Source organism: Macrotis lagotis, chromosome 2 (assembly GCF_037893015.1).
Source record: "Macrotis lagotis isolate mMagLag1 chromosome 2, bilby.v1.9.chrom.fasta, whole genome shotgun sequence".
Taxonomy (NCBI): domain Eukaryota; kingdom Metazoa; phylum Chordata; class Mammalia; order Peramelemorphia; family Peramelidae; genus Macrotis; species Macrotis lagotis.
This window is the reverse complement of record NC_133659.1, coordinates 131,415,949-131,560,127: the sequence shown is the minus strand read 5'-3', so window position 1 is coordinate 131,560,127 and position 144,179 is coordinate 131,415,949. Positions and strand designations below refer to the sequence as shown.

At 36.5% G+C, this 144,179-nt stretch overlaps 2 protein-coding genes across 5 annotated transcripts; one reads left to right on the top strand and one right to left on the bottom strand.

Moving 5' to 3' along the window:
• The first annotated feature begins 40,439 nt into the window (after nt 1–40,439).
• Nucleotides 40,440–122,181, top strand: LIN9 (lin-9 DREAM MuvB core complex component). 4 transcript variants are annotated; one of them, XM_074222822.1, is made up of 16 exons: nt 40,519–40,591; nt 59,708–59,774; nt 62,664–62,696; nt 66,285–66,379; nt 70,525–70,629; nt 76,811–76,944; nt 85,873–85,998; nt 94,907–95,064; nt 104,925–105,058; nt 107,354–107,473; nt 107,793–107,894; nt 109,446–109,526; nt 113,802–113,927; nt 114,441–114,620; nt 114,767–114,864; nt 115,353–120,254. In XM_074222822.1, exons 4-16 carry the CDS (start codon nt 66,377–66,379, stop codon nt 115,456–115,458), a joined length of 1,473 nt encoding a protein of 490 aa, XP_074078923.1. In that variant the 5' UTR covers nt 40,519–40,591; nt 59,708–59,774; nt 62,664–62,696; nt 66,285–66,376; the 3' UTR covers nt 115,459–120,254. The 4 variants fall into 4 exon arrangements, with proteins under 4 accessions (XP_074078922.1, XP_074078921.1, XP_074078920.1 ...); XM_074222821.1 differs by lacking the exons at nt 59,708–59,774; nt 115,353–120,254 and adding an exon at nt 120,267–122,181 and having other exon boundaries at nt 40,440–40,591; XM_074222819.1 differs by lacking the exon at nt 59,708–59,774 and having other exon boundaries at nt 40,441–40,591.
• MIXL1 (Mix paired-like homeobox) lies at nt 121,154–125,933 on the bottom strand. Its single transcript, XM_074220909.1, has 2 exons — nt 125,460–125,933; nt 121,154–121,456 (listed from the first exon to the last, which is right to left on the bottom strand). Exons 1-2 carry the CDS (start codon nt 125,931–125,933, stop codon nt 121,154–121,156), a joined length of 777 nt encoding a protein of 258 aa, XP_074077010.1.
• Nucleotides 125,934–144,179: the final 18,246 nt, after the last annotated feature.

Here is a 144,179-nt window from a genome sequence, read left to right as displayed (position 1 = left end):
AATCTAGAAAGGAAGCTATTAAAAGTGGAATGTGATGGGACTGGGGGAGGTAGAAAAGACCTCCTTTTGAAGGTAGGATTTGAGTTGAGTCCTGAAGAAAGTCAGGAAGGTCAAGGTGGGGAAGGAGAGCATCCAGACATGGGGAATAAGGGTGGGAGATGGGAAATTTGGCTTCCAGAAAGAACATAGGCAAATGTCACTGTATCTCAGAGTATGTAGAGAGGAATAAAGAGCAAAAAGATGGGAAAAGTAGAAAGGGGCAGGTTAGAAAGAGTTTTTAAATGCCAAAGAAATATTTACATAATTGATCCTGGAGGTAATAGGAAGCCACTGGAGTTTTTGGAATAGTGGACTAACATAGGCAGCCTGACTTTGGGGTTTGGGGACTTGGGAAAATCATTTGGCAGCTGAGTGGGAAATGGACTGGAGTAAGAAGAGATGTGAGACAGTTATCTGCTTCTATACCTAGTGGCTGCTTAAAAGATCTGTCACCAGCACTGATTTTGATGAAAATCTCCTTTCTCCACACTATCCCCTAATTCAAGTCACTTCACCCTGATTACTTTGCATCTAAGCTATCTCCAGTCATCCTGATTCATATCTGGCCTCTGCACCCAAATGACTTTCCTCAGAGAAGAAAGTGAGACTGGTTGACTTAGCTTAGCATCCCCTCACTCAATTCCAATTCACTTGCTTTTCATGGCATAACCTCCCTGATGTCATGGTCTTAAAACAAGTCAACTCAATTCAACTAGCATTATTAAGCACCTACTACAAAGTACTATTAAGAGAGAAGAATATAAACAGATCCTGCCCTCAAGGAGCTTAAATGCTAATTGGGAAAACTATAGCAAGTAAATAAATAAAATACATAGGATTTCAAAGGAAACCAATTTTATTGATAAGGTATTAAGAGATTTCAATTTTAAAAATTAAGTTTGCAGAGCCCAGATTAAGAATTCTTGCTACAGCTCAACTCACAAATTACACTTTATCAATCAACATAACTCTTGTCCATGTTTTTCTGTCCTTCATAGAGGATTTGTTCAATGTATTAGGGGCCTTTTCTTAGACATCTTGAAATTATAAAGATGCTATGATGGTTCACATCATTCAGTTCATGTCTGGCCATGAATTTTGCAGTGCAATTGTGTCCTTTATAACTCAGGTCTCCGTTTTTTTCAGGCTATTTGTGGTCAATTAATCTGGCATACTCGTGGTAATTTTATCTCAGACCCTTGACTTTTAGCATTAGGATGATAAATGTGGCCTGATACTACAAGGTCATGGGTGAGCCCCAGAGCTGGGAGGAAAGCAAGATACATTTAATTCCCACAATTTGATAAATCGATGGATAGTGTCTACTTCCCTTGGAGAAGGCCCATCTTTCATTATTTCCACAGTCTTTTATATCTTAAAATCCAGTAATCTTCCTAGAAAGTCTGCAGTGAAAGTGACCTCCTCTGACCAATATTCTTTTGCTTTCCTTCACATTAAAGTTTGATTCTGAGTTAACCAAGAAATGGAAGGGTTTTTCCATGAGCTACTGCAACTTGACAATCTGATTCAAAACTTTGCTTGTTCCAGGAAAAATTAAAGTTGGAAGGAGTGAAACTGGCAGCATTTCTAGCCTAGCAATAAAAGAAGAAAGAAAAGAAAAAAGGAAAAGGAAAGAAAACATTCTGGCACATTTTAAAATTTAGATTTTAGATTGCATTTTCACAATCTAATGGGTAGATTATATTTGACTCTTAAGTCAAATTGTATTTCAAGATTAATTTACCAAACATGCTAATCTTTCCCTTTTTTTATGATTATATACATTACATTCCATAAATTAATATTTTTGTAAGGCTCTGAGTCATGGGAAAATACAACCTCTAAGAACTGAAAAAGATTGAAGATAATTGAGGTACATGGAGGGTGTGAGTTTGTGTGCCAAGGTATGATGAGACTACAACCTATAAAAATAGGGAACTTCAAAGGAGAAAGAGAATAAAGCCAAAACTCACAATTGAAAAAGAACATGGGCTGGTCACTTGGAGAGAGTAAGGAGTGAGAAATAGCCCAGATACTCTACTAATAACTTTTGTTTTGTGAAGGCCCCCCCTTGAATATAGAAAATGTCTGGGTGAACAAAAGTTCACAAGAGGGAAACTTGATGATTGGATGTAGATGGGTTGCAGTCTGCAACATTAGAGGGAATTTGATGAAAAGATATTTTACCCATCTATTTCATGGTGGCATTTGAGTTAATGCTGAAAGGACTTTACAGGGCTTCCCTTCCCTTGCTTTATAGAGCAGAATGACTTTATCAAGTAGTTTTGCTGGTACTCTTGCAAAAATCCTCACCTTCTAAGAAAATAAAATGTGTTTTCATTTTTTAATCATAGGGAAAAATCTTTCTTGTTCTAACCTAGGGGAATAAAGGCCCTCTCTTACAAAATTAGAAATTGATAAAAAAAATAAAAAGCCTGGATCAAGATTCCTGAGGACTCTTGAAGAAACACACTGCCCACCTCCTAACAAAGAAGTGTTGGATTCAGGATGCAGTTTGAGACAGATATGTGTTTGTGTGTGTGTGTGTGTGTGTGTGTGTGTGTGTGTGTGGTGTGTGGTGTGTGGTGTGTGTGGTGTGTGTGTGGTTAATATGGTATTTTGCTTGATTATGCATATTTCTCACAGTGGGTTTGTTTTTTATTGTTTTTTGATGGAGTGGGTAAGTTGGAGAGAAGGTGAATTTTTGTTAATTGGAAAAATATTTCTTTTTTTTTTTTAAGGTTTTTGCAAGGCAAATGGGGCTTGCCCAAGGCCACACAGCTAGGTAATTATTAAGTGTCTGAGACCGGATTTGAACCCAGGTACTCCTGACTCCAGGGCTGGTGCTTTATCCACCACACCCCCTACCTGCCTGAAAAATATTTCTTTAAAGGGAAAATATTTAGATAATCAAATCAACTCTGGAATTGTGAAGATGAAGAAAATCATGTCTAGAGAAGATGAATTATTGTTCTTATTTTGCTACTGACTTTTCATGTGAATCTGAGCAAATTCCTTGTCCAATTTGTGCTTAATGAAAATTCTATTTAGAAAATAAGGTAAATATTATTAACACTATTAGCTTATAAAGCTAATAGCTAAAGTTGCTACCCTGGGTATCTTTTCCCACAATGATTTAAGCTAAAAAATCTGCAAGTATATAAACCTACAGGATGGTAATGCCATAAAATAAACATTATTTTTTATTTTTAGATTTTTTTCAAGGCAATGGGGTTAAGTGGTTTGCCCAAGGCCACATGGCTAGGTAATTATTAAGTGTCTGAGGTTGGATTTGAACCCAGCTACTCCTGACTCCAAGGCTAGTTCTCTATTTACTGCATCACCTAGCTGCCCCTGTAATGCCATAAAATAAAGATTCTGATTGGCTAGGAGTCTGCATAGGGAGAAAGATATTCTGTTTTATTTTTTGTAAAAAGTATATAGTTTTCTAAATCAGCAAAAATCTGACTTAGCTACCTCTGATCTCAAACCATTCCTCCCCTCCCTGCCAATAGAGAATGAAAGAAAAATAAAACCCCTGCTTTAAATAAGTATAGTCAAGTAAAACATATTTCTACTTTGACCATATCTAAAAGAAAAAAGAAAAATAGATACCGCATTCTACACTTCTGAGTCTTTCACCTTTGTCTCTGGAGGTAGGTACCATGTTTTTTCATTAGTCCATGGTAGTCATGATGTTAATCAGAGCTTCCAAATTCTTTAAGTTGTTTGTTCTTATAATATTTTTTACTATGTAAATTGTTCTATTGCCTCAGCTTACGTCATGGCATCAGTTCATATAAGACTTCCCAGGTTCTTCTAAAATCGCTCCCTTTATTATTTCTTATTGCATAACTTATTCTGTCATTCTCTTGTTTATAGGCACCCCCTCACATCCCAATACATTAGATATAAGCAGTTTCACTTTGATTAGTGCCTTATGATTCTGTATGTTTACTTTTTTGTTTCTTTTAACTCCTGTGTTTGAACTCCAAACTTTCTATCTACCTCTGGTCTATGCCAAGAAGACCTGGAAGTCCTGTTTCACTAAAGGTCTATCTGTTTCCCTATATAGGATTATACTCAGTTTTTCTGAGTAAATTATTCTTGACTATGAGCCCTTATCCTTCGTCTTCTGGTATATATTATTCCAAGTTCCCCAATTCTTTAAGTTATAACTTTTAAAATACGTGTGATCCTAACTATAGCTCCTTAGTACTTGAATTCCTGCTTCCTAGCTGCTTGCAGTGTTTTTTTTTTCCTTTGATCTGGGAGTGCTGAAATGTAGTTTAATATTTCTGAGAGTTATCATTTTGGAATTTCTTGAAGATGACTGGTGGATTCTTTCTAATTCCATTTTGTCTTCCAATTCTAAGAGGCTTAGGCAATTTTGTTTTATGACTTCTTGAAATAAGATATCCAGGCTTTTGTTCATTTGTTTGCTTTTGTAATGACTTTCAGGTAGTCCAATGAGTATTAAAAATTTCTCCTAAATACTGTTTTTCAGGTCAATTTTTTTGTTATGAAGTATTTTATATCTTCTTTTATTTTTCTAGTCTTTTGACTTTGTGTTAATATTTCTTGTTAGCTCATGGAGCCATTGTTTTCTATTTAGTCCATTTGAATTTTCAGGAAATTTGCTGTTTGGATAAGTTTTGTACTTCTTGTGCCAAACTGTTAATTCTTTTTCATTTCTTTCTATAGTAGTTCTCATTTCTTTTCAAATTTTTTCCCTCTAGAACCTCCATTTCATTTACTAATTTTTTAACTTTTTAAAACACTTGCTTTATCTCTCCAAGAATTTTAATTGAATCTGTATAAAAGATATGTTTTTGATTTGAATATTTGCTTATAAATATTTTGGAATCATTCTCTTCTTCTGGGTTTGTATCTTGAGCTTATCACCACAGCAGTTTTTTATGGTGGCATTCATTTTTATTTGCTTATTGCTATTGCCTTCTTTCTGACTCAGACCTTGTCTGAGATCTTCAAATTCCTAAGATGTTTGAAGTTGAGCAGAAGTAAACCCAAGTTGGTTTTTAACATGTTATTTTCTTCAGCATTTTTTTGGATTTCCTTGACTAAGCTGCTGACTTCATTTTCATGTTTTTCCTGCATCTCTCTCATTTCTTTTCCCAATTTTTCTTCTACCTCCCGTACTTGATTTTCAAGATATTTTTTGAGCTCTGTCATAGCCTGAGCCCAACTTCTATATTTCTTGGAGTCTTTAAATGTAAAAGCTTGGACTTTCTCATTTTCTGATTGTGTGATTTGGTCCTCCGTGGAATCAAAATAATTGTCTATGATCAGGTTCCTTTTTTTCCTGTTTACTCATTTCCCCAGCCTGTGCCCTGGTTCTGGGGTGCTTCCTGAGCTTTTGAGTATTATTGAACCTCAGTATGTGAGGCTCTGACTGCTCTCCTGGTCTATTGAATGACCACAAGCGCACCCTCTTCCCCAGGGCTGTGAGGGGAAGGTCTCTCTGCTCTAAGGGGGGGCCAGACTGCAACCAGGGTCTGAATATGGTTAAATCTCCAGAGTCCTGTCCCAGGGATGGAGGACAGACCTCAGTAGTCTCCCTCCACTCCCTTACCTTCGGGAGGCTGAGCACTCGGGCAGCTGCCGGAAAACTCCTGCTGGACAGCTCCATGGGACTGCTTCTGTTTCCTGGGATCTGGGCTGCGCTGATGGCCACAGCTGTGCTGAGGGCCAAGCTGGCCTGGTCTTCAATGCTCACTCTGGTGGAAGTCTCCCTGCTGATCTTCCAAGTTGTACTTGGTGCTCCCTGGGGTGCAGGTCAGGAAACTGCTTCTGCTGCCAGGAGCCAGGGCTCCCAGGCGCCCTACAGCTGTTCCCTGGAGGCTGAAGTTCCTTTGCTCCAGCACTCCTGCCCATCCAACCCATGGAACAGAGCCTTCCCACTATTTTCCAGGTTACCCTGGGCTAAAGAATTGCCTCACTGGATCTTTCTGTGGGTTCTGTCTCTCAAAAATTTAGTTAGAGTCATAATTTTAAGGTTTTTGAAATATTTTGGAGAGAGCACCTAAGAGAGGCTGCAATCCTGCCACCATCTTGCCTCCACTCTCCCATTCATGATTCCTTATAAAACAATAATACTCCATAATATTCATAATATTCATATACCAATACTAGTTCAACCATTCCCCTCAATTTCAATTCTTTGCCACTACAAAAAGAACTGCTATGAATATTTTTGAACATATGGGACTTTTCCCATTTTTTATGATTTCTTTTGAATATTGTCCTAGTATTGGTATTGATGGACCAAAGGATTTGATCAGTTTTATTGCTCTTTAGGCATAGTTCCATATTGCTCTCCAGAATGGCTGGGTAAGTTCACAACTCCACCAACAGTGTGGGATATTAATGTCCCAATCTTCTCACAAACTCAAGGGAGAAGATTTTTCAAGTAGTGTTCAACAGAAGCCAGATATATAGCTAAAGTCAAAGTAGAGAGATCTTCTGGTGACCCCATGGAACAACCATTGGTATCCTTAATACCAGTAATCTGGATCATAATTGTGACACAGAGGCAAGGTTGGAACTTTTCTCTATTCATCTTTTCACCCATCTATCTTGAGCAACGCTTGGAAGAGAGTTCAAGTAGTAGATGCCATCATGCTCTTAACTTCTACCACATGACTAATATAAAATGACTATCTTCCCACTATGCTGGAAAATTAGAGGATCTGAAGATGAATTGAACTATGGCATTAATGGGGACATAAGAGATTTGTATCCTTTTGTGCAAGGGTCCAGAAAATATCTTAACTATCTAATTCCCTTCTTTGTTTTTAGTGTTATTTAATATTTTAATTAAATGTTTTGATCTTGGATTATTTTTTGTTTAGTTTTTTTTATATATATTTATTGAATAAAACCTATGGAGGCTATTTCCATGAGTTGATTAGTTACCACTCCCCTCCAGTCACTCTGAATTAACAAGTAGCTATTGAGTACTTCATTAAAAATGAAGAACTATGTCATTTTAAAAAATAATTTTATTTTTCCCAGTTACATGTAAATACAATTTTTAACATCCATTTTTACTCATTAATATTTTATTTTTCAAATTGCACATTATGAAAGTTTTTCAATATTCATCCACATGTATTTATATATTTTTAAGGTACATAGTTTCCATCCACTCTCCTTTCCCACCCCTCTCCCCTCAGTGGCAAATAGTCTGGTGAATATTGTACATACACATTTGTGTTTAGCATTAATATTCATTTTTTAAAAAATTTGAGGTTTTCTCTTCCTCCCTAAAATGATATGCAATTTGATATAGGTTATACATGCTCAAAAAATGTAAAACACATTACCATATTAATCATGTTGTAAAATAAAACACAGAACCAAAGAGGGAAAAAAGCCACAAACCAAAAAATATGGAAAGTGAAAAAAAATATTTGTTCTACATTAAGACTCCACCAGTTCTTTTTCTGGAGAAGGATAGCATTTTACAACATGAGTCCTTTGGAACTGTCAAAGATCATTTTATTTTTGAGAAGCCAGTCATTCACAATTGATCATTATATAGTATTGCTATTACTGTGGACAATATTCTCCTGGTTCTGTTCATTTCATTTTGTATCTGTTCATATAAGTCTTTCTAGATTTTTTCAAAATCAGCCTGCTTATTATTTCTTATAGTACAATAATATTCCATTGCAATCACATACAACTTGTTCAATCAATTTATGGACATCTCCTCAATTTCCAATTTGCCAGTACAAAAAGAGCTGCTATAAATATTTTTGTACAAAAATATTTTTTTAATCTTTTTTAAAAATATCTTGGGCAAACAGATCTAGTAGTGGTATTGCTGGATTAAAAGGTATGTACGGTTTTTATAACCTTTTGGGCATAAAACTATTTCTTTTTTTTCAATTTTTTTTATTAAAGATATTTGAGTTTTACAATCCCCACCCCCAATCTTACTTCCCTCCTCCCACCCCACCCCATGGAAAGCAATCTATCAGTCTTTACTTTGTTTCCATGTTGTACATTGATTCAAATTGAGTGTGATGAGAGATAAATCATATCCTTAAGGAAGAGATAAAAAGTCTAAGAGATAAAAAAATCAGACAATAAGATATCTGGTTTTTTCCCCTAAATTAAAGGGAATAGTCCTTGAACTTTGTTCAAACTCCACCGGTCTTTATCTGGATACAGGTGGTATTCTGCATTGCAGACAGCCCCAAATAGTCCCTGATTGTTAGACCGATGGAATGAGCAAGTCCATCAAGGTTGATCATCACCCCCATGTTGCTGTTAGAGTGTACAGTGTTTTTCTGGTTCTGCTCATCTCACTCAGCATCAGTTCTTGCAAATCCTTCCATGCTTTCCTGAATTCCCATCCCTCCTGGTTTCTAATAGAGCAATAGTGTTTCCATGACATACATATACCACAGTTTGCTAAGCCATTCCCCAATTGAAGGGCATTCACTTAATTTCCAGTTCTTTGCCACCACAAACAGGGCTACTATGAATATTTTTGTACAAGTGATGTTTTTACCCTTTTTCATCATCTCTTCAGGGTATAGACCCAGTAGTGGTATTGCTAGGTCAAAGGGTATGCTCATTTTTGTTGCCCTTTGGGCATAAGAACTATTTCTTAAATCAACATATTTTAGGTTTATCATTACTTATTCATAGTCATTTTGCTTGACAACTTGCCTGTAATCAGCTTCTCTTGGATTCTGCTACAAAAGGACAACTCTATGGTTCAGATATTGCCTGGGTCAACCGCAGTCCTAATGAGGTATGAAACAAAGTAAATCTTTGAGGTGCATGATTATTTTTAGAATCATTTTGGGATTATTCATAATTGAATGACAGGATCATAGTTCATATTACTATTGTAGAAAATTTGCATGCTATGTTTATATTAAATTCAGCTACTTTGAGTCAAAAATAAATTGTTAGAATGATTTTCAACAGTATTCTATTTTTGCAAAGTGCAAACTGAGATATTTAATTGTCAATGAGTGACATTTAAGGTCCTCAACATTCTGGTTAACCTCCAAAAAACATGTTCCTTGTAGGCAGGAGGGACTGTTTTTTTTTTTTTCTGTTTTTGTTTCCCCAGTGCCTAGCATTTGTTATTCACTTAATAAAAGTTTATTGATGGGGCGGCTAGGTGGCATAGTGGATAAAGCACCAGCCCTGGAGTCAGGAGTACCTGGGTTCAAATCCGGTCTCAGACATTTAATAATTACCTAGCTGTGTGGCCTTGGGCAAGCTACTTAACCCCATTAGCCTTGCAAAAACCTAAAAAAAAAGTTTATTGATTAATTGGCTGATTGTTTGAACCTACCTGTTCAGCCTCTTCTCAAAGACATCTAGGCTGCATTTCAGCCAAAAGCAAATTATTCTTTAGTCTATGATCTGTTCTGTCTTACCTCCCTGTTTTTACTCACATTGCTGTACCTTGGAATGGACTCCTCCCACCCCAAGTCCAACCTTCCATTCCCTCTTTGAAGCATTCTTTGACACATCAACCCTACTTCATCCCTACCCAGGTAAAACTATTCACTCCATTCCCAGGCTGTCTCTTTTGCTTGTACTTGTTCCTATAATCCTTAATGACCTAATTATCTGTGTACATGTCCTCCCTAACTAGTAAACTGTGAGTTTCTTGAGAGCATGACCTGTGTTATATCTATTAGTATCCTTAACATAAAGGATCGTATCTTGAACTTGTTAGCATTTAAATATTAGCAAATTTGTTGATTGTTGAATGAATGAATGAGTTCTCAATTTTCTTAGAAATATAGTTCCCCCTCTGGGATTTGCACTCCCAAATAGTACCCAAACTTGCAGACTAGATTCCCCCCAAAGTGATAATTATTATTTACTCAGAGTTCTAGGAGTAACCCTGAGAAGCTGTGCTTTTAGTACTATAGCTCCCAAACTCCCCTTGGCATGATCCCCTAGACCCAATTAGCTTCTAGAATGGGTACTTAGAAAATATAGCTCAAGTAAACATTCCCCCCAAAAAAGTTGGGGTACATTCTCCAACAAATATACATCATGTCCATAGGAGAATGGACTCTAGTTTAGTAGATTGGAAGTCATTTACTTGTATAGAGAACACATCATAGTCATACTTTTAGTCAGGAAAGCTCCCTGAGGGGAAAAAAAGAAGTTAACATGTCAGGCAAATTACACTACCACCACCATCTTAACCACCATTTTATCTCAGACTCTTGTGGAGACAACCCAGGACCCTGAACCCAGCCAGGGGCCTTGAGAATATCAATGTTCTCCAGACAAGTAAGTTACTTCTAACTCAGATCCCAGATTCACCACTGAGGGAAAAAATCATTATGGAAAGGGAACCCATCTTCCTCATCTCTATCACAACTGTGAACCAGCTGCTATCAAGAGGAAAATGGGTACAAGATGCCCTTGGATTGGCAGATTTCCACCCCACCCCACCCCCAAACTATTGGTCCTGCTTGTGGTCACTGTCAGGGGAGACTGGTCCTGTGATGAGGTTGTCAGTCATCCTTACCCACTGGCTACTAATTGCAATATGCTAGGTGAGTGAGCCAAACTACGGAAGCAGCAAGTCATCCTGAGGAAGAGAGAAGAAACAGCATGAGCCAGGCAAGCAGATAGCAACCATCGCATTGACCAACATCTCTCCTTAAACCCTGATGGAGACAGGCCCTGAACTCATGAGCCTTGGGGAGAGGAATCCTTCTAGCCCAGTGCTCTCAGCCATCATCTTGGGAAACATCCTTGCATAGACACATCCTGATAACTGCTTCTACAGGTGCTACAACCATAGCTACTGAAGATATAGAACAGAAAATTCTTACTACCAAATTCTGTGGTGCTGTCAATGATTTATCATTGAAGATAACATTGAAGAAGGACATCATTATCTATTTTGCAGTTTCACTTTAAGGACCAGGGGACCTTTCCATCAGACTTCCATAGGTATCATCTCCCCCATTTAAATGTCAGTCTTTATTTCTCTTTGAATCTGCATTATTTAGCATAATGATTTGCCCATAATTAGTACTTTTATATTTACTCCTTTATATGTACTAGGACTCCTTTGCTCCATTTTAGAATCTGGAAGTTCTCTGTAGCTTTATGTAGCTTTCTGCTGTTCCAAGGATTGGTAGCTTCTAGAATCCGTAGTGGGAACTTCTCTCTACCAAGGGGGTGGGCGATGCTCCCTGAGGCAGCCTTTCTTTTGGAGACTGCTGCTTCACTTCCATCTGTCTTCAGCATTTCGACCCACTCCTCCGGTAGATGCTTTGCCTGCTGTCTACCCCTGCTGTAATACTGCCCACTCTTCCAGGGGGAGGGATTAACCTTGACCCACAAGATAGCCCCTTCTTTTTGACACTGGAGCAAGAAACATGAGGAAAGGTAGGACACAGGGAAAGAGATTAGAGTAGCTACCATCATGAAGAGCAGATGAAGGTCAGTAGTGGCCACCGAGGCTTCTGAAACAGCATGGTGTACGTGATGCATACATAAGCCAAGTTAGTTACCTTCAATGCCCTTTCTCCTTTTCTTATTAGTTCATTTACACAACTTTCCAGGAAAGACAGACTATATTATCTGGGCATCAAAATGAATTAGAAAGCTAACTGACTGGCTAGGGCAGCCAGGTTATAGTCTTTAATCCCTTTGCAAGGTTCTATTTGAAAGAAAACCCTTCTCATAGAGAGGGGCCACAGAAGTAACTTGAGATAAAGTCATACATCAAGGGGAGGTGTAAGGTTCAATCATATCTAATTCTTCATGATCACATTGAGGGGGGGGCGTATTTCTTGGAAAAGATGTCCCAGTGGTTTTATCATTTCCTTCTCCAGCTATTTTACAGATGAGGAACTGAGGCAAACAGGGTTAAGTGACTTGCCCTGGATCATACAGTTAATAAGTGTCTGAGGTTACATTTGAACTTAGGTCTTCCTGACTCCAAACCCAGCACTCTATCCACTGTGCCACCTAGCTGCTCTTATACCTGGTAAATAAATGGTTATTGCATATCTGGGTTTGTTGACTTACTTCAGACAGGAAGCTCATGTAATATTTTCTTTAGACCTAGAGCACTAGGCCTAGAGTCAGGGACTTCTCCCCCTGAAGTCATAAGAAATGGGCCATGGTCTCTAACCTCCACATTTGTTTATTTTTCTTCTAGGTAAAGAGAGTGGCCTCTGAGTTATAAAGGGAACCCCAGTTTCCCAGAGTTCCAGAGTCTGAACTAGACAAGTCTTTTAACCTCCTTAGGCCTCTCAATTTCCTCCTCTGTTAAATGAAGGTATTGAACTAGGCAATTTGCTAAGGTTCCTTTATGTTCTAAAATTCTGTTTTTATAAAAACCTGGTGGTTCCTAGTGTCATCAGAAGGGGTAGTAGGCAAAAAGTGCCATTTATTGTTCCAATTTTGTGCTGTTAGTGGTCCCTGTGAAGCACAATTCCATTTCTTATTGCTGTTTATGAACAATGAATTCAACATTCTTCCAGTGGATCCACAGCTCTGGACTAATTGATAATGCTTAAAGACAACTCTTCTGAAAGAGGCTTTGGCCTTTTACTGTTGGGTAAATGACCTCAACTAGGTATGATGTAATCATTGGATGCCTTGCCCACTATAAAAGACACCAACTCCTTCCCGTACATATTTAGCAAATAGAAAGGTTCTGGAGTGAGGCCCAGAAAGACTTAAAGAAGTACAGATGTGTCTGCTTTAAGAACTGCTAAGAATCTAGAAATAGAAAATTACAAAACAGATAATTTAGGGGTAGTGGTGATTATTTGCATTACAAAAAGATTTTTGCTTTACAAAATAATTTTCCCCAAGCTTTAAGTGTTGAGCTTCCCTGGTGTATTTTAGTTTTGATATACAGATCTTTAGCTATTTGAAGGGAGAGACTGGGCAGCTGGGGAGGGGGAGGAATCCTTAGGCTTAAGTGGTACTCTATGCCATTGAAATTTGGGATCTAGTTTTCTCTTATAAACAAGGGGTAATATTAAAATGTGCAATCAAGTTTCTGTACTTCTGACTGAGTCTAAATTTTGATCTGGCAGTGAAAGACTTTAAGACCCTGTTCTCATACTCTACCATATCTTCCATCATTGTACACCTCTACCTCCCCTTCTTCCTCCTCTAAGGTCAATAAGCAAATCTCAAACAGCTAAGATAGCTAGCTGGCACAGTGAATAGTCAGAACAGGACTCTGAAAAACATGAGCCTCAAGCTACTAGTAAACTGACCCTGGGCAAGTCACTTAATCTCCCTATTTGCTTCAGTTTCCTCATCTGGGGGATGATAGGGAATAATAGGGAATAATAATAGCAGCACCTACTTCTCAAAGTTGTTGTGAGAATCTAATGAGATGATATTTGTAGAACATTAAGCACAGTGTCTGGCTAAATGTTAGCTATTATTATCTTGAACCCTTATTGGAGGCCTTGGGAAAGACAACCTGAGCTATTTAAAATATGATCGTGATGAAGAATTCAAGGTTTCTATTTTCATGCATTTCTGACAGATGGAATAAGCTTCTTATCAGTTTCACTGTCTTTATCACTGAAAGAACATGTGATAGTTTCCATTTGTCCAGTAGTTATAAAAATCATGAATTTCAGAGCTAGGATTTGAACTCAGGTAATCTGACCTAGAGCCAGTCCTCTTTCCATGTATCTCCATTAATGCTTCCCACAATATTTCAACAATATTTCTCACAATAATGTCATCATTTGCTCTCTATGTGTTGATTGACCATAATCATGAGGATCCCTTTTCTCTAATTTTAAAAGTCTTTTATTTGCTATTGTGATTTCTGAGCATCCTAGAGTTATATAGAACATTGTCTGAGATTGTTCTTAGGTTACCTGATCCAGCTGATCCTTGAGCAATCTAATGTCTTCCATCCTGTTCATCCCTCATCAAAGCCAGGCTTCAGATAATATAGCTATAACTAGCAATTTTTTGCTCTCAGAGCAAGCAGCACACAATGTACCAGAAGCAGACAGCATGAAATAATATTAACTAGCATCTATATTACACTTAAAGGTTTGCAAAATGTTTTATATGTATTGTCTAATTTTATTCCATTAACAACCACAGGAAGTAATTTCTATTATTATTCCCATTTTATGAAAAGAAAGCAATAAAGTAGGACTTGAGTGACTTGTCCAGGGTCACACAGCTGAGAAATATCTGAGACTGGATTTGAACTCAGATCTTCCTCACTTTCAGTTGGGAATTTTATTTACTTTACCAACCAGCAGCTGCCTAGTATGTTTAGAGAACTTAGGACAATTATATAGTTCAGTACATAGAGCACCAGCCTTGGAGTCAGGAGGATCTGAATTCAAATCTAGTCTCAGATACTTGACTCTTATTTACCTTGGACCCAGGACCATCTCCAGTCATCCTTATTTATATCTGGCTACTGGACCCAGATGGCTCCAGATGGTGATTTAGCACAGCCCCACCCCACCCCCCACTCAAATCCAATTCATGTGCTTGTCAGGGCATCAGCTCCCTGATGTCACAGTCCTCTTTAAAAATAAAGGACAAATATCATCATCAGTATATCTAGGGAAGCCACTGAGGCTAGAAAAACAGCTGCAAGGCAAGAACTCACTTGTGGTGCAGCTGCTGTTGTACCAGCTGGCAGCTTCTTATTTTAATTAATCATTCTTATTAAGAAGATACTAAACTGGTTGTTTCTTTATTGCTCAAGTTTTGTCACCAGTACCTTCCAAATACTGATGTCCAGAGCAAAGTCCCTTCCATTCCACCCTAATTTCAGTTCTGTCAGTCAGCGTAACTTTAACATTGAATTCAAAGATTTTATGGTTGATAAGTCTGACATATTTTGGTTTTGGTTAGTTTAACATTTTTTACTTTTAAAAACGTTTTAAAGTTATTTTATTTTAATTTAATCATGACAAGTTGGTCTATGACCCTGAAGATAGTGTGTGAGAAGTTTCAGTGTGCCACTTTATAGCAGGACTAAGCCTCTACACATGTATATAGTCTTGTAAACTTTACATACTGATTTCCTGTAAGACAAGTAGGGCAAGTATTATTATCCCCATTTTAGAGGTGAAGAATTATTAGTTAAGTTACTAATGATGTCTTCATTGCCAAGACTAATTGCCTTTTCTTTATCCTCATCTTTGATCTCTTTATAGCATTTGATATATTTAATTTCCTTTGCAATCCTGTGTTTCTTATTTTGTGCATTTAAAAACATTATTCTGATTCTAAGGAGGGATAATTTTAAATGTACAAAATAAAATACACAAGATTATAAAGGAAATTAATTATATTGAAATATGTTTATCAAATCATTAAAAAAATTATGGACTCCAGGGTAAGTACATTTGAGTTAAGGGGGGAAGGGGGTAGTAGTGTACAGTAGCAAATGCTGTGTAGAAAGATTAAGAATGAGATTCAGGAAAAAGTAATTAGACTCTGTAATAAAGAGACCATTTGTAACTTTGGAGAGACCTCTTCATCTCTATAGTGATATGGGCAGTGGAAAAAAATACTTTTAGAAAATACATTATTGGGAGGGGTGTGTGTTGCCAAATGTTGCTTGCATCCAACAAAAAGGGGGGGCGGCTAGGTGGTGGCTAGGTGGCGTAGTGGATAAGGCACCGGCCCTGGAGTCAGGAGTACCTGGGTTCAAATCCAGTCTAAGACACTTAGTAATTACCTAGCTGTGTGGCCTTGGGCAAGCCACTTAACCCCGTTTGCCTTACAAAGGTGGCTTGCCTGACAAGGGCTATTATTGGCTATTCAGTGAAAGCCAAAGTGATTTGGGTTTAAAAGCATAGTCGAGTAGCATCTTCTGTCTCAATTCTTAAGACCCTAATTTAGAAAGACCAAAGTTATTTCAGATCATCACCAAGATGTTTTGACTTTTGTTTTGCCACTGGACTTCAACCAGTCTTTAGGAGAGAAAAGATGATTTTGTGAAGCTCTGCCTCACTTAAATCCAATTCAATTGGAACTCAGCACATCACTCTGATGAAGTCATTGGTTCTCTTTGGGAAGAAAGGACAAATAACATCAACAATAACATAGCAGCAGGAAGCAAATGTTTGCCTAGTTGGGTCTTAGATGGACCCTTGAATTCCTGGTTGCCTTTTTCTTCCTTTCTGTTTACTTCCCTAAACCTAAGAAATGGACCTTTGGTAGCTAGATGATTAAGTTGTGAGTTCAGGATATAAGCATTAAGTGACAGATGGAAGTGATTTCAGTATCTGCATGTCTTTGCTAGGAGCATCCTCTAGCTGAAGGACTAAAACAAGTCATGCCATTGGTGGAGAACTGGATCTTGTCAGTTGTTCAGACAGTCTAAGTATGAGATTAATTCACGATATCTGTTCAGTGATTCTACAAAGATGTCTTTCTGTGTGTAGGGTTGAGGATGGATTGAGAGAATAAAAATGAATAGAATGGGCTATTCCCCCCACTTTGTTTTTTTTTCATTATTTAAGTACTTCATCTCCCCCCCACACACACACACCAGTTACATGCAAAAACAATTCTCAACATTTGGAATTGTGAGTTCCAAATTCTCTACCTTCCTCTCTCTCCATCCCCTCTCATTGAGAAAGCAAACAGTTTGAAAAAGATTATAAATGTGGAGCCTTGCAAAATATTTCCATAATAGTCATGTTATGAAAGAAAACATAGAGCTCCCCCCCAAAGAAACTTCAAGAAAAATAAAGTTTAAAAAAGTATACTTCAATCTGTATTCAGGCCCCATCAGTTCTTTCTCTAGGGATAGATAGCTTTCTTTATAAGTCCTCCAGAGATGTCTTGAGTCACAGTATATAATGGGCTACTTGAAGTGTTTTATGATTTCTGTATTTTTAAAGAAAGAAAGAGAAAAAGAAAGGAATAAGAAAGGAAGGAAGGGAGAATAGAAGAGGGATAAAGAAAGAAGGAAAGTAGAGAAAAGGAGAGATGAGAAAGGAAAAGGAAAAGAAAGACAGAACCAAGCAAGACAATATATCTGGATGGATGGGAAACTATAACAGAAGATTTTACAATTTAAGGTTAAAGGCATATACAGTTGCTCTTTTGTAGCCTAAAAAAAAAAAATCAAAGGACTATCTTTATTATTCACTATGGAATGGACTATCATTCTTCCACATTGCTCCATTTACTGCTATACAAAAATACAGATTATAATTACTGCCAGCAATATCACCTTTAAAAGAAATATATGTTTAATTCATATGTAAGCCGTGTTCCTCCATTGAAATCAATACCCATCTTCAGAATGGATAAAGACCTGTAACTGGGGCAGGGCATCTAGGACTTTGCCTTGGGACACTGAAATATAGAGGGTACAAAAATCTTATACAAGTACTCTAAATAATGGAGCACCTAGTTAACAAAAATTAATATGTTAAAATATCTAGTCCTCTCCCACCTCTATCACCTGAATTTATTTTGATTACTACTTGGTTTATGTTCATATCTTGAATTACAAAGTTGATTCAAGGGTCTACTTTTGGAGAGATAGTATGATGTAGTTTTATAGCATGACAGATTTGGAATCAGGTCTGGGTTCTGATATCTTGAGGTATATGACAATGGGCAAGTTGCTTAAATTTTCTGTCTTAGTTTTATCACCTGTAAAATGGGAATAATAATAATACTGATAGAATCTACCTTGCAGAATTGTTGTGAAAATCCAATGATTGTAACATTGATTTTTAAATGTTGCATGTAAAGTTCATTGCAAACATGTTAAAGCATTATATAAGTGACATTCATATTCTATGTACCAAAATGTACCTACCCTATGTGGTAATATTATTTATGCAACTTGTCTTGATTGACTATCTGGACACTAATATAGTGTAAATTGCTGTGCTTATTTTATGTGGGATATTTTGGTAATCTGATGCCAAGAATTTCCAAATACTCTAGTAGGATTGCAATTAAGAACCTACCTGTAAATTTTGAACAATGTTATTAAATGGAGTCAAATAAAATAACCATTCAAAAAAAGGCAAATGCTGCAAAATGAAATACAAGAAATATGGTATTAATCACAAAGGGTATATAAGAGAGATATGTTAGGAATTGTAACAATTTAGGCACTTGTCTAAATATATCTCTGCCCATATACATATATATGTATGTGTGTGTGTGTGTGTGTGTGTATGTCATGGAGACACTGTATTCATATATCAATGGATATGTATTCAATGTTACATTTTGTTAGTTGTACAATTTTTTTTCTACTGAAATTGAACTAACCATGAGGCAAAATGTTGCAGAAAATGTGTTGTTGGATTTGGTGTGGAGCACCTTTGTAATCTTCTATTACAGGAATTGTAAGTCACCTTCTGAGCTTAGTTTCATCATCTATAAAATAAGGGTTATATGACACTCTCTCTAAAATCTCCTCCAGGTTAAAATCCATATCATTTATTCTATTTTTATGGTCTGAAATCTTTCAACATGGACCTTTACTTAAGGCATAATTCAAATGGCACCTTCAAAACTTCTCTGATATGGCTTCTGCCTAGTCCTTGATGAAATGGTTTTTCTTTCATTTGATCTTATAGTTCTTCATATTCTTATTTTCATAATTTATATTAGAAGGCATAACATAGTGTAAGGATTATTAGAATAAGGGAACTAGGTTCAAATCTCACTTTGAGTACCTATTAGCTATATGATTGTGTGCATTCTTTGAGGTTCAGTCAATTTACCCATAAAATGGTGATAATAATACCTGTGAAACCTTCATTACAGGATAGTTGTGAAGCTCAGCTGTCATTTAAAACAGTTCACAAAGCATAAAGTGTTACATAATTGCTAGGCATGATTATGGCTGACTATTAGATTTGCAGGCTTCTATAGGACAGAATTGGGAGGGCTGACTGGAAATTATAGAAAGGAAGGTTCAATGTAAGAAAACATTTCCCAACAATAAGAGCTATCGAAAAGTGGAATGCACACCTTGACCTAGCTCCAGAGGTAATGGATCCTCCTTCAGAGAAGTTCTTCAAAGGTAGTCTGACTCACATATTTCTTTCATTTGTAGCTTTCTTTTATACTCAGTCCATAACCCCTAAACCCCTTTCCCTAGTTCAGATCCTATACCACAGCAAAAACCTCCCAGGCGTTCTTATTATAGGTCCTTTCTTCTCCAAATCATTCTTCACAAAGCTGCCCCCTCACTGAAATCCTCCTAAGGTATAGGTCTAGCCACATTATTTGCCTATTCAAAAATCTTTATTATTCCCCATTGCTACTAGGATTCAAAACAAAACAACAAAGTCTCAGCTTGGCATTTAAATCCCTTCCACAGGGAGGGATTACTCACCTTCCTAATATGTTATAGCCAAACTAGTCTTTGTCTGGACTGTCCCTCATCTCTTGATTATCATTCTCCTTAATTCCAACTCCTAGAGATGAATTTATAGATAGAGTGTTGCTTGAAGTCAGGAAGATTTGAGTTTAAGTCCTATCTTTACTACTTAAGAACTGTGCAAACATGGGAAAGTTCTCTAACTTCCCTGTGTCTCATTTTTTTCATCTATAAAATAGTGATAATTATATTTATAGTACCTTACACAGTACTGCTGTGAAGTTCAAGTGAAATAAGATATATAAAGGGTTTCATAAACTTTGAAGTGCTAAATCTGCTTTTATTATTTTTCTTATTGCTATTACAATTCAATTTCCTCAAAAGGTTCAATGCTACTTCCAACATTTTTTCTAATTCCCTTCCAATTTTAATATTCTTTCTCTTTCTTCAAATTACCTTGTATGTATTTATCTGTATAAAGGTTTTATTCAGCCCCACTCCCACCTCTAATAGGATGAAAGCTCATTGAGGATCAGGTCTAATTTTCATTTTGTTTTTTGGATTTCTGGCACCAACATTTACATATGGTAGATGCTCAATAAAGGTACAAGTACTCCAAGGTCCTTTGCAAATGTTATTCTATGGAAGCCAGAATTTAACTGCCTTCAGTAAATGCAAATCATCTCACCCCAAATAAATGTATCCTAAACTGCTAAAAGAATTTGCAACTGTGATTGCTGAATAATTGTTACTGAGATCTGGGGAATCTTGGTGAATAGAGAAAAGCCAAAAGACTAGAGTTGTACAAAAGAACTAGGGATGTTGATCCTACCTTAGTGAAGCTTCCAGACATTTAAAGGTCTGTATAAATAAGAATTGGTCTTGGCTTTGCTCACAGAGCAAAGAATAGGACCAATGTTGGCTGTTACATCGAAAGGTAGATATTAGTTGGACATAAGACAACACTTCCTAACAGAGATTCAAAAGTGGGATGTGGTAGTGAGCACTCCATTCCTGAAATTCAATGGGGATGCTTATTGTATATAATGCTGCTTACCATGGTTCAGGGTAGGGTTGGATTATTAATATCTGATGTTTCTTCCAATTCTATAATTATGTGATTCTATGAGACTAACCATTTGTAAAGCAAAATGAGTCACTCCTAAAGCCTCCTCATGTTTTTCTTTTGGGGGGGGGGTGTAGGAAAGGAGACTAACTCAGGTCACACACTTAATAATGAGATAGGATTTGAACTCAGGTCCTCCTGGTTCCAGAGCTGGTACATTCACTGCACTACCTTAGGTGCCTCTTCACATCTTTCTAATGACTCAGACTCAGTGACCAAGATCCTGTACTTAAGGTGATCCATGTATACTCACTTGCAGAAGAAGGCGGAGTAACCTTTCTTGAAAGGACCATATTCATAGGGTAGTTAGGTGGCATAATGGACAGAGCATTAGGTCTGGGGTCAGGAAGATCCCAGTTCAAATCCAAATTCAGACTCTTACTAGCTGTGTGACTTTAACTTTTTTGCCTCATTTCTCCAACTGTAAAATGGAGAAGTAACACTACATACCTCACAGGAAGGTGTTATAAGGATCAAATGAGATAATATTTGTAAAAAGCACTTGGCATATAAAAATGCTTGTAGCTATAGAAATGTTTATTCCCATCCTCATATTCAGCTTTATGCAACACATTTTTAGAATGACATAATTCTGGAGAAGATCCAAAAGAAGGTTACCAGGATAGTAAAAGATCTCATAATTAAAACAATTTAAAAAGATCATGAAATATATGAAAGACTACTAAGGATTTCCTTAGACTTAGTCATTCTGTTTGTCTCAGAGGACAGAACTAGGCACAAGAGGTCAAAGGTGCAGAGTTCAAAATACAAGGAAAAATTTCCCAACAATAAGAACTTTCCAAAAATAGAAGGGCTGCCTCAGGAAGATGTGAGATACCTTTTCAATTTGAAGGCTTTTCATCAGAGTAGGATGGTCACTTGTTGGGTAATGGGCAAAGGGATTCTTTTACACACACACACACACACACACACACACACATTATTTATTTTCTATTTATATACAATAGTATTTTCTACCTATCATTTTTTGTAATGTTCTGAATTTTAAAATTTTCCCCCCTTCTCTCCCCCATCTCCCACAGAAGGCAGTCTGATAATCTTGACATTATTTCCATGCCATACATTGATCAAAATTGAATGTGTTGAGAGAAAAATCATATCGTTAAGGAAAAAAATAAAATATTAGAGATAGCAAAATTGTGTAGTACATAAGATAATTTTTTTAATTGAAGGTAATCATCTTTGGTCTTTGTTTAAACTCCACAATTCTTTCTCTGGATACAGATGGTATTCTCCATCACAGATACCCTAAAATTGTCCCTGATTGTTGCACTGATGAAATGAGCAAGTCCATCAAGACTGATCATCACTCCCATATTACTGTTATGGTGAACAATGTTCTTTTGGTTCTGCTCATCTCACTCAGCATCAGTTCATGCAAGTCTTTCCAAGCTTCTCTGAATTCCCATCCCTCCTGATTTCTAAAAGAACAATAGTGTTCCATAACATACATATACCACAATTTGTTCATCCATTCCCTAATTGATGGACATTCACTCAATTTCCAATTCTTTGCTGCCACAAATAGAGCTGCTATGAATATTTTTGTGCAAGTGATGTTTTTACCCTTTTTCATGATCCCTTCAGGGTATACACTCAGTAGTGCTATTGCTGGATCAAAGGGAATGCATATTTTATTGCCCTTTGGGCCTAATTCAAATTGCTCCCCAGAAAGGTTGACTCAGTTCACAGTCCCACTAACAATGCATTAGTATCCCAGATTTCCCACATCCTTTCCATCATTGATCATTGTCCTTTCTGGTCATACTGGCCAATCTGAGAGGTGTTAAGGTGATACCTCAGAGATGCTTTAATTTGCATTTCTCTAATCAGTAATGATTTAGAGCAATTTTTCATATGACTATGGATATCTTTGATTTCTTCATCTGTAAATTGCTTTTGCATATTCTGGTCAAAGGGATTCTTGTTCAAAGGTGAATTGATTAAGATAGTTTTTGAGAGGCTTTCCAAAGTTCTGACCCTATGATTTTCCCAAAACAAAAGGTTTGCATCTTCCATTAGAGTTCTCCTACTTCTGTATTTGCTCAGTCTGAAGTCTAGCTCTCTCTATTCTATCTCCACCTTCCCTACATCAGATAGAATTAATTTATATCTGTCAAAGAAACAATTCTGGATCTGGAAGTAATCTCTCCTCTAAATTCATATAAAACTTTCCAGAACTACTTATTTGATGTGCTTATTAGGCACTTGTGTATGTCTTATCTTTCTGTTACATTATATGCTTCATTCAGGAAAGAATGGTTTGTAGCATTCATTTTTTGGTTCCTTTCAGTGCCTAGGATAAAGTGGATGCTCAATCAATGTTTGATGCTTATATGAATAAATATAAATGTAAAAGTTAATAGCAAAAAGAATCAAAGTTGGCTTGGTATAATAAACTAATTTTCAGAGTTTGGGTCTTAAAAGGGGTCAAGAAAGAACTCAAAGTGAACAAAGGAAATGAATACTTTTAAATAATATATTTATTTCAGAGCTCTTTTCAAAGGAACTCAAAGCAAGTTCACAAATATCAGCTTATAAATCTAAATCTATGATCCTTTGAATCTCATTATTCTTGGAAGTTTATATTATTCAGTGTTAAAGAAAGCAAATGAGATTAACAAAAGAAGGGGAGAGCAGAGTTCACTCAGGCTCATAGATGTTGTGCTTGACTCTTTATTATCTATCCATCCTATAGCGAGCAAGTCCTTGAGACCTCATGTTTTTACCTTCATAATACCTCTTATACTCTACATGTCCTATTTTTTTCTTTAACACTATCACCACTTTGGTTACAAGCCCTTGTCTCCTCACACCTGGACTATTCCAATAACCTGCTGGTTGGTCTTCCTGCTTCCTTTGCTCTGCTGATGGAATTTTCACTCAGTTGTCAAATTGATGGTCCTAAAGATGTTTAACCAAGCCAGCCCCCTATTAAATAAATTTAATAAATAACCAAATATAAAACCTTTTGTTTGTTTTTTTGAAGTCCTTCATCACCTATCCCTTTCCTGCCTTTCCAGACTTCTTACTCTTTCTGTTATTCCACATATTCTGTGATCCAGTGATGCTGCTTCCTTAACTTTTCCTCAAACAAGACACTTTATCTCTCAGGTCTAACTATTTTCACTGGCTAGCTGCAATGCCTCAAATTCATTCTCATCTCACCCCCCCATCCTGTTTTCCTTCAAATCTCAGCTAAAATTCCACCTTCTGCAAGAACTCTTTCCTAGTCCCTTCTCTAGTGTCTTCCCTCTGGACTATCTCGAAAGTATCCTGTGAATTGGAGAGCTGATACAAAATTGTTTGCATGTTGTCTTGCCATTGACTCTGAACTCCTTAAAAAAACTATCTTTTGCCTTTCATAAATTATCACATGTCTGGAACATAGGAGATACTTAGTAAATGCTACTCAATTGACCACTTTTGTACCTAATTCTCAGGAGGAGCACTGATCACAACAAATTATATTTGTCCATAAGATGGTTTAGAGCAGTGTTTTAGAATAGGAGATTTCAGCACTTAAATCTTAATGTATTTGATTCATGTTGAAAAAGTTCATTATTTCATCTAGTGTTCTGAGATCAGTTTGAGAGGGGATGGCTCTCAGGGTTTCTGGCTCTGAGTCAATCAGGGGCCCCAACAATGACCAAGTAGGCCTTGGTCTGGGACCTACAGTTGGTCAATCAATGAGAGCTAGAGTGATTTGGGTTTAAGGAATGGTCCTTAAGAAATAAATCTAGGGGCAGCTAGGTGATACAATGGATAGAGCATCAGTCCTGGAGTCAGGAGGACCTGAGTTCAAATGCAGACTCAGACACTTAATAATTACCTGGTTGTGTCACCTAGGGTAAATTACTTAATCCCACTGCCTTGCAAAAACCAAAGAAAGAAATCTAATCTTTAAACGTTAAGATATCTTGTGAAATTTTAGCCACCAAAATTCACATTCTTCTGGGCAGAGCACAGGCAGGTAAGGATATGATACCTTTTTTTGGAGAACAGAGAAGGAAAAGAAACTTTCTTTTTCCCTTCTTTTCCCTCCCAGCCCCAAATCGCTCAGACTCTCATCGATTAGCAACAATGTAATTTGATACAATGTAAATTTGATATACCATTTGATACAACTGTTTCTATTTTGGTCAGGAACCCTGAGAATCTTCATCTCCAAGATTGATTTTTTTTTAAATTGGTAAAATGGCCGTTCTTTGCCTCATTTCTTTCTTACAGAGCCTAAATCATTGAATGGTCATTGCCTCTTTCAAACTGAGACCTGTTTAAGACTTAAAAAGGCCAAGATCTCCCACTGCATCCAGAACCATCTCCAGATATTCCTGCTCCATATGGACCCAGGCAGCTCTTGAGGAGAAAGTGAGATTGGTAACTCCAGCACAACACATCTCCATCCGCCACCCCCATCTCAAATCCAATTCACATGCATGTCATAGCATCATTTCCCTGATGTCTCTTCAAGAATGAAGAACAAACAACAACTACTATAACATCTGGGGTGGAACGTGGTACAGATGGGCTCTGTTACAGAGGCCGGCCCTCCTAGTGATGATGTTGCTGAGGAAACAGATAGAATCTGTTGCAGGAGACTCATGCAGCTGGTTGGGACCAACAGTGTGAGCTGCTTCTCTTTCCAGAATATTATGCAGAGGGGAAAATTACATGTTTGGCAAGAGAAGCAGGAAAGAGATCATGAAAACAAGACTGTGGGATTTCTTGTCTGTATTTGCTGTGATTATTTCACATATATACTAGAGTGTTTCCTTATTTTGAATTTATATTAAATACTGTGGCTTTTTAAGATGCAGATTTTTTAGGGTAGGGTAAGGTTTTTCTAAATGTTTGTGAAACTGGATTGAATTACCTAAATGTTCTCTTTGTGTAAGAGAATTTAACAGAAACAAATATGATGAAAGTGACTACACCCATGATTATCCTGAACATTGAACACTTGACAAGTTTAGATTTGGGGAAAATTAAGCAAGTAAACAGAAAACACATGTAAGATTTTCAACAGAAATGAAAACCGCAGTTTTCACAAGGGAAATAATATTACTCAACTACCTTATGGTTCTGATACCACATCTGTAATATACAATTTTTCAAAGAACATTTTTTAAATTAATAGCACGTCTTTTCCTCAAAAACCTACAAGCTAAGGCAGTGATTATTTCCATTGTTCATAAGGAAATTGAAGTTCAGAGATGTTGTAGAGCTGGTCATCAAAATTAAAACCCAGGTCATCTGATTCCCATTTTTGCACCTTTTCCCACCAAACAAAGGGCACAGTTGCCAAAAAGTACTGTGTAAGAGGATTTTTAGCCAAACAACATGTAAATAATATTAGAGTTATTTACATTTTTAAAGGAGGCTCTGGAAAAACCAATCAATCAATAAGCATTTATTAAAGATCTACTAGTGATGTATCTTGTTAGAGACTGAGGATAAAAAAAGTACACTTTAATTTCAGATAGAGACGTTAACAGCTCAGGGAATCAGGAAATACATCATTAAAGAAATGATATTTTGAGCTAAACTCTAAAGGAAGCTAGAATTCTAAAAGGAGAAGATAAGAAGGCAGTATATATTAGACATAAAGAATGGCCTGTGAAAAGGTAAAGAAATTAATGATAACAAATATGAAAGTACAGGAAGAAAATTTATTTGGCAGGACCCATGAAGGACCAGGAATAATATAGAATTCTAAAGGCAGATCGGAGTCAAATTGTAATTTATTTTGTTGTTGTTATTGTCTGTCCTTTGCTTTGGAAAAGGACCATTGATATTCTAGGGTGATGTCTTGACTTGTGTTTGAATTGGCATTAACATGAGGCAGAGTTGCAAAAAGTTGTCAGCCTCTCTTCCAGAGTCCTTGAAGTTCAGTGGCAAGACAATTGGTGATGGCCCAGGGTTTCAGTGGGTGTCTTGATGTCTTCAAGGTCTGACCTAGCTTCAGTCACCTTCATGCACTGGAACAATTCATTCTCATGGCCCATTCTGCTTCTAAAGAGTTTATAGTTTATCCTAGAGGGAAAGGTGCTGTTGGAATTAATAGTGCAGGAGAGTGACTCAATCAGAACTGTACATTAGTAAAATCATTTTTGTAGTTGTGAGGAAGATGAATTGGAATAGAGAGGAAACTTGAGACAGGGAAATCAATTAGGAGACTATTGCAATAGATATCATGAAAGATTGATTGGAGCTTGGGTGGTAGTTTGTGAACAGAGAGGAAATGACAATTCCCCTCTTCTCTTTGATATTCTTTTCTCTCTAGGTTATTATGATAGTGCTCTTTCCTGGTTTTCTTTTTCTTGGTCTGAGTACTTCTCAATCTCCTTTTAAAAAACATCAAAACCCTACAAATTCTGGGTCTCAGAGGGAATTCTCTATCACTTTATAATGTTATCCTATTTAATCCTCATTCCAAATCTGTGATTTAGATTATCAGTCAGTCATTCAACAGGAATTGATAAGCATCTACTTAGTGCCTAGCAGTGGAGATAGAAAAATGAAGATAAAAGTCTTTACTCTCATTGAGCTAATGGTATATACGTATATAAGTAGATTAAAAAAATACAAAGTAATTTCAAGAAGGTGACTTGAGAACTAAACTGTGAAGAAAGCTAGATATTCTGAGGAGGGAGACAAGAAGGAAGTACTTTGCAGACAGTCCATGCAATGACACAGAAATGGAAGTTAGCATATTATAAAGTAAGACTAGAAAATGGACCAGTGTGGCTGGAGTATAGAGAACTATAATATCCCTTCATTTTACAAAGTAAGTATCTAAGGTATCTAGGTCTTTCTGACCTCAAGTTGTGTCCTCCTCACTATGACACACAGTCTTATAGCCAACTCTACCAAAGGGCAGATACTCTTTGAATGGCATTTTATGTCTTTGGTCATAGCACTGAGCTGGGTTCAAATTCATCCTTTATCTACTATTTGTGTGACTTTAGGTAAGTCTTTTTCCTTCTCTGGTACTTGAATTCTTTCTTAGTAAAATGAGGGGTTGTACAAATTTATCTTGAAAACCCTTCCCATTTTAAGGATATGGTAGGGAGGATTCTCATTCCAAATCTGACTCTCATGACTTTTCTTTGCTTTCTTTTAAAATTTTAATCTTTTCAATCAGGAAAAATCCAACTTCTCCAATCTCCACTCCCCCCTCAATTGAAAATAAAAGCAAAGCCCCTGTTACAAATATGCATGATGAAGCACTTGGCATATCCAAAAGTAAATACATCTATATGTTTTATTCTATACTTTAAATCATTTACTTTTCTATCTGGAAGGGGATAATATGCATCATGATTAGTCTTCAACAATTGTGGTTGGTAATTTTGCTGATTAGAGTCCCTAAGTCTTTCAAAGTTGTTTTTCTTTACAATATTATTGTACTTATATAAACTGTTCAACTGGTTCTGTTTACTCTACTCTGCATTGGTTTATATATGTCTTCCCAGGTTTCTCTGAAATCATCATTTTCTTTATTTCTTACAGAATGGTAATATTGTATTACATTTACATAACATAACTTGTCCATCCATTCCCCAGTTGATAGACAACTCTTAAGATTCCAATTCTTTGTCACTTGAGAAAGAGCTACAAATTAATTTTTCATTTCAATTTCTCTGTCAAATGAAATACATTTTTTGTGCTGGTGGCTCTGTATATATTCATCAATTCTTTGAACATTTCAGATGAGTGATATTTATATGTCATCCATTCCCCCACCCCTTCCTCCCATTTATATAGATTTATACTTGCATACTCTGATTATATAAGACAACTTTCCATAATCTTCTTTTCTCTTGTCTTCTAGTGTATTCATCTTTGCCTCTCTTTCCAGTTTTCTTTTAAAATAATCAAGATAGAACTACTCCCAGGTCCTCTAATTAGACTCCCACTATGATTCCTGATGATAATAAGGCTCAGAGGGGACATACATTATCAACTCCTCATATTGGAGTATAGGTGGTTTTTCCCTTTTTTTTAGCTCCTTATGATTATTTGTTCTTTTTTTTACCTTTTTATGGAATTATAGAATTCTTAATATCAGTGATTGCACTTCAAAGTTTCTATGTAGCATTGACCTTTTCATCAGGAATGCTTGGAAGTTTGTTTTTTTTTTATCATTCAAAATCCATCTACCCCCCCACTTTTATTTTTTAAAAAAAGTTCACAGACCTAAGGTTAAGAACTTCTATCCTAGAGACAGATAGACTGACAGCAACCAGTGATAGAGGCCTAACAACAAAACAAGAGCCAGAAAGTTTATTAAAAAAAAGATATAGAGGGGTGGCTAGGTGGCACAGTGGATAAAACACTGGCCCTGGAGTCAGGAGTACCTGAGTTCAAATCTGGTCTCAGACACTTAATAATTATCTAGTTGTGAGTTGTGTGGCCTTGGGCAAGCCACTTAACCCCATTTGCCTTGAAAAAAAACCTAAAAAAAAGATATAGAAGCTAAAAATGTTTAGCAACACAAGATCATGTAGAGTGGGAACAGATAGAACTATGCATCTGAAGGACATAAGGGCTCCGAAGGACACAAGGCACAGTACAAATAATTGGTGTTCCTAATGATTATTGAGTCCACAAGAAAAATATTACATTATTATATTGTTTAATATGCTTTGTTTAAGAATGCTAGGACGAATATGTAGATGATTTTCTCAAGAGACATCATGTGTAGTAGAAACAGAGTTCTCTTTTTGGTTTTTTAGGAGACTGGTTTTCAAATCTTGCTTTACAATGTATTCTAACACTTCTTCAAATCCTAACCTTTATTACCAGTGTGCTGAAGGGTAGTTCACGTAATATTTCTGAACCTGGATTTTGTCACCAGAAGATGGAATGAATAATAGCTGAGCTTACCTAACATATAGGATCACTCTGAGTTTGAAGTGAGAAAAAAGTAACCAATAGAGTCTCAGAGGTTGTGTGCTGCTTTTACTGAGTGATATGATTAGTGGAGAGATGCTGAGCATGAGACTCCATACTTTCATAGGAGACATGAGATTCTCATTTAGAGTACATAGAGATGAGAGATGGAGAGAGTAAAGTCACAGATAGTAGGAAAAGCTGACTCTTCAATGTGTACCTGATTCAAACATGCCTCCTATAGAGGCATTTTGGAGAGAAGAGTCCACTTGGGGTGGACTTTTCTCCTTATTTGAGCTAAGAACTTAGCTCTTATACCCAGAGCACTTTTGGGTATATTCTAATCTATATAAGTTCTTAGATTTCTGTTTTAGTGGGGTTTTTTTTGCTTGAATACATGCATTTATTGGCTATTTGTGATGATCTTTAGTGAAACCAGGATTTGCTAGGAAAGACCTAAATTGAGAAGAATAAGCTAAGAGCAAATCCATCTTTTAAGTGACTAGAAAAGTAGCTTTCTTCTGAATTCAAACTCATAGCCCTAGACAAGAAATATTTGAGGAGTGGTGGACAAGCAATTCTAGCTTGGTGCCCTTCCTGAAATCTAGAGAGATTTTCTAGTCTTCACTTGATCACCCTAACTCACTTAATTTGCTGGTGATGCAGGCACAGGTACATAATTCAGGAGACTAAGAGGAGGGGTGGTCATATTCTTTGCTATTTACTTTTGGTCAACTTACATGATTGGAGTTGATTCCCTCTTTACCTACGTATCATTTGATTCCCACCTTCCTCTCAGATGTAGGTCAAGCACCATCTTGTACATGAAACCTTTTCCTGATTATATCATTTCTACTTCATATTTAACTATTTTATATATATCTGCATTTATTCCTTTATATTTATACTGTATATATATATATATATATATTTAAATATACTTGTTATCTCCCTTTCTCATTAAATTTTGAGGAATCTCCCCCCCATTCTTCACATATCTCCTAGCACAGTACCATATATGTAATAGGTACTAAATACATACATATTGATTTGATTGTTTTTACAACTATGATATTTTCTCTTCTGAGGTCCATTCAAATTTTTTTGTACCATTCTCTGCCCTTGTTGACTACTATCATTCTTGGAACTTTTTCAGTGTGCTTAGAATCTGGTTTATAGTATTTCTTTTGTCTCAATAACTCTTGGATATTTCAATATTCATGTTGACAATGGCTCTAACAACCAGACTTCTCATCTCCTCCACCTTAAATCCAGTCTTCCTGGTTTGCTTGAAATACTCACATTGAACTAGATACTACTATCTAATGCAATTTCACCATGCTCTAGAACTCTGAAATTTCCCTCAGATCTCAACCTTCTATTCTATTAATCAATTCGTATTCCACTTGTCCATTTCCTATATTCTAGTTTCATTTGCCTCCAAAATAATTTAGTTACATAGCATTTTAAGTTTTCAAATTACTTTATAGGCATTATTTCATTTGTTCTATAAGAACCTCAACCCCTTAGTTTGTGACCATAATGTTTTACTCAAAAGACTGTTTTATCAACTGTCTCTGTGACCTTCTGTCCTTCTTGACCTACAACTACTTATTCATTCATTGAAGAACCCAAATCATCTGATTTTTCTATTCTTGTTCCAGAACTGCTGAGCATTGATGGAAAAAAATCATTAAGTTAAACTGTTTTTACCCGATTCAAATTCACAATACGTAATATTAGATGGAACCTTGCTATTTATTAATTAATAAACCTCTAAGCTACCCTTATTGAGCCCTTATTTCATTCCCTAAAATTGCCACTTTAAAAGTTTCATTTGTTTTTTTAAACTATCACTTTCATTTTCCAATGATCTCCTGCCTGAAAAAAGAACCCCCTTTAAAACAAAGAAAAAAGTTTAAAAAACTGATGAACACACCAGTCATATCTGACAAAGTATGCATCATTCTCTACCTGCATTCTACTCTGATTGCTCTGTTGAGAAGCAGAAAACATGCTTCATTATTGGTCTTCTGAAGTCACAATTAGTCACCAATTACATCATTAAGAGTCCAGAAGTGTTTCAATGTTGTTTTCCTTTACATTTTTGTTGCTATCTGGTAAATTGTCCTACTTCTTCTGCTTATTCTTCCATCAGTTCATACAAGTTTTACTTAATAATTGTCTCTGAGGGGCAGCTAGGTGGCACAGTGGATAGAGCACCAGCCCTGGAGTCAGGAGAACCTGAGTTCAAATGTGGCCTCAGACACTTAATAATTACCTAGTTGTGTGGCCTTGGGCAAGCCACTTAACCCCATTGCCTTGCAAAATCCTAAAAAAAAAAACACCGAACAGTCTCTGAAGTTTTCATATTCATTGTTTCTTATGATAGCCACTGTTTCATCTCTTCTTTGACCACAAATTCCACCTATTCCCTACTTAACAGGAGATAATATTGCATTCTATTTATGAGTTGAAGGTTCCCTTCATCTCACTATCACTACTCTTATCTTTTCAGGAGAAACATTTCCACTACTCTTTGAAATTGTTAATCACATTTACTGTGATCTTGATTCCATTCCCTTCCACATCTTCTCAGACTTTACTCCAACAGTAATTCCTCCTATGTAATGCATTCTCTTCTTTGCCCAGGGAGCCTCCTGGAGATTCTTGATATGGAATCACATGAATAAGGTTCAGTTCTAAGAGAACCTTAACCCTAATAAAAAGGAATTTTCTCTTATCTCTGACTTATTATGACCTGATGCCAGGATAGAACTCCAGGGAAACTTTCTTAAGCAAAATTTAGGTGCAGCTAATTTAGGATCTCCCTAAAATGGATTAACAGTCTAGAAAAGGCACTTAATGCCTTAAGTATATGTCAATTATAGGTTAGCTATTTCCTCCATCTCAACAGAAATTCTTAAAACTCATAAAGATTCATTAGTGTATATTAATGAATATTTAAAATATATAACAATAAAAAAGTGATATCTTATTGTCTGATCTTGTTATCTCTTATACTTTATGTTTCTTCCTTAAGGATATGATTTCTCTCTCATCATACTCAATTTGGATCAATATATACCATGGAAACAATGTAAAGACTGGCAAATTGCCTTCTGTGGGGGGGGGAGGTAAGATTGGGGGAAAAATTGTAAAACTCAAAATAAATAAAATCTTTAATTAATTAAAATATATAATAATAGCATATCACACTTAATCTATTCTCCTGGGAAGTAAAGACAACTTTGAGACACTACTGAACAGATATTTCCCTTTCAACCAATGCTTGTACCTTCTGAGAGATTCACAAGGTTCAGTTCTTTTAGAAAGCCCTAAAGGAAGCATGACTTGGGTTTTCTTAGTTCTTTCACTGATGGTAGTGGCCATTTGAGTGGCAGATGACCCAGCGGTGGCCATTACAGAAAGCACTTCCTGAAGGGCTGCCAGCCCTAAATTAGGAATTCCTGCCTTTTAAGATTCATAAGATTACCTCCAGGCTAGAAATATCCATTTCTCAGCATCATTATTTGGTGACAGGAGCAGGGAAAGAATCAAAAAAGAAGTGACTAGTAATTTTAGACTTACTTAGGCCGGCACATACTCCTGCTGTCATATGCTTAACTGTCACTGTCACTGCTGCTGAGAGGCCAAGGTGAGAAATATTTTCCCCCAATTTGCTGGAAGTTAATCAATAAAAATTTTGGAATCTTTTATTTGTCAGGCATGGGGGGATACAAAGAGAGGTTAAAAGACAGCTCCTGCCCTCAAGAAGTTTACAATCTAATGCGGAAGACAATCTGTAAAGAATTATGTAGGGGTGGCTAGGTGGTGCAGTGGATAAAGCACCGGCCCTGGAGTCAGGAGTACCTGGGTTCAAATCCGGTCTCAGACACTTAATAATTACCTAGCTGTGTGGCCTTGGGCAAGCCACTTAACCCCATTTGCCTTGCAAAAAATAAAAAAAAAACCTAAAAAAAAAGAATTATATACAGATACATTGTATACATAGTCAACCGGGGAAGACACTGTTATTATGAGGAATGAGGAAAGTCTTCCTGCAGAAAAAGAGATTTTAATTGGAAATGACAAGAAGCAAGAGAAGCTAGGAGGCAGCGATGAAGAGTCAGGATACTTAAGTGTGGGGGTCCTGCCTCCGCGGGGTCCTTGGAACCTGACAGGAGGGATAGAGTCGGTGAAATGAGTTGAGTCAACAAGTGGGTATAGGCAGGAGCAGGTTGACTGTCAGCTGCTTAGATTTGTTTTTATAGTCTTAGAATCATATGAAACAAGCAAACTAAAATAATTTCCTTGGTTACAAAAGTATACAATTTTCATCATTATTCACATAGTTCATATGGTTACAAGTTTGATCATGTAGTGGTTACAATTGTGATTATCAATCATGTAATTAATTTTCTTGTCCCTGCTCAGACCGTGATGACCTCAACCTGCCTGTTGCCTAGTTTGTTGCTGCATAGTAAAGTTATTAATTAAACAGAACTTTCCTTAGAATAATCTTTGATATAATTTGTTTAATGGAATGCTTCTGTTTTTGTACTGCATATGTAATGTTTTCGATATGCTCCCTTGACAACCTATAGTGAGGATAGCTACGTTTGTCCACCTGTCCGTTGACTCCTTCAATAACTAATTTTCCTTTCAGCCCTTGTTGGTAGACGCTATGGTTTCTATGACTTTTTATTCTTTGCCAATAAACTAAGGCTATTAGAGTTCACATATTGGTTACCTATATTAACTATTCTCTCACCATCTTTATCATATATTCCTGTGTAAGATAAGGGGGGCAAAACTGTTCATTTCCCTGGAATTCTATCTGACCCATCTTGTATCTGGTTTCCCTGTATATATTCTGACATCTCCCTGGAACTCCCAGTGCTGTGTCTTCCAAAGATTTCATAATGCTGAAGCCTTTTGTATGTCTCAGGGACAGGCAGTCCTGTTAAATTTGGACAGAGTTCACAATCTGTTTTATTCAAGGAATTTCTCTGAAATCCTTCCTTTATAGTCATTCCAGTATTAGGGTGAGTAAATATTATAATCAATAATAAACCTATAAATATCGGTATGCATGGAATCCCTATATATATTTAAGAAGGAAATGTTGTTCCATCAGGCAGTGTGACTGCCCTGAGTCTTCTTGCTGCGACTGTGTCAAACAGCTTAGAGACCCTGGCTCCCAACACTTAAGGCATAGAAAGCTGTTGGTAATGGGAACAACTGGGTTTTATTGAGTGGGAAATGAGGTTAACATGACCAGACCTGCATTTTAGAAAGAACACTTTGATAGCTGAGTGGAGGATGGGCTGAAGAGATAAGACACTTGATCATGGAACATTTGCAATAGTCCAGACATCAGGGTAAAGGCACCGTCAGTGGAGAGAAGGGGGTGTGTTCAAAATATGTTATGAAGGTAAAATTCACTTGATTTGACAACAGATTTTTTTTTTTAGGTTTTTGCTCTTTAGAAAGGAAAAAAGGGGATGGGGGGGAAGAGGATAAGGGATGGATTCTTAGAGTAAACCCTACTCACAGATTTAGATTCGATACATTTGAAAGGGCATAAAAGTCTTCTAAATTTATAAAGAAATGAGAGGGTGTGGAAATAATTTAAGGGGGTATAGATGAGTGTGTATATTAACAAGAATGAGATAAGGAGGAAACAATATATATGTATAGAAATATCATATAGAAATAAGAGAGCAAGGGGATAGGGGAAGAGGATAAGGGAGGGATTCTTGGAGTGGGGTAGTTTAAGGCATAGGAGGCAAGTTAGTGGGTAGAAATAAAGCAGAAGAGTGAGGAGGGATAGGAACAGGGTGAAGATAGTAAGGAAAATAGGAAGGAGGAAAATAAGTAATTATAGCTTAGAACATGAATGAGATGAATTCACCTATAAAATGGAAACAGCAGATTTAAAATTTGAATTCAACAATATGGTACTTTCAGGAAATGCTATAAAAATAAGAGATATACACAAACCTAAAATAAAGGTCAGGGGTAGAATTTATTATGTAAAATAAAGTAGGGCAGTAACCATGATTTCAGACAAGGTTAAAGCTAAAAATAGATTTAATCAAAAGAGAAAATAAGGAAATACACTACATGTCAGCAATTTAATCAATATTATTTTAGACCATTTAAAATATCTATACAATATAAGGTTGAAATATTGTTGTGGCATAGGAAATGATGAGTTGGTGGATTTAGAAAAAATATGGAGACTAATCCACCTTCAGAGAAACAGAGGACAAGAGGAAATAAGCATGCATGTCTATGAATGTATATGTGTATACAATTATATGATTGTAGATGGCTATGTATATGTATGAATGTACATGTATATAGTTTTATACATACATATATATATATATATATATATATATATATATATATACACACACATATATATCTGAGCCTTCAGGAAGAGAGGGGAAAAATAAAGTGAAAAGTACAGAGTAGAGATCAAAAGAAAACCTAGAAGGAACCAAAGAGGGACAGTTATGAATACAATGTTCATTTATTATATAGGTTTTCTTGAAATGGAAATTTATTACTTTATATGGAATCTTCTCATCTTCTCAAAGCTGTGTATATGCCAATTATTTTTTTAAATTTGTATTTAAATTTAAAATAAATTTTAAAAATAATTTTTAAAAATCCATAAGGTTATTATAAAGGGCATAGAATTTCAGAGTTCGAAGAGACCTTAGAGATCATCCAATCTAGAACCCTCTTGCCAATCAGAAAAACTGAAGCTCAGAGAGATGAAGTTGTGAACTCAGGGTCACTCTGATACTAATATCATTAATCATCTGAAAATGATTGAAGCAGCAATCAAGGTAGAGATTTCATATATATAAGGGAAGGAAATTAGACTCTTTAACAAAAATTTACTCTCCCTTTGCACCCCCCCAAAAAATGGGATAAAACTGTAGACAGTTAGGTGGCCCACTGGATGAGTGTTGGATCAGGGTTAAGGAAGACCTGAGTTCATATTATAGCCTGGGAAAGTCTCTCAACCAATCTGTTTTCAGATTGTAAAATAGCAACTATCTCCCCAAGTTGTCCTGAGGATAAATGAGATACTTTTAAAATGCTTAATTGCTATATAATTGATAGTTATTATCATCAATATCATTTTATTATTATCATTATAACAGGAGGGATATAGATAAAATATGAAGCACTTCCTAAAAGTGGTATGGGTTACAAAGGGAGAATTTGTGAAGTCTATTTTCCTTTAGGATGAATTCTTATCTCCCTAGGTTGGATGATTTAGGAGTAATTTAACTTGAAAAAAGCAAAAAGGAAATTCTGAACCCTTTTTTCCAGCCTTAAGAACTATAAGCAATCTACAAACCTTAAAGGACAAAATAATGTTAGTTATTGCAATAAGGACTTAATATGTACCAAAATATTTAATAGAAGTCCTTGTTGAGATAGTTAAGAATGGGGGGGGAGTTCATATTCATCAATTGGGGGAAATGGCTAAAGAAATTTTGATATATGAATGTAATGGACTATAACTGCTTTAAGAAATAATGTATGTAAGGGGCACAGAGAAGCTTGGAAAGAGCTTTAGAAACTGATACAAAGTGAAGTAAACAGTCAAGAAAATAATACACAGAATAAGTATAACAATGCAGATGAAAAAACAAAGAGACTAAAAAATAAAAAACAAAATTATAAAAATCAAGTTGGACTCTTAAAAACATGGGAGACACCTCCAATCTGCTCCTTTGTAGTGGGTGTACATATTGCAAAGTTTTGGGGGACCTTTTCAACCTATTGATCAGATATATTGACATCTTTTTCCTTCTACTAAAACATACTCTTTGTTATATAAGATGGCTCTTTGTAAAGAAGATGAAGAATTCTTGAGTAACTATAATGATTTAAGAACCAGAAAACATCAATAAAAATTGACTAAAAACAGAGTTAGCATTGCCATTCAAGGCAACTGATTTAGAATATTAGGGTTTAGAAGTTTAAAGGATCTTAGAAATTACAGTCCAGGTGTTCTTAATCTTTTTGAAAGTGTGATGGACTCCTTTGGTAGTTGGGTAAAATTAAAATTTTTTTGAAAAATTATTAACTTTTTTTTTTAGTTTTTGCAAGGCAAATGGGGTTAAGTGGTTTGCCCAAGGCCACACAGTTAGATAATTATTAAGTGTCTGAGGCCGGATTTGAACTCAGGTACTCCTGACTCCAGGGCCAGTGCTCTATCCACTGTGTCACCTAACTGTCCCTTTAACATTTATTTATTTTTTTTAATTTATTTTTATTAAAGATATTATTTGGGGCGGCTAGGTGGTATAGTGGATAAAGCACTGTCCTTGGAGTCAGGAGTACCTGGGTTCAAATCCGGTCTCAGACACTTAATAATTACATAGCTGTGTGGCCTTGGGCAAGCCACTTAACCCCATTTGCCTTGCAAAAAAAAAAACCCTAAAAAAAACCCTAAGATATTATTTGAGTTTTACAATTTCCCCCCCAATCTTACTTCCCCCCCCCCCACGGAAAGCAATCTGTCAGTCTTTACTTTGTTTCCATGTTGTACCTTGATCCAAATTGGGTGTGATGAGAGAGAAATCATATCCTTAAAGAAGAGATGAGAAGTCTAAGAGGTAACAAGATCAGACAATAAGATATCTGTTTTTTTTCTAAATTAAAGGGAATAGTCCTTGAACTTTGTTCAAACTCCACATCTCCTTATCTGGATACAGATGGCACTCTCCTTTGCAGACAGCCCAAAATTGTTCCTGATTGTTGCACTGATGGAATGAGCAAGTCCTTCAAGGTTGAACATCACCCCCATGTTGCTGTTAGGATGTACATTGTTTTTCTGGTTCTGCTCATCTCACTCAGCATCAATTCATGCAAATCCCTCCAGGCTTCCCTGAAATTCCATCCCTCCTGGTTTCTAATAGAACAATAGTGTTCCATGACATACATATACCACAGCTTGCTAAGCCATTCCCCAATTGAAGGACATTTACTTGATTTCCAATTCTTTGTCGCCACAAACAGGGCTGCTATAAATATTTTTGTACAAGTAATGTTTTTACCCTTTTTCATCATCTCTTCAGGATACAGACCCAGTAGTGGTATTGCTGGGTCAAAGGGTATGCCCCTTTTTGGTGCCCTTTGGGCATAGTTCCAAATAGCTCTCCAGAAGGGTTGGATGAGTTCACAGCTCCACCAACAGTGTAATAATGCTCCAGATTTCCCACAACCCTTCCAACAATGATCATTATCCTTCCTGGTCATATTGGCCAATCTGAGAGTTGTGAGGTGGTACCTCAGAGAAGCTTTAATTTGCATTTCTCTAATAATTAATGATTTAGAGCATTTTTTCATATGGCTATGGATTGCTTTGATCTCATCTGTAAATTGCCTTTGCATATCCTTTGACCATTTGACCTTTGACTCAGTTCTCCGTATATTTTAGAAATGAGTCAAGATTGTTTCCCAATTTACTACGTGCCTTTAACATTTATTTTAAAATTTTTGAGTTCCAAATTCTGTCACCTTTCAGGCCTTTCCTGGAGTCCTTCCCTCTCCTACTGAGAGGGCAAGCAATATATTCATTATACATGTGAAGTTGTATAAAACATTTCCACCTTAGCCATGTTGATAAAAAAGCCCAAGAAAAAGAATGTTAAATAAAATATACTTCATTCTGTATGTAATAAGAATTTATCAGATCTCTTTCTAGTGGTGGAAAGCATTTTTCAACAGTCTTATGGAATTGTCCTCAACTCAAGTACCTTATTGATCAGAATTGCTATGAACTGAAAGACATATTACAATATTGCTGTTACAGGGGTGGCTAGGTGGTGCCATGGACAGAACACCCAGCCCTGGAGTCAGGAGTACCTGAGTTCAAATTTGGTTCAGATGCTTAATAATTGCCCAGCTATGTGGCCTTGGGCAAGCCGCTTAACCCCATTGCCTTGCTGTTCCTGTGTACAATGTTCCCCTGGTTCTGCTCACTTTGCTGCATCAGTTCACACAAGTCTCCCCAGATTTTTTGAAACCATCCTGCTCAACACTTCTTTTATTTATTTATCTATTTATTTATTTGTTTGTTCTTTTATTTGTTTGTTTGTTTATTTATTTATTTCAGGTTTTTGCAAGGCAATGGGGTTAAGTGGCTTGCCCAAGGCCACGAAGCTAGTGTCTGAGACCGTTTTTGAACCCAGGTACTCCTGACTCCAGGGCCAGTGCTTTATCCACTGCGCCACCTAGCCGCTCCTTTAACACTTCTTATAGCACAAAAGTATTCCATTATAATTATTGACAATTTATTCAGTCATTCTCCAATTGAGGGCATCCATCATCCAGTTTCCATGAGAAATGTTCTCAAATGCAAAAAATAAAATGCATAGATTACCAAGGAAATTAATCATATTGAAAGTTACCAAAACATTAACAAACTTCACCTGTGTCTGTTTAGAATTCTGACTTAAGTCTATATCGCTCCTTTATTTTTTTTTTTTTAGATTTTTAAGGCAGTGGGGTTAAGCGGCTCGTCCAAGGCCACAGTGCCAGGTCCTTATGAAGTGTCTGAGGCCGCCTTTGAACTCAGGTCCTCCTGCCTCCAGGGCCGGGCCGCCCCCGTATCCCTCCGGTCGGAGAACGAAGGCGGGGCCGGCCTGCGGGTCCTGGCTCCCGCGCTCCCGGAGGCCACCTGTCAGGGAGGAGACGCCGGCGCCGAGGCATCCGGGTGTCACCGGAGCCGTCATCTCCTCCCGCCCCGGCCCGGCCCGTGGGGGGAGGGGAGGCGAGCCGGAGGACGCGGAGGCGTCCGGGGCCCGGCTCGGCCGCCGGGGGGCCGCGGGGCGCCCCTCCCCTCCCCCGCCGCTTCCCGGGCCGGGCCGCCCCGCGCCCCCCCGCCCGGCTGGGCCTGCGCGGGCCGGCGCCGAGCCGGGGCCGCCGGGGCGGGCCAGCCAGTCCGGGCCAGCCAGTCCGGGCCAGCCAGTCCGGGCCAGCCAGTCCGCTCCCGCATTCGAACCTCCCTCGCAAAGGCGCTCCCCGCCCCACAATGCACCGCGGCGGCCAGCCTTTGAAAAAGCGGCGCGGCTCATTCAAGATGGCGGAGCTCGACCAGTTGCCTGACGAGAGTGAGTAGCGCCGCCGATCGCCCCCTCCCCCTCCTCCCCGCCGCGGGGCTGCCCCGGGCCCGGCCGGGGGCGGCGGCCTGCCCCGCGCCCCGGGGGCGTGCGGACCGCCGGACCCGCCGCCTCCCCGCCCCGGGGCGGCCGCCGCCGCCGCCTTTGTTATGGTGTCTCCGGTGCTGGCTGGTGCCGCCGGGGCGCCGGGACCGGAAACCGAGAGCCCGGGGGCCCGGGCCGGCGCCCCCTCCTCGGCCCCGGCCCGCGGCGGGGGAGGGGCGCTCCGGAGGCGGCCCCCGCGGGCCGAGTTGTGGAAGTCGCGGGTCCCGGGGCCGGGGCCGGGCCAGCCCCCCCCCCAGCCCCGCTTCCTGCCCCGGCCCCCGCCCTGGCCTCCCGGTCACCCGTGACTCCTCCCCGCCCCCCCCCGCAGGGCAGCCGGGTGGGGTGGCCACCCCAGTGGGAACGTTTCCGTGTCAGGGCCCGGCCCCTTCCCCGGCCGCGCAGGTGGCACAGGTGGCCGCCCCCCGCCCCGCCCCGCCGCGCCGCGCGTGGGTCCGTGCGGCCCCGGCCCGGAGTTCGGTGTCCGCACGCCGAGGCGCCGCGGACCGCGCCTGACACATTGTATCCAGATGCGGGCGTCCTCCGCGCCGGGCACCTCTCATGCAGAGATGTGCGGAATGTCCTCATTCATGAATTCCTCCTGTAAATGGGTAGTGTTGCCATGCGAACAGACCGCCGTCCCTGACGGATGTGCCATCCAGCCGGTTGGTTACAATGACCATTCCTGAAGGATTTTCTCCTTTTATATCGGTCAGCATTGATTAAGCGCTCGCAGCGTGCCGGGCACTTGGGTAAGAGTTAGCATACAAAGAAACAGTCCCTGTTCTCAAAGAGCTCGCCGTCTGATGTCATGGAGAGACCATGCAAACAAACAAGTAAGTTATCCACAGGGAAAATCAAGCATGATAAAATCTCAGTCGCTTTTAGAAAACAGTGCACAAAGCAAATGGACTCGAGAAAAAAGGAAATTGTTGAATGTCTTCTTTTTCTTTAGGTGGACCCTTAGATTTTTTTTTATGTATTTATAGAAAAAGGTCACAGGTTCTATGAATTTAGTAACTCCACTGAAATGATATAAAAAAGTTAAATTAGGAAAATTGTATTAGTATTTACATAGGTTTTAGAATTTCTACAGACAAGTGCTTGTGGCATTGCCAAAGTATTTTTGTAAATCCTTGTTTCAAGAATATATCGCCTGGGGGCAGCTAGGTGGCGCAGTGGATAGAGCACCAGCTCTAGAGTCAGGAGTACCTGAGTTCAAATCAAGCCTCAGACACTTAATAATTTACCTAGCTGTGTGGCCTTGGGCAAGCCGCTTAACCCCATTGCCTTGCAAAAAAAAAAAACCTTAAAAAAAAAGAAGAATATATATCACCTGGGTTACCATTTTCATTGCAATTCAGATGTTCTAGAATAAGGGGATTTTTATCATCTGAAAATAATGTATTTTTCCCTTAACCTCAATGCTATTTTTGTGTTTCTTTTAACTCATAAAAGTCTGTCTCTCTCTAAATATATATATATATATATATATATACTGAAAACGGGAACTATTTCCATTTGGATTACATTAATTGATGATTTATTTTATGTATTCAATAGATAAATATATTTATATCTATCAACACACTTTGCTAGAAGGGTTTGTAAAGTGGTATAAAGCATGGTTCTTCATAGAATCATGTGTCAGAGGTGAAGGACAACTTAGAAACCATACAGTTCAGTTCTTTAATTTGACAGACAAGGAAACCAAGACACAAAAATAAAGGGACAGGGCAGCTAGGTGGCACAGTGGATAGAGCACTGGCCCTGGAGTCAGGAGGACCTGAGTTCAAATCCGACCTCAGGCACATAATAATTACCTAGCTGTGTGGCCTTGGGCAAGCCACTTAACCCCATTGCCTTGCAAAAAAAAAAGAAATAAAGTTACTTGCTTAAGGTAACTTAAGTAGTTAGTAGCAGAGTAAGGACTTGAACCCAAGTCTTCTGACATCCATCTCAAGGAGTCAGAAAAATATATTGGAAAAGGATTTGTCAAAAGTATATGTATGTATATATAAGATTAAAGACCAGAGTAACTTAAATTCACTTAGGAAAAAAGTTATTTATTTGTGAGACATGGCATTGGTACAATTTGACTATATACTGAAGTGTGATAAATGGTATGTTTTTGGTGTAGCATTGAAAGGCATTGATTAAATCTTTATAGGAATTTTGAATTGTTTGAGTGCCAGTCTGAAAGTGTCTGCATCTGTGAATTGAGGGATTGAATTAGATGAGATGATCTCCCAAGTTTCTTCTAGTTCTAAAATCCTATAATTTAAGTTAATATTTTTTCCATGCCATTCATGACCTCAAAGTGCTTACAATCTAACTGATTATCTCTAAGAGCATAACACTATTTGATAAGTGACATTTTGAAAGCAATTTGGAGCACAGTTCGTAGGCTTTTTTTATATACCATTTCTAGTTCATTGTTACTTATTACACATAAAATTAATGAAATTAATACTAAAACAGTATAAAAGATTCTGCTGAGAAATTTAGTTTATTTCAGGCTCATAGATAAATAAAACTATGTACAATTCCACAGTCTCCCCTGTCTTTATCAATACAGCCCTTTACTTTTCTGTATCTTTTTTTTAGATTTTTGCAAGGCAATGGGGTTAAGTGACTTGCCCAAGGCCACACAGCTAGGTAATCATTAAGTGTGTGAGTTCAGATTTGAACTCAGGTCCTCCTGACTCCAGGTCCAGTGCTCTATCAACTGAGCCACCTAGCCACCCCATAGCCCTTTACTCTTAATTCCATCTTTTATCAACCAAGGTCTCATTATTTGGTGGGTAATCATTTTGTCATTGTTCGTTTGTATCCAAGACTCTTGTGACCCCATTTGGGTTTTTTTTTTTTCGAAAAAATACTAGAATGGTTTACCATTTCCTTCTCCAGCTCATTTTACAGATGAGGAAATCAAGGTAAAACAGGGTTAAGTGACTTGAATGAGATCATACAGCTAGTAAGGTCAGATTTGAACTCAGGAAGACAAGTTAGTTATCAAAAATAATAAAAGACTGAACTTCTCATTTCTATTTGGAGTGCTACCTGATTTCCATAAATAACAGATTGTGATTTCTATGGTTACTTTAATATTTGAGTAGATCTCATAGGTACAATTGATCCCAGAACCTTCTCATCCTATATATATTTCTTTTCACTATATATGACAAAAAAAATTTTTTTAAAGAAATTTTCTTTACCATTTCTTTTTTTTTAGGTTTTTTTTTTTTTTGCAAGGCAAATGAAGTTAAGTGGCTTGCCCAAGGCCACACAGCTAGGTAATTATTAAGTGTCTGAGGTCAGATTTGAGCTCAGGTACTCCTGACTTCAGGGCCAGTGCTCTATCCACTGTGCCACCTAGCAGCCCCTTTACCATTTCTTTAAACTTTTTTTTGGTAGAAAGAATATATTTTATTCTGGAATTATGCACATATTACCACTAATAATAATAATAATAATAATAATAAACTTTTAAACAATAATCACACGACTTAAATGACAGAATATCTGATTTGGCAGATGGAGAAACAGTTTATCCCAGCAGTTAAAAAAGGAATGGAAACATGTATTTTAGAGGAAATAATCACAGAAACTAAAAAGACTGGAGTAATAAGAGTAAGGAAGGTAGGATAATAAGGACCACATAGCTAAGCCAAAACATTTCTCTGCAGATTTGCCTCCTTCTCTTTTCATGTGAACTCTCCATTCCAACCAAGCCTATCTTTCTACTGTCCCTTAATCACACTGTCATTACTCTCCCTTATGTTTTCCTTCACTTTAGAGTCGTCCCCCCTTCTGCTTATTTAAGTACTACATATTCTTGGCCCAACTCAACTTTTAGATCATTCATTCATTTAACAGGTAGATGTTTTTATTGAGAATATGTTGTATACATTCCATTTTGCCAGGTCCAGGTCCTGTGAGGAATATGAAGAAGATTCCTGTTTTCAAGACAACAATAGAATCATATGTATTATCAAGGGAGAAAAATATTAACATGTAAAAAATTAATTGACAATATTATATATTTCATGGAAGCATATGATTAAAATCAAATGAATGATGTGTTAAAACTTGTAAGAAGGATGAATCTGCAATGATCAAGGAAGTCTTAATAGTGGAAGCAAGTCTGAATTGGATAGGAAGGATCTGTATGTGAAGAGAAGACACAGGGCATTCTGGGCCAGGGAAGCAGCATAAACAAAGATGAGCAAGTACGTGATGTGAGTAGGCCAATCTATTTGGAACAGGCACTTCTGAGAATGGAATTAAAGTATTTTTTTTAAACTGTAAGGGACCTTGGAGAGAGTTTTTTAGTTCAAATCGTGTCATTTTATAGTTGATGAAACTGAATCTTAGGTTTTGATGTATTAAGGACATAGTTACTTCATAATGATATTATAGATGTAAAGCTAGAAGGGATCTCAGATATTATGTAGTATAAGCCCCTTCATTATACAACTAAGGAATCTTGAGATCCAGAGAAGGGTGACTTGGCCCAGGTTATGCAGGTAGGAAGCTGATAGAGCTGGATTTTAAACCTAGGTTCTCAGACTAATCCAAGAATATTACTGGAAGCTAGTTTCCTACCTGGGGCAGCTAGATGGTGCTGTGGACAGAATGCCAGGCCTGGAGTCAAGATGACTCATCTTCCTGAGTTAAAATATGACATCAGACACTAGACTCTGGACAAGTCACTTAACCCTATTTGCCTTGGTTTCCTCATCTGTAAAATGAGCTGGAGAAGGAAATGGCAAACCATTCCAAGAAAGCCCCAAATGGGTTCAGAAGAGTTGGTCACTATTGAAAAATTGGTTTCCTACAGTTGATCTTCCACTTTGTATTAACCTACTCTGTTTAAGTACAAGTACAGAAACAGTTTAAAAATTTACATGTATAACTACACATCATCAAATATACGTTAGCTCAGAGATGTAGTAGAAGCTTAGCTGAGGAGAATCATAGCATCATAGATTTCTAGAAAGAGCTGGAAAGGATCTCAGAGGCCTTCTAATCCAACCCAACAAATGGTGAGAAAAAACAATACAGAACTGCAGTGCATTCAAAAGAACAATAGATTTGGAGTTAGAGGCTAGTTAAGGAATTTGCCCATTGTCACATAGATAGCAAATGACAGGTAGGATTTGAACTCAAGTTCTCAGATTCCAGAGCTATGCTTGATTCTATAATGTACTGAAAGAATCACAGATTGTATGGGGGAGGAACTCAAAGAGAGGGGAAAGGAGAAGAAAATTATGAGAGAGAAATAGGAAAATAAAGAGAGAAATAGGAAGAAGGGGACCACAGGGAAAGGAGCCCAGCCCTGGGAAGGGATTTCTTGAGGAGGCAGGGTTCTAGGTCTGGCTATTTAGAGGCCGTTTGTAATTCCTAGGAGTTTCATATTAGGACCCAGAAGTTTTCCAATTTAGACTTCCCACTATCCCCTCAGACTAATCCCTGACTACCCCCCCCACTCCCCCACCCCCAGGCACAGGCTAAGACTCCTTTGAACTTCCCCAGCTAGAACCTATTCTTGATCCTGAGGATAGTAATAAGGAAAGCTACCCATAAAGCCTGGGTTACAAAAGTTTTTGGGGAATGTGGTAGATTGGAAAGGTAAAATCACAGGTGGAGATAAAAGTGACTTCAGGTCATATCATTGGACCTGTATCTGAACAGAAATTCTAGTATCTCTTATAGGTGGTAATCCAATTTCTACTAAAGGGTCAATGAAGGGAAAACTACTTTTTAAGGTAGCTGACTAAATTTTGGGACAACTCTTAATTATTATTCAAGTCATTATAACCTTACTATGCCCTCCAGTCTCTCCTCAACTCGGTTCTTTCCCAGGCTATGACACCTGCACTGTCTAGACTCTTCTTTCTCCATTTGAATCTCTTGATTAATCAGTTCAGTTCTACACCATCTTCTTTTCTTGAATCTTTGCCCTCTTAACTTATTACCATACTTCATCTGCCAAGTCTCAGCCTTAGATAACTCTCACCATCCTTGATTTTGCTTGCTGCTGAATGAAGCTTGGAGAAAATCATGAAAGCATACTGACTGGATCTACTCGGAAGTTTTATGTTTCTAGGTCCTTGTTGCAGCAAGGCAATCCTTTAAACCTTCCTAAAAGATTCACTAATCACTCAACACTGCAACTTTTCCAAACCTTTTCAGCCTTTCTCCTGGTTCCTCTCCTTTCCCCCAAGCTGAGAACAATGAAAACGCCATTCCTTCTTCACCCTCTCACTCAGATCGTTCCTCCTAAGGGGTTAACTATCTTAATGCATTCTCTTTATTACTCTCAGGTTCTCTTCTCCCTCTATACCATTTCTCTTGGTCATTTCATCAGCTCCCATGGATTTATCATCTCTAGGCAGATGATTCTTAGTCTGTTTAACTTCTCTCCTGACCTCCAGACTCACATCTTCACTTACATCTGCCTAATGGGCACCTCAAACCTGAAGTCTCATAAGTATCTTAAATACAACATGTCCAAAATTGAACTCATGATCTTTCCCCCCAAATTCTCCCCTCTTTTTAAGTTATCTATTACTGTTAAGGGTATTACTATTCCAGTTGCCCAGACTTGCCACATAAGTGTCACTCTCTACTTTTCTTTTTACCTCCATATCCATTTGGTTGCCAAGTCCTACCAATTCTAACTTTGTTACAACTCTTAGGTATTTCCCCTTTCTCTTCTCTGACACTGAAACTATCTTGCAAGCCCTCATCATCTGATGTACTTGGACTACTGAAATAGATTGCTGATTATTCTTCCTGCCTCAAGTCTCTCCTTACTCCAACTTCCTCTCAGCTATCAAATGGATCTTACTATAGTTCAAAACTGACCATGTCACTTCCCTTCTCCATAAGCTCCAGTATCTCTCTGTCAACTTCAGGATCAATCTAAAATTCTGTTTGCCATTTAAAACCCTTCACAACCTTTCTACTCTTCTTACACCTTACTCCCCTTCATGTAGTTTACAGTTCAGTGACATTGGTCTTGCTCAAGACACTCATCTTCTAAATCTGCATTTTTACTGACTGTGACCCATGCTTAGAGTGATTCCCCCCCCTTTATCTCTGCCTCCTGGCTTCTTTCAAATCTCAATTAAAATACCAACTTCAGCAAGAAGCCTTTGCCAGTTCCCCCCAATACTCATTCCTTTCCAGTGTGTTAATCTCGTTTATTCTGTTATCTATGTGTTGTCTTCTCCATTATAAGGTACTTAAAGGTAAGGTCTGATATCTTCTTTTTAACTTTGGGGCTTAGCATAATGCTTTAGCACATATAACAGATGCTTAATAAATGTTTCTGGACTTGATCGTACCTTCCTAGTCTTGTACTTATGCCTTTTCTATCTTCCATAGTTGTTAGTGATCTATTTTCCCTTATTACTTTTGTTACTTATCTGTGAGCTTGTATCTGACCCATAATGAAATGTAAGTTCTTTGTGGGTAGGAACTGTTAAATTTTTTTCTTTCTATCTACAATCTCAAGCACGGTGCCTCTCATGTTAGTATTGAACTATAATTTTATGTTAATATATGGAACTCCATATATGTTCTGTTTATCTTTCTTGACCTCTCTGAAACTTTTTACATTGAAAACTATCCTCCTGGGTTTTCAGACACTACTCACTTATTGTTCTTCTACCTGTTGACCCACTTCTCTGTGCCTTTTGCAGGTCGTAGTTCTGTTCCGAACTTCTTTTTTCTTTCTCTTTGCTTTCTATTATTAATTGGGTTTTCATGGGTTCAGTTCTCATATATATGCAGTTGATTTCCAAATAAACATGTCCATCTCTTTTTTCTCTCTTGCTTGGTCCTCAGTCCAACATTATCAACTATCTATTGGATATTTTCACCTGAATGATTAAAACAAAACTCTTTTTTAATTTGCCTATTTCTGTTGAGGTTTTCAAATTTGAGGTCATGTGTTCTTCCCTGTCTGGTATGTAATCTTGTTGATTCTACTTCTGCAACATTACTTACATCCATCCTTTTGTCTTCTCATATGACACACTTTCATCCATCCCTTTCTCTCTATTGATGTGACTACTAGCCTAGGTAAGCCTTTCAAAATAACTGCTTGATACATTGGAGAACTGGATTTGGAGTCAGTAATAGTTTTTAATCTCAGCTCTGCTCCTAATTTCTTGTGAGACCTTGGTTGAATCACTTAACTAGCCTCAGTTTTCTGGTCTTTAAAGTGAGTGTGTTAAAACTAGGTGACCCTAGAGGTCCCTTCCTCCCACTCTACATCTGTAATCTTTACAGATTCACTTCATATTACCCCTCCTCATGGTTTCTGTGGTACAAAAAACTGACCTGTTTGCTCTCCTGTGTACAATCACTTTTCTGCTCCAGAAACAGGCTTTCTCCTCTTCCTAGAATGCTCTTTCTCTTTAACTTCTCTTGGAATTTCTTCAAGGCTTAATTCAAGTATGAGCTCCTGCAGGAGGCTTTTCCTGACCCTTCCCCGAAGTTCTTAATGCCTCAGTTTGTATGCCCTTCCTTCCCAAAATTACTTTGTATTTATTTTCCACATACTTGTGAACACATTGTTCCTCCCATCCCCAGAAAAATCTAAATTTCTTTGAGTGCAGGGACTGCTCATTGTTATCTTTGTATTCTTTGCACCTGGCAAACTACCTGCAGTAGTCAGTCAGTAAGCATTTATTAAGTGCCTTCTAATGTGTCAGTGATCTTGGATACAAAGAAAGGCAAAAATAAATTCTCCTCTCAAAAAGCACTCACAGTCAGATGAGGAAAACAACATGGAAACAGCATGTTCAGACAAGGTAGATCAGGAAAAATTGGTAATAATTTTAGAAGGTAGTAAGATTAAAGAAAATCTTGTCAAAAGGAATTCTTAATAAATGTTTGTTGAATTAAATTATATTGAAAACTTCCTTTACCCAGTGCATATTAGCAATTCTTTTCTAACTTAAAGTCTTAAGAGATATGACTAAGAAATAGAGATGGAGTCAAATGAAGAGATTTGTCTTGGGTCACATTACTTGTATGTAACAGAGGTAATATTTGAACCTTTCTTCCATATCCTCCAGTATCCCCCTTTATCTCTTCTGCCCTTTGTGGGTAGTAAACTTCTTTCAGTCATGCTACAATAGGTGCCAATCCTTTCTCTGCTCTTGATTTTTCTTAGACCCATTATAATCTGGCTTCTAATTTCATCATTCCACCACAATTTCTCCAAAGTTAGCAGTGACCTTTTAATTGCCAAATCCAGTGGTCTTTTTTGGATCCATATTCTTCTTGACTTCTTTGCTGCCCTTGATACTGGTGAGCATCGTCTTTGCTACTTTCTTTTCTCTGAGATTTGGGACATCACTCATGCTTTTCCTCCTACCCATTGCTTTTATAGATCATCATCCAACTCACATTCTTGAACCATCACAGAATTCTGTCCTGGACTTTCTTCTCTTTTTTCCCAGACTACTTTACTTGATGATCTCTTCAGCTCTCATGGTTTTAATTTTCTTCTCTATGCTGATTATTCTCAAATCTACTTATCCTACCTTATCTCTGTTGACTTCCAGTCTCACATCATCAGTTGTCTTTCAGACATCTCAAAACTGGATGGCTGGTAGACAGTTTTAAAATAAGTTTTTCTTGATATTTTCTGTTTCTTATATCCCCTTAATTATTCCAAATATCTGTTGCCCTCCCCCTCCTAGAGAGCCATTCTATATGACAATTTTAATAGACATCTTAGACTCTACATGTCCCTGTTAAAACTCTTACCTTCTTCCCAGTTCCCTAAACTCACAATCCTCTACCCTTTCCTCCGCACCCCCCCATGCTCCCACCTGATCTGTTCCAAGGACTGCCTCATTACCTCATACTTAGACTTTTAAGATACTGTGTTGGTGGGTCAGCCTGCCTCAATTCTTTCCCTCTCCAAAACATCCTCTGGTCATATACCACTTCTTAAAGTGTAGGCTTCTCATGGAGTTGAGCCTACTCAGGAAACTCCATTGACTTCCTGTCCTCCAGGATCAAATACAAAGTCCACTGGGGTTCAAAAACTTTCATAACCAACCTCCCCACCCCCCCTACTTTTCTAGTCTTCTTATACTATATTCTTCCCCATGTACTTGTCAATCCAGTATCACAGGTCTGCTTACTGAATCACAAACAAGAAATGTCATTTCTTTGCCCTGGACATTTCCCTGCCTCCACATCTGAATGCTTTTTGTCTCCTCATCTCTGTTTCATTTGCCTCCTTCAAACCCCACCAAAAATCCTTGCCGCTGTAGAAAACATTTCCAAAACAGCTCCTTTTAATTCTAGGGCTTCCCTCTGTTAATTATTTTCTATTTCCCTCGTTTATAGATTTCAGTATATATTTGTTGTTTGGTTGTGAATTCCTGGGGGGGGGGGGTATGGATCATCTTTTGCCTCTTTGTATCTCTGGCCCCTTAGCACAGTACCTGACTTATAGTAAACTATTAATCAATATTTATGGGCTGACTTCCTGAATCCAAGGTCTACCTCCAATACCTCCAATACTCCAATAAAGTTCTGCCTCCTGACTTGACACATAGTAGGATCTCAATAAATGTTGGTCAAATTGAATTATGCAGTGTTTTGTTTTGATTTTAAACATAAGTGTTTACAGGGGTCCTGGTCAGTTTCATTTAATAAATTAGCAGCATGGTACATTGGGCAGAATTTTGTCTTTGGATTCAGAAAACTTGGTTTCCGATCCCAGCATTGCCATTTACTTTGCCATTTATTTCTGTGAGCATAGTCGAGCCATTTAAATCATTCTTGACCTCAGTTTCTGCAACTCTAAAATGAGGCAGTTGACCCAAATGGGTCTAATCCAATCTAATCCAATAAATTGATTTTACATGTTAATCTATCATTCTAGGGTGTTTTTTTTTGAATTATGACTTGACTGTCATCTAACATATTAGCTATCAGCCCAACTTTTTCCTCATCTTGCAAACTTGAAAAGCTGTTAAAAGCATCTATTAATCAGGGTAGTGAATTTGAAAGTCAAGAAGGCCTGAGTTCAAGTCCTGCCTCTCATACTCCCTAGTCATATGATCCTGGATGATTTTCTTAACCTCTCAGCCTCAGTTTCTTCATTTCTATAATAGGGATTAGGAGACTGGAGCTCTGATTTCTTTGATATAAGGGATTCACAAGTTAAGGGAACTCCCTCAAACCAGGCAGGTGGATACATTCTCTGTAACTTGTAGACTTTATTGCTTAGAGTGCTGGGAAGTTAAGTGACTTTCCCACGAGGATATCACTTAATCTCTAGAATCCTTCATATATAAAGTGAAAACAATAATACCTGTAGTACCTATATTTCAGGGTTGTTATGAGAATCAAATGAGATTTTTTTTATGCTCTCTGCAGAACTTAAAGCAGTTATTCTTCTGTACTTAACCATGTTTAGTATGTCTCAGCTCTCTGCTTGAATCAGTTAACAAGCATTTATTAAATGCTTACTCTTTATGTACTGGACACCATAACAAGCTTTTGGGAAATACAAAGAAAAATGAAACAATTTTTGTTCCCAATAAGTTTACTCTGATTCAGTGACACTGGATACCCTTCTGTTCTTCAAACAAGATACTTCTTTGAACCTGCTTAACATTTTCATTCTCTACTCTCCTATGCCTGGAATATTCTGATTCTTCATCTCTAACTTCTGACTTCCTTTAAGTCCCAACTAAAATCTCACCTTCTACAGGAAGCCTATCCTGATTCCTCTTAATTTTAAAACCCTCCTCTTCATTATTTTGAATTTATCTTGTACATAAGATGATTGTATAGTTGTTTTCATGTTGTTTCCCCCATTAGATTGTGAGTTCCTTGAGAGCAGGAGTGTTTGTTTTTTTTAACCTTTCTTTGTATTTGTAGCCCCTGAAACAAAGTCTGTCATGTAGGAGGCAGTTAAATGTTTATTGATAGACTGTTAGAGGAAAGGACATCTAAATTAATAATTGTACACAAAATAGAGAGAATGCTTTAATTTGAACTCTGAGCCCATTAGTTCTCTGTAGTCATCACTGTATTATCAGAGTTGCTAAATCTTTCACATTTGATTGTCCTTACAATGTTGCTGTTACTGTGTAATTTTTTTTTTTTGGTTTTTGCAAGGCAGTAGTGGTGGTGGGGGCTGTGCTGTGTTAAGGGACTTGCCCAAGGTCACACAGCTAGTTAATTATTAAGTGTCTGAGGTTGTATTTGAACTCAGGTCCTACAGGCTCCAGGGTTGGTGCTTTACCCACTGCACTACCTAGCAGGCCCCTACTGTGCAAATTTTTTACCATGGTTCCACCAACATCAATTTATATCAATTCATACATATCTTCCCAAGTTTTTCTGAAACCTTCCCCTTCATTATTTCTTACAAAATAGTAGTATTCTATTACATCCATATACCACAATTTGTTCAGCTGTTCCTCAGTTGATAGATATCCCCTCAGTTTTTTTTGCCACCATAAAAAGAGCTGTTATAAATATTTTTGTACATACAGGTCCTGTTCCTTTTTTTTTTTGTCCCATTTCTTAGGTGCATAGACATAGTAAGCAGTATGACCAGATCATAGGTTATGCACAGTTTTATAGCCCTTTGAGGCTAGAATAGTTGAACTATTTTACAGTTCTACCAACAATTTTTCGTGAACTATTTTCCCATAATCCCTGCCACTATTTGTCATTTTTCTTTTCTGTCTGTCAGTCTAATGGGTGTTAGGTGGTACCTTAGAGTTGTTTTAATTTGTATTTTTCTAATTATTGATGATATAGAGTATTTATCGTATGACTAGTGATGGCCTTGGTTTCCTCTGAATATTGCCTTGACCATTTGTCAATTGGAGAACAGATCTAATTTCTATCAATTTTGTTTGATCTCTAAATATTCTCTGTATATATCAGAGAAACCTGTAAAATTGTTCCCCAATTTCCTATTTTTCTTCTAATTTTGACTTATGTATTTAAAAACTTTTAAATTTTATATAATCAAAATTATACATTTATCTTCTGTGAATTTTCTTATCTCTTGCTTAGTCACAAATTTTTCACCTATACACACATGTATGTATATGTGTGTGTGTATATATATATATATATATATATATTCATAGTCCTCTAATTTGCTTATAATATCACCCTTTGTGTCTAAAACATTTCCCTATTTTGAGCTTAATGTTTTTTTCAGTGTGAGAATATTAGTCTGTCCCTAATCCCTACTTTCTGCCAAACTATTTTTCAGTTTTTCTAGTAGCTTTTGTGAAACTGAGTTTTTGCCCCAATTATCTGGGATCAAATACCCTGATGCTCTGCTAATTTGCTTTGTCTATTGTGTACCTACTGTATTTCCCCATGAATAAGATGCACCTTAATTTTGGGGTCTGAAATTTTGAGCAATAATGCATTGCATAAAGTTATTGAACTCAAATTTTGTTTGTCATGAAATTCAAGCACCTTCTGCTCCTAGCTTTGTAGAATTCATTTCTGAATACATCTGGTCTTAGGGGGTTTTGGTTTTGTTTTTTTAGGGAACCCATTTATTGCTTATTCAGTTTTTTTTCTTTAAAGTAAAAGTTGTTTAAGCATTCTGTTTCTTCTCTTAATCTAATTCTATTAATCTATTAATCTAACAATAAATAAAAATTGTATTTTTTGTAAATATTTGCCCATATCATTTAGATTGTCAATTTAATTGACATCTGGTGGGGAAAGTAGTTTCTAATAATTCCTTTAATTTCATCTTCATTGATTGTTCATTCACCCATTCTATTTGTTATACTGACAATTGAGTTTTCTTGTTTTTAAAAATTAAATTAGTCAATACTTTATTTTATTTTTTTCCATAAAAACTCCCTTTTACTTTTATTTATTAATCAATGTGATGTTTTTATTAACTACATTTTTGCTTTATTTTGTTTTGAAGGACTTCTATTTTGGTGTTTAATTGAAGATTTTTAATTTGTTCTTTTTTGTAATTTTTTTAATTGCATCTACTCTTTCTTTTATTGATGTATGTAGAGAAAATTTTTCTTTTAAATACTTCTTTGTCTGCATCCCACAAATTTTGGTGTGTTGTCTTATTGTTATTATCTTCAACAAAATATTTTTTCTACTATTTGTTCTTTGCCCCACTCTTTATGAATTTTTATTTTTTTTACTTTATTTTTTTTACTTTTGGTTTTAGTTTTGGTTTTCTTTTTTGTTTGTTTTTGTTTTTTCAAGGCAAATGGGGTTAAGTGGCTTGCCCAAGGCCATACAGCTAGGTAATTATTAAATGTCTGAGACTGGATTTGAACCCAGGTACTCCTGACTCCAGGGCAGGTGCTTTATCCACTATGCCACCTGGTTGCCCCATGATTTTTTATTTTTGATTAATGTTTAATCTTTGCTTCAAAGTCCTTTTCTTGAAAATAATTTATATTTCATTATGGTCTGAAAAGGGCACATTTAATATTTTTGCATTTCTGTATTTGTGAGATTTTTGTGCCCTAAGATTGTTATTTTTTTTTTTTAATTTCAATTTTGTCTGATTCTTTGTGATCCCATTTGGGGTTTTCTTGTCAAAGATAGTAGAGTGGTTTTGCTATTTTCTTCACCTGTTACAGGTGAGGAAATTGAAGCAAATAGGGTTAAGTAACTTGCCCAGGATCACATAACTTATGAGTGTTTGAATTCAGGAAAATGGTTCTTCCTGAGTCCAGGCCCAGCAAACCCAGCGTGCTATCCATTGTACCACCTAATTGTTATCGTATATAATACATACATACAAACATACACCCACATGTTTTTTGTTTGTTGTTGTTGTTGTTTTGTTCCTGCTTTCAGTCAGTTCAGGTGACATTCAGGTTCAAATGTTGCTTGCTCTACCCTCTCCCCCATTTTCCCTTTCATTGTAAAAACTTTTCCTTGCTTCTTTTATGTGAATTAATTTTCCTCATTCTGCTTCTAACTTTTCCCTGCCCCCTCTCTCTTTCTAACCTTTCCATTCTTCTTTTGCGATCTTTACAACATAGTAGTTTTTTAACCTCATCCTCAATTTCCTCATTTGTTAAATAGTGATAATTAGAGAAGCTGTCTTAAGTAGACTTTTCTACCTGCTCTAATGATGATAAAATTTTTAGGGGTTACATATATCACCTTACCATATAGGAATGTCATCTGTTTAACCTTATAAAATTGCTTATAATTTCTCATTCATGTTAACTTTTTCATGTTTGTCTTGAGCCTTGTGATTGAATGTTAGGTTTTTCTCTACAGTTCTGATCTTTTCATCATGATTGCTCAAAAGTTTTCTACTCAGTTTTGCTGGACAACTTTTTGATTTTAATTCTAGCTAATATATTCCCAAGCCCTCTGCTCCATTATAATGTTAGCAGCTGTATCTTGTGTTATCCTGACTATGGTTCTGCAATATTTGAATTGTTTCTTTATGGTTATTTATAGTACTCTTCTTGACCTGGGAGCTCTGGAATTTTTTTTTAAGGATTTTGCAAGGCAAATGGGGTTAAGTGACTTGTCCAAGGCCACACAACTAGATAATTATTAAGTGTCTGAAGTCATTTTTGAACTCAGGTACTCCTAACTCTAGGGCTGGTGCTCTATCCACTGTGCCACCTAGCCGCCCCATGGAATTTGTTTTTAATAATCCTGGAAGTTTTCATTAGGAGGTGATTTTCAGCAGAGGTTTCATTCAATTTCTACTTTGCCTTCTAGTTCTAAGATATCTTTTCCTTTGTAATTTTTAAAAATATTATATTCTTTTTATGAGTGTTGCTTTTAGGGTACACAGTAATTCTTAAGTTATCTTTCCTTCATTAATTTTCCCTATAAGATATTTCACATTTTCTTATACTTCTTCATTCTTTTGACTTTGAGTTTTTAAAAATTTTTTTTGTCTCACTATCTCATTAGCTTTCACTTGAGCAGTTCTGATTTTAAAGGGATTATTTTTCTGTGTGTGTGTGTGTGTGTGTGTGTGTGTGTGTGTGTTTTGCGTGTTTGCAAGGCAATAGGGGTAAGTGGCTTACCCAAGGCCACACAGCTAGGTAATTAATAAGTGTCTGAGGCCAGATTTAAACTGAGGTACTCCTGACTCCAGGGCCAGTGCTCTATCCATTGCGCCATCTAGCCACCCCTTCTCAGTATATTTTGGAACCTCTTTTTACTATTTGGCTAAACCTGATTTTTTAAGTTCTTTTCTTCACTATTTTAAAAAATAGTATTTTTGTTTTTCCAATTATATATAAAAACAATGTTTAACAATCATTAAAAAAATTTTTAGCTCTAAATTTTCTTCCTCCCCAAAATGGTAAGCACTTTGATATAGGTTATATATGTGCAATTGTGTAAAACATTTCTATATTCGATATGTTGTCTTCATTGTTATTATGCCTCTTTTACCAAGCTGTTAATTCTTTTCATATTTCTCTTACATTGCTTTCATTTCTTTTCATAGTCTTCTATTGCTCTTATTTGAGTTTAAATACTTTTCTCTTTTATAAACAAAATCTCGTTTCATTAGCATTTCTAGGAATTCTTGTTGGGTTTCTATCCAATCTGTATTTTGTTTTGAGCTTGAATGTTTTCAAATCATTAACTTCTTGAGTATATATCTTGTGTTTCCCTGTCACCATAGTAAGGTTTTGGGTTTGTTTTGTTTTTTTAAATAGTCATGTTCTTTTTTGATTATTGCTTGTTTATCTATCTTATTTCTTGACTTTATACTTTATGTTTGAGTTTGGCTCTGATGACCTGGAAGAGGATGAGCTGAAATTCAGGCTTTCATGTCCTGCTGTTTTCACAGTTAAATCTGGAAGCGTGTAAATTTGGTTTTGTCAGCACCCTCCTAGTCTGTGCTCTGGTACTTACCCAAATAGGGCCCCTACTCCCTCTTAACTTATTTACTTATATCTTCCCAAGACTTTCAACCTGTGCTCAGATAGGGCCTCTGTTTTGTAGAGTCCCAGTTCCATAGCCAGTGGTGCTTCATGGGCACTTCAGGCCCTTTTCCACTCAAGTGCTTATCTGTTTCCATCCTATTCCATTTATTATAATACAGTAAGTCTGTTACATTCACAGTACTACATTTGTTCTTTTAAAAGCTGCTGCTGCCTAAAGTTACCATCAATGAGGAGTAGCATGATACAATGGAAGTGGCATTAACGGCTATTATTTGAATTTTAATCTCGGTTCTTATTGTTTCCAGATATATGACAGTAGGTCAGTTTTCTCTCATTTTTGTTTTCTTCATTTGTAAAATGGAATTGTTAATACTAGAATTTTTTTACATCATAGGAATGTGTTTTATAAGCCATAGAGTTTTCCATAAATGTGATTTTGTAATTACTAAAGTATACTTGTAATATATGATTTTGTCACATCCTTTCCATGATGAGGAATTATGGACCTTAGGCAGATTTGTAATTCTAGCCATTCTTTGATAATTTGCTTGATTCTGCCTCTGTTTCTTGGGATACAAGATTATCTTTGTCAAAACCAGCCACTCCACCTGTGAGAGCTCCCTGACTACTTATGGTGATGTAATGGACAGAGCATTGTATTTGGAGTGAAGAAGATTTAAATTCAAACATGGCCTCAAACTCATACTAGCTGTGTGTCTCTGGGCAAGTTAGCTGACCTCTGTCTACCTCAGTTTCCTCCTCAGTGCCCTCCTCCCAGCATTGTTATAAAGCTCAAATGAGACATTTGTTAAGCACTTAGCACAATAAATGCTTGTTCCCTCTTTTTCCTCCCTCCCTTCTTCTCTTCTTTTCTTGCGTGCTTGCTTCCTTCTAGTGTGGAGCTTGTGGAAGTTCTTTAGCAAGTCCAGGGGCTAACAATGCATTCTGCTTAACAGAATTGTAGTATATTAAAGATAATTTGGTACATTCATCTCAAGGTTATCGCTTGTTTTTTCATTGCTTTTGTAATCATTTGGTTTTGTCATTTAGGAACTGTTATAATGTCCTAATATCATACATCCTTCATAATTGTTTAGACAAAAGAACTGGGTCAAAGACTTTGATGAGACTTTGATAGTGGGAAGAAAGGGAGTCCACTTCAAGAGTAGACAGTGTGAACAAAGACAAGAAGTAAGAACAGAGCAGAATAGGGAATTGAGAATTACCTAATTTTGACTCAGATGTGAACTATTTAAAAGGCATAGTTCTAGGTGTCTGAGAAAGGGCTGATCAACTGGTCTTTCCTTAAAGACCTGTAAAGCTTTTGGATAATTCTAAGTGTTAGTTTTTTCTTATAATAAGTTGTCCATGATGGTTAATCTACTCCCAGGACTTGACTATGATGATGATGTTAATAATAATATTAATACTATTTCAGTACTTCAAAAGATTCTTCAGACAGCCTTTATGGGTGGTACAAAAAATTCATTACCTGCTAGCCAATTTTTCAATGGTTTTTCACAACTAACTGAATCATTGAATAACACACAATGCATCTCTAAGCCCATGTTAATAGGATCATAAGATTTAAAGAGACCCTAGCAATCTTCTTGTCCAACCACTTCTAATTTCAGAAATAGTTGAAAGGTCATAAAATATAGAGGATTATAAATTGTGAATTTATGGAAAAGGCAGGGACCTTAGAACCTGATAGATGACTTGGGTTCTAGGTTTTCTAAAAATGGCATAGACTGGGTTCTTTATTTCAAATTCAGTACTTTTTCTATATATTTGACTGTCAAACATAGAATCAGAGTTCTACCTCCTCATTTTACAAATGAGGAAACTGAGGCTTGGTGTAGCATTTGCCTGAGTTTGTGCTGTCCTCTAGCATATCTTTGGGTTCATTTCTATGCTATAATGAAGCATCAGATTCTTGTAGAGGAACAATAATAATAATAATAATAATATTAACAGTACCTTATGTATAGCAGTACTTTATGCATTGTCACATATATTATTTAATTTGTTTCTCACTCACTATATGAGGCAAATAATGCTTGTAATCATTCCTATTTTGTAGGTAATAATATCTCCATTTTTAGAGTGCTTTATTTACAAAGCTTTTTCGTCACATCACTTATTGTGAGGTGAGTAACGCAAATGAGATTATCCTCATTTTAAAAATGAGAGGAAGCAGATGTAGAGAGGCTATTTTACTTTCAGGACACAGCTAGACATGCACACAGCCTTAGCTTTTCTGATTCAAAGTGAATTGTTCCTCCACTTAACTGTACTGCCTACTTCAAACCATCTCTTCTTTCAGATTTCTAGCTTATGAACCTTCTGTCTTCTACAGGATCATTTCCTGAATTCTAAAGAAAAAGTTTAATTTGATTGTCCATGATAACACAGGCTCCATTTTTACATTTTTTTAAAAATAAGGATTGTGACAATTTGAAATGTTTTTACAGAAGTTACAATTTGATTGAGATAGAGATATTTTTTATAATAGATATTTTTATTGATAATTTTGCTTTTTTAAAAAGTTTATTTATTTTTAGTTTTACAATTTTTCCTCCATTCTTGCTTCTCTCCCCCCATCCCCCACAGAAAGCATTCTGTTAGTCTTTACATTGTTTCCATGGTATGCGTTGATTTCAGTTGAATGTGATGACAGAGAAATCATATCCTTAAGGAAGAAAAATAAAGTATGAGATAGTAAAATTATATAGTTTTGCTTTTATATCACTTAAATTTTCTTCTGTCACCCCCTCTTAGGAAGGCATCTTTTTAAAAAATAAAACATTAAAAAAGAGAAAGAAAAAAGGGCAATATTCTGTAAAACTAAACAGCATATCAAAAAAATCTGATTTTATATGCAATATTTCAATATCCATCCTCTTTCCACCTCTGTAAAGCACCTTCTTCACAAATTTGGTCATTCTTCTTGTACAATATTAAGTTTCAGTTCTTTTGTTATTATTATATTATGAACATACAGTTTTCTAATGCTTTATATTGATTTTCTGGTTTCTCTTACTTCACTTTGTATCAGTTCATATAGGTCCCTCTTTGCTTTTTTTCATTTTCATTTTAGTCATCATTTTTTATGGAAGCTAAATGACCTAGTGATGGAGTTGTAAATCTGGAGTCAGGAAGACCAAAGTTCAATTCCTACCCAAGACACTTAATAGCTGTGTCATGTTAGGCAAGTTGTTTAATCTCTTTGAATCTCAGTTTCTTCATCTGTAAAATGGGAATAATAACTGACACATACCTCCTAGGATTTTTTGAAGATCAGAGGATATACAAGTTGCTTTGCAAGCTTTAAATCACTTTATAAATTTTTTTAAAATTTTATGATACATAAATGCAAAAAATTATTTGAGTTAATATTATTACAACAAAGTGATATTCCATTACATTCATATACTACTATTTAGCCATTTCCAGATCAGTAGTCATTTGCTTTGTTTCTATTTTTTTACTACTAAAAAAAGTGCTGCTATAAATATATTAGTGTTTAGGGGGGGGTCTTTGGTTTTTTCTGTCAGTCCTCAATCTCCTTGATCTGTCTCTACAGTCTGTGACATTGTTGATCACTCCTTCTTCTTTGATAAGAGAGGAGAGCATCTCAGTCGGTTTTCAGGACACCACACTTTCCTGGTTCTCTGAGTGTCCTTCGGGGTTCTGTCTGGGCTCTCTCCCTTTATACTACTTCATCTGCTGATATCAATTTCCCTGGATTTAATTATCATTTCTATGCTGATGATTCTCAAATCCATCTAGCCTGCCCTAAACTCTCTGCTGACCTCCAATCTCACATACCTTCGAACACCTTTCAGACATGTCAAACTGGAAGTGCAGTAAACATTTTAAACTCACTATGTCCAAAACAGGACTTGTCACCTTTCCCCCAAACCCTCCTCAACCCCCCCCCCTCCTTTTATTGTGAAGGACAACACCATTGTCCCAGTTTTTGGACTCATAAATGAAGAGTTATCCCAGCCTCCTCATTATATCTCTTCCTTCCCCCCTCCTCCTTCTCCCCACCATAAGCTAATCTCTTGCCAAGGTCTGTGGATTTCACCTTTGCAAACATCTCTCATGCACCAATTCACATGGAAAGGAAAACACTGCCTCCACCCTAGGGTATCTCATGCCTGGACTGCTCCGGTAGCCTGGAGGTGGGTCTGCCTGCCTCAAGTCCATTCTCCATTCAACCACTAAAGTGATTTTCCTAGAGCACAAGTCTTTCCCCTGCTCAGTAAACTCCGGTGGCTTCCTAATGCCTCCTGGACCAAATACAAAATGTAGTTTGGTCTTCAAAGTCCTTTATAAGCTAGCTTCCTTCTACCATTCCAGTCTTCTTACTCCCCAATGTATATTCTTCAATCTAGTGAATTGGTCTCTTGGCCATTCCATGAAGAAGACAGTTTCATCTCATAGTTCTAGTGTCCATCCCCCTTGGAATGTTCTTCCCTCCTCTACCTAGCCTACTGACCTTCACTGCCTTTAAGTTTCAACTAAAATCTCATCTTTTACTAGAAGCCTTCCCCCCAACCCATCTTAAATCTAATGTCTTCCTTCTGCTATTTCCTATTTATCCTCTCTGTAGAGGCTTTGGGTATACTTATTTGTATATTGTCTTCTCCATTAGCATGTAAGCAAGCCCCTGATTGCAGGGACTGTCTTTTGCCTCTTTTTTTATTCCTAGTGCTTATAAGAGTTAAATGAATGTTGATTGATTGATTGGAGTATATACTGAGCAGTAGTATCTCTGGGTTGAAGACTATAGCCTTTATAGTGATTTTCTTTGTACAAATTCAGATCGCTTCCTAAACTGGTTAGAATTATTTATTATAGCTCTACCAGCAGCACATCAGCATGTCCATCTTTTCACAATCCTTCCAGTATTGACTCTTCCTACTTCTATCAGTTGTCTCTTTATTTTGGATTTCAATCTCTTATCATATATTTGATACAGACTTTTTTTGACTGGCATGATTATTAACTTACTTTATTTTTGATTTCAGGTTCTTCAGCAAAAGCACTTGTTAGTTTAAAAGGTAAGAAGTGTGATTTTTTAAAAACATGGCCTAAATTGAGGATTGATAACTAACAAAATTAATCTGCATGTATACTTATTGCAAAGCAGTTTTAAAAGTGCACCTTTCACAATGTGATTGAATATTCCACAGAAATTAGGTAAAATGATGGTATAGTAGATTGTCACATGAACACAATGTTTAAAAATGTGTGATTGACTAAATAATATTTCCATAGTTTTGCATCTTTGTGGTATCTAGTTGTAATGTAGATAGTGATACTGATGTTATTACAATCTCATATGGGATATGTCCATAATATGTTCTTTTCTATTAATAGATATCAATCTGATACATTATAGCTTTAGTTATTATTTAAATAACATGAGCACTTTTGATTTATATAGTTTAATTTAGATAGATTAATCATTAAATATGTAAGAAACTTCATTAATTCAATTTAATTTGATAAATTTTTTCAAATGTTTTTTCTGTTCTAGGCAGTAATGACACAAAGATTAAATAAGATGCAGATGTCCTCTAGAAGTTGTAATCACTAAGGAATTACAATTAGGTGAAATCTTTTGAATTATAAAAAAAATATCAAGAAAGACTATATTCTCAGCTTTGCAAGCCTTTCTTACATTGTATAATTATTGTTGAATAATTATAATTTAACAATACATTTTTAAAGCATCTGTACTTGAGAGTATTAAACACCATTTAGACATTTCCAGTCCCATGGAACTATTCCTTATAAATATCGACTCAAAGCTAATTAGAATTCTTGTACAACTCTACTTTCATTTTTCTGAAGAAAAGAATATATAAAGGACTATATGCTTTAGATTTTTTGCACTTTTTCTTTGGTCTTGTCCTATGGGTCCTACAAACCCAGAGAGACCATGTATCTTTGAGAAGGTATATCTGATTATTTACCTACCAAAAAAAAAATGCCCTCTTATTGCTTTTTCAAGGGGGCAGCTCTGGAAATGTATATAGTATTATTTACCTTCACAAAGTAGCTAATGTATTAGGTTTTTATTGTATGAGATTTTCTTATTTGGTATGCTCACATTAGCATAGTCACTTTAGTATACCGACTGTTTACTTCGGTTTTTAGTGCTAGAAAATGAATTTTTTCAACCTAATTTAATTTTCATGTTTAGTTATTTAAGATATTGAATTTTAGTAGCTTTCAGCAGAAATATTATTATAAAATTAGGTATATTAGACATACCATTGAATTCTTTCTTGCCAACCTTCCTGATTTTAGCCAGGATTATCTTTAAGGAGAGAAAAGTCAGGAATAATCTGATAACACACACACACACACACACTTAGATTTTGGAAAAAGAGTTTCAGAGGGATCAGATAAAAGATAAGTAGGATCTCATGAACTAAAATTCCTAAGAGCAAGGTCAGCCACAGAGGGGTGGAAAGTTTTCAAGAATGAAATTGTGAAGGTACAAAGAAAAATAATTGTGATGAGGAAAAGTGAGAGTTGTCTTTAAAAAAACCTCCAATATGAATGCACAGGGAGCTCCTTAACCAATTTAGATTTTAAAAGAAATATGTAGAAGAAGCAAGGGCAGGACACTAGTAACCTGGAAAATTCCCAGAACTGGGTGATTAGAATGGTAACAGGATACAGGGCCTCAAGTTCATTTCATATAAGAATTGACTGAAGAAATTAGAGATATTTAGCCTCGAGTAGAGAAGATTAGAATGCATCTTCAAGTATTTGAAGAGCTTTTTACATAAAAGAAAGATTATTCTTTTTTTGTTGTTCCCAGAGAGTTGAACTAGGAACAATGAATGAAAATTGCAAAGAGACAAATTAGTGCTTGACTTAAGGAAAATCTTAATAACCTTCAAATCTGCCATAAGCAGAATATGCTTACAAGGTTGGAGAACTGAAGTTTTTCATATACTTGATAGTTATATTTAAGATCGAATTCTCAGTGGGTTGAACTAATATGACTTTTGAGATTCTTTGTTAATGCCTAGACAAATATTATCAGATCTGATTAGGGGAATTTCAGTTTTTAATGCATTATATCTCATATATATAATATATAAAGTGTTCCATTAAGAAATTTTGCTTAACTATATTATTCCCCTATTGACTCCCCTATTTCAGTTAATGCCACTATCATCCTTCCCTACTAAAACATAAACTTAAAAGTAGTCCTCTACTTAATTTTTAAAAGATCAGTTGCTAATTCCTGTCAATTTGACTTTCAAATTATCTTTTATATTCATACCAACCTAGTTAAATACATTATTCCCTTTCACCTGAAATCCTGCAGTAATCTAACTAATCTCCTTGTCTCTATTGTTATTCCTATGTATCAAGTCTACATGTTCCTGCCAGATTAATTTTCCTGAAGCCCATCTTTGATCATATTACTTCTTACCTCAGGTCTTAAAGTCTTCTAAGACTTCAAGTTGCTTAGCCTTTAAGGTGTTTTATAATTTAGCATCACCTGTGCAGTCTTATTTCCCCTATTTTACTTTTGTGTACTACTAATTTAAAAACTTATTCCTGAACATTTCCCTAATTGATTCAATTTCTGTACCTTTGGTCATAATATTATTTATATCTCTAAATGTATTCCACCCTCACCTTCATGGTTCTGTTATTTCCATCTCTCCTTCAAGATCTAGTTCAAAGGTTACTTTTCATCATGAAATCATCCATGGAGTCTCTTATATAATCTCTGACTTTCTATATTTCAATAATACTTTCACATTCTGCCTTAAATTATCATTTTCATCCTTATATCTTGTTAGGATTTATATTTTCTTGAGAGTAATGACTGTTTCATCTTTTAATTTTCTGTAGTATCTATTACAGTATCTTGCATGTAGTAAGTGTTCCCTAAACATCTGTCATATAAAGGAATTTTTAGATTTATTATAATGACTTTAAAATTATTTTTGGAGTAATATAGAAAAAAGTCTTTTGTTATATGTAGAACAATTTAAAAAATTGATTTGTGTTAACATGCCTTTCAATCTCAAATATGAGAAAGCTGTTTTTATTATCAGTAAAATATTCACATCATAACCAGCGAAAACAAAAATATTTGTTGATATACTCATATTCATATCATATTAATATGGCAGCTCATATATATGTGTGTATTTGTATGTATACATACATATATATATATATATATATATATATATATATATATATATCCCTGAAGGATATTCAAAGCACTTTACAGACATTATTTCAAGATAGTAAAGGCAGCATTTAAATCCTTGTCTTTCTATCCACTATACCACATTATGTGACTTACTCTGGATGTATGCATACATACATACATATGTTTATATATATATGTGTGTGTGTGTGTGTGTACACACACACACACACATTATACAGAGAGAGATAGATGTCTATCTATCCATCTGTCTTTTCTCCTATCAAGTTAGTGAAAAGATCCAGCATAGGACTAGATCTCCTAACTTCAAATCTAGTTGTTGTTGTTTTTTTCCACTATAACACATGGCGTTTTCTTTGAAGTATTTTAGAATCTTATTGTCTCCATTACATTAAATTTAAAATTGTATTAATAATGTGTAATTTTACCACAGAGGGAAGCTTATCCAGCACATGGAATGAAAAATATAGTTCCTTACAGAAAACGCCAGTTTGGAAAGGCAAGAACATATCCTCTTCGGTGGAAATGGTAAAGTATAAGTCATTTTTCTTTTTTATAGTGATAAAGAAATTCTTTATATATTGTTACAGAATAACACTTCTCACAGATAGGATTGCTAAAAGGTTGCCTTTCCCCCTAAAAATATTTGAGATACTTGGATGAAAGTAACGGATACTCTCTTATTTTTTCAAGCATAATTCAATCAGTGAAAATTTAATCAATTCTTACTGAAGCTTCATTTTTATTCTCAAAAAGTATATTAAGAAAATTATTGTATATGGCTCTATGATAGGTAATATACATAAAATAATTTCACATATTTTGTTCTTATCTCACTATCATGCTGAATTGTTTTGAGTACAATTCTAGTTTTTTTAAGGATTATCTGTTCACTTAGTGATGAATTCTTCGGTCATGGCAACATATGAAACACATTATAATACAAAATAGGCATCAGTCTTTTGTATCCTCTTCTGATTTCCATTATGACAGTGACAGTAAAGAGACAGCCAGCACAGTGCTAAGACTCACATGGTTTTTAGATCATACATAGCTATGGATATTCTCAATGTGAGACATTTATCAAATAACCAATGAGTATTAGTTTTGACTACAAGTGAAAACACAAGAAATAACAAAAGTTGTGGCTAAATGGAACTATATGAAAAAGCAAATGTTTAGTAGTTGATGGAGTTGATTTTATTGTGTGTCCAAAGGTAGTAAGAAAAACCATTTCATGGGACATTTGATCATGTATTTCAGTACCTATATTAAGTATTTGCAAAAAACTCAACACTAAAGTAATTGTGGCTTATACACTAATATCTATTGCAAAAGATGAATAAAAATTCAGCAAAGAATTTAAATCAACATATACTTTCATGGTTTGTTGATTTCAATGCAAAGGTGAAAACCTGTCAGGACAGCAAGACATAAAATGTGAATTACAAATAAAAAAATCAAAGCAATCAAAGACTTGCTGTCAAAGCTCATATATATAGATATAGATATAGATATAGATATAGATAGATATATATTGAACACTTTCTTTAAGAAAAGAATTAGAAGATACTAGACTTGGTGAGGAGCAAATAAATTCACAAAAACCGAAATTGATCATTGTATAACAGGTAGGAGATGGCTTAGTACTGGCATGAGACTCAGTTCTTGAATTCACTATTTATGTGTAGTCAGACCACCATCTTGTTAGAGCAGAGATCTGTTTGTATCTAATAAGAGCAAAGACCATTAGTGTAAAGTTGAGCAAATAGAAGTTGAACAAATTTCCAAGAACAAAAAACTGAAATGTGAAATGAAAATATGAAAAATGGAAAGAAAAGGCAACAATAGACTATAGTAATTTCATATAGAAGTTTAACTACTGCAAATGAATAGCATAATATGATGACCAAAGAGCCTCTAAAGTACCTTATGCTGACTCTTGACTGACTTCCAAGAAGAATGAGAAAACAACCAAAGTTAAACCATTGTATGATACAAACAACTTTGTAAAATTTTACATGGGAATGTAAAATTTTTTTTTGATGTTGGTTAAATTCAGAATTTTCAAAAGATTAAAAACATGATTTTTTAAAAAAATAATGGGAGTTTCTAAGATTATTGGCTCATAAAACAGAGAAGTAATGGAAGATAAAACAATTTAAAGTAAGTTTGATGAGAAATTCAACTAAGCAATGCCCTTCTGAGAACATTTAGGAATGAGAGTAGGACAACAGAAGAAAAATGAAAAAAGATTTACTAGGATATTGATGACAGACTTTTTTTTTGCAATCAAGGACATAGGAACCACATATTCTTCCTAACATCTCAGTATCCTTATAGAGAAGAGAGAAATGAGATTAAAGAGAATAGAGATACTAAAAACAGCCAGATTAAACAAATAGTTATATAGGTTTCATGTTAGAAGTGATAAAATTGCAAATAAGATAAATAAGATATCTGAAGGAATGGAAGATAGCATAAGTATGTAAAAAACCCTAGACTGTATTGATAGTTTTAAAAAGGTTATTTAGAATATAGTAATGACTTACCTGCTTAGTTTTCCATCTATTTATATTTTTTTTTGTGAGGGCAATATGCACATGAATTGAGGGAATCCTTAGTCAAAGTGTTTAGTACCATATGAGGTAGGCTTTTTTTACTAACAGCATTCCACATGGAGGACATAATTTACCATTACACAGTTGACTGAAATATGTAGATCTTACTATGCTTATTATTTATTAATTATCTTTAAAACCTTTTTGATCCAGAAGAGTAAAACACTGATTTTTAAAGTTCAGCTTCTAACAAGATGTCTTCTATGTATATATCAAAATTATTCAAGATACCATGAAAGATATTACAACAGAAAGACTCTTTATTTAACTTACGGATCATTTATGTTAAACAAGACATAATTCAGGGAGATGTGAAGGAGTTTGATGCTCTCATGGAGAAAATCCAAAAAAGCATTCGAATTCAAGAAAGATTCTATATGGTTAGTGATGTTCTCCTGATACTTCCGTTTGCAAATGACGTCATGCTACTTGCACATACTAGCCCTGGATTCTTCTGGATGTGAACTTATCACTCAGTAGTTTGCTATAACTATGAAAAACTAAATGGGTAAAGAATACATATTGTCCAGACTATGAAATAGCTAAATTGAGACTTATAGAGTTTTTCCATCTCTGTGCGTATATGTATGTAAATAAATAATCTTGGTAAGCCACTTTAAATGTAAAATAAGTACATAAACAGGATAAGCCGTCTGGATTGACTTTGGGAAAGAATGAAGCTTGAAAAAACCTAAACTAGAATATCAACATAGCAATGATTTTGAATCCCCTTCTGATTTTTCTTTTAAAAAAATTATATTAATTTTTTTTTTCAATTAGCAAAAATCTTTTTTTTTCCTCTCTCTTCCACTTTCCCCATTGGTGACTGGAAGAGAAACTTATGATAAGCAGTCAAGCAAAACAAATTTCCACATTGGTCATATCCAAAACCTACCTGTTTCATTATGTACCCTGACTCCATCACCTCTCTCTTAGGAGATGGGTAGCATGCTTCATCATCATTCAGAATTGGGGTTGGTCATTATGTTGATCAAAGTTCTTAATTCTTTCAAAATTGTTTGCCTTTGCAGTCTTGGTTTTTTTTTTTTTGTAAATTGTTCTGGTTGTGCTTTTGTATTTGTTCATACAAGATTTCCCAGGTTTCTCTGAAACAGTTCCTTTCAGCATTATTCCTTTTGGCCTAATAGTATTCCATTCCTAAAGCTCTTTTAATGATCTCATACTTTCCCTAAAAACAAAGGCCATCTTTTTAATGCCAGTATTCTTTTGAAGTTGCATATCTGTGACACATGAAACACTGGTCTTTAAAGAAATAAACAAATATAATTCAGAAGGCAGTGGAGTCATACATATGATTGTGGTAAGTACTTTGCAACATGTAACAAGTAACAGTAAAGACTTTCAATAAAGAATATCATCAGTATTTCTATGATTGAAGATGTGTTGATCATGTGCCTAAAGCTAAGTCCAAAGGATAGCCACCCCTTGTACTTCACCAATACTTCTTAATGTATCAATAAAAAGTAAGGAAGGTCTCCAGTGTATTAGGCGAACCCCTATGACAAACCTGTGGTATACAAAGTCAGGAGTGGCACACAATAAGTTGCCAGCTTGTATTTTTAAGAAGGAAATATGGACTGATGAGATCATAGATCCTATTTGAGTTCTTGAGAATTTTGTGCTCAAGAAACTTATAGTAAAAACAAATAGTGGTGTTTAAACAACCAGATAGAAATAATTCTGAAATAGTCAAAAAATTATATTTTGTATAGACCAAGTAAAAATGTATTTTAGAGGTAGATAATCAAGAATAAATAAACTTGTGATTGATGTGATTGCCATTTGGTTTGGATAGGAACCCAACCATGTTTCAGGCTGATGGAGTAGAACTGAGACAGGAGATTGGGAGACTGATCATGTGAAAATATTTGTCTGACTGCTTTCTAAATAAATTTCTCTCTGGCACTTTTTCTTCCATTGACATTTCTAATCAAGTCATGGATATATCGTCCTGTTGTGGGAATATATATCGTATATAAGAATGGAAAATTGTTCTTTTTCATTTAATTCTTTTACATTTATGCCATATAGCCCTTCAGAAATTCAAAACGAAGCCGTCTTTTTTGTGAAGATGATGACAGACAATTAAATACAAGGTCCCCTAAAAGAAACCAGAGAGTTGCAATGGTTCCACAGGTATGTGTGAGTCAAAAGCATTTTGTAAAATGAAAGAAGAATTGCAGTCTAGCATAATACATTTGAGCCAGCATTTATAAATTTTTGGGAAATAAGCTATTTGCAGAAACTGGTATCCAAGAATCAAAGTGAAAATTATGATAAAAAGTGATACTCTTTATTTCATTTATTTTTTTAACTTCATTTATTAGCTTCAAACTTGAAACCAATCCTACGCCTATGCCCTTACTCTTTGTTCTTAAGCATAGCAAACATTAAGTAAATAGATTTGTCGTGTGAGAACTTTTTTCCTGTCATAGAAATGGGGAAATTAAGTCCTGTACACCACTACTGCTGAGGGAGCATGCAGTCTTTTTCTTTTTTATCTCAAAGAGTATAATGTATAGAGTGAAGACAAATAACCCCTTTCACTATTAGCATCCTTAGTTGATGCTCTATATTTCAAAATGACATATAAGAAGCTAAGAAAGAAAGTACTGAATTTAGTAATGCTATAATACTGCTTATACAAATCTTACAATACATCTTGATGGATTCTGCTTCTCAGAACAACTTCTGATAACAACTTCAAAAAATGGATTATTGTAATGTAGATTTTTATTTTCCTATCAGCACTATTGTCACTGAGTAGTGTTTTAAACTACAGATAGACCAAGAGTATTTTATAAAATTGAAGAAATAGCAACAATACATTCCATAGAAATTAAAAATAATGAAACCATTATTTGAAAAATAATGAAACCATAAAAATAATGAAATGACAGTAACCTTGCTGATGGTCAACTGGGTGGTACAGTGGATAGTGCACTGGACTTGGAACCAGGAAGACTTATCTTCATGAGTTCAAATCTGGCCTCAGATCCTTATTAACTGTGAGACCTTGGGCAAGTTGCTTAACTCTGTTTGCTTCAGTTTCTCTCATCTATAACATAATCTGGAGAAAGAATTCCAGCATCTTTGATAAGAAAACCCTAAAGTGGGGTTATGAAGAATTGAACACAACTGAAATAACTCAACAACAACCAAAAACTTTTTATACAAGGAACTTTAACCCTTTTTAGGAGAAAATTTCTTATGTTTTTTTTCCAAGTATATGAAACATTCATTTAAAAAAATTGAGTTCTAAATCCCCACCTTTCCCTTTTCCCTCCTTGAGAAGTCAAGCAATTTGATACAGATTATACATAGAGTCATACAAAAACGTGTTTTTATAATTAACCATGTTGCAAAAGAAAACAGACCCAAGAAAAAGAAGGTAAGTTTAAAAAACAATACTTTGATCTTCATTCAGTTCTGTCTTTGGAGGTGGATAGCATTTTTCATCATAAGTCCTTTGGAATTATCTTGGATTGCTAAGAATAGCTAAGTCATTCACAGTTGATTGTGTACAGCATTGCTGTTACTATGTACAGTGTTCTGCTTCTGCTTCCTTCACTTTGCATCTGTTCTTCCCAGATTTTTCTGAAGGCATTTCTCTTGTCATTTCTTATGGCACAATACTACTCCATCACAATCAAAAATCACAACTTCAGCCTTTCCACAATTAATGGGCATCCCTAATGTGCTTTCAAATTTACATACAGCACAGACAAAAATTAGTCTTACTATATCATAAGACTATTAGTCTTATTATATTAATTTTGATTGCCTCCTTAGACTTTAGAAGGATTTAGAGATAGGACTTGTTTGAATAACCCTTGTTTTTGTTTTATATGTCGTCTAGATTTTCTCCTTTATCCTTTCTTCCACCCATAACAAAATTTTTTCAGAAGAGGAGAATTAAAAAATTCAACAAAATCAATCAATGTCAACAGAAAATCTATTGATATGTAATATTCTACATCCTTATACCTCTTCTCCACCTATGCTGTGGAAAGAATGAGGTGTCATCTTTAGCATCCCATTTATTTTAAGTTTTTACTTCTTCAATAAAATTTTATTTTTTTCTCTTTCTCCTGCTGCCCCCAATGAAAAAAAGAAGAAAAACAAAACCCTTGTGATAAGTATGCATAGTCAAACAAAAGCAAATTTCCATGTTGGCCATGTCCAGAAATGTGTGTCTAATTCTGCATTTTAGGTCATCACCTCTTTGTCAGGAGGAAGGTATCATTCTTCATTATGGAATCATGGATGATCATTATACTGTTCAGAGTTCTTATGACTTACAAAACTTAAGTTTAAAATTGTTGTTACAGTGCAAATTGTTGTCCTGATTCTATTCAGTTCAAATATGTCTGCTCATGTTTTTCTGAAATAATCTGTTTCATCATTTTGTACAGCACTGTTGAATTCCATCATGTTCAAAAGTATTGTAATTAGGGCTCTGCATATCTGCTGTGGCAAGTCTTCAACCTTTAAGACCATATTTAATTTGTGAAACTAGAAGTTTGAGAGTCAGGTCTGCTGAATAAGTGAGGTTTAGTAATGTCTTCATCAATCAGTCCAACAGTAAACATTTATTAAGCACCTACTGCATGCCTGGGACTGGGCTAAGCACTGGGGTCACAAAAAGAGGCGAAAGGCAGTCCCTGCACTTGAGCTCACAGTATGGGAGAAGGGTGCGACATCATGCAAACAAATCTTTACAAAGCAAGCTGTGTAAAGGATGAGTAGCAACTAGTTAACAGAGGAAGACACTGAAATTAAGAGGGGTTTGGGGGAGCTTCCTGTTTGATTGTGTCAGTTGTATCTGACTCTTCATGACCCACTTGGGGTTTTCTTGGAAAAGATGCTGGAGTGTTTTACCATTTCCTTCTCCAGCTCATTTTTCAGATGAGGAAACCAAGGCAAATAAGGTTAAGCGACTTGCCCAGGATCATACAAGCTTAGAAGTGAAGTTAGATTTTCCTGACTCTAAACTTGGTATTCTATCCATTGCTTCCTGTAGATGGTGGGATTTTAAAGGAAGTGAGGAAGGTCAATAGGCAGAGCAGAGGAGGCAAGAGCATTCCAAGCAAGGGGGATGGACAGAGGAAGTGCCTAGAACTATGAGATGAAACTGTTGTTCATGGAATGGCCAGGAGACCAGTGTTACTGGATTGAAGAATATATGTTGGGGAGCAAGAAGACTGGAATGGTAGAAGGAAGCTAGCTTATAAAGGACTTTGAAGGCCAAATTACATTTTATATTTGGTCCAGGAGGCATGAGGCATTAGGAAGCCACCGGAGTTTACTGAGCAGGGGAAAGACTTGTGCTCTAGGAAAATCACTTTAGTGGTTGAATGGAGAATGGATTTGAGGCAGGCAGACCCACCTCCAGGCTACCGGAGCAGTCCAGGCATGAGATACCCTAGGGTGGAGGCAGTGTTTTCCTTTCTGTGTGAATTGGTGCATGAGAGATGTTTGCAAAGGTGAAATCCACAGACCTTGGCAAGAGATTAGCTTATGAGGGGCGGCTAGGTGGCGTAGTGGATAAAGCACTGGCCTTGGAGTCAGGAGTACCTGGGTTCAAATCCGGTCTCAGACACTTAATAATTACCTAGCTGTGTGGCCTTGGGCAAGCCACTTAACCCTGTTTGCCTTGCAAAAACCTAAAAAAAAAAAAAAAAAAAGAATATTTAGGGGCGGCTAGGTGGCGTAGTGGATAAAGCACCGGCCTTGGAGTCAGGAGTACCTGGGTTCAAATCCTGTCTCAGACACTTAATAATTACCTAGCTGTGTGGCCTTGGGCAAGCCACTTAACCCCCATTTGCCTTGCAAAAAACTTTAAAAAAAAAAGAGAGAGATTAGTTTATGGTGGGGAGGAGGAGGAGGGGGGAGGGAGAGATATAATGGGGAGGCTGGGATAACTCTTCATTTATGAGTCCAAAAGACTGGGGTGATGGTGTTGTCCTTCACAATAAAAGGAGGGGGGGGTTGAGGAGGGTTTGGGGGAAAGGTGACAAGTCCTGTTTTGGACATAGTGAGTTTAAGATGTTTACTGCACTTCCAGTTTGAGATGTCTGAAAGGTGTTCGAAGGTATGTGAGATTGGAGGTCAGCAGAGAGTTTGGGGCAGGCTAGATGGATTTAGAATCATCAGCATAGAAATGATAATTAAATCCATGGAAATTGATATCAGCAGATGAAGTAGTATAAAGGGAGAGAGCCCAGACAGAACCACGAAGGACACTCAGAGAATCAGGAAAGTGTGGTGTCCTGAAAACCTATTGAGATGCTCTCCTCTTATCAAAGAGGAAAGAGTGATTAACAATGTCACAGAAAAATGAGGATTTGGAAAAGGTCACTAGATTTGGCAGCTAAGAGATCATTACTAATTTTGGAGTGATCTACTCAGTAGAATGATAAGATTGGAAGCTGAATTGTAAGGAATTAAGAAGATGAAAGAAAAAGTGGAACACTTAATATAGATGGTCTTTTCTAGGAGTTTAGCTGCAAGGATGGAAAAGATTTAGGATGTTAGCAGAGAATGTAGGATTAAGTGACAGTTTTTCAGAATCAGGCAAACATGTTTCTGCACAGGGAGAGACTGAAAATAAGTGAAAGAGTGGGACTTACAGGGCTATCAGTAAAAGAGGCAAAGTTCTCAGCTGAGATTATGGAGAGCCATAGGATTGAGAAAGAATGAAACGTTTTGGGAAAACTGCAGTGGAGAATTGATAGGTATAGGAGGATTACTTAGTGGCAGTGAGGGTTCAGTTGAGGTTGTATAGCATAACTTTGTAGTAGACAGTTAAAAGTTAAGTGATTTTTTTCATTTCATTTTCATTTAGCAGATGTGTAGGAAGGAAGGCAGGCAAAGAATGATGGGAATCATTGAAGGCTGAGGCTTGGTTGGTGAAACTGGCAATTTGAGGAATAGGGATTCAAGAAAAGAGGATATTTGACCACACTTTGTCAGAAATTTCAGTAGTACATGCTGTCATTATTGAGAATGACTTATGAATTGGATTTTAAGACATTTAAAAAAAGACTTCCCAAAATTCCTGAGCAATTGGAACAAGATTAAAATGAGTAAATGGCTTCCAAAAAAGGCTATTGAAGTAGATAGCATTCAAAGAAGCTCCACTATTATAATCTTAGCATATATATATATATATATATATATATATATATATATATATATATATATATACATGTGTGTGTGTGTGTGTGTGTGTATATACACACATTTATAGTCAAAAAATATAGGATCTTTAAGGAAGAAAACTAAGAATAAAAGCTGTATGTAATTTTCATCTATGTTCTTTATTTGTACATTATATGTCTTTTAATAAACATAGAAACATGCTGGTGATGAATTTTTGTATTTCACTAACTCCAGTATTCAGGTTTCTAGCAACTATTATCTACCTATCTACTTCGAATGAAATTACATTGCAACAAAATGTTTGAATGTTTTCTGGAATTTGTTGCAACAAATTATGTCTTTTAAAAAAGAATAGAATGTTAATTTACTAATAAAGACAGTTTTCTGGTTTAGAACCTATTCTGTTTCTCACTTTAGGGAGTTTTTTTACTTCCCATGAAGCAACTTCAAAAAACATAGTTAACAGCATTCCAGAGTTAGTTTGTAGTCAGATCATTGACTTGTTAGAGCAAAGATCAAAATCAACACTGAATTTGAAAATAAAAATAAGATTTTTTTTTTGTTGCTTCTTCATTCTTTGTCATACACAATGACCTCCTTTGGGAGGCCAAAAAGGAGAAACACATTTGGAAATAAAAGTGATATAAAAACAGGTTGTCAACAAAATATATTTTTAAAATAAATGATTCAGGAAGTAGGTGAGTTGGTCAGAGAGCAAAATGAAGAATTATAGATGGATAGGCTGTATGTTGCATGAATATATATGGACAATTTGTGAGAGGAAATTGTCGTAGCATAGAAAGAGATGGGAAGATTTTGTGATATATCCCTGGAAATAGTGCCCATATTGATAAGATCTTGAATCCTTTTTTTTCATATGAAGACATTATACACACACACACACACACACACACACATATATTAAGAAAATGGTTTTAAATTTTAACTTTTATGATATGTGTTATGAAAGCCTTTAAGCCTTAAATTCTTATAAAATAAACAACTTAAATATAAATAAAAAAGTTTGAGCTTAGGAATTTTGAATGTTTTATAAAGTTTGACAAAAATATTTCCCTTTTCTGTCAAGGATGACAGATATCTGTTTTCACTTAAGAAACTGAATTTCAAATAATGTCTGTATTTTACTTTCTAGAAATTCACAGCAACGATGTCAACACCAGACAAAAAAGCTTCACAGAAGATTGGCTTCCGACTACGAAACCTTCTCAAACTTCCTAAAGCACACAAATGGTGTATATATGAATGGTTCTATTCAAATATAGATAAGTATGTATTATGTGTTATATTAATTTGAGCTATAAATTCAAATTTTCCAAACATTATAAATTGGAATCATCCATAGATGTTTGGTCCTTAGCATTACTCTTTTTTTTAGGTGAGATAGTTTTTAAATGCACTTAGCATGGTGCCTTGCACATAGTAGGTACCTAATAAATTATTATTCTCCTCACTTCCTCTCCCTTTTTAGATAGTGTTCTGTTCCCTCTCAAATAAGCCATCTATTGGGGCAGCTAGGTCATGCAGTGGCTAGAGCTCCAGCTTTGGAGTCAGGAGGACTTGATTTCAAATTCGGCCTGAGACACTTAATAATTACCTAGCTATGTGGCCTTTGTCCAAGTCACTTAACCCCATTGCCCTGAAAAAAAAAACAAATCAAATAAGCCATTTCCTTAACCATAGCTTCATTGAATTTTTCTTTCTTCCTTTTTGAAAAAGGAGTTAGAAGATTTGTTGATGAGTCAAATGTAAGGATTTTTTTAATGTGATTTTTTAAATCATCCCATCAAAATCAATTTATATCCATACTTTCAATCTAAGTACACTTCCTTTAATAGAGCCATTATTCTCAAGAGTTATGGAGGATCTTCCTCCAATATAGGAATATAACCAGTTTAATCTTATGGAATGGCAGCCTTTTTCTTTTCCTGTTTACCTTTTTTTATAAATGGTTTGAGTCTCCTGTTTGAAGATCAGATTTTTTTGTTCAGCTCTAATCTTTTCATTTAGGAAAGTTTGAAAGTTCCCTGTTTTGTTAAATATTCATCTTTTCCCCTAAAACAATATGCTCAGTTTTGCTAGGTAGTTGATTCTTGGTTGTAATCCAAGCTCCTTTACCCTCCAGATTATCATATTCCAGGCCCTTTGATCCTTTAATGTTGATGCAGCTAGGCCCTGTGTAATTCTGATTATGGCTCCTTGGTATTTGAATTACTTCTTTCTGGCCACCTGCAGAATTTTCTTCTTGATCTGATTATTCTGGAGTTTGGCTACAATTTCCCTTAGCATTTTCATTTTGGGGTCCTTTTCAGAAAGTGATTGCTGCATTTTTTTTTTTTGAATGACTATTTTGCCATCTGGTTCTAGGATATCAGATTAGTTTTCTTTGATGATTTCTTGAAAGATAGGCCCATAATTCTTAAATTATCTTTCCTGTATCTTCCAGGTCAGTTGTTTTTCCAATGAATTATTTTACATTTTCTTCATTTTTCTTTTTTTTTTTAATTTTGCTTAACTGATTCTTGGTGTCTCATGAAGTCATTAGCTTCCACCAACCCCAACCTATTCTTCAAGGAATTATTTTCTTGAGTTAGTTTTTGCATCTCTTTTTCCATTTGATCTATTTTTTCATTTGCTTAATTGTATTTTTACAAGAATTGTTTTCTTGAGTCACTTTTTGTTATAAGATTAATTTTCTCTTGCATTTCTTTTTTCCGATTTTTCCATTTGATTTTTAAAATCCTTTTTGACTCTTCTAAGAGGTCTGTCTGGTCTGGAGACCAATACATATTCTCCTCCATAGCTTCATACATGGTACCCCTTCTGCTTTCCTTTTCAGAGATCATTTTTGCCCTCCTTATCTCTAAGGTAACTTTCAACATGCCCTACTTTTCTCTTACTCATTTTGAGATTTGTTACTGAGAACTATCTCAAGGTTCTTGTGTTGGGGGAGGGGCCCACTCACAGACTGGGTGTTGTGAACCCTAGAGGCCTGCTCACTGACCTGGGGCTGTCAGTGTTAGGAGCTCCAGGCACCAGACCCATCAGTAAGGAATTTTTTCTGTGGCTTTCTTTCTGGTCCAACTGCCACTCCCTGGGTCTTTGGGAATGGTGGGAACACCTAGGCTGTGTCTGGGATGTCTGTGCCAGAATGTCAGTAACTTAGTCACTGGGTTAGGCCCTCTGGGCTGGAAACTCCAGGGTCCCTCCATCTGGGTCTCGGGCATCTGAGGTGTAGCTCTCCCAACCTGCCTACTGCACAGCTGACTCTAGTCTGAACTTCAAGATCTTTTCACGGAGATCTCTCCCCAGCCAAGACCCCCAGATTAGTTCCCATCTTCCCCCGCTGCCCATAGACTAGGTTTCTGTTCTCTGCTTTGGGTATGGACTCATGCTTTCCCCATGACAGACCTTGCTAGAAGATGTTCCACTCTGTTCTTTTTTGGGTTCTGTTGCTCCAAAATCTGTTTAGAGACTTGATAAATTTCTTAGGGAAATTCTGAGAGAAATCTGGGAGAGCTTAACAAAGTTCATGACTTCTTTCCACCATCTTGATCCAAAGTCCTTAATGTGATTTTTTTTTAATGGACAATAGTGGAGAGATACTCCACAGTAAACATTCTGTAAATTCTTCAAGAACAGATTACTGTATGCAGTGAAAGAGCTTTTTTTTCAAGTTTTATGTTAGTTTGATGATACAGACATGATTGGTGTTAAAAATTATTCAGATGGCATTTTGGAAAATATTCTTATGATTTCAAAAGATGTACTTACAGAAATTGTTAATAGGTATTCTATATATATAAGTAGGAAGAAACTGAGAATTACTTGATTGAATCCTAGCCACACAGCTATAAAAATTATGGGAAAAATTCTGAAGATTATTGTTGTTACTTGCTAGAAATTTCTATTTTTGTGCACTAATAGCTGTCTTCTTACTTCTCTCAAGCTCAAGGAATTCACAGTTACTTTGGGTTAAGAAATAGAATGATTTCTGGGACCAACTTGGCTTCTTGTTTTAGAGACTTTTATGTGAGATGGTTTCTTGCCTCTCTCCAGGTTTCTAATGGTTATGGAAAGATTATTGATGGTCAGGGTTTTATCTGAATCACATATTCAAAATCATAGAATCTCAGCGCTAAAAGAGATCTGAGTGACTACCTATACCATAATCCTTTTGACAAACATGTTTCACAATATCTAGCATTTGCTTGAAGACCTCTAGTATCTACACAAGCCTATTCCAGTTTGAAGGGATAACAGGGAGTAGCTGTTGTTGTTAAGAACATTTCCTTGAATTGGACATAATTATGCCTCTAATTCTGTCTTGACTTTCTGAGGCCAAGGAGAACAAGTCTTTCCCTTCAAATATTTAGACTACTACCATAGCTGCTTTTATTTATTTATTGTTTTTGTTTTGAATTTTTGCAAGACAATGGGGTTAAGTGACTTGCTCAAGGTCACACAGCTAGGTAGTTATTGTCTGAGGCCGGATTTGAACTCAAGTCCTCCTGACTCCATAGCTAGTGTTCTAGCCACTGTGCTACTTAGCTGCCCCATCTGAGTCTTTTCTTTGACCTAAAGAACCCCAGTTCTTTCAACTAAAATTCAAACAGCATAATATCTAGGCCTACATTATTCTGGTTATTAATATATTCTGTATATATTCTGTCTTACCTTTTCTAAATTAGGATACCCAGGACTGAACCCAATATTACATTATGTAGTATTACTGAAACAGATGTTCTACAACCTAAGATCTTATGAACAATTTTGAATTCTTCATCATTATCATCATAATTATTATATGCTTACTTTGTGCCAGGAACTTTCCTAGGATTTTACAATCGATCCTCACAACCACCTTGGGAAGTAGGTACTATTAAAATTAACCACATTTGACAATTGAAGAAACTGGCACAGATAAGGTTAATTGACTTGTCCGGGATCATCTGGTTCCTAGAATCCTCACTGACCTCTTTAGACAGCTTTCCCTTTTGTTCATCATCAGAATTGTTTTTCTTTGTGTTTTCTTAATTTTATTCTTGAGAGCCTTCTCCTCATGGGCAGGCTTGACCCAGAGAATATACAGTATGACAATTCCCCTTTTTACTTATGTCTTTTCCTATTTATTCAGTAAGACATACCCTTCAAGAGCTGTATTATGCCATTGAAGCAATTTTTCTTATCTCTTTGCTGAAACCTTGAAATTAATTCTTTTCTCAAATATAGCTTAAATATCAGATTAGAACTTGTTTTTTCTGTTTTTTTAATCACACATTTCTAGATGGTGTGATCACTTCACTACAAATAAAATAGCATCATTTTCACTTCACCCAAAAATACAGTTCCCCTTCCCCACTTCTTTTTTGCAAGAATTATATTACAAATACTAGTCTGTCTTGTTGCTTACTCTTCTTTTTAAAGGATCAATTTAAGAGGACCGATAATGCTCCTTTCCTTCTGAGGTGATGTTGATGTACTTATTTGAAAAATGAAACCCATGTTTTTGGACCTAGACTGGAATTTGTTTCGCTTGACTATGTTTACTTATTACATGGGTCTTCTTTTTCTTTTTCTTTTTCCCATGTGATTGAGGGAAGATGGGAGGGAGAATATATAATGTTCCATATTTGAAAACAAATCAGTTTTAAAAAAGAATCAAGTTAAACATAAGTCATGAAATAAGTGACTATTCTGTTTTGAGAATAGTTCCATCCAAATGTCCTTGTATTCTTAGTGTCTAACATAGTACCTGTTCTAGAATAGCTACTTGATTAATGTTGTATGGAATTAAGTGTCCAAGGAAGTTCAAGTTCCCTATGACTATTATATTATTTTTCTGTACCAAGTTTGTGATTTGTTTCCCAAATTTATCTGTTTCCTTCTTCTGTCTGGAGAGCTATATTTTTATAATATCATTTCTGTTTTATTTCCACTGATCTTCATTCAAGTTCCTTTTATCCTGCTTTCTTTCTCATATTCCTGTTATTTCTTTTTATTAGACAATGCTACTTTTACATTTTTTTTACCTTTCATTCTTTTGCTATGAGGAATACACCTTCATATTCCAATTGTAAGTCTTCTCCTGCCAGATATCAGTTGTATTTATGAGGCCAATTTTTCCTCTTGCACTAGGATCCCTGGTTAATATTCTTAAATAGGGATTTTTAAAAAAATTTATCTTGTTTTTACATTGCCAAGATTTCTCCCTTCTTCCTTCTTCCCAGAGAACCATTTTTTTAAAACAAAGTATTAAAGGAAAAAAAAGAGCAAATTAAAAAATCTGATGTAGGGTGTGGCTAGGTGGTGTAGTGGATAAAGCACCGGCCTTGGAATCAGGAATACCTAGGTTCAAATCCGGTCTCAGACACTTAATAATTACCTAGCTGTGTGTCCTTGGGCAAGTCACTTTAACCCCATTTGCCTTGCAAAAAACCTAAAAAACAACAAAAAAAAAAACAAAATAAAAAATCTGATGTCATATATAGTGTCCTATGCTCATGTCATGGTCCCTGATTGCTGCAGTGCAATAAGAAGTGCCTTCTCCTATCTCTTCTGAGACCAAATTAGTTCCTTATAATTTTGCAGTATTTTGTTTCAGTTTCTTGCTTTTAACCTTTCTGTGGTAGTCATTTTGTATGTTTTCCTGACTCTGCTTATGTCATTTTATGTCTCTATTCATGTTTTTCTGTATTCATTTTGTTCATCATCTTTTAAATGCACAGTAATATTTTATTACATTCATGTATCACAATTCATTCTCTCAGTTGATTGTCTTCTGTCTTTTTAATTTTTTTTTCCTTCAACAAAAAATACAGCTATAAAAATTTTGGTATATTTGGAGATTTCATTTTTTTATTGACCTCATTGAAGGTGTATATCCCTAGAAAAAAAAGATCTCTTTTTCAAAGGATGCAGGCATTTTAATTACTTTGATCATGTTATTCCAAACTTTTTCTAGACTGATCAGATCAATTCACAGGTCCATCAACAGTACGTTAGTGTACCTATCTTCTATACCCTCTCCAACACTTACTATTCCTTTTGTCATCTCTGCCAATTTACTCATTTTGAAGTAAAATTTCAGGTTGTTTTAACTTACATTTCTCTGATTATCAATAATGGAACATTTTTTTCTTATAAGGTCAATAAACATTTATTGAACATTTTCTATGTGCCAGACATTGTGGTAAGCACTAGGGATACAAATATAAGTAAAAAGAAAGACAGTATCTGCCATCAAGGAGTTCATCTTCTATTGAGTAAATTGAGTATAGAAAAGGGAACGGAAAGAATGGGAGGAAAAAGAGAAAAAGAACCTGCATGCGGAAGGGTGTATGGCAAGAAGTTGAGTCAAGTCAGAAGCAGATGGAGGAAGGAATGAAAGATGATTGGCCTGGATTCCTCCCCAAAGTATAGATCTTGGGAGACATCCAGAGGAAGAGGGAGAGCATGAAACAGAGCTGAGAAAAGAATGATTGTTAATAGCTGACAGCTGTTATTTTGAGAAGGATGTCTTCCTCATCCTCTGACCATTTAAATATTGGGGAATGGCTTTTGGTCTTATATGTTCCTGTTAGTTGTCTATATGTTGTATTTTATCTGTTAATTATAATTGGTGTATGTTGCGTCTAGATCTAAGGCAAGTCATTATTAATGATTACTTTCTATGGCTTTTGTTTCCTGTTCATCTCTTGGCAACTCTATGGTATCTAGTTTGGGTGTATGTATATGTGTGTGTGTGTGTTTGTGTGTGTGTGTAGATATACTTTTCTCTTCCTTTCTTATTTAAAGTCAGTTAATAATCATTAAAACATTAACTACTCAGGGCGGCTAGGTGGCTCAGTGGATAAAGCACCAGCCCTGGAGTCAGGAATACCTGGGTTCAAATCTGATCTCAGACACTTAATAATTACCTAGCTGTGTGGCCTTGGGCAAGCCACTTAACCCCATTTGCCTTGCAAAAACCAAAACAAACTTTAAAACAAAAAAAAAACCCATTAACTATTCTATGGCAGGCACTGGGGAATCAAATAAGAAATATAATGTGTACTCTTGAGGATTTTAGACTCTAATGAGGGAAGACTATACATTTTTAAAAAAAGCTGAAAAGGTATAGAGCAAGGAAATGGTAAAGTACTGAGGAGATGCCTGGGAGATTAAAGACATCTTTGAGATATCTGTCCTGTGCCTTCTCCATAATTAGAGGATGTTATAACTCTACCTTCAGATCAGGGGGGCAAACTTTAATTAGGTGTAAGTAACAAAATTAATTAATTAGTTCTTGTGAGAAAATATTTCTCAGTGATGAATTTTCTTAAGGCATGATGGAAAAGTCAAAACATTCCAAAATGAGTGAAGTCCGATGAGAAAGATCATTTCATTAGATTTATAGAATTCCTGGAAAGTATATTTTTACTTTCTTTCTCTAAGTGCACTCTATTATGAGTCAAGATCCCATCATTCCTACATTTTAAACCATGTTCCAGAAATTCAAACTCATTTCTACAGTATCATCTTCTTAATCAGCCATTCACTTCCCAAATCTACCCTTCTGCTATGAAGCATTTAGCTTCTTTTGGGCAGGGCAAATCTTCAGTTTCCTACCCTAAAGTTCCCTGGGACTCCCAGGAGCCAGTCAAAACTCCTGGACCCATTAATCATCATACACACTTACTGGAATTGTAGGGCTGATTTAACCGCCTAACAGAGCTTCCCTTCATGCACTTTGCAGTTAAACCTAAATATACTTGTTTCTCTACCTCACATGCTATTCCTCATCTCCTGCCTTTGTGCCTCTTCAAAGCTCTCTCTCATATCAAAAATGTATCTGGGGCCACTAGATGGCATAGTGGATAGAGCACTGATCCTAGAATCAGTAGGATCTGAGTTCAAAAGTGACCTCAGACACTTAATAATTACCTAGCTGTGTGAACTTGGACGAGTCACCTAACCCCACTGCCTAGCAACAAAACAAAATAAGAAGAATCCCCCTCCTGGAATCCATTGTTTCTGTCAAAGCTTAACTTAAGCACCATATCCTTTATGAGGCTTTTCCTGATTTTCTCAACTTATAATGCTCTCCCCTCCCCCCCTCAAAATTATTTTATTTATATCATTATTTTTTATTATATTTAGACAGTTACATGTTATTCCTCTAATAAAATGTAATCTCTTCAAAGTCAGGAACTGTTGTTTTTTTGTTTGTTTCCCCAGGGTCTAGCACAGTGTCTCATACATAGTAGGTGTATACTTGTTATATAGGTAGATATTTGTTGATTAATTGGTGTTAATTGTGGGTTTTGAAGTTGACTCTCCGCACATCTAGGGAGGAAGTTGACTCTCCTCACATCTCCTCACATTGACATCATAACTTAACTAAGACTTGATCCTTAAATCAAGAAAATATGTGCTTTCTGCAGGGGCACACATTAAGGATATTTCTAGTTAATTTTAAATTAGTGGTATGGTCTGTCTGGGAGAGGCAGCTAGATGGCTTAGTGCATAGAGCACTGGACCTGGAGTCAAAGACCTGAAGTCAAGAATACCTGAATTCAAATTCCACCTTACATGCTTGCTAGTTGTGTAACCCTAGGCAAATCACTTTTGCCTTAATCCACTGGAGAACTGGCAAATCACTCCATTATCTTTGCCTAGAAAACCCCATGGACAGATGTTCCACCGGGTCATGAAGAACAGAAAATGACTGAATGACAGAAAAACAATAACAACCTGATCTGTCATGATATTTCCTTTGCAGATAATGATCCCTTCGCATCTTTTAAGTTTAACACAATAAGTGTCAATAAATAATATATCTTGCCAAAAAATAAGTAATATATCTTAAGCAATAACATTTTGAGTAATTTATTTAGACACTTTTTTAGCCACGTGATGCTGGTAAGTCACTTAACCTCAGCCTCACTTTCTTCATCTGACAAATGAGAATAATAATAGCAACCTCTCATGGTTGTGAGGATACAATGAATTATTTGTAAAACTTAAGGCACTGTGTCGTGCTAGCTATTGTTATTAATACATAGTAGCTTAGCAATAACAGTTATTTTCATAATGGAAAGTTTAGCATTTAACCAAAAGAGTAATCATAGGAAGTTAGTGTGCATTATTTTTATTCATTTTAAGAATACGATCAATTAATTGAAAATTGCTAAAATGTCACCTTTGTTTTAACAGACCACTATTTGAAGGAGATAATGACTTCTGTGTCTGTCTGAAAGAGTCTTTTCCTAATCTGAAGACCCGAAAATTAACAAGAGTGGAATGGGGAAAAATTAGACGACTGATGGGAAAACCACGGAGGTAAAAATATAGTTTTGTTTTTTTTGTTTAGTTTTAAATGGATTAGTTATTATTATAATTATAAATGTCATAATCCATACCATACCATTAACTTTGGGATTACATTTATATGTTAAATATATTTTATTAACCTTAGTTTAAAAGTTGCAAGTATCATTTTGAGATTCCTCTGACAAAAGGTTATAATGATATGATGCTGCCTATTACTATTTTCCCTGCAGTTCTTTATCTTTTGAATAGGCTTTTTAGGCTTTCCCTCAAATGACTTTTTTTATTTTACTTTAGTAAATACTGAAATGTGAACCTGGGTAATACTTGAGAATTAATTCATATAAAATGACTTAACTCTTTTATGGAACAATTTTTTTTAAAGTAGGGATATTTTATTCTAATTTTACTGAGAAATTCTAGAGTTTTTAGAAACTTTAATACTTATTATTCTATTGTATTATCCATAATAGAGTTATTCTATTAAATAGAAATTTCTCCATTTTACTAGTAGGAAAACTGGAAAGTCTATTAAGTCTGATTTGGCTAATTAAGATGAAATTTGAATTTCCTAATTTATATATCAGAAGTATATATATATATATATATCAGAAGCATATCTATGTATCAAAAAATATATGTATATTTATATATAAATTTTATTACACTTTATGAAGAGTTGTTAGTATTTTATTATTTTTTGTCTTTAAAAATATTTGGTGTGTAAACTTAGCATTTTTGACACTGGGTTGATTTTTGTCTGTTTTGTAGTGTCATTAAACTTAGCTTTGTGACCTTGGGCATACAAGTCACTTAGCTCTATTGCCTTGTAAAAAATAAAAAAAAACAGAAAAGATTAGGTAGGACAAATGACCAATGATCTTGGCATTTTCAAAGATTTATTAACCACAACATTTTTTTTACCCTGACACTTTCTACTCTTACATTCATACACATAATAGTCACTTGTCATTTGAGGTGACCAAACCCTGAGGAAGCAGATTTCATTAATAGGCACCAGAAATTTCCTTAGGCAATATTTCTCTTGCACTGTCCCTTGTCCTCATATCTTATATGACAATCTTACAACTCTTAAACCTTTCCTCTAAATTACTTATTTACTCACTTTTTGTAATTCTTCCTATTAGGTGGACTGTGCAATCCAAACCCCCACCACCACCCCTCCTGTTTCTTTTCCATCCCTAGCTCTTTGGTATATAAAAGATTGACCTTTTAAGACTTCTAAATGCCACCTCCCTCAATTTGCACCCCCCCATCTATCAGTCTCCCCTCCCTTTTCTTTCCCCCTTCTTCCTTCTCTCCATTTTATTAGTCCCTCCTTCCTTTCCCCATCCCCCCTTTTTCCCCTCCTAATGCCTGAAGGGTAAGATAAATTTCTAAATCCAAATCTGATAAGAGTAAGATTCAAGCAATTATCACCCCCTCCCTTTCCCTCTACTATAATAGGTCTTTTGCATCACATTACCCCATTCTGCCTTCTTCCTCCTGTCTCATTTCATTTCCTATTTTTATTTTTTAATGTCTATTTTTTTATTCATTCCATCAAAATAAACTTATGTCCATACTTTCAGCTTAAGTATACTCTCTAATAGAGTTAAAATTCTTAAAAGTTATAAGAATCTTTCTCTCATGTAGGATGTGACCAATTTAATCTCATTGAATGGCAGTCTTTTTCTTATCCTGTTTTCCTTTTTATGAATCTCTTGAGTCTCCTGTTTGAAGATTGAATTTTCTATTCAACTTTGGTCTTTTCATTAGGAAAGTTTGAAAGTCTCCTATTTTATTAAATGTCCATCTTTTCCCCTGAAAGGGTATGCTCAATATTTCTGGGTAGTTGATCCTTGATTTTATTCCAAGCTCCTTTACCCTCTTGAATATCATATTCCAGGCCCTTTGAACCTTAAATGTTGATCCAACCAGGTCCTGTGTAATCCTGACTGTGGCTCCTTGGTATTTGAATTGCTTCTTTCTGGCCACCTGCAGAATTTTCTCCTTGATCTGATAATTCTGAAATCTGGATACAATATTCTGACTATACCTTGTGAGACTTTATTGGCATTTTCATTTTAGAGTCATTTTCGGGAGGTGATAGACTAGATTCTTTCAATGACCATTCTGCCCTCTGGTTCAAGGATATCAAGGCAGTTTTCCGTGATGATTTCTTAAAAGCTGTTGTCCAGGCTATTTTTTTGTTGTTGTTGTTTTATGTGTTGCCTAGACTTGACAAAATCAAGGAAAAGATGTTATTAAGTCAGATTAAATTTAAAAGTTTTTTTTTTTGTTTTTTAGAAAGCCCAGGCTATTTTTTTTGAACAGGGATTATTGGTAGTCTGATAATTCTTAAATCATCTCTCCTGGATCTCTTTGAAAAAAAAGATTGTTGAAAGCTATCTTTGCTTATAGTTGGAAAAATAAATAAATAAATAAAAATTTTAAGAAGATATTGAATTTCTCATACATTTCTTTTCCTAGGTTTTCTATTTGATTTTTAAAATTCCTTCTGAGCTCTTTGAATGGAGACCAATTCATATTCTCCTGCAATTTCACAATTAATACTTTTTCTTTCATCTTCTTTTGAGATGATGTTTTGTCCATCCTTATCTACCAGGTAACTTTCTTTTTTTTCCCACTAGTATTTTTTTTAAATAAAAGATTTTATTTTGAATTTTACAATTTTTCCCCTAATCTTGCTTCCCTCCCCTCCACACCCCACAGAAGGCAGTCTGTTAGTCTTTACGTTGTTTACCAGTTGGCTGTCTATAGATAGACCTTGCTTTTCTCTGATCTTTCTTAACTCATTTTGAGTTTTATTACTGGTCACTATCTCAAGGTTCTTTGCCTGGGGAAGGGGACAGCTCACAGTCCTTTGGTGTTAGAAACCCTTGAATCCTGTTCACTGTCCTGGAGCCATCAACTTTGGGAGCTCCAAGAGGTTGCTCACTGGCTGATCTGTTTGGAGTGCCAGTGGCTTGTTCTCTGGACCATCTGGATTAGGAATGCCAGCTGCCCACTCCCTAGGCTGAACATGTTGGGAACATCTGGGACTTGCTTTTTCTGCCATCTGTGCTGCAACACCAGTAGCTTGCTCACTAAGTTAGGCCTTCTGGGTTGAGAATGCTAGAGGCTTGCCATTTGTACTGGGCCATCCAGTCCATTGTACAGACTAAATAGTGGTCCTGAATGAGGATCTGGGGCACCTACATTGGAGTTCTCCCGGGTGGTCTTCTGTGCTGTTGACAAGCCTGAACTCCAAGGACCTTTGCTAGAGATCTCTCCCACATCTGAGGGCCTCACCCCTCCACTCCTGGATTGGTTTTCTGTTCCCTACCCTGGGAACACTCACACCTTCCCCTGGGAACACTCACACCCTCCCCACCACCCCCAGACAGATCTTGCTAGAATATGCTCCATCCTCTTCTTTTATGGCTTCTGTTCTTCCAAAATTCATTTAGAGATTTGATTAATATTGTTTCTGAGGAGAAACCCAGGAGATCTTAAGAAAGTTCCTGGCTTCTCTCTACCTGACTCTGACTATACCTTGTGAGACTTTATTCAAAAAAATTTCATCTCTCTTTGTAGAAACATTTACAGATTAGAGGGAACATCTCTACTCAATTTAACAGGTTCCAGGAAAAATATTCAAAACTCTTTATCAAAATTCTACCTGGCTCTACCCAATTTGAATAATTATTTTAGGGGTTACTCTTTTATAGCACTTTGCTTTCTAACTTTGCACATTCAATGACATTTATTCACACTTTTTCTAATTCTCATCCATTAGAATTCCCTTAGTTACTATAAATCATTTTACTACTTTGTTACCTTGCTTTATTTAATTTTTTTAAAAATGTCTTTCTTTTCATTTATCCTCTATTCACTTCTATCTTCCATTCACTTTTTTGGGGGGGGTCATTTTTTATTCAAAACTATGCAAAATTGAGTACTGGATAGTATTTTAATTGTAAGTAACACCTATACAAAATGCCACGTGAATATATCATTGAAATTTACTGGTATGCTTTCATGTACCTTAAAAATTGTCATACTGTGCTCATTTTGCCTTAATAGGAACTAAATAGCTAAGGCTAATTTTACTAGATAATTGTAACAATAGGATGCAAGTTTTTTTGGGAATCCAATTTCTACCAGTTTTCAAAAAAAAGTATAAAATGCACTAAGAAACAAAGAAAAGTTACCATCACCAAGTTTTAAGATAAGAACTCTTTTTTTACAAACTATTTTGGAATTATAGAATAACCCAGAAAAATAGAATTAGAAATTTCTTGACACATTAATAAATAAAGTAGCAAAATAATATATACATTTGTTAGCCAACATAAAACACAAGGAAAAATAATAGATAAAACCCAAGAGAAGTGATACAAACATTTTGGACTTCATGTAAAAAATTTCTTCTGTTTTTTTTGGTTTATTTTATATTATTACAATAATCTTGTTATAAGAATAAACATACCCCCCCCCCCCCAAGAAGATGAGAAACTTCAAGAATAGTGAGTGAGGAAAAAAAAATGTTTAGTCTTTGTTAGATTCCAATGGCTCTCTGTCTCTGGGGTGAGTTGCCTTCTTTATCATAAGTCCACCAGAGAAGTTGATTCAATATTTTTCCCACAGATGCTATTACTAACTGTATTTCTCTCAACTCTATTCCTCCCCACTCTCATTTATTCTCTTCTCTATCGCCTTTCATCCTGTCCCTGTCCAAAAGTGTATTGTATCTGACTTGTATCTGTATCTGACCCACAATCTTGCCTCTCTTCTAGCACCTATTCCCCCCCTTCCCTCCCTCTATTCCCCCTTATCTCATCCCTTTCTTCTCAGTTTTCTCTAGGGTAAGATAGATTTCCTATACCCTATAAAGTGTGTATGTTATTTCCTCTCTGAGCCATTTCTGATCAGAATGAAGGCTTACTCATTCCCCCTTACCTTCCCCCATACCTCTCCATTGTCAAAGATTTTTCTGAACTCTTATGTGAAATATCTTAGCCCCCTTCTTCCTCTCCTTTCTCTTCCTCCCAGTACTTTCTTTTATCACCCATTGACTCCATCTTTTTACTATATTATACCATTATGTTTCTCTCCTTCCGGTGTCCTGTTTATATATATATATACACACACACACAACTTCTAACAGCTCTCATAAATGTGAAAGTTCATATGAGTTATCAATATCTTCTTCCCAAGCAGTAATACAAACAGTTCAACATCATTAAGTTCCTCATAGTTAGTCCTTCTCATTTACCCTCTCTAAGGTTCACCAGAGTCCTGTACTTGAAGCTCAAACTTCCTGTTCAGCTCTGGTTGTTTCAATAGGAAAGTTTGCAAGTCCCCTGTTTCATTGAAAGTCCATCTTTTCCCCTGAAAGAGGATGGTCAGTTTTGCTGGGTAGTTGCTTTTTGGTAGTAAACCAAGATCTTTTGCCTTCCAGAATATCATACTCCAATCCCTATGAGCCCTTAATGTAGATAGATGCTGCCAGATCCTGTGTAATCCTAACTGTAGAACCACAGTAGTTGAATTGTTTGTTTCTGGCAGCTTTTAGTATTTTCTCTTTGACTTGGGAGTTTGGGGATTTGGCTATAATATTCCTGGAAGTTTTTCTTTTGGTATCTCTTTCAGGAGGTGACTGGTGAATTCCCTCAATTTTTATTTTACCCTCTGCTTCTAGGATCTCAGGGCAATTTTGCTGTATTGTTTCTTGAAAAATGAAGTCTAGGGCGGCTAGGTGGTGTAGTGGATAAAGCACCGGCCCTGGAGTTAGGAGTACCTGGGTTCAAATCTGGTCTCAGACACTTAATAATTACCTAGCTGTGTGGCCTTGGGCAAGCCACTTAACCCCTGTTTGACTTGCAAAAACCTAAAAAAAAAAACCAAACAAAATGAAATCTAGGCTTTTTTCCTGGTCATGACTTTCAGATAGCCCAATAAGATTTAAATTATTTCTCCTGGATCTATTTTCAAGGTCAATTGTTTTTCCAATGAGATGTTTCACATTTTCTTCTAATTTTTGACCTTTTTGGAAGAGTTTTATTTCTTCCTGATTTCTTGCAAAGTCATCACCTTCCATTAGTTCCATTCTGCATTTGATGGAGTTATTTTCTTCAGAGAGCTTTTTTATCTCCTTTTCTAGCTGGCCAATTCTGGCTTTTAAGGCATTCTTTTCCTCATTTGCCTTTTGCTTTGCTTTTTCCATTTTACCTAAACTGGTTTTTAACATTATTTTCTTCAGTATTTTTTTGTATTTCTTTCACCAAGTTGTTGATTTGGTTTTCATGATTTATCTGCATTTCTCCTCCCAATTTTTCCTCCACCTCCCTTAATTGCTTTTCAAAGTCTTTTTTTTTTTTTGAGTTCATCCATAGCCTGAGCCTATTTTCTATTTCTCTTAGAGGCTTTGGATGCAGAAGCTTCGAATTTGTCGTCTTCTGAATCTTCCATGAGACCAAAGTAATTTTCTAAGGTCAGATTCTTCATTTTCTGTTGTTTGCTCATTTCCTTAGCCTAAGACCAACTTACAGCACTTCCAAGGCTTTGGGGATTTTTTTGGGACACTCCACTGGGACCTTTATTCCTCCAAAGTCTTATGCTCTCTTGCTTTTTCTTTGATATATAGATGTTCACAGGTGCTCCCCACTGCCCTGGAGCTGTGAGGAGGGGCCCTGCTCGGCTATCTTTGTATGGAAGCCCAAACTGCCTGGATCTGAGTGTGGGCAAACAGCAGAGTCCTGCCCAGGGAGAGCAGAGAGACCTCTGCAATCTCCCCTGACCCCTTACCATCTGTGGGCTGTGCTCTGGGGGGTACAGGCTGGCTTCCCCATTTCCTGCTGCAGGTCCTCACCACAGGGCCGCTCTGAGTCTGGGGCTCCTCACTGCCCACTCACTCTGATGCAGCAGTTCTCTCACCGCCCCTTCAAGCTGTTCTGGGTGATCCCTGGGCTTTGCTGCAGCTGAGGCTTTTTTCCAACCCCTGTTCCAGGTGAAACACAACCTTTTCCGCAAAACTTCTAGGTTATCTTGGACTGGGAAATTGTTTCATTTAGTCTTTCTGTGGGTTCTGCCCCTCTAAATTTTGCCTAAAGTCATAATTTGACGACTTTTGGAGTTTTGTGGGGAAGGAGTTTCTGGGAAATGCTGCCTTCATGCTGCCATCTTGGTTCCATCCATATTCACTTCTGTATACCAGTTTCTTTTTCTTTTTATCCTTCATCCTACTTGTCTAGGCTCAAATGACATAGCATTTTTTTATTAATACTTCTTTTAATTCCTTCTCTCTGATATATTCAAACTCAGAACAAATTACTATTACAATAAATATTTCAAAAATATTGGCAATTAAGAATGAAAATCAGATCAAGAAAAAACATAAAAAGGAAAGCAAACAATTATAATTGTAAACAAATAGAGGCCAGGTACTTTGGTCTTAATGTCAGAGGTGATTGCATAGAGCAATATCCACTCATCTTCCTTTTCTCATTTTCTCTCAGATACTTTTCTTTCTCTCTCCTTCTTCTTCTGTTGCCTTCTCTTTCTGTCATTCTTTCTCTTTTTTGCAAGGCAAATGGGGTTAAGTGGCTTGCCCAAGGCCACACAGCTAGGTCATTATTAAGTGTCAGAGGCCAGATTTGATCTCAGGTCCTACTGACTCCAGGGCTGGTGCTCTATCCACTTCACCACCTAGCCACCCTCCCCCCCCAATCATTCTTTCTGAAATGCTTTGAAGTAATAATATTATGGAATAATGAATGAATGAATGAATGAATGAATGAAAATATTATGGAATAAATTAGGTGACTCTGTGGATAGACCTGGAATCAGGAAGCCCAACCTTGAATATGTATTAGCTGTATGACCCTGTGCAAGTCACTTAACCTCTGTTTGCTTCAGTTTTCTCATCTGTAAAATGGACATCAAATCCCCAGGATTGTTGTGAGGGTTAAATGTACTAAAGTCTATAAAGTACTTTGCAAATTTTTAATTTCCATACAAATGTATTATTAATATAAGGTTAATATCACAGTATATTATACTGCTTCCATATTAGTTACATGGTCAGCCCTCCTCCTTCTTTATGTCCACTGTTATCTTTATCAGTTTCTGTTATACCACTTTGTAGCATCATTAGGGCACCATATTTCCTCTCTAGTAGATTCTTATGAATGTGAAGTTGAATCATTTGTCTGCCCATTACTGATAGTAAGGCTCATTGTTTTTTTGTGTTCATCCAAGTATTTGAGCATAGGAGGCAGCCAGACTTTAGAAATAAAGTTATATAAATGTTTTGACTTTTATTTCAGGTTGAATATTTCAGGCTTTGAAATATGATGAATCTTTCATTTAATTCTAGTAGTATGATTAAAGTTTATTTGTTACTCCTGGCTCCTGAGAGATATATCACAAATGTTTGAAAAGAAAATTGAAGTAGGCATTTTGGACTGTATCTAAGTTCTAGATCTAACTTAAGCAAATGGTCTTGGGCAAATCAATTTTCTGCTTCAGATTATCTTAAAAAAAATAGATAATTCCCATGCCTGTTTATTATTGGACATGGAATGATAACAATTATTTGGTTTTTTTTTATTTATCTTTTGGCAAGGCAATGGGATTAAATTACTTGGCCAAGGTCACACAGCTAGGTAATTACCAAGTGTCGGAGGTCAGATTTGATCTCAGGTCCTACTGACTCCAGGGCCAATGCTCTATCCACTGCACCACCTAACCTCCCCTGAATGATACTATTTTTAAAGACATTGAAAGTTCCCCTTAAATATAAAAGATCATGAATGGAGTTGAATAAGGGGCCCTAGTAAGAGAATAGTTTGGAAGACAGAATTTATATTAAATAAGCAGGATTCAATTTAGCTAATTTAATGATGTGTCCTAGGTGTTCTTCTGCATTTTTTGAAGAGGAAAGAGCAGCATTAAAACAGAAACGGCAAAAAATTCGACTCCTACAACAGAGGAAAGTTGCAGATGTTTCCCAGTTCAAAGATCTTCCAGATGAGATTCCTCTCCCCTTGGTCATTGGGACAAAGGTCACAGGTAAGAGAAGACAGACACACCAAACTCCCAGCGAGGGGGTTATCTGAAAATGTGTCAGGAAGAACTGATCTGACCAACTATTTACAAATTAGAAACTAAAGCACACAAACTTAGCAATTATATTGAAGACAGACTGCTTCTTTATGTTTTTTGTTCATGGTTTTTTATCAAGAAAAAAATTATATACAATTATATTTAATCCATTTCTCCTTGGAAGTAAAAAATGCAAATTTTGATAGACTGAACCCATGGGAAATAGGGGATTAGATTCCCACAAACACCAAGAACTTAATCTTTCACTAGAAATTTCTGAAAATACACTTTTCTACCTACACTTCTTTATAATAAAATATAATTCTGATAGTATGCACTTTTCCTAACAGTTATCAAGAAATAACTCATAAAATGCAGTACACAAAATAAAATTGGTAACATGGAAGACATTTTTCACTAGTAATTCTGTGATTTTTTTTGCTAACATCTCAGTTAAAAAAATCAATTTCAGACTTCATTTTTTTTAAGGTTCTAATTTTTTTTATTTAATATTTATTCTCATTTTGTACAATCAATGTTATTTTTACATTAGTAAAATATTCTTGTTTAAGAGTAAACGAGATACCCCCTCCCCCCATATAGACTTGCTTCAGCGATAAAGGGGACAGAAAAAAAAATTAAAATTAAAAAAATAATAGTAATAATTGTAGGTATGGCCAGGTGGCGCAATGGATGGAGCACCAGCCCTGTAGCCACGAGCACCCGAGCCCACATCCGGACCCGTACACCCAACAATCACCCAGCTGTGTGATATGCAAGCCACCCGAACCCCACTGCCCTGCAGAAACCAAAAGAAAAGGAAAAAAAAGACCCAAAATAAAATAAAATAGTGATAATAGTAGGGGTGGCTAGGTGGTGGACAGAGCATTGGCCCTTGAGCCAGGAGCACCCGGGTCCCAATCCAGCCTTAGACACCCAAGGATCACCCCACTATGTGGCCCCAGGCAGGCCACCCAGCCCCATTTGCCCTGCACCCCCCCCCCAAAATAATAATAATATTAAAAAATGTGCTTCAGTCTTTGTTCTAACACCAACAACTCTGTTGTACGTGGATCACATTCTTTATGATTAGTCCATGGCAAAAGTTACTTCCATATTTTTCCAGCGTTGCCATTGCTGATCCCAACTCCCTCCTTTGGTATTTCTCCACTACCATGTACTATATTTTCTCTCTCCTTTCACTCTGACTCTGCTGTAGCATAGCTGAGTGGCGCAGCAGACAGATCCCTGGTCCTGGAGCCAAGAAGCCCTGAGCCCCCATACCACCCCTTAGGCCCAGAATCCACCTGGCCCTGTGGTCCTGGGCAGGCCTTCCAATCCCAGCCCCTTGCAAGAAGTAAAAAAGAAAATGTGTTATATCTGACCACTCTCCCCTCCATGGTCCATCCTCTCCTCCATCACTCACATCCCCACCCCTTCCCCCTGCTCCCCCCTCCTTCTTACTCCAAATGTCTATACCCCATTGAGTATATATGCTGTTTCCTCTCCTAGCCATCTCTGATGAGAGCAAAGGTTCCCTCATTCCCCCTTGCCTCCCCCCCCCCCCATAGCATTGCAACAGCTCATTATAACAAAGAAAAGTCTTATTATATGAAATATCTTGGCCTATTCCCCTTTCCTCCTTCTCCCACTACATTTCCCTTTTTTTCTATTGACTCCATTTTTATACCATATTTTATCTTCGAATTCAGCTTTCTCCTGTGCTTCAACTATAAAAGCTCCCTCTACCTGCTCTATTAACTGAGAAGGTTCATATGAGTATTATCAGTGTCATTTTTCTATACAGGAATACATGCAGTTCATCATCATTAAGTCCCTCATATTTTCGCCTTCTTCTCCAATCTCTATGCTTCACCCGAGTCCTGTATCTGGAGATCAAACCTTCTGTTCAGCTCTGGCCATTCCAAAAGGAACCTTTGAAATTCCCCTGGTTCATTGAAAGTCCATCTTTTTTCCTGGAAGAGGACATTCAGCCTTGCTGGGTAGTTCATTCTTGTCTGCATTCTTAGCTCTTTTGCCTTCCGGTATATTGTATTCCAAGCCCTACAAGCTTCCAATGTAGTTGCTGCTAAGTCCTGTGTGATCCTGACTGCAGCTCCACGGTATTTGAATTGTGTCCTTCTGGCTGCTTGTAATATTTTCTCCTTGACTTGGGAGTTCTGGAACTTGGCTATAATATTCCTAGGGGTTGGTTTTTTGGGATCTCTTTCTCGGGGGGATTGTTGGATTCTCTCCATTTCTATTTTGCCCTCTGCTTCTAGGATATCAGGGCAATTTTCCTGTAGTAATTCTTTGAAAATGATGTCAAGGCTCTTTTCCTGATCATGACTTTCAGGTATTCCAATAATTTTTAAATTATCCTTCCTAAGTCTGTTTTCCATATCAATTGTTTTTTCAATGAGATATTTCACATTTTCTTCTAATTTTTCATTTTTTTGGTTTTGAAGTATTGATTCCTGATTTCTGGCAAATTCATCAATCTCCCTGAATTCTATTCTTTGTCTGAAGGATTTGTTCTCCTCAGAGAGTTTTCTCATCTCTTTTTCCATCTGGCCAATTTTGCTTTTTAAAGCATTCTTCTCCTCAATAACTTTTTGAACTGTTTTATCCATTTGACCTAAGCTGGTTTTTAGCATGCTATTTTCTTCAGCATTTTTTTGGATTTCCTTGACTAAGCTGCTGGCTTCATTTTCATGTTTTTCCTGCATCTCTCTCCTTTCTTTTCCCAGTTTTTCTTCCAACTCCCTCATTTGATTTTAAAAGTCTTTTTTGAGCTCTGTCATAGCCTGAGCCCAATTTCTGTTTTTTCTTAGAATCTTTAGATGCAGGAGCTTGTGCTTCCTCATCTTCAGACTGAGTATTTTGATCCTTCTTGGGCTCATTTGCAAAATATTTCTCAATTGTGTTCCTCTTTTTTCTCTGCTTGCTCATTTTTCCCAGCCTGCGCCTGTTTTGGGGTGCTTCCTGATCTTTTGGGACACTCCCACAAGGGTCTCAGTGTGTGAAGCTCTGTCCTCCCTCCTGGTCTGTGAATGACCATAAGCGCCCCCCTCTGCCACGTGGCTGAGGTGGGGGGCCCCTGCTGTTCTATGGGGGGCCTAGACTTCGATCAGGATCTGAATGTGGTCAGAGCCCCAGAGTCCTGTTCCAGGGGCAGAGGACAGAGCTGGGCAGTGTCTCTCTCTTCACTCCCCTCCCTTAGCTCAATGGGCTCATGCCCTGGGGGCTCCTGCTTATAGACTCCGCCTGCTTCTGTTTCCAGATCTGGGCTGCAGAAAGACCAAGCTGCTGGCTGTGTGCCCTGAGGGCTGGGCTTCACATGCTCACTGTGGCAGAGATCCCCCGCTGTTCCCCCACTTTGTGCCTGGTGCTCCCCGGGGTGTAGGTCAGGAGACTCCCCGGCTGCTGTGAGCCACGGCTCCCAGTGCCCTGGGGCTGCCTCCAGGAGGCTGAAGTTCTTTTGCTCTGGCGGGCCACCCCCTCTGGCTGGCCGCCCCTCCAACCCTGGGGAGCAGAGCCTTTCTGCTCTTTTCCAGGTTACCTTGAGTAGGAGAACTGCCGCACTGGGTCGCTCTGTGGGTTCTGTCTTTCTAAAGTTTAGTTAGAGTCCTTGGTTTATGAGTTTTATCAGAGAGCTCCTAAGACTTGATCCTTTATTGTTGCCATCTTGGCTCTGCCCCCCCAGACTATTCATTTTTTATAACACTATATATAATAATAAATATAAGAAATACCATATGGAAAATTAAATTGTTGCAATGAGAATTTTTTTTAACTTGAATCTTGCCTTCCACTTGTGTCAAATGGCATTTTGAGGGTGTTGTGCTGTGTCCTGTACTACTATAAACCTCTCTACTTAGACTGCTCTCTGAAAACCTAGGGAGAGGTTCCTGGGATTTTAATCATTGCATTCAGAAAATGCCAAGATTGATGAGGTCTTTAACATCACTTCTGTAAATCTGTCTTTCTTGGCTGGTGGATGGCATTGGAGCTCATGAAGAACACATCAGCTTGAACTAATCTGTCAGTGACATCTACTTCACTTGTTGTTTGAAATCCTTAAGGGTATTCTGACTGATTGCAGTTGAAAACATTCCAACATGAAGTTTATCTAACACCTTTATTTTCTCACTAAACCACATCACTGACTGTACCCTTAGGCTTAAAACCCAAAGGACTTTCACTAACTTTGAGTACATAATTGCAGCACAAAGGTTTAAAAAAAATGTAAACAGTGAAAATCTGCATCAAAAATATAGGATGCAGGGGCAGCTAGGTGGAGTAGTGGATAAAGCACCGGCCTTGGAGTCAGGAGTACCTGGGTTCAAATCCGGTCTCACACACTTAATAATTACCTAGCTGTGTGGCCTTGGGTGAGCCACTTAACCCCATTTGCCTTGCAAAATATCTAATATATATATATATATGATGCTTAGGTAAAGTCTCTTTACTACTGGTATATACATGTTGTTTTTCCAGAGTTACTTGCATGCTATCTCCCCTGTTAGACTGTAAAGTCTTTTAGGTTAGGAGCTATTAATGCTAATTTTTATTTCTTTGTATTCCCAGTGATTAACATAGTCCTCCACACATAATAAACAATAAATGGTTGTTTACTTGAAAAAAAATACAAGATGCTCTTTACAACAGTAAAGTGAATGAAGTTATGTGCATTACACTTCTCATTTTTTTCTCTATTTTGCATAACTGCATATGTGCCTATATACCATTGTAAAAGTGAAAATACTTGAAGTCAGGAAAGTTAAAACATGTGAATGTTGAGGACTGACTGTTTATTTCAAAATAGAATTCAAAAAACTAATAAATAGGGGGCAGCTGAGTGATGCAGTGGATAGAGCACTGGCCCTGGAGTCAGGAGGATTCAAGTTTAAATCTTGCCTTAGACACTTAATAATAATAATAATAATAATCACCTAACTGTAGACCTTGGTTAAGTCACTGAACCACCCCCCTCCCCAATTGCCTTGCAAAAACAGAAACTAATAATTATTAACATTAAGATGAAATTTAGAATTGCCTAGTACTTACCAAATAAGTAAACTGTCAATGCTTTTAAAAATTGGGGGGGGGGGCACAAAGCCAAGATGGAAGAGTAAAGGCAAGAATCCCAGAAGCTTTCCCCCAGACCCCTCCAAATGCCTTTGGATGATGACTCTAACCAAATTCTAGAGTAGTGGAACCCACAAAAAAACTGAGTGAAATGATTTTCAAGAGCAAGATAATTCGGAAAATCTACAGGAAGGTTCTCTAACACCAGGGTTAGACAGGCCTGCAACCCAGGCCACGCCAAAGCAAACTGCCTCCAGCCATCCAGGAACAGCCCACAGGGCACCTGAGTCCATGAAATTGGGAGCATTTTCCAGACTTCTCAGTCTGGGACTGCCAAGAACACCTTGGAAAGTCAGCAGGAAAATTCTACCACACCAGAGTGAGAGCAGAGCAATGCCCAGTCCAGTACAGGCCTAAGCACAGACCCAGCCCCAGGAACAAGTTGTAGGCCTGCGGAGCTGCCTGGCAGCTGCTTCCAATGTGCTCAGCCCTTGGATTTGTAAGGGGGTCGGGGGGAGAGGCAGAGGTCTCTCTGCTATCCCTGAGGCAGGACTCTGTCTGGGATCCCACTCTCAGGAAAAGGAACTTTACTGCCAAAACAGAGCAGGCACCCTCACAGTTCCAGAGCAGAGGGGGGGGCTTGTGGTCATCCATAGCCCAGAGCATAGGTCAGGAGAGCAGTCGGAGCCTCTCATAAGATCTTGGAGAAATTGAGGTCCTGGTAGGGAGTGTCCCTAAAAACAGCTGCATAAACCTTCAAAAGTTTGGAATAGCATGTCCTCTACTCTGGGAGCAGAACCCCACCTTAATAAAGAATTAAAATCAAGTCATAGACTGAGGAAATGAGGAAACAAGAGAATGAAAAAAATCTGACCATAGATAATTATTTTGATCATATGGAAGATCAAAATACACACTCAGAAGATAGCAAGGTCGGGGCTTCTGTATCCAACGCCTCCAAGAAAAAATGTGAGTTAGTTTCATGCTATGGAATTGCTTAAAGAATATTTTGAAGATCAAGGGGGGCTGGGGAGATGAAAGAAGAACTGAGAAGAGAAATGAGAGTGATGCAGGAAAATCATGAAAACCAAGTAGAGCTTGGCGAAGGAATTATAGGAAGGTGCTGAAGAAAATAACATCTTAAAACTTGTTTGGGGTGCAGCTAGGTGGTGCAGTGGATAGAGCACCAGCCCTGGAGTCAGGAGGACCAGAATTAAAATCTGGCCTCAGGCACTTAAAATTACCTAGCTGTGAGGCCTTTGGCAAGCCACTTACCCCATTGCCTTACCAAAAAAAACTAGTTTGGGTCAAGTGGAAAAAGAAGTCCAAAAGGCCAATGAGTAGAAGAATGCTTTAAAAAGCATAATTGGCCAGTTGGAAAAGGAGATTCAAAAACTCTTTGAAGAAGATTATTCCTTAAAATATAGAATGGAGCTAAGAGAAGCTGATGACTTTGTGAGAAATCAAGAAATAATAAAGCGAAACCGAAAGAATGAAAAACTAGAAGAAAACGTGAAATATCTCACTGGAAAAACAACTGACCTGGAGAACAGATCCAGGAGAGATAATTTAAAAATTGGACTGAAAGTCAAAAATTTCTGAAAGTCATGACCAAGGAAAAGAACCCTAGACTTATTTTTCAAGAAATTTTCTAAGAAAATTGCCCTGATGATACTCTAGAAGAGAGGGTAAAATGAAAATTGAAGGAATCTACCAATCACCTTCTTAAAGTGATCCTGAAATGAAAACTACCTGGAATATTATAGCCAAATTTCATAACTCCCAAGTCAAGGACAAAATATTATAAGCAACTTTAAAGAAACAATTTAATATTGTGGTACTCCAGTCAGGATTTCACGGGATTTAGCTGTGGCTACATTAAGGACTTGTGAGTTTAGCATTTGACATTCCAGAAGGCACAAGAGCTTGGATTATGACCAAGAATCAATTGCCCAGCAAAACACAACATCCTTTTTCAATGAAACAGGGACCTTCAAACTTTCCTGATGAAACAACCAGAGCTGAACAGAAAGTTTGATCTTCAAGTAAAGGGCTAGGGGGAGCCTTAGAGGGGGTAGATTGGAAGGACTAATTGTGAGGGATTTAATGATGAGGAACTGCATGTATTCCTGTGTAGGAATATGATAATGATAACTCATGTGAACCTTCTCATTTATTAGAACAGTTAGAAGGAGCATATATAGACAAAGCACAGGAGGAAGTTGAATTTGAAATTAGAAAGATGGAGTTAAGGGCAAGAAAGGAATGTAACAAGAGAAAGGGAAAGGAGAGGTAGAATGGGTGAATTATTTCATATAGAAGAGACAAGGAATAACTTGCAATTGAGTGGAGGAGGGGGAAAGTGAGGGGGTGTGAGTGAGCCTTTACTCTCATTGAAAGTGGTTCAGAGAGGAAATACTCATTTGGGTATAGAACTCTATTTTGCCCTAGAAGAAAATAGGAGAGAAAAGGAATGGGAGAAAGGGGACAGGGGGAGGGGAGAATAAGGGTGATAGAAGAAGGGACATTGTGGGAGAGGGTAGTCAGATACAACAAACACATTTTTGAGGAGGGACAGGGTGAAAGGAGAGAGAGAATATAGTAAATGGGGGGGGAATAGGATGGAATGAAGTACAAGTAGTAATAACAACTGTGGGGAAAAATATTGAAATAATTTCTCTGATGGATGTATGATAAAGAGCTGATGGTTTCTGAATAGACTGAAACACTTTTTTTTCTCACTTTATTCTTGATTTCTTTCTTTGGTGCTAGGGGGAACTATGTCTACTTTTACATCATGATTATTGTAGTTAATGTGTTTCATGGCTACACATTTTTAACTTTCACCAAGTAACTTCCTTTCTCAATGGGGTAAGTGGGGTGGGAGAGAATTTGAAACTCAAGGTTTTGGAAGTAAATGTTGAAGCTTACTTTTTGCGTGTAATTAGGGTAAAAAATAAAAAATAAAAAAAATTGGTCATAAAATTTTTAGATCTTTTTTCCATCCTAATTTTGTAGTACTAATAACTTCATTTATTTTCTAATTATTGTATCATTTTGTTCACAAGTGCTATTCTAGACCTTGAAACTTGAAACAGTTAATCTGCTAATTTAATATAGCTTTATGTAAATTCCTCTGATTTGTACAAGTGGCTTCACAGAATTGCAGTGAGTTAGGTAATATGATAAAAATATTGTAGAAGTACCATAAAACCTACCCAAGTTGAGCCAAACTTAATAGTTTATATTCTATCTAAAAGAGAATAAAAGACAAATATTTGACCTAAGTGTATGTGAATAAAAATTTAGTAAATTAACAAGTGTATTTTTGAGATGGAAAAGTAGGTTAATGAAGGTATTAAGATTAGAGAATAGATAGTATTAATCAGAGTATTTCTTGAAGGAGGTGTGTTTTCTATAGAGGTAAGGAAATATCAAGGTAGATATTAGAATAAGACTTGTTATAAAGGAAAATTTTTAGGATAAATTAAACAGATGTAGGTGGGTAAAAGATGAAAATCAGTTAATAATTAGGGTGTCATAATGGAGAGCAAACTATCCAGAGAGACAGGAAGACCTATATTCCAAATCCTTCTTTTACCACATGCTAACTGTATGACCTTCGACAATTCACCTAACATCTCAGTGCTCTGGGATATAATCTTCATATGGGATATCTAGAGGACAAGGAAAAATGAGAGAAGATCAGAAATGTCAACAAGTAAATGTACACTTAAGATTTAGATTGGTATTTAGAGTAACTGTCAATTCTAAAATTCAGGATATAGTTGATGTTGATTGATCACTCAGTTCAACATAATATTCCTTATGGAAAAACTTTTACTAATAGAATCTCATAATTTTTGCTACCAGTCATTTCATATTTAAAATGAAGATCAGATTTCCATTTGGTTTTGTTTGATGCTCTTGATATATTTGAATTCATGACAAATTGAAGCCCTCATAGAATCCCTCAGTTTTACTGTGAAAGATCAGAAGTAATTTCATGTACTTTAGTAGTACTTTATACTCCTCCCACATACTTACAAACCACTTTGTATTTTTTCTGTATATGTTACTAAGTTGTAAATTCCATAAAGGTAGATAGGTGAGTTGATACTTTAGGATATTTATGTGTTTATTTACCCTACCACCTAGTATAGCTGCATGTGCAGTTGGTTAATAAATGTTTGAATTCAATTTCATTGAAAGTGCATGTCCTGGGGGCAGTTAGGTGGCACAGTGGATAGAGCACCGGCCCTGGAGTCAGGAGTATGAGTTCAAATCTGGCCTCAGACACTTAATAATTACCTAGCTGTGTGGCCTTGGGCAAGCCACTTAACCCCATTGCCTTGCAAAAAAGAAAAGAAAGAAAGTGCATGTATTTAATAGAAGTCCTTAGATCATATATTTAGAACTCAAACCCTCTTGAGATCATTTAGGTCAACCCTCAATTTGTCCTTTGATGACTATTTTATGGTTTGCCAGAGAGCAAACTATATTATTGAGACCTATCGTAAAGTATAATCAAGGCAACTGAGCATTGACTCCCCTTTTTAAAGTTAAACTCCATGATTTTTATTCCTCCTACTATCTTTGAAATGGTATTAAATAGTATAAATCATTGTTTACATTTATATACTTGTTAAGTATATAAAGTAGCCTACAGTAAAGTTTTATGTTTAAAAGTTCTTTGCATCCTCTGACTATTGTTATATCTTTATTTCTTTTCTCAGCACGATTGCGTGGTGTTCATGATGGCCTCTTTACTGGACAGATAGATGCTGTAGACACACTTAATGCTACTTATAGAGTCACATTTGATAGAGCAGGACTTGGAACCCATACTGTCCCTGATTATGAAGTTCTGGTAAGTAGTATTTCTAGTATAATTTTGGATGTGGTTTTATATTAAATATAGAGTATAAAATATTTACATAAGTTACATTTCATGGTAGATCCAAAACTTGAAAATGTATTGGAAGAATGACTAATGAATTCATATCCCATTCTTTGGAGCTGCCTAGAACTATAGAGGTGAGGGATAGGAATCTGTAGTGGAGGCTCATACTCCCAAGCCAACTTTCAACTTTCTGTACTTCCCAAATTGTTTTGTGTGGCTAAATATGCTCCAGCTGTGTTCCATTATCCAACATAGGGTTTAATTATGTAATGACTGTAGTGACTTCAGGATTATGCCTCAAACCATGTTATTCTAGGTTTTTTTAACTTGAGGATAAAAGAGTACCTTGTATTTCTGTAGAACCTTCTATTTTTAAAAGTGCTGTCCTATAAGAATTAAAAAAAAGTGTCTTGTGGCATTTTTTTTGTTCATATTTTGCAGATGAGGAAAATGATGTATAAAGACAAGTAATATATCCAGAGTTAAGCAGTAGGCTTGGAAATAAGGAACTGGCCTTGGAGCCAGGAAGGCCTGAGTTCAAATTCTGCTTCAGATGCATCCTGGCTATGTGACTCTGGGCTAATCACTCAACCTCTCAGTGTTTTAAGCAGCTCTCTGATATAGAAAAACCTGACTTGCATTGATGGTGGGAGTTTCCTAGTGATTTCTTGTGAAATTACAGGTCTAGTTCATATCTATGTTCCTAATATAGCCAAGATCTAAATGGAACTAATTAATGGACAAACTAGGCCCAAATACATATCTTCTGTCTTAATGCTTAAGTACTCCTCCTAAGTTGCTTGATCATTGTTTCATATCATAGTTATTAATTCAGTAACTTTATATTAATTGAATGTACTATGAACTTCTGTGATCATAACTTATGTTACTTACTCCTAAAAAAAAATCTCCAGGTTAATGGATCTAAAAATTAATTCGGAATGATTTGATTTCAATTTTTTCATGATCTAAATAATTGTAGTTTGCCTTTCTTAGGAAGGAACTGTCAACAAACATTTATTAAGTACCTAATTTCTTCCAGGCACTATTCTAAACTTTGGAATTACAAAGAAAGGCAAAAATCAACCAGATAGAACCCAGTTCTGTTCTTCAGGAGTTCACATTATAATAAGGGAGACTACATGCAAGCTGTTAGGTACAAAGAAGACATAGACAGGATACACTGGAAAAGCTCTCAGAGGGAAGACACTAAGATTAAGGAGAACTGGGAAAGGTGGAACGTTAGCCCTAAAGAAAGCTGGTGTGCCCCGCAATTCTAACTACAAGAAGAAAGTAAATTGCCAGTTTGCATTTGCAGAGACTCATGTTATTGTAATTATATTGCCCTTCTCCCCCAAAAAGATAGTATAGCTGTGCTTTTTTTTATGCTGCTCAGTGTTATGAAAGATCAGTTTTCAGCCAGGTGCTGGATTTAGTTCTTTGTTACCACATTGATAAAAATCAAGACATGAATTTGTCATTTATGAAAATAGATTATTTAACCTTTGAAACAAAAATAGAAGAAAATAACCATGTTCTCAGAAAGTTAACCATGTTCTCAAAAAGTAAACCATTATACTTGTCTATTTTGAAGGCTTCGCCCATGTACTTTTCTGGGCTTTGATGATTGCATTTTTAATAAACCACTATAGCATTACAAATAATTATATTTATGTATTACATATAAATACTTAGTAACTAAGTCTGCTTCCCTACAAAATTAATGACTTATTTCCAAGTCCTCTCTGATCAGAGATCAGTGTCGTAAGTCATATTAACCTTAGGATTATCACATTTAATAGATTAAAGTCTTTAAATTTACCTTTCAGGAAAGCATTTCTTCTATCTATATAATTTCCTCATAGAACTAATAAATAGTCTTCCCTAGGCAGAAAATCTTTTACTTTAGTTTTCATTAAAAACAAAAAAACCTACATCTAGACTGAACTAGAAACCTCTAAAGGTTGGCATCATTGAATTCCTGTGTCAGTCTTAAATTTTCTAACTGTTCAACTGCCCTAATCCCTCCCTTTTTACTTGATGTGACTTCTTATCCATTAAAAAATCAAACTCTTGAGAAAAAGCTAAACTTTTGATCTTTGATGGCTAACTTAGTGAACATATGTTAGTATACTAATTAATATAGTTATAAAATTCTTATACTGATTACATAATAATATAAATTCTATGAAACTTAAATTACTGGTAGGATGTTTTGAACTTTATAGAAATTAACATGCAGTGTTTTCCCTCTTCCAAAAGAGCAATGAACCTCATGAAACAATGCCAATTGCGGCCTTTGGACAAAAACAACGGCCTTCTCGATTTTTCATGACTCCACCACGGTTACATTACACTCCTCCTCTCCAATCACCAATTACAGTATGTAATATTCTGAAAATTTCTGTCAGTGTTTATTCATGTTGTTGAATTTAAATAATTCAGTATATAATTTAATATAAAATATAGCTCATATGTCATAACAAGTTAACCAAATTATTTTATTCCATAGGGCAATAATTGAAATGTGAACCGTTAAAGAAGCAGTTAGAAATATTTTTCATTGTATTTGGATTTCAGTGAAATGGGATTTGGTATAATGAAATTTGTTTTGTATCTGAAAAACTAAAAAGTTAAAATATATTCTTTTGAGCAGTAAGTTGTTAATTATCCCAACTTCCTCCACCCCCTTTTCTTGTAGGATAATGATCCTTTACTAGGGCAATCACCATGGAGAAGCAAACTTCCAGGTTCAGATACTGAAACATTAGGTGGTTTTCCAGTGGAATTCCTCATCCAAGTAGTAAGTATTGCTTTAAGTAGAGTGTGTAGCAAATTTCTTTATTGTCAGAGGTTTTATTTTATCATTCTTATAACTAGACATGTTAATATTACTTCCTATTCAAAATAGTATCAAAATAAATTAATTCTATATAGTTTTTTTTTGTCAGCACATACTGGTTCTAAGAACTCTAATTTTAACTTCCATTAAAGAGTAAATTAAAAACTTTCGTAGTAAATTTGATAACCTTTAATCTTTTGTGTTGAACTTACTTTTTTGTTATTAAAAACCTCATGATATCTTTCAATATATTAATTAATGAATACCTATGTAGGCAGAAGAAACTGAGCTCTTTTGGGGGGGATAGGGAGTTGGTTTTGTTGGGGGGTTTTTTTTGAAATTTTATTTATTTAAGGCAATGGGGTTAAGTGACTTGCCCAAGGGCACACAGCTAGGCAATTATTAAGTGTCTGAGTCTGGATTTGAACTCAGGTCCTCCTGACTCCAGCCAGGGCTGGTACTCTATCTACTGCACCACCTAGCTGCCCCTTAGGCGGTTGCTTTTTAAGCAATTTGTTTAATATAACCTATTAATTGGATGTTAAAAGAATCTAGAACTAAATTTAATTGTCAAATATCTTACTATAGTAATCAGTTTATCCCTGAATTACATGTAGTACTAATTCAGTATTGGCTTTTAAAGTAGTATTGTGAGTCTGTGAGCTATCAAATGGGTTATATATGCAGTCTGATACTTATCCACTTAGAGTTTTTGAAAGCAGAACTTTAACTTTGAGTTAGAATACCATTATAGTGGCACATTAGAACTGTCATTTTCACATCATAGCAACAGTTAACTTAAAATTTAGAGTCATATATGAAAATTACATAATTCTTTGATAGAGGACTCCAAATTAGAAAGCCCCATGAGAGGAAAGGTTCATATTTTGTGTGTGTTTGAAACTATATCTTCAGGTTTTCAAAGAAGTATAATGTATTACAAGCAAGTTTGGTGGAAAGAATACAAATCATATTTGTAATTGAAATATTCTGTTAATTAAAACATAAGTGATATGCCATAAAAAATCAATGATTAATTTTTTAGAGAAAAATATACTGTTTGTCAGGTAGATGGAATGACTTAAAATGAAAAATAACTGTAAAAAGAACTTAAGTTTTCGATATTTCCATTTGAATGGTGAAGATCAAAATGTCAATGTTATATTCTTATGTGATACTTACGAATCATAGTTTTTTAACGTATTCTGACATTAGCCAATAGAACAGTTTTTCAATACTAAGCATTCTCTTTGATGCTAACATTTTTAGCTTGATTTCCTAATTATAATTTTATTTCAATTTGGGGAAAAACCCTAGAGAAAAAAAATCATATTCCTTTGTGTCTCTTTTTGAGAACTACCAAAATCCACTATTTAAAATTATTGAGTGAAAAATTGGGAAGTGATGCCTTTTAAAATTTGTATTATATTAGACCTTTTGTAATAAACAAAAAAACATTTTAGTATTGCTTTCAATATATGTTTTATTTCTAAAATATTTATTTTTTTGTAGACTAGATTATCAAAAATTCTTATGATTAAGAAGGAGCACATCAAGAAATTAAGAGAAATGAATACGGAAGCAGAAAAATTGGTAAGGACATTTCTTTTTAGTTTTTTGTTTCAATTTAAAATGCTGAACTTTGCTATTGATAATGGTTTTTTAAAGTTTTATTTAAGAAAAAGTTGAAAATAAGTATAGTTTATAAGTATCTTATAGATGTAGCAAGTATGTTTTGGGCATATATGCCGTAAAATGAAATTCTAGACATTAAACTCCATTTCCCCATTGATTTCATATTTAAATGGGAATTGTTTGGAAAATAAGGTAATATTGACACCTGGAGGCTTATTGTCTCCAGGTCATTGAGAGCTGGCTCAATTCTGTCACAGTGGCAAGAAGCTAGTCACACATTTACTTTAGTTGATACTGTTTCATATGAGTAAAACAACAGCAGGAAGGGAAGCTTGCTTCTTATCTTGAAAATAGTTAATTACAGATGTTTAAACAAAACAAAATAACAAAAAATAACTTTTTTTCTTTAGCATTGATAAGACAGGAAAATGTTTTAGAATCTTCAAATAATATAAAATTTATTCCCTATTTTATTGACTTTATAAATTCAAATTTGTATGAGAGATAACTGATACTCTAAAAATTTTACATATAGAAAAAATGGAAATTGCAATATTTCACTTTTATCAAGTGTCTATATATGTATGTATATAGTACAGTGGAGATCATGAGAACACAGCTGGTGGAACAGTAGGTCATATTTAGGAAGGCAGTATAGTATATTGGCAAGGACCTCAACTCTGAAATCAGAGGGTCTGGGTTCACATCTCTGATACTACTTATATGACCTTAGGCAAGTCACTTCACCTCCCTGGGCCTCAGTTTCCTCATCTGTAAAATGAGGCAGTTGAACCTGATGACCTCTAAGAGTTGCTCCAGCTCTACATTTGTGATCCATTGAAAAAGAATGCTGGAACTCGTTATTCATAAATCCATATAATTTTAGAGCTGAATGGGGTGCTAAAGATCATTTAGCCCAGGGATTCTGACCTGGAGTCTGATAACTTTTTTCCCATTATCTTGGTAACTATTTCAATATTGATTGGTTTCCTTTATTTTATGCATTTACAACCATTATTCTGAGAAGGGACCCAGGGGCTTTACCAGATGACCAAAGTGGGTAGACATCTGTGACAAAAAAAATAATTAAGAACTCCTGATCTAGTCCAACACTTTCATTTCACACATAAAAAAACAGTTCAAGAAAGATAAGCCTTAACCCCATTGCCTTGTAAAAAAACACTAAAAAAAAAAAAGAAAGATAAGCCAACTTGGCTCACAATTATACATCTAGTATAGGTCAAAATATATTGTGAACTGAAAAAGGTTGGCTTACCTAATATACTGGCCTGAATATAAGGTGACTTTCCATTTCATAGTCTTTTTATCAAAATCTATAAATGTCTTACTCTTATCTTAAAATAAGCATTTATTTCTCTCCTATGTTTTCCCCAATACTCTTTTTAGACATCTCTAATAATCCCTATCAGAATCAAATTTTCTTCCCAATTGTTCTCCATCTACCCCATCTTTATAATATATTTGCTAGCAGAACTCACTGACTTCTTTCCCAGGCTCCTAAGTCTTTGTGGTGTTAAGTCCATGTTTCCTTTGTCAGTTTTACCCAAGTAGACCTTTTTGGTGGCAGTGTACCTTAACCATGAGGACTCTAAAGAGGGCATCAGACTGGGTTGTTGGAGCTCTCAGCTGGTCTTTTGCTTTGAGTGGAAGTTCAATCTATTCTGGAGGTAGTTGAAGTGATGTCATGACCACTGTGTACCTTGTAGGAACACTTCTATAACAAGTATCATTCCTTCTGTCCTGAAAGGGAAAACTTAGAAGGTACAAGTTCATACTTGTTTATCCAACTGTTCTGCTCCCAGAATAAATATTGTCTCCACTAGAAGGCAAATAAATTGGCAGGACAGAAGTTGGAATCATAGACTCAGATTAGAAAAGACACTTGAGATCATTTGTTCTTCCTCTTATTCATGATAGATTCAATCTCTACAACATATTTCCAATGTGAATAGCTCACTATTTAACAATGCAATGTTTACCCTTATTTCTTTTGATACCTGTAGTTATTAGAAAGTTCTTTCTTAAGTTTGAACCAAAATCTGTCTCCTTAAAACTTCCTTCCTCACCAATTTCCCCACTGGTCTTAGGTCTGCTTTCTGGAGGGAACAACAAAGAACAAATCCACCCCCTCCTCTGTGCAACAAGCCTAGTCTCCCCTTAGTCTTTTCTAAATTCCCCTAGTTCTTTGAACTGTTGCTTATATATAGTATGGTTTCTAGACTTTCTCTCATTGTATTCATTAGGCTATAGATTATTAATGTCTTTCTTAAAATGTGACATCCAGACTTGAGAATATTCCAGGATTAATCTGGTCAACACAAAGTACAGTGGAACCATTATTTCCTGTGATCTGAATTGCTATACTTCATTCATGCAACCTAAGATTGCACTGTCTTTCTTAGCAACTTTATCACACTTTTGGCTCATTTTCAGCTTAGGGTCAATTTAAAACCTCAGATACCTTTTCACATAAACTGCTGCCAAGCCAGGTCTTTCCCATCCTGTATTTGTATAATTGATTGGGTGAACCTAAAATGCAGGACTTGGAGATGTTTGCCTTCAGAGCCAGTTTAAGAGCCACACAAAAAAATCAGTCTCATTACTTTATAGTAACACCTCGTTTGTGAACAAAAATGGTATTACCCACCTTATTCATCAGACTTGACTCCAAATGATTTTTCCCAAAACTCAAATCCACCCTCAAAGGACAAAGATTTGTCATCATTGAAGATTTTCAAAAGAATGTGCTGCAAACTCTGAAGGCAATTTCAAAAGAGGAATTCCAAAAGTGTTTTGAACAATGGCAGCATCGTTGGAAAAGTATAAAGCCTCCCAAGGTAATTACTTTGAAGGGGACAGCACTCATTTGGATATATAAGTTCTGGTATGTTTGTTTAAAAATGAGTCTCATTACTTAATGGTCACCTGTCCTATATTTACCCCTGTTTAATTTCATCGTGTTGGTTTGTTCCAGCCTGTCAACCATTCTGAATCTTGATTCTGTCATCTGTCATATTAACTCTCTCCTCACTTTGAAGATTTGATGAATATCCCTTCTATGTCTTCATCCAAATCATTGATAAAATTGTTGAAAAGGAAAGGACAGCCCTATGATACTTCACTACAAACCTTCCTACAGAGCCATTAATCTGTAATCAGCCCTCTTCGGGACTAGAGTTAACTCAGTTCTGAATCCACATAACCATCCTGTCATCCAGCCCACATTTCATCGTGTTATCCAGAAAAATATTATAAGAGATAAGGTGTTTGCTTATGTCAAGATGAAAAATTCACCTGTTCAATCAAGAAAGAAAATTGGGTTATTTTGCAAAAAAAAAAGTCATTCTTAGTGAGGTCATGTTTGACTTTTACCAATCACCACATTCCTTCTAATGTTCATGACACATCTGTTTGATAATCTGACAGGCTTAATACCACAATTATTAGAATTTAGGAGCTGGTAAAATAACACAGAAAACACTGCTAGTGGACCAAAAATGGCATTATGAATAAAGATGGAAACAGATACAGACTGATAGAAGAAAATATAGTTGTGACGGTTATATTGAAGAACATCTAAAGCTATACAAGCAATATTGGGGAAAACAAAGGATAGTATGAGGGGTTCAACTGAAGGGAAGTAAAGGGTCAAGGGTATCTACAGGTATGGGAAATCACCTTATTCAAGCCAATATGATGCCTCCTTGTTTTTTCTCCCCTGACTTCCTTTTCTCCTTTCAGTGTAATAACAATGGCAGGAGCAACTTGAACATATTTTGGAAATTTCTTCTAGCCTTGATTTTAAATGGAAACCCAACATTTGGGGGAACATAACTACTTCAGAAGATGTGTATGATAGGAGAGGGCAAGGGCCTGAATGACAGGCAGGGAATTCCATAATAAGAAACGGAAAGTAAGGAGAAAAGAATGTTAGTCAGCAAATGTGGTTTTTAATTTTTTTCAGGTTTTAAATTCAAAGGAGAAAAATTCTTAATTAGGTTTGTTTTACTTTAAACTGTATATAAATTTGTGCTTGATTACATGCAAATGTGATATCCTTTGTAGTTAATTTTTAAAGATGGTTTTTTAGTCACCTTGAATTTGTTTGTAATCTAAGTAGCAAAATACAAACTGTATCTTTCTTTCCTGTATATAAGATTGCATTATTCTTTTATTAGGAGCTTTCTAAAAGTAATTTTTTTTCCTTCACAGAAATCCTACTCTATGCCCATCAGCATTGAATTCCAGAGGAGATATGCAACTATTGTTCTAGATCTTGAACAGCTAAACAAGGACCTAAACAAAGTTTTACATAAAGTTCAGCAGTACTGCTATGAGGTACTTTCCTCCTGTGCTTACTTGGTGGGGTATAGTCTCAGATTTTTTTTTTTCTTCCTCATTAATGGTATCTTTGCATTTTGAAATAATAATGTAAGTTTTTTTTTTGATGGCAAGAACATTATTTACATTTTTTATGTTAATTCCCCAAAGTGTCTGTTCAGAATCAATAATATGTACACAAGTGACACGTTTATAATTATGGATTTTGTTTTCTTCTATTGTCGTGTGTGTGTGTGTGTGTGTGTGTGTGTGTGTGTGTTTGCAATGTGAAGAAAATTCAAGATTAAATGTTTTTGGTTGCCTTTCTCACTTTTTGCTACTTAGTAATTGAGATCAATTTAGGATGCTTTTAACTTTGAACTTCTGGAAACTAGGTATGTTTTAGCTTTTGAAAGAAATCACTTCTATTAAGCTGATTGACTTCTTTAATATTTTTGCAGAGAAGAAAAAAAAGAAATGTAGAAAATATTAAGGAAATGTAAATGAACTGTTAATTTTTTTTTAATTCAGCTTGCTCCAGACCAAGGTCTTCAACCTGCAGATCAACCAACAGATATGAGACGCAGGTGTGAAGAAGAAGCACAGGAAATTGTTAGGCATGCAAATGCATCTACAGGACAACCTTGTGTTGAAAATGAAAATCTTACTGATTTGATTTCTAGACTTACAGCAATATTATTACAGATCAAGGTAAATCACTGAGAAATTTTTGTATTTCATACTAAGAATAATTTTAATTTTTGATGCTAAATTTTTATTAGTCAATTATATTTCTAACAAATTTTATGTTTTAGCGAATAAACTGTAGTTAAGTTTGAAATTTCCTTTTCTTTTAGTGTCTAGCAGAAGGAGGTGACCTGAATTCCTTTGAATTCAAATCACTTACTGATTCACTAAATGACATTAAGAGTTCAATTGATGCTTCCAATATCAGGTAATTAACTTTTACTTTAATCTTGTTTTACATTTACTCTTATGTTAAGCCATCATGACAAATTCTTTATACTTATTTGTTGAAAATGATATGCATGCATATACCTTAATTTTTTTTATACTGTAACATCCTTTAGAAAAATTTTTGAATAGCTTTTTGTTGACAGAACTTACTGACAGAATAGGAACTTAATACTTTTTTTTTACATAAAGGTTTCAGAAAGTACCTTTCTACTTCATCTGTTTTTAAAAAATATATATTGAAGTATCACTTTCTAATAAAGTATACATAGAAGTAGTATCCTTAGATTCAAGTATTGATTCAGTGTAATTTTTGCTAATGTGTTAATGGGGGGAATTTATTTTTCCCTCATGTCGACACATTCTCTTGGCCAGCTCCTAAATAACTTTTCTGACTTTTTACTTCTTCTAACGTATTCCTTTGAATTCTGAAATATGGTTAGTTAACTATGTTTTTTCTTTCATTAGTTGTTTTCAGAATAATGTTGAGATCCATGTTGCACATATTCAAAGTGGCCTGAGTCAAATGGGAAACTTACATGCCTTTGCAGCTAATAACACCAACAGAGACTGAAAAGAAAGTTTAATTATTCCAAATGTACAAGACATAGTTTTGGAAAATCTTGCTCCATTATACAGGCTTTCAACACCAAATAACCTATCTGCTGGTAAACAAGAAGAAAGACTCCAAAAAAAAGCTTTTTAAAAATCCCGTGCTGCTTCATAAACCAGCATTACTGACCAGCATTATATTTATTTTATTGTTCATTTTACAAGAGCTTTGCTTAAATTACATGTTTATTAGCAAGTATTGTTTTAAACTGAAAATGTCTGAATATATTTTAATATAACTTCAAAGACTATACAAACCATTTTTAAAATATGGACGAATGTAATACAACTCATGCAGCAGCTCACAGTGAAAAATGAGAAGAGAAAGGGTCTTGGATCGAATCAGTGGCTAAATGGATGGAAGTTACTTCATCTAGAACACTACAACTTTAGTTGTTCTAGTTGGTTGCCATATCTCGGTCTTCAAAAGATGATAAAATGAGGTGTGTGAATTCCTAGTTTTAAGGATGCCACTGGAATAAGGATGGAAAATATGGACTTTAAAAGTGGACATGACATATGCTTGAGTGTGGTGCAGTTCTATAGATCAGTTAATAGCTTTTGAAATATGTTAATTTATCATAATTTATGAAAGAAGCCTTTGTCTTTTGTCTGTTGAAGGAAAATGAAGGAGCAGGAAAAAACACTGCAGAATGCTAAGTTCCAACGAATGGATTTGGCATGTCTTTTCCCCTCAGTTCAGGGCAAAAGGTGCTTTTGTTTTGGAATTTATAAGAATGACTGGTAACACACTATTTTCATATTTTTGTTTGTTTGCACAACTTTTAAATTTAGATAACTGGTTATAATCTAATAGTATACAACTTATATAAAGACTTTTATAAAGAAAACAAAAATAACCAGTGCTATGAAAAGTAAAGGAAAAAAAAGTTTTAAAAAAAGGAAAAACTTGCCTAGGCTATTCTGGAATGTTAATCTTGTAAAAAGTATGTATTTGGATTTTCTTTTTGTTTAATATAGAGTATTGTAAAGTTTCAGTGTAATAATTTTTTTCCAGATTTGGAATTTAGTAAATAGTTGTAGAAGTGGTTTTGATTCTTTTAAATGTCTCATAAAATGAGGCTTTTTGTATGTTAATGTATAAAGAAAATTTAAACAAGGTTATTTTCAATTTGAAAATTTTGTATAGTTAAAAAAATGCTTCTGTATTCCTTGTTGGTATGGTGCCACTGCAAAACTTTAGGGCAGAGTATATATATATTTAGCTAAACTATTCAGTTAATTAAGAAATCCATAAATCTTTTATTCTCAATGACATTTGTAATTATAAATAAATTGACCTATGAAAGTTGGTATTTTTCTAAAAATCTTATTTAATAAACAAATATTCCCTGACATAGAAAAGATTTGAAAATGTGCAATAACAGTAAATCAGCATTTGGGGGGTGGAAACCATAGAAATTAATCCAACTCATTTGGAATAAGAATTTAATATCATTTAATAGTGTTGGTTGTGGCTAGTTATTTTTCACATTTCTTTGAATAAGATTCTCTGTGTTATAGTTTTTTTTTTGTTTTTTGTTTTTTTTAGGTTTTTCCAAGGCAATGGGGGTTAAGTGGCTTGCCCAAGGCCACACAGCTAGGTAATTATTAAGTGTCTGAGTATGGATTTGAACTCAGGTACTCCTGACTCCAGGGCTGGTGCTCTATCCACTGCACCACCTAGCCGCCCCATCTGTGTTATGTTTTAGAGCAAAAGCAAATTGGTTTTTTGCCCTGGTATATAGCCACATTCTTTTAAGTACAATTGAATATTGTGGTTGAATTTGAAGAGGGCAGTTCTTCAATGTCTTCAAAATAATGAAGCTGGGTTTTTTGTTGTTGTTTGTTTGTTTGTTCTTTTAGGTTTTGCAAGGCAAATGAGGTTAAGTGGCTTGCCCAAGGCCACACAGCTAGGTAATTATTATTAAGTGTTTGAGGCTGGATTTGAACCCAGGTACTCCTGACTCCAAGGCCGGCTCTCTATCCATTGCACCACCTAGCTGCCCCAATGAAGCTGTTTTTTAACAAACATACCAAAACATATTTATCCAAAAGAGTATTGTCCCCTTCAGCATAGTTACACTGAGAGGCTATTCATTGGATTCCAGTAATGCAGTCATTGTTCAATATGTTTTTTTAAAAACTCCCTTTTAGAATTATCTTTAAAGCCATATAATTTGCTACACAGAGGAACTAAGAAACCTGTGATTTTAGTATCACATTTTAGTTTAATCTAAAAGAATATTAACTTATTTTATATCTATACTTATCTCCTCCAAGTGGCTTTTTTTCTTTTTATAAAAAAACATTTTCCATCAAAGGAAAATTTTTCAACGTTGAAGATTCTTTTTTGCAAGGCAATGAGGTTAAGTGACTTGCCCAAGGTCACACAGCTGGGTAATTAAGGGTCTGAGACTGGATTTGAACTCAGGACCTCCTGACTCCAGAACTGGAGCTCTATCCACTGCACCACCTAGCTACCCTCAAGATTTTCAGAAGCATATAATATAAGCCCTATAGATGATTTCAAAGGGAGTTTTAAGAATGTTTTGAGCAATGCCAGTCTTTGAAATGAGAGTGTACTCGTTGACAAAAATGGTGACAAATTTATTGAGAATTCTGATCCAACAGATACTTAGTTCCTGTAATACTCAAAGAAACCTTCTTACTAAGTCAAAGATGATTGCTTTTGAATAAATTCTTGTATTTTTGTTTAGTCATCATGTTAATTTTATAGTCACATCCAGTACTAGTTAATATGGGCTAAATAAGTTGGATTTGCAAAAAAAAATGTGTCATATCATATTTAACATAAACATTTTAATTAAATGTTTCAGGACTCTGAATTTGCTGCTAAAATCAAAGCATTGTTGTCATGTCTGAACTACCCTAGAATACTATCCATTTTTTTTTTACTGTATTTGATCATTGTATTTCAGTGGCAAAATGTTTGAATGACATTTTCGTTTGTATGAGAATACACTTAGTAAGCAAGATCAACCATAACAGGAATTAATATAAAATCTTGCATTGGGTTTCAAAAACATAAAGTGCCTATTTATCACTAGAAATCTGTCCTTATGAAAGAGACCAAAAGGTTCTGGTGAATGAATGCATTAGCTTTGGTCAGAACACATCTAGCATAGTCTGTCCTGTCTATTTCTATGCCCACTTTTGAGGAAAGACACTGATGAACTGAAAGAAATCCCAAAAGAACTTTGGGATGTGTAACTGGGTATTTGGGGGGTGGGGGCTTGGACCTTAATTTGAGTGAAATGGGGATTCCTTAAATGAAAGAATTGGAGGTCAGAATGGTGAGTAAACATGATAGCTACCTTCAGGTAAGAAAACTTAATCACAAAGATAAGCCAGTCATTCTGCTTGAACTCAGATACCAGTATTGAGTCAATGGGAAGAAGTTTACAAGGATGAGAATTTATTTCAGTTTTATGGGAAAAGTTTCCTATTAGTGTTATTCAGAAGTGCAAAAGTCTGCCTTATAAGGTTGTAGAGGTCTTCTAGTAGAGACAGAATAATAAATGATTTGACAGGTATAATTGTAAAAGGAATTCTTGCCTCAAGTGAAGTTAGAACTAAGTGAGCCTTGGAGTACCTTCTAACTGTAAATTTTGTAGCCTTTCTACCTAAACACTAATAGTGGTTTCAAAGTCTTGTCACACTGGCTTGATACCATTGTAACAAGTATGTGTCTAGTCCCTTCATAATGGTTTCTTATGATTATAATATAAAACATGGGTTAAAGACAAACTAATATGTTAAATTTTAAAAGTTTACTTACTTGGTTAAATTTTGGGGATTTTAGAAATTCAAAAATAAACAGGTTTCTAGTTTATAAACAGTGTTGTTCTTATAACAATAGTTATTAATTTAGGAGGTACAAACCAAAAAAAAAATTACCCTTATGCAGTCTTTCTTGAAGAAATTCTTTTTTTTATTAAACAAAGCTAATTTCCAGACTACCAGTCTGTGTTGCTAATTAACATAGCATTAACAATGTCCCCCGTCCCCAAAGCTGACAGCTTTGTATATTAAAGTTTCTTTGGCAGAAACTCATTTTGCTTTTTTAAACTTTGCATGACCACCATTTAGATTGTCTTTATATGCATTTATTGAGCAACCATTGTGTGCAAAGCACTATATTAAGTGCTATGGTATAAAAAACATAAATGTTAAAATTATTTAACCTAACTAAAGTTCTTCAAAAGTACAATCCATATCACAAGTGCTAAGGATAGTGCCAGGGTGGCTGAAACAAAATAGAATGTCAAAAAAAAGCCCTTTAAGGTAATTTTTGACCCATATTTTGAGGAAATGGTTTTGTTTCTCTATTGAGAAGAATAGCATATCCACAATAGCTGTAGTTTAAAGGAATAGGTTGTGGGTAGGGTAGAGGATGCATATTTGTTTGTATCAAATAGGTTAAAAGAGGACAATTAAGGGATCGGATAACCCACTAAAAGTTTAATACAGTAAAAAGTTATCAGGAGCTACTCTAAAAAGTAATGTCATAACTGGAAATAAGGCATTCTTCACCATGGATTCTAGGTAAGATTTGAAAATTGGACTCCCTTTGTATTATATACTTCCAGGTTTTTTTTTTACTTTTGTGCTAATGGAATTTTCTGACCTTTAAAATTTGTATATATATATATATATATATTTTAAAAAATTATTAACAGGTATCCCTAATTGTGATGGCTCTACATTTTGCACCCAAGGCAGCCACCTACTTTGTCTTTTTTCTAGACTCAGCAGCCCGGACTGACACAAATTAAGATAACAGTGGAAAAGCCAGAGGCAAGGAGTTGGCCAGGGCACCAAGGGATTACAGCCTGGACTAGGGCTGTGATTGTGAATAGAGAAAGGAGGGACTAAATCCAGAAAACATCAAGATTTGCAGATAGTCCAGGAGGAGTGATATACAAAGAGGACAGACAACAAGACTTTGAGGGACGGTAAGATTGAATGCTAGCAATGGCAATGGAGAAGTTAAAATCAATAATAATAATAATAATAATAGTTCATCCTTATAATAGCATATTAAGTTTACATAGCACTTTATATATGTGATCTTATTTGACTTTTACAACATCCCTGTGAGGTAGGTTCTCTAAATATTAACATCCTTATTGTGATTTTCCCTCTATAGCCATGTCTTCACATAACTATTTATCAAAGGTGGGATTTGAAACCAGACTTTCCTGACCTTTTTCCAGCACTCTTTATCTGCTTGGCTTCCCTACAAGTTAAATAAAGCTTATTTTGAGATATCAATGAACTCCAAAGATCCATTTGGAAATATTGTATAAACAGATAAAAGTATAGATTTGGCAAGGAGGACAAAGGATGAGCCTGGGTTACATAAGTTTGGCTTGTAAATGTTGAGTAAATGCAGTCTTAACATACAGAAAAACACAAAGACATGCAAGAATTAATAGTTGAGAAGAGGGTCCAGCAAAGATGACAAATGAGACTGAGAACTAAAAGCACTAGTTCAAATTAATGATGAATCCAGTGGCCTTAATGGGTAGGCTAGAAACAGTAGGTGAAATTTTTGATTGGTCTCTTGATTCATAGTTATGGTTCTTTGTACCTGTCCAAAATCATAGGCCAAGATTTTCCTTTAATCTTGGTCAAGAGTTGCTGAAGGTAGATAAGATACGCTCCTCCCATAAGTCTAGTTTTGAACCAGTGTTTTCAGATATGGGGGAAAAGGTTCCAAAATTCTGTCCTTGACTGTTGGGGCCAGAGATTCCAATTCCACCCTTGCTTGGATCAGACAGGCAGTTCACATCTACCTCAAGAGGCAGCAGGGGAACCAAATGCTCCCCTTCAGTTCCAAGAGGAGGGTTGAGGAAAAGCTCTGGTCCTGCAGAGGGATTATAGGACTTTCCTCTTTGCCGACGGGATTTGGCACGTCTGTTCTGGAACCAGACCTAAGAGAACATGAGGGAAAATATGCATTTGATCAAAGTTTTTATTCCCATTGTAGGATGATCATGACTCATTAAATAAACAAATTCAACACAAAGCCTGTGATTTCCCATCAGTTGATTTAACATGTCACTTAATTATATTATGCTTCAGTTTCTCAACTGTCAAATAAGCGTACTTCTGTTCTTACTGAGATAGTCTGAGCATAAACTGTGAGTTCTCTTATGCAAAATTGTAGAGATGTGTCACTTTTTCAGAAGAAAGCAGATAAAACTTTTTCCCAAAAGCTTTTTTATAGAGCTCTATACATATTCAATGAACATATCATCAGCATTAAAAAATAAATAAAAACTCCAAAAAACCAAATCTGCCCTAGGCTTTCTTCTCATTTGCCATTTTTTTTAAATCATCTCTCTGGTTGAAGATGTCATGTTTTTCCCATGGTTAAATTATCACTACTATGTAGATGTCCCTTAAAACTATTCTCTCCATCCTCAAGCTCTGTCCAGAACTTCATTTGTAGCATTTCCAGTTATCTGCTAGACATTTCCACCTAAGTTGTCTGGGTAGCACCTTAAACTTGAAGTATTTAAAAAAAAAACTCCTCACCTTCCCCAAGACCTGCCCTTCTTCCCCTGTTTCTCTTCTTCCTCCTCCTCTTACTTTCACTCCTCCCTCCTTTCTCTTCTGCCTCCTCCTCTTTTATTTCTCCTTCTGCTCTTCTTGTTTTCCTCCTCCTCTTCCACATTCTTCTCTTAAATTTACTCTTTGTACTCAATCAACTATGGTTCGTCACTTGGGTTCACAACTTAAGATCTCTTTGGCTTCTCCTTCCTTATTCCCTATACTATTTAAAATGATGAGGCCTTAGCTTCTAGATCCTGCTTCTCCACCTTTTGATTCCAACCATAAACACCCTTAGGGTTCAGAACTTCATCTCATCTCTGGCCTTTCTTAACTAGTTGTCTTGTCTTCAACCTATTCCTAATCCAATCCATCCTTTACTTTGGTGCATTGGGAAGATTTACTGAGTCTAGTTCTGTCACTCAAAAACCTCTATGGATTCCCAACTGCCTACCAAATTAAATATAAATTCAGCCTGGCACTCAAAACCCTTTTTGATCCAGTTTCATTCAATATTATTCTAACCTTATTTCACTCTTTACACATACCCCATACTCCATCCAAAATATACCATTTCTTCTCCTTTTCCCCATTCTCATCATACTGTAATCTATATTGTCCAGTCCGCCCTCTACTTTTGTTTTCCTCTTAAGTGGATTCCCTTTCCTCCTTTAAGGTTTCAGCTAGAATGTAATCTCCTCCATTAGGTGAGGTCCTTCTGACTCCCTTGAAGATATGATGTGTATCATATCCACCTTTTTCTCTCAATCAATTCACAATGTGTTCGTTGTACTTAATAGAAATTTAATATTCATTTAATGTAAATTTTAGGTGTCTAAAGGTATCTACTATGGCAAGAATTCATTGGTATACATGTTCCCCAAGCTCCCATCCTTCCACAATAAAACACTAGCATGTAAACACTTGTAGAGCAGGAATCTTGATCTCTTAGTTACTTAAACAGGTGAACAGAAAAACTGTACATAGTAGAAATGTTTCTTTAATTGCATTGAATTAACTGAGGAAAAATGATAGGCCCAGAATAAGGCCCTAATCAAAGAGGCATTTTATAAGTTCACTCACATTTCTATAGTGCTCTAAGGTTCTTGTCATACAATAATCCTGTAAAGGAGATAATGCAAATATTATTTTTCCTATTTTTACATTGAGGAAGCTAAGGCTTAGAGATCATTATGCATAATATAGGTATTAAATTTATACTTAATAGCATTTATAAACATGCAAAGTTCAATATCTGCTGTGTGTTTGTTAGCCTAAAAAAACGAGTTAATATGTATTTGTTAATTTTGTCTTTTAAAAATACATGTTCCCCCCCATTTAGAATGTAAGTTCTTTACAAAGTTCTTTACAAATAGAGATTGTTTCTTAGCACATAGTAAATACTTAAAAGATACTTCTTAGTTGATTAACATTGAGTGACTTGCCTGTGGTCACCTACCAGTCTCTTGACTTCAGGTGAATTTCTGTGATTTTTCCTCTATCCCCCACTAAGCACTTCCCCCACCTGAGATACTTCCTAGGAACAAATTGGAAGTATCCTATGCCTGATTCTGACTTACATTTGTATACACCCTCCATGTGATTTTAGAGCTTTTTAATGCAAAACTCTGTGCATGAACCAAGCCTGGAAACCTTTTCTAAAACTCTGAAGTTGAAAACAAATCATTCCTTTCTAAGGAGCCCAAACCAGACATTCAGTTCCCAAGTACAAGGAGTCTCACAAGACATTTCCACTACCTTTTTTACCCCTCTTAATTTTTAGCAAATTGTCTTCAAAGAAGCTCCAACCTGCCTTTTCAACCTGATTACACACCACTACTCTCCACCCCCACACACTCTGAATGTACAGACAAATTGACCTTTTATTTCTCAATCAGGGGCAATTTAGGAAGACTGGAGTTCAAATCCAACCTCAGACATTTACTAGTTATGTGCTCCTGGGCAAGTCACTTAACAGTTGTCTTCCTGTGTTTCCTCAACTGTACAATGGAGATCATAAAGCACTTAGCTTGCAGGGTTGTAAGATCAAAATTTGTCAAAATATCTGGGATATGGGAAGTATTCTATAAAAACCTGTTCCCTTTTCCCTTATTCTCCCCCTTTCCTTCATAGCTGGGGTCAGAGTCCATCTTACATGAGGTCTTTTCTGATCCTGGTCTTTAAATCACTTTTTATCTATTTTGAATAAAACAGAATTGATACCATAAGTCTGTGGGTATTTCCTGTCTACACTATAAACTCCTTGAGGGCAGCAAAGCCCCAAGAAGTATTGTTGCTCCAATAATGCTTGTTGGATCAGTTACAAGTAGGCAGCAGCTACTAGAAACTCCTGTTTGCCCTGACCCTGGTTTCTTCCTTTCCCTAACTTAAAGAAGGATCTGAACTTAAGAATACTAACCAAGGACCAAGTAAATTTCTGTGTTTATTGCTGGACATGGTTCTTCAAGTCTTATTAACAAAGATACTAAAAAAAATAAAATAAAAAACCAGATACTGATCCCTTTAAGAGAAACCTCCTTAGACTCTCCCAATATCCCTAAAACCTAGACCCTCACCCCCAGCTCTTAGGCCAATTAAAGCAAGATAATTAAAAGGCTTGTTAAATTAATAGAAGTGGCTTAAAGACGTTTCGGTTCAATTCAATGAATATTAAGGTGTGAGAGACAGCCTGGAACAGTGAATCTGACACCTAGAGTGACCATAGGCAAATCCCCCACCTCTGCCTATAGTCATCTAATCAATTAACAAGAATTTATGAATAATTTTCTAAGACCAGGCACCTTGGCCAGGCCCTGGAGATAGTTATCCCCAAAATGAAGCACTTCCTTCCCTTGGCCTCTGATTCTTACTACTTCAGTGACATTGGACAAGTCACCTCACTGAGCCTGTTTGTTCATGTGTAAACCAAGAAGGTTGGACTAGATAGCTTGTGGAGGCCATTCCGTGGCTTTATCTATGATCCTCAGAAGTTACAGGTGGGTCCCTGATTTCCTGTGGTGGAATTGGTTTTCTCAGTGGGAATTTGCGCCCCTTGAAGAAATCACCGGTTTGAACCAACTTCCTTCCCCCTGCCCTTCAAAAAAAAAAGGTACAAATCACTATACTAGGAGCAGAACACAAGTCCTGCTTTCAAAATGTGTATAAGGAGGGAGAGGGAGAGGGAGAGGAATAGATAAATCCAGAAATAATTAGGAGATATGTGCCAAGAGGAGTTTGCAGCAGCAGAGAGGGCTTTGGCTCGGTGTGGGGAGTGGGACAAAGGCTTTGCAGGAGATCGAAATCCCTTCTCCCTTCGCCCAAGTGCCCCGCTCTGGCCGCCCGGCCGCCCTCCCGTCTCTTCCTCCCCGGGCGCACCCTCACCTGGATCCTGGACTCGGGAAGCCTGGTGAGGGCAGCCAGGCGTTCCCGCAAGGTGATGTCCGGGTACATGGTCCGTCGAAACACCAACTCCAGCAGCTGCAGCTGCTCCGGACTGAAGGACGTTCTCTTCCTGCGCTGCGACCCCGACCCCGACCCCGACCCCGACGCGGACCCCGACGGGGCGGGCTGGCCTTTGAGCTGCGGCGCCGGCGGCGCCAGGTTGACCGGCAGCAGGGAGACCGGGCCGGGCCCAGCCCCGGGGTACCCCTCGTAGCCCGCCGCGGCGGCCGGGGCCCGCAAGTCCGGGCCGGGGCCCGAGGGGGGGCGGCGGGCAGGGCGCGCGCCCCGGGCTTGCGGGAGAGAGGTACGCATTCCCGGGATAGCTGGCCAGGTAGGCGGGGTACTGGGCGCTCTCCCCAAACTGGAGCTGGTTGGGTGCCGCGGTTGCCATCGTGGTCCAGACGGGGTGGTCATCCTGCCAGTTCCTCGGGGACCACCCCGCTCTTATACAGTCCTGGGGCCGAGGGCGGGGCGGGAAGGTGCAGGAGAGGGAAGATCAAAGAGCGGAACGGGGCAGCCGGGCCTGAGACCCCCGGCCCCGCCAGACCCGGCCCCCGGCGGTGATAATCGCTTCCGCAGGGCAGGCGGGGCTCGGTCTGCAAGCCCAGGGCCGGCTACGGGGAGGCGCGAACTTGGTCCCAGCCTCCTACTGCGGACAGTTCCTTCCTTCACCTCCCCCGGCCCGGCCTGGCCAATCCACATCCCTAACCCGTCCCAAACCCAGCTGTTGATGCTGGGGCCCCTGGGGCCCGCGGGGCCCGCGGAGTTCAGCCGGGGATGGCTGCAGCCTGGGCATTCCTTTCCCATGGGTTCCCATGGCCCGCTCAGGAAATAAGAACCTCGGAGGGAGCAATCCCCCCGTGACCTCTCCTCTCATTAGTTACCATCCTAGGTACCCTGCTGGGTGCGAGACCAAACACGGGTTGGGCAGTCTAGCTCCTCTTCTCTGGGAAGCTGACACCCCCAGGCCCACAGAGGCCGGCAGATGAAAGAACCTGAGCATTAGGAAAGGATGCACAAAGCAAGCCTTGGCCCAGAGGGTCTGGTGTGTGACCAGCAGGGCTTGGAAAGCGTGTCTGTAGCTCAAAGACACCCAGACTGGATGCTCTTCCAGGAGTTAGGGTCCTCCTGAGGATGGGCGCTCCCAGTTAAGCAGCAGTGATGATTTCTCCTGAAACAGATGGAATAAAGCCAAATTGTAATGGAAGCAATCCTGTGCCATTGAGTCAAAATGGAGATTCTCAGGGGGCCAAGATGAAGACAACAGGGAAAGGAGAAATACAGGCTCTTAGAGTCCTAGGTCTTCACACCCTAAACCATACAACAGTCCTTAAGCTGAGATTCTTAAAGATTTTGGAGTTTTGGATCTCTTTGACAAGTCTGGTAAAGGCTAGGGACTTGTTCTCAGAAGAATGCCTTTAATGCATAAAAATGAAATACACAGAATTACAAAGGAAACCAATTATATTGGAATAGTTGTTATCAAAAGGAGCACTGCCATTCTCATCCAGAGAAAGAATTATGGAGCCTGAATGCAGATCAGAGCATTCTATTTTTACTTTTCAAAAATCTGTCTTTTGTTTTTTCTCTCATGAATTTACTCTTTTGTTCTAATTCCTCTTATACAACATGACTAATGTGAAAATATGTTTGACATGATTGTACATGTATATCAGATTGCTTGCTGTCCTGGGGAGAGGGAATAGTAGGGAGGGAGAAATGAAATGTTGAAAACTTATATTTTTCTATTTTCTTTAAATTTTTATATGGCAATGATAAATATGCTATTAAAAAAAGAGAAATAGCTATAATAGAAATATTTTAAGGTCATTAATTCCAGGTCATGAATGCCTGCTCTTCAGGTCACACAGGGAGAACCTACTTATTTAAAGAATGCAATCCTTCCCTGACATTTTTCATTTTCCTTTGAATTTTTTAAGGTATAGAAATTCTGGAGGCAGTTGTAGGGTATAGTTCTGAGCCCCTGACCACTTGAGTAAAATATGTATCCTATGACTTGGGCACCCCTGAAGGGTACCTCTTCCATACCATAAGAACCACATTTTTAGAATTTGTCTGAGAACTTATCAGAAAGGAACACAGGCAAATGAAGCAGATTTTAACTTCCATGTTAAATTTGAAATAAGATAAAACAAGCTGTACATGGGGGAGATTCATTGTTTTATATATAATCCTTTCTGTTCTCTATAAAGGTAAATGTGTAAGTTTGTTTTTTATGTCTGTCACACTCAAAATAATGTTTCAGGAAGACATGGGTTCAAGTTCTGCCTTTAATATATAGGCTATGTGACCTTGGGTATTTTCACATCTCAGGGCTCTAGGCAACTCAAAATAAAAAAGTTAGAAAGTAGAAGGAGTTTCCTTAGACTTATACCAATGTCCTTAACCATGGGACTAAGGTTAAGAAAGTCAATCAACCTCAATTTCCTTATTTGTAAAATAATGATAATATAATCCCACTCAAAACTGTTGTGAGAAAAGCACTACAGAAGTAGAGGAAACTAGTATCACTTTAAAGTGCATCTCCAGTGGGCCAGAAGTTATCTGTCACCTTTGTGGGCTCTGTCTGTGTGTAAGCTATCATGGGCATTTTCCCAACCTTCATTAAGGAGATCATTTCATCCAGTGCACATGCTTCATGCCTTTAGTTGCCTAAGTTTTCCCCTGCAAAAACAAACAAACAAAAAAACCATAATAAGGATAATTCACATTTCTAGAGCACTTTGGTTACAAAGTACTCTATTTACAACTATGCTTTGAGGTAGATTGTGAAAGTTCAGTCATCCTCGGTTTGTAAATGGGGAAATAGAAGCAGTAGAAATCAATAAGTAAATATTTATTTATTAAGTGCCTACTATGTGCTAAAAATTGGGGATATACAAAAAGAGGCAAAAGACAATCCCTGCCTGCAAGGAGCTTGTAATCTAATAGGGCAGACAACAGGCAAAAATCAGAAATAATTAACAGAGGGAATCAAGAGGATATAGAGCAGTTAAAACCAAGAAGAATGAAGGTCATATGCTCCTCTGACACTTTCCAGCTGGGTGACTGTGCTCAGGTCACTTAAAGGACACTCACTTTTTCTCATCTGTAAAATGGAAACATCTTGTAGAACCTGCTTCACAGAATTGTGATGAGACCAAAATAAGAAAATGTACACAAAGCCCTATTATACTCACTCAGTTACATCTCATTGCCCTGATGATTTAGTAATTGCCTTTGTCACTGAGGGTAATTCTTAAACTGGAGGTTATGGAGTAGTTAAAAACTTTCCCATGCAAGCAAACTTACTTTTTATCCCATTGAAAACTACTCTGCTAGCTTGTCATAGGACCTGGGACATAATAAACCCTTAATAAATGTTTTGCTGTCTTACTTCAGGCTCCCAGACTCATTTGTTTTGTATAAAGACTACTGAAAGAGTAAGCATATTTTTTCAAGTCCTAGTGTTAGAGATGATTAAAGTTAGCACAACTCTTTTTTACTCTTCTATCAAATGAGATTCCTTCCTTTCTCTCTGAATAATGCCTGAAATAATTTTTCTTACAACAAAAAAATTTCAGTTCCATTTAATACAATATTTTTAAAATGAGCATTTGTAATTATTTTCATCTCTGCAGAAGCAGTCTAAGATTAGATAAATTCAGAGGAATAAATGGACATTCCTAGCAAGACCCCATAACAAATCTTCCCCAAGAGGTTAGGAGTCATATTTTCATTGTTTTGCTAATCATCTGTTATTCCATAACATTTGTTGAACTAGGTGCTGTTTTAAGCAGGATTAGAAGTTTAAGGGGAAATAGAAGACAATCCTTGGAGAATGTTCCGATTTAATAGGTAAGCACAGAGTATGTAAGGCCTAAGTCAATGGCAAGCTACCTTATCAGATACATAACTTAAGATGAGTTGTTCAGTATGATCAACTAGTATTTATTAAGCTCCTACTGTGTCCCAGCTATGGGTTGGGGATATAAAATAACTCCCTCCCCCCGCCAAAAAATAAAAAGGCCCATATGTGCTGAGGGGTTAGAGTGTACTTACTGGGCCAGGGTAGTTTTACCCATTTATAATTTCTATTCAAAGTTCCTGTTAACATTTCAGTCAAATAATAGCACCAAGCCCAGAGTTTCCTTTTAAAGTGCTAAATACTCTCTTCCCCAGGTCTGGCTTTGTTTTTCAAGGCAGGCTCTCCTCCCAGTCCGAAGACCCAATGTTGCAACATTAGGTGTTTATTGAAGAGAAATCCAGGAAAGAACAAGTGAGGGAAGTCAATAGCCCTGCTTCCAATTTCTCAGCTGCCCAGGTGTTTGCCTCTTTGATCCTCAGTACTTGTGAGTGAAAGCAAGGTCTACCCACTAGGTTGCAAAACCACCCTTTCTGTAGAAGTGAAAGATAAAGTAAAAAAAAAAAGGACTCCACGCTCCCCCCCCCCCCCAAATCAAACAAATGCAGAGCGTATTTTAAAATACTTTGAAAGTATGAAAAGTTTTTTTTAAATGCAATTACATTCCTTTTGTATGCATGTCTTTTTTTTTTTAAACCAAAAGCTTTTTTCCTGTGACTCTCTAAATTAAGCCACCTGCCTCCCCAATGATGGTGGGATATTATTAACCTCAGGGAGATTGAAGCAAATATAATAGTTTGGTGGAAAGAGCTCTGTATTTGGAATAAAATTGGATGGATTTAAATCCTAGGTGTTGCAATGGTTGGAGTAGACCTAGAGTCAAGAGGACCTGAGTTCAAATCCTGCCTCAAATAGTGCTACCTTGGAAAATTACTTTTCTTCTATCTGCCTCAGTTTCCTTAACTATAAAATGAGGATCACCTACCACCCAGAATTGCTATAAGGATCAACCAAATGAGATAAGGGCTAAGCACAATGCCCAGCTCTTAATAAATTCTTATTTCCTTCCTTCCTGTTCCTATCTCTATGACTTTGGGGCAGTGTCTTGAACTCAGGCTCCATCTAGCTCTAGTTTTAAGGATCTCAAGAGGATCTTAGTAAAGGGAGGAAAAAAGAACTCTGATCAATTCAGTTGATAATGGAGAATTCAGAGAACTGATGATAAAGATATCCTGTCTCTAGAAATGGGATGGACTCTAGGTGTGCAGAATGAGGCAAAAGATTGCACAAAGCCATTTTGCCCATTTGTTTTGCTTAACTGTACTTCTTTGTTAAAAGAAAAGGTACTGTCAAATGTTATGGGAAGTCATTAGTAAGTTCAGCAATATTTAAAAAGTTACAAAATATTTAAAAAATAGTATTTAAAAATTGAGCCAATCTGGAAAGTGATTTGGAATTATGTACTCAAATTGATAAAAATGTTCACACATATTAATTTTAAAATGTTATTGCTAACCAGGACAGTTTCCACATACACCAAAATATTCATAGTAGAACTTTTTTTGATAGCAGAGAACTGGGTAAAAAGTAAATAAATATCAACTAGATAATTGCTGAATAAACGTAAACATGGCCATAAGAAACATTGAATAGAGGACAAATTAGGAGAAATATTGGAAGTTTCCTGCCCACTCCACCTCATCCTCCAGTCACTAAAGGGATTTTCCTGAAGTTCTAGTCTGGATGTTGGCCAATGCCCCCTTTTTTCTTTCTAGTTCCCCTTTTTTCTTTCTAGTTATATCTCAAAACCTATCTTTTGATTTGGGGCACTGATCTCCTGGCTCTTCCAGGAATAAGACAGTACAATCTCTCCTTTCCAGGCATTTTCCCTAACTGTGCCCCATATTTGGAATGTGATCCCTCCTCCATTTTGGCTACTGACCTTCCTTCTTCAACCCTTTATTCTTATTTTTCTTATCATCATCATCATCATCATTACTGTTTTATTATATTTTCCCCAAATACATGTTAATTTTTTTTAACATTTGGATTTTTTTATGTTTTGAATTCCAAATTCTATCCCTCCTTTTCCCTTTCCCTGAGAAGGTAAGAAATCAGATATAGGTTGTACATGGGCAATTATCTAAAACATTTCCATATTAGTCACTTTGTACAAGAAAACTTGAATAAAATAAATGCTGATGATTTATGTTCATTTATTTTATATATTGCAACTTTGCTGAAGTTGTTTATTATGTCAAGTAGCTTTTTAGTTGATTCTCTTGGATTCTCCTAGTATATCATATCATCTTCAAAGAGTGATAATTTTGTTACCACATTCCTATTCTAATTCTAATTCAATTTTTCCTTCTCTTATAACAATTTATAGTATAATATTGAATAATAGAAATGATAATGGGCATCCTTGCTTTACCCCTGATTATACTGGGAAGACTTTGAGCTTATCCCCATTATATATAATGCTTATTGATAGTTTTAAATAAATATTATTTTTTATTTTAAGATAAGCTCCATTTATTCCTATGCTCTCTGGTGTTCTTAACGTCTCTTAGTTCCAGTGCCTTCCCTTAGTTAATTATTTCCTATATATCCTGGTAAGTAGCTTGTTGTATATATAAACATATATATATATATATATTCATATACATACATTTGCATACTATCTTTTTCATTTGGTTGTAAGCTCCTTGAAGGCAAGAACTATATTTTGCCTCCTTTTGTATCCCCAGCACTTAGCACAGTTCTTAATAAATGTTTATTTAGTGATTGAAGTAGTATTTGAACTGGTGTTGAATGAAGTAAGCAGAACCAGGAAAATACTATACAGAATGCCTGAAAGTATATAAATAAAAACAACAACACAATATCAAAACTGAATATAATTATAGGGACCAAAAATCTTGGCCCTGGAAAAGGATTGTGAAAATACACCTCTTGAATGTGATGGAATTGCCTGTTTGGGGTCTCAGGAGTTGCCAAAAATCATGTTTGTCTAAGTGAGATGTTTTCTCTGAAATTAATCTTGTCAGAATATCCTGATAGGGCAAAGATATACATAAGATAATAAAATTCTGCTTCTAGAAAGAGTCAGATTTATTTCTTTATTGAAACTGTGGAAGGAAATAAAATATAGCCTGGGAGTCTTTACTTATGCCAGCCACCCTGTAGTTATGTTTCCTTAGTCTCAGAAATGGGTATTTCCCCAAAAAACTCACAGTACATAGTTTATGGACTTCTTCAACACCACCTACTTCTGGATAGAGAAGATTGAGACTTTTTTTTGGATACTGGCCAATGTAAATATTAATTTTGCACTATTGTACACATTATAAGGAGTTTGTTTTTCCTTTCGGAGTGGATGGATGGGTGGGAGTTTGAAGAATATGGGAGAGAGAGAACTGATTAAAAAAATAGAATTTAACAGAAAAAGGGTGTTTGTTTCTCTTTGCAGAAATTGGGCTCTGTGACTGTAGAATATTGTATATATGATCAGACTTGGCTATTATGTTGGTTGGTTTTCCTAAACTTTTTTCTTTCATTTTTAGAACTTTGTTACTAGAGATCACTTGCTTGGTAGGGAGTAGTTTCCCACCCTCCTGTTTTCTTGGTCTTTATCATTGTCTCCAGAAATTCATCTTCCTGCAAGAGCCCATCAACTTTGAGACTCATATTCAAACTGATATGTTGCCTAATTAGACTCATGTGACTAATTAAACTCATAATTAGACTCATATTAAGGAAGTGGCCTAGGGTAGTCATATCATCATTTTCCAGCTTCAAGATTTCATTTCGTTCTCAGGATATTTTCTCTGGTTGAATTGAACTCCTTGAAGGCAAAGATTATCTTTTGCCTTTCTTTGTTCACAGTGTCTGGAACTATTTAATAGGTGCTTATTCAATATTTACTGACTGTCTAGGGAAGGGAGGAGTGGTATATTCCGAAATGGAAGTGACAGGAAAACAAAAGATAACCAAAATTGTTTAAAAATAAGTAGAGAACTGAGGCCATTAACTAGAAAAATTGATATTACTTTTATCAAAAAAAATGTGGGTTTTTCATTGGTTGGTAGAGTGTAAATTAGCCATTATTTTTTATAATTTGTCATTGTGCATATGGAAGTACAGGTATCACCACAAACAAACATAAAGTTCAAATCAACAAGTAATTATTAAGCATTTGCTGTGTGCCCGCAGTGCGCTAAACACTGGGAATACTAATGAAAGCAGAAACAAAAGACATTCTCATTCTCTGCTCTGAAAGAGTCCACATTCTAATGGGGGTAGACAACACATAAAAGGAAACTGAAAGAGTTGAATAGGGATTGAGATTGAAGAGAAATGAAGATGTAATTGGTCTGGGCCTCCTGCTTAAAAATGCAGCTTCTGGGGCAGCTAGGTGGTACAGTGGATGGAGCAACAACCCTGGACTCAAGAGGAGCTGAGTTCAAATCCAGACTCAGACATTTAATACTTACTTAGCTGTGTGACCTGGGCAAGTCACCTAACTCCATTGCCTTGCACCCCCCCAAAAAAACCCCAAATATATATATATATATATATATATGTATGTATGTATGAGAGAGAGAGAGAGAGAGAGAGAGAGAGAGAGAGAGAGAGAGACTTTGGAGGAACCAGCCTTGTCATGGACCAGAGAGCCAACGCCTGTCTTCCTGGCTTCCATCCCCAAAATGAGAAGTAGTCCATGGGTGGAATAAACTCTCCTTCTTTATTCTTACTCTTACTGTTTTAAACAGAGACAACCAGACCTAGAGGGAGGAAGAGATCTGGGCTTAGGTTTGATTTTTGACACCAGCTGTGGGTGCATAGACAAGTAACCTCAATTTATTCGTCAGCAAAATAATGATAATGCTTCCTTTATAACATTCTCTTGGACATAATAAGGATCAAATATGAACATGTATATGAAATGCTTTGTAAACTTCTAAGGTATTCATGTCTCCTGATGATTGTTAATTAGCATTCATTACCACAGTGGGCATTCATGCTGATTCAGCCAGAATTGGATTTTTATATTGTTAGACCACTAGATAAATATTACTCCTTTGGGTGGAGGATATGAATATTGAATAGGATTATTCTATTTCTTTTTCTGGTCTTCTAAACTCATTCCCTTCAGTAGATCTTGCTACCTCTAGTAGCACAATTGCCGTGAGCCAAGTCTTCTCATTCTGTCAAAAAGTGATCTAGTTCCATGGGCTTAAATATAAAGTGGTCACTACAAAGCATGCTCCTCCTCCCATTTCTTCAGTTCACTTCTAAATGTGGCTAAATCCATGGACAATTACATACAGAAATCAACATCTTCCTGTTGTTTCACTATTAGACTGAGTCAAGCAGGTCTCTCAGGGTTTTTTCCCTTAACAGACTTGACTCCTGCAAACTTTGGCATAATGTACCCCAGTTCCTAGAATTCTTCTGCTCTCTTTTAGAAGTTCTAGTAACTTCCTCACCCAAATCAGTAAAGAACAGATACCACAAACACAGAAATAATAGAAGAATCATGTGTTCATGACTTTCTTCCCACCCACTTTACAGCACTCTTTGCCTTCTCATTAGAACAAACATAGCCATTCAGGAAAGAGAGAGCTCTGCTTTAGCCTATTAGTAGTGCCTCCTGATACATACCCGTTTCAACTTAGCAGTCACTCAAAAAATCATTTTTTTTTCCCACCACATAGTTAGTAGACCAGAAATACAAAGTTCACACTTTGCACCAGACTGAGCAGGCTGTATCTGCTTAGAAGGGCTGGGCTCTTATTTCCACTATCCTGGGAACAGGATCTGCAGGCTCATTGGTATAATAAATTCTCACATGAGGAAAATCCCTCTACTAATTCAGGTTCTGCATCTTCACACCAAATTATCTTCCAAGAGCAGTCAAACTCAAATAGAAAGGGGGGGGGCCATTAAACCTTACCAAGTAGGCACAAATCAGATTAAAAAGTAATTGGGAAACTTTAACAAAATAAATAAAAATACAATATAGATAATGTTAGTGTGAACTCTCTAAGTTGATATGCAGCCCTTGAGGAACTGTTTATATTTGAGTTTGACACCATGGACTTAGAAACCCCAGGGCCATGTTTGACACCCATGCTGAGAGTTGCTTAAAATACTGGAAGTTAAGTTATATACTCTGGGACAGACAGCCAATATAAGTCAGAGGTGGAATTTTAACCCAGATTTTCTAGATTTTGAGACCAACTTTCTATCTGCTATGTTATGCTGCCCTCATATGATAAAATCCTTTTAAAAAAATTCCTTAATCAGGTAGAGCATCAGGAATAACTTTATTTAACCCTCTGTATGAAATGAGGCACAAAACAAGTCCTATCATTAAGGGTATTTGGCATTAACATGTTAAATTTCATGCATTTTCTTATAATGAAGTAATTTATATCTAATAGAGGTTCATGGTTTCACAATCTTCTTTTTTTGTACTTTGTTTTCATTTGGGGGGGGTTGATTTTTTTTTTTACAAGGCAGTGGGGTTAAGTGGCTTGCCCAAGGCCACACAGCTAGGTAATTATTAAGTGTCTGAGATCGGATTTGAATTCAGGTCCTCCTGACTCCAGGGCTGGTGCTCTATCCACTGTACCACCTAGCTGCCCCCTGTTCTTTGTATATAGAAATAGTCCTGTATGTTGAGTTCACAATTTTAAAAAGAGAAAGTTTGGGGGAAAAAAATGAGCCTTTGTTTCCAGAAGAAACCCGGGTCATTAAAAAAGTTCTATACTATTTCTCAAAGGCAATTGAGCCACAAGGGCAGCTAGGAGGCACTGTAGATAGGGCTGGACCAGGTCACTTCTGTCTGCCTGTTTCCTTAACTGTAAAATGGGAATAATAACAACACCTACTTTGCAAAGTTTGGGGTAAGATCAATTGAGATAATATTTGTAAAATGCTTAACACAATATCTGGCACATTCATTTGTGTCCATCTCTTTATGATCCTTTGTGGTGTTTTCTTGTCAAAGATATTGGCATGGTTATCATTTCCTTCTCCAGCGGATTCAACAAACAGAAGTTAAGTAACTTGTCCTGTGTCACACAGTTAATGTGTCTGAGGGGAGATTTAAACTCAGGTCTTCCTGCCTATAGGCTCATTGCTCTATTCAATGAAACAACTAACTGCCTCAACTAGGCACATGATAGATGTTACATAATTGCTTATTCCCTCCCTCCCCATCTCTATTTATTTTTTGATCTAGGATACCTGTCTTCTATATTAGATAGACAAGTTGCATTTTTTTAAAAATTCAATGAATACTTACTAAGTGCTTATAGTGTAGCTGTGTAGTGATAGGCCTTGGGGTTTCAAGTACAAAGTACTTCTTTAGAATAAGGAAATTAATACTTAGACTTTCTTAAATTCAACATGAAGTGCCTATTATATGCCCATATACTAAGGATACAAAAGCAAAATTGTCTCTGCCTTCTAGAAGTTTACATTCTACAATACACAGAGTAATATAAAATAAGCATACCTTAGAATTTGCGTTTATTTTCCCAACTCACAAAAGGTGGGTAGCTTACTACTGTTCCTTTCAGAATTCTAAAAGTACCTAAGGATTTTGGGGGCACATGATACTAGTGCTCATGTGTCTTCACAAATAGCATCCCCAAGTGAAACAAAGCTGGCAAATGAAGGTCAGCCTTACTGAAGTGGATCTAGATATACATTTTTCTAGAGTGGTCACAGTGAAAGGGAATTCGGTGAAGCTGGGGCAGGTTTTGCAATCAAAACTAATCTTGAATGTCTACCAAAAGGAGTGAATGATAAGCTCATGACAATGAGATTGCTCCTTCCAGGAAAAAAGTATGCCACCATCATCATCAGTGCCTAATGCTCCCAACCATGACGAACACTGATGAAATTAAAGAAAAATTTTATGAAAATCTGGAGACTCTTTATCATCAATGTACCTAAAGAGGGCAAGCTTATAATTCTGTTTGACTTTAATGCTAGAGTAGGCTCAGATTACTAGATGTGACAGGGAATCCTTGGGAGGAATGAAGTTGGAAACAGCAGAGCAGTGGTCATCTTCAGTAGGTGTATCTCATGACCTCATCATGAACACTGTCTTTCATTTACCTAAATGCAATAAAACTTCCTGGATGTACCCTCAAAGTAAACATTGACATTTTTAGACTATGTGATTGTAAGGAGAAGAGACAGACAGAATGTGAGAGTGACAGAGGCAATGTGTGGTGCAGAGTACTGGACAGATCACGGACTCATCTCTCTAAGCTAAATATTAACATTCAACCAAAGCATGGGCCCCATGGCAAAATGAATACTAGAGATTAGAGTGTCTCTCTGAACTGGAACAGTTTGTGCTAACTTGGAGGGAAAACTGAGCCAACACACAGTTGGCAACAGTGGAGCAGAAAAAGACTGGGCAGTTTTCAGAGATCTGGTGTACAGCACTACATTTGCTCATCTGGGCCAGAACACTCACAAACACCAAGACTAGTTTGATGAAAATGATGGGGAAATATAGAGGCTACTAAAAGAAAAATGAGAACTCCACAGGGTTTACTAGCAGGATAGTTCATCCATTTCTAAGAAGGCAGCATTTAATTTCATCAAAAGTAAAGTATAAGTGAAGCTTAAGAGATGCAGGATTCTTGACTCAGTAAGAAGGCAGACACAATTCAATTTAATGCAGACAGTAAAAAAACAAGATGCTTTTATGATGTCCTGAAGGCTACATATGGTCCAAAGATATATGATACATCTCAAATACTCAGTACTGATGGATCTGCATCGATTAACGATAAACACATGATTCTAGAAAGATAGGCTGAACACTTCCATAGTGTTCTTAACAGACTATCATCAATCAAATGCAGAAGCCATTGACCATTTACCTCAAGTTGAAGTCAATCAGTCCCTAGCTGAAGTTCCAACTGAAGAAGAGGTTTTGAATGCCATTAGGTTCCTTTCAAGTGGCAAAGCACCTGGTGCTGATTCTATTCCAGCTGAGATCTAAAATGTGTGTGTGTGTGGAGGGGTGGGGTGGGGTGGGGGTTCATTGCTTATCCAAAAGCTGACTAAAATTTTCCAGGTTATATGGCATGAAGAGGTTATCCCTCAAGAATTCAAGAATGCCTCTATCCCCCAGCTCTATAAAGGTAAAGGGAATAGATTGTCCTGTGACAACCACAGGGGTGTTTCTCTTTTAGTCATTGCTGGTAAGATTTTGTCAGTTGACCTCAATAGGCTGATCCTTCACCTAGAAGATGGTTACTTCCCTGAGAGCCAGTGTGGCTTCAGAAAGGGTCAAGATATGGTGTTTGCTTCCCAATAACTTCAGGAAAAAATGCCAGGAATAGAATGGAAGTCTGTATATAACATTTGTAGATCTAAGGTCTCTGATACCATCAGTCATGAGGGTTTATGGAAAATTATGTCAAAATTTGGTTGCCTGGAGAAGTTCATCAGTAATGATGGCACACTTGCCTAAATTCTGGATGGTGGACAATGCTCTCATGATTTCCCAGTCACCAATGTAATGAAACAAGGACATGCTCTTGTTCCCATACTTTTTAGCATGATGTTTTCAGCTGTTATCAAATGCCTTCACTGAGGATGAACATGGTCTCAAGGTCAGCTACTACACTGATGGCAAATTCTTCAACTTGAAAAGGTTGCAAGCTACAAAGTTGAGTGTTGGTGCATGATCTTCTGTTTGCAGATGAAGCTAAGATGCAACAAAGTATGGATCGGTTCTCTGCTTCTTGTGCTAATTTTGTTCTAACAGTTAACACCAAGAAAACACAGAGACTCTGTCAGCCAGTACTGCACCATCCATATGTGGAACCATTGATTACAGCAAAAGAAGTTTTCAGTACTGGGGACTGACTACCAAACTGAAGCTCCATAGAGTCATTGTGCTGACCTTGTGAAACCTGTACAGTCTACCAGTACCATGTCAGTAAACTGAATCATTTCCATTTAAATTGTCTTAGGAAGATTCTGAAGACCACCTGACAGGAGAAGATACCAGACACCGAAGTCCTTTCTCAATCTAAACTGCCTAGCATTCCAACATTACTACAGAAAGTGCAACTGTGATGGACTGGACATGTTAGAATGCCAGACATATGCTTGCCAAAAAAAAAAACCAAAACTATTTTATGGGGAACTCACACAGGGCAAATACTCACAAGGGGATCAAAAGAAGTAATAACAAGATACTCTGAAGGTCTCAATGAAGAACTTTAGAATTGATTGTACAGCATGGGAGATACTGGCACAGAACCACCCAGCATGGTATGCCCTCATCAACAAGGATGCTGCTCTCTATGAAGAAGGCAGAATTGAAGCAGCTCAAAGGAAATGTGACATCTGTAAGTTTAGAGTACCCACCCCAGGTATTCAGATGGACTACTTGTGCCCAACCTGTGGTAGAGTATTCTGATCAGCCACAGTTGTACACATTGTTATTTGTCTCAAACATAGTGATGTCATTTTGGTTGTCTTCGATAATAAAGGACAAGAACCAATCCCCTAATAACATTTGATCAATTTAACATCTCTCCAGTATCAATTAAACAATTAACATCAATTAGCTTTTACAAAAGGATACAGAGAAGGTATAGAAAAGGCTAAAATAAAACAGTATCCCCCAAACTGAAAGATTCTCCCCATTCTACTATCCTTTCCATTCCTGGGAAAGTGGACTCAAACTTAAAGTGGATATCTGACAATTATTATTTGTTAATTGTCTGCTATGTGACAGGCATTGTGCTAAGTGCTAAGCATACAAAGAAAGTCAAAACTATTCTTGACTACAAGTCACTCACAGTTTGATGAGAGAGACCATGTGCAAATTATGTTTAAACAAGAAATACTGAGTAATTAGGAGTAGTCTCAGAGGGAAAGTCCTAGGATTAAGGAGGCTAGAGAAAGACTTCTTAAAGATGACACTTTAGCTGAGTCTTGAAGCAAGTCAGGAAGACAAAGTTTAGACACGGGATAGCCCATGTTTAATTGCTACAAAAATCTCCAATCCTCATGCTTGCACAACCAAAATGGTCCAGATGTTCTTGTTGGCCCCTAGGAATCCTTTTCTCTCTTCAAGGAGTCCCTATCAGATTAACTTCAGAATATCTTCTAGCAAAGCTAAAGAATGAATCACTCCCTTGCTGAGCTGGATTAAGTCAAGCATGCTTCTCAATGGATTTAAGCTGCTTTGGCTACCAGCAGAATCAGCTACTGTTAGTCACTCTGTTAGCCCTTCTGACCTTTTGAAACTCAAAAGGTCAAAACTTTGTTCCATCTTATAAATAAGTATTCACCTAAAGTTGAGAAAAAAATAGAAATGGAATAGACAGAGAGGTATCATGTGTTCAAATACACAAATTGACCAGGTGGGAGAGAGGGCTTGATGCCTTCCTACCCAACCTGAACACCCAGAGCAGTTCTGTTTCCTCCACCTTAAAAACCTTCAAGGAAGAGAGCAAGAAATCACCTCTCATATGAATATACCTTTTGTATATGCACCCTCAATTCCAGCTTACAATCAATTAAAGGATTTCTCATCACCAGGCAATAACCTGAGAATACCCTGAGTCAGGATATGCCAGCTCTCAAGTAATGAAAGAAGAGGTCCTTCTAGCTCACATTTTCTGAAGCATGCTTATCAAGACTCTAGGTCAGTTGGTACCAGCAAGGGCAGTATTACTCACACTCTAAGGATCAGATCCTCATTGGCCTGTTCCTTCATTGGACAAGGTAGCAGGTGATATTGTCAAAGGAGAAATCCAGACCAAGGGTTCTAGAAATATTTGAGGAGAGATCCCAAACTGCGGGAAACAGGGAATACAGGAAAGCTATAGGGAATGTGAGTAGTATTTCTCTCAATAACTTCTGGATGTTATTCATTTTAGGTGTGACCTAGTTCATAGTATCTGTTGTGATCATGTAAGTTTCTGAGACTGTACCAGTTTCCAGCATCTTCCAGGCTTTCCATGTCATCTCTTTGTATAAGATGAAAGGGTCCTCTTACACTCCGCCAGTTTCCCGTGTTTCACTCCTGTCTCCTGCTGGCTCTTCCTCTTTTCCCTTTTCTAACCATATCCACTTTTGTGCATACCTTTTAGTAGAAACTCTTTATTCGTCTGAGTAACTGTAATAGAAGAGATATGGACAAGGAGTAATACCTCTAACATTTAACTCAATGAAGGTTTTGTATCTTTCTCTCATCTCAATAAAAATTTTCATATGCTGTCCGTATTTGTGTCTTATCCTTCCAAAATTAGAGGGAAAGAATGATGTCTCATCTAAATTTTAGTATTTCCTGCACACTCCTAGTATACTGCCCTGTACATAGTAGGTACTTAATAAATGTTTGATGAATGACTAAATGAATGAAATGTAATATCAGATTCTTAGTTTGCAAAGAGCTTTTATTTCTTGAGAAATAAAGAAATCTCCTCGAAACTACTCTTGGATCACTTTGGTGAATTCATTGGGAAGAGTCCTCAAATTTAGGGAACTGAGATTTCCTTTGTAATGGGACAGGATAGGGAAGGCATGTAGTTAAGACCATTCAAAGGGGCAGCTAGGAGCAATGAATTAGAGCACAAGCCCTGGAGTCAGGAACATCTGAGTTCAAATTTGGTCTCAGACAATTAATAATTACCTAGCTGTGTGACCCTGGCCACTTAACCCCACTGCCTTGCAAAAACAACAACAACAACAAAAAGACCAATCAAATTTGGTCCAAATTCACTGTGGTATAGATTAAATATTTTAATGACGAGAGTTTTTTGATTTCTTATTTAAATGAATTGTTTTGGTATGACCTTAAAAAACTCAAACATTTCAATATATGAAAAAGAACAAAAAAGACAATTACATATGAAACTTCAAACTTGTATTATAGTTCATGTTCTTAAATAAGTATATATTAAATTTAATAACTAATAGTAACAACTGCCCTGCTTGACTGCATCCCTTTATGAATTTCCTTCTGCTCTCTTCTACATATATTTTTTGGGGCAAGGCAATGGGGTTAAGTGACTTACCCAAGGTCACACAGCTAGGTAATTATTGTTTGAGGATGAATTTGAACTCAGGTACTCCTGACTCCAGGGCCAGTGCCCTATCCACTGTGCCACCTAGCTGCCCCTTGCCTGTAATTCTTGACTGTAATTGATTGATTGTTGAGTTTTTTAAAAAATGTAGATTCTTTTTTTTACTATAACTCAAACCAGAGATGACTCAATCTGGACTGAATCCTTCATTTTATAAATGAAAAACTAAGGTCCAGGCAAAATGGTTGTCCTTCATGCTCAAAGAAGACCAAAATGACAATACAACATAGGAATCAAGATACTGGTGTGTTCAACTGTGGCTGATCAGATATAAGCTCAGAAGATTCTACCACAGGTAGAGCATAAAGAATCCACATGAATATTTGATATGAAGAGGTCTCTAAATTTGCACATCCCAGGTTTCTTTTGCACTTCTGAAATTTTGCTTTGCTCATAGAATACAACTCCTTTTTTAAATTCAGGCTTGCCATGCTGGGATGGTCCTGTGCCAGTGTCCCCCATGTCATGCAATCAGTTCCAAAGTTCTTCAGGAAAACCTTAAGAGAATGTCCTTTAACTGCTTTTTCTGAACTCCATGTGAGTGCCTGCCTTATATGATTTTTCCATAAAATAAACATTTAGGCAAACATACATTTGGCATTTGAACAAAGTGGCCAAGCCATCAGCTTTGTGCTCTCTGCAGTAGAGTTTTAATGCTAGTTGGTTCAGCTGGACAAAGGACCTCAGTATGCAGTACCTTATCCTACCAAAATCAGAATCATCTTAAGACAATTCAAATGGAAATAATTCAGTTTCCTAGCATGATGGAGGTAGACTGTCCAGCTTTCAACAAGCATGCAACAAAGCGGTCAGCACAACAACTCTGTAGACCTTAAGTCTGGTATGCTTCCTAATACTTCTCTCCCATACTTTTCTTTGGAGCCTCCCAAACACTGAGCTAGCTCTGGAAATGCATGCATCAATCAGCTATGTTTATATCCTTGAAAAGTATTTTTTTAAGTTTTTGCAAGGCAAATGGGGTTCAGTGGCTTGCCCAAGGCCACACAGCTAGGTAGAAAGTATATTGCCAAGGTGAGCATTATCCAAAGTATTCAAAATTTCTCAATTTTCTAAACCAATAATTCCACACAGGGAGAGTGTGGTGTTGGTTGTTTGAGAACCTCTGTTTTTGTAATGTTAATTGTCAAGTTAAAATTAGCAAAAGCAGCTGAGAATCGATCCATATTCTGAGAAGCTGCATTGAGTGCACAATTACCTGTGATCTAAAAGTCAGCACCAACTCTCCTTTCACTTTAGTCTTGGCTTGTAGTCTTTTTAAGTTAAATAATTTACCATCAGTTGGGTTACTGACTGTGATGCTGTTTTCAATCTCATGGAAGGCATCCAACAACACAGCTGAAAACATACCAAAGCATAGGAGCAAGCACACAGCCCATATTCATTCTAATGGTGACTTGGAAAGTATAAGAGCATCATCTATTATCCAGAACTTATGCAAGCATGCCATTGTGGAACTGGTATACAATACTGATGAACTCTGAATTGCTGTGATCTTCCACAAGTCCTCACAACTGACAGTATCAGAGACTTTTGTTAGATTGACAAACATTGTGAACAGACCTTCTGCTCCTGACATTTCTCCTGGAGTTGTCAGCCAATAAACATGATGGTGCTCCTCATCACTGT

Coding starts and splice junctions, on each gene's coding strand:
- LIN9 (XM_074222819.1), top strand. CDS start 40,513: ATGCACCGCGGCGGCCAGCCTTTGAAAAAGCGGCGCGGCTCATTCAAG. Junction 107,895..109,445: donor TGGAATTCCTCATCCAAGTA/GTAAGTATTGCT, acceptor ATTTTTTTGTAG/ACTAGATTATCAAAAATTCT. Junction 113,928..114,440: donor TTCAGCAGTACTGCTATGAG/GTACTTTCCTCC, acceptor TTTTTAATTCAG/CTTGCTCCAGACCAAGGTCT.
- MIXL1 (XM_074220909.1), bottom strand. CDS start 125,933: ATGACCACCCCGTCTGGACCACGATGGCAACCGCGGCACCCAACCAGC. Junction 121,457..125,459: donor TTCCCGAGTCCAGGATCCAG/GTGAGGGTGCGC, acceptor ATGTTCTCTTAG/GTCTGGTTCCAGAACAGACG.